The sequence below is a fragment of the Ciconia boyciana genome, chromosome 1 (genome assembly GCF_034638445.1).
Source record: "Ciconia boyciana chromosome 1, ASM3463844v1, whole genome shotgun sequence".
Classification (NCBI taxonomy): domain Eukaryota; kingdom Metazoa; phylum Chordata; class Aves; order Ciconiiformes; family Ciconiidae; genus Ciconia; species Ciconia boyciana.
This window is the reverse complement of record NC_132934.1, coordinates 196952949-197054720: the sequence shown is the minus strand read 5'-3', so window position 1 is coordinate 197054720 and position 101772 is coordinate 196952949. Positions and strand designations below refer to the sequence as shown.

The following is a 101772-nucleotide window of genomic DNA, read 5'->3' as shown; positions in this document are numbered from 1 at the left end:
GTGCTTAATTGGGCTCTGTGTACTGAGTCAAAAACTAATAATGAGAAACAACACTGATCTCATACCGCGTCCTGGAATGCTACTGTCACCCACCAGTCCTGTTTGCCATTGCCTACAGCCCTCCGCCTGGATTATTTTTCCACCTGGATGCGCTCCCCCCCGCCCATTTTTACCATCTGAAGCCGTTCAGGCTGTGGCATTACACGCTGTTTCTTCCCGGGGCTCTTCTGCCCGAGAGAGGAGTCCCCGTGCAGAGGGACCGGGCGCTGCGAACACCCCCGCACCGGCGGGCAGGGCCCCGCGGCGGGCAGGGGGCGGCCGCCAGGGGGAGCTGCCGCCCCGCGCAGCGCCGCGCAGCCCCGCGCAGCGCCCGCGGCTCGGTGCTCCTGCGGAGCTGGCGTTCGGCGGCAGCGGCAGCGCTGAGTACACACTCGGCCCTTTGGAGAGCAGGGGTATTTCCCCGACCGGTAGCTAACTCGACCGGTTTGGCTCCTGTTCGCTTGCGAAGGAGCTGCCCTGCATTTTACTTATTCTTAGGAGAGGAAACGTGAAACAAAAAATCCTTGTAAATTCTTTCATACATCAACTCAATCATTGATGCCGGAAAACTGATTTTTTTTGTTGTTCTTTTCCTCCACGGGGTCTCCAGCAAACATATTCTGATTTTCTGTTAAAAGACAGAAAGCTTAAAAATACTGACCCTTTCTGGGGAGATCCCATGGTCATCCTTGCATGGCTCAGATAGGATTCTGACTCAGGTCTATCATTTTGAAAAGAATAAAAAAAAAAAGGTATTTTTTGCACAAGAACAACTCATGCATATGCAGTAAAAACTTCGTACTCAGCAGAACATCTTCAAATAGGTTGTGCCCCTATTTATTACAGTGGTCTCAAAAGCGTTTCTTTTGCAGAGATTTTAAACCAGAACTTGTTGTCACAGTGAATAACCATTTCTAATTCATCCAGTGCAAGTGCCAGCAAAGGGTTCTGCTGCTTGATAACTTATTCGCTTTATGTCAGCTTGTAGTAAAACTGCACTGCCTTTGCTTAAGCTTCTGTAGTAAAACTGCACTGCCTCTGCAAACTTTTGCTTCCCTAGTCCTTCCAAGTTTAATCTATGCCTGAATCTAAAAGATCTCTTTTCAACGTATGAGAAAGAAAGAAGTTTGCTTAATCTGCCTCAGGAACATCCCTGCCAAGACCTGCCTACACCAACATAGTTTGCCATGTGCAGCAGGGAAGACTCTGTCCACAAATTAATTTTCTATATTTTTCATTTTCCTCATCTTTTCCTCAACCTCCACTTTCAGGTCCCAGATGAAAACAGCTGCAAGGAATTTACTCTTTCACATTTTTTTGTGTATCTAATGACTTGGTCATCATTTCCAAGAATCTGTTCTCTATCTTATTTATGTCCTAGCATATTTTTGGTACAGACTTCAGCAAACTTAATCTTTTGGATAAAATTATGCCTTTCAATGCTAGTACCTTTCTTCTTACAGGAGGACAGTCAGCAGCTCTGCCGATGGCTCACTGCAGCCAGCTTAAAAATTACATAGAGATTTTAAGACAGAATAATTGAGACGGCTGAAAATTTCAAATCAGGAATCACACTGGGGATGTATTTTACACTCCTCTGTCAGAGAATCAAACAAAACCTTCTCCAACAGAACAGGTAGCTGGGAGTCAGCAGAGCTACTCCGGCTTTTTTACTGATTACTTACAGATATGCTTGCTTCAGTGCCTTATGTAGTAAAAATAAGCTAATGATGACACGAAGTGCAGGTACGTTCTTCACATGATACTATTACATATCCAACTTTATTGACTGCTTTTGCCATTGACTTTACTGCAGACTGATAGCCAAATCATGCTCTGTGATTCATATTGTGATTTCAGCATTTATTTAAGGCAGGATGAATAACAATCCAGTTTGACTTATTTACACATTTCTATAATTTTTCAGACTTTCTAATCATATACCCGAGTACATGAGACTTGCTGTTCCTTCGGGAATGAGTTGCTGTTAGTGAGAGATTGTGTATGCTTATGAGCAGCCCAATCCCTTTAGCTGTTGCAGGCTTCTTTGCTAAATACAAACTGGCCCAAGCACCGTATTGCTCCTTAATTTATAGATTTGTTTTGAAATCACCTTTTTGAGTTCTCAGTCTATGCCAGTAACTCATGGTTTTTATCTGAAAAAAAAAAAAAATTATCTCCTTAGCACGAAGCAAATGCTGAAGGCTGAAGCAAGCAAGACATTTAGCTGCGTTTTATCTCTCTGTCCTGCCTCTTCTAGTTTTTGTTTACCTGGGTTTGGGTGAGGAAGGACTGCAGAGTTGTATTCAAACCCTTATTTGCCTTTCATTTCACTAAGATAACTTTCCATCTGCCTTCCCTGTGGGTCCGAGATAAAGGCACTGCTCAAAGAGCTGAACTGTTACTTTGCTTGTTATTATTCATTTTGTCTGCTTTGCATGGGACTAGCTGAATGAATGACAGCCCTTCCACAGGTCCCCTGGACTGTGATCCCACAGTGACTTCTCTGCTTGGGCTGGTGCTCACAGGGAGCTCACTGAAATCCCTGCTGCTCTGCCCACAGTTTGTGCCATTCCAGCCACTTGTCATCCAGTTCACAAAGAATAACTGGGACTGCTGAAGACACCCCTTTTTTGGGAAGTGGCTGAGAAGTGGCAGAGAACCTCAGCTACCATAGCAACCTCCCTTTCTGAGGAAGAGCCTACATTGTGGCTGGTTCTTCTTCTGCTTCTCGCCCACATCTTCCGTCCTCTCTGGGGAGCTGCTTCTTGGCTCTCACATCACCCAGACCTTTCCACCCCACTAAGCATGGTGAACAATGGTATCCTGGGCTGCATTAGGAGTATTGCCAGCAGGTCGAGGTCCTTCCCCTCTGCTCAGCACTGGTGAGGCCACACCTGGAGTGCTGTGTCCAGTTCTGGGCTCCTCAGTACAAGAGAGACATGGACATAGTGGAGAGAGTCCAATGAAGGGCCACAAAAACGTCTAAGGGGCCGGAGCACTTCTCCTATGAGAAAAGGCTGAGAGAGACGGGACAGTTCAGCCTGGAGAAGAGAAGGCTCAGGGAGATCTTACCAATCTGTATAAATACCTGAAGGAAGGGGGCAACGAGGAGGGAGCCAGGCTCTTTTCAATGGTGCCCAATGACAGGACCAGAGGCAACGGGCACAAACTTTTTCACCATGTGGGTGACTGAGCACTGGTATAGGTTGCCCAGAATGGTGGTAGTCTCCATCCTCGGAGATATTCAAAAGCCATCTGGACAGGGCCCTGGGCAGGACCAGGGCTCTAGGTGGCCCTGCTTGAGCAAGGATGTTGGACCAGATGACCTCCAGAGGTCTCTTCCCACCTCAGCCCCTCTGTGATTCTGTGAACAAAGGGATAGTTCTGTGGGTAAAGCAGCGCTGGTGTGATGCCACCACAGAAGTCTCTCACTAATCAGAAAGTGGCATTGGGCTGTCCTTGTTCTTGACTGTGCTCTAGAGGATGTTTGCTCATGGGGATGGCACGTTTGTGCCATTACAAAGCTGGTAGACAACCCTGAAGCAAAGCAAACAGATACGTCTCATCTAATGACATTAGTAAGTTTGCTTTAACTCCTTTTTTTTTTAAACTGCTGTGTTTAAGTACTCCAGTCTCATTACCTGATATGCTCTAGCACTTCTACTGACATTAGTGGAATTACTAACTTCTTGCTAGCAAGAGCTACTTTATTTAACTACCTAAAGGTAAATGTATGAGATTCCTGGCACCTCATCAACAAGGAGAAAAGGATCTGCCCGAAAAAGAAATGAAAACAGAAGATGGCAGATAATGAAATGATACTACTTGTCATCCTAGTATTGTAAAACTTCCCTTTTAAATGAAAACAACGGTTTCCATAACTGATTATAGTATGTTGTCCTTCCTTTCCTGGAATAGAGGGTGAGGAGGGAGCACAGAAGGCCTGAATTGTGTATGGATGGACAGAAAGAGGGAGAGTGGAAGAGCACCGTTTTGCTACAAAATATGAAACAATAAAAATGAATCCAAGGTATTTGATAAAAATGGTAGTTGGCATTTGGTACCAAATTTGGTAAAAATGAACAAAAAATAAATACTAGTTGTTTTTATTTGTATCATTATGAGGTTAGGGTTAAAAAACAATTGCAATTCCCAAGCAGTTGTACAAATGTAAAATCCAACATACTCCTTAAAGAGCATGTTGTAACAATAAAACACTTTTCAAACCAGCCCTTGTATCTCACCCATTAGAAATCTTATCTACACGATTAAGACTAGACTACAAAGAAAGGAGTAAGTAATGCCTTACTTTTACAAAATTAACAGAGCTAAATATCCAGGCAATAAGCTAGCTTTTCTATCTGTTCACCCTGTTCATTTTTTTCAGCAGTTTTTCAGGAAACAACTTAGAAAAATTAGGGAGCCATTCCTTCCTTTGGATGAGAAAAAGGCACACAATGTTTATCCAGCTATCTCTCTAGCTTTGTTATCATCTTATTTCTCATGAAATATAGAGGAGAAAAGAAGAGTCTATCCTTGAAACACACCAGCAATTTTTAGGGTATCATCTGTATTTGAAGGGTTACAGATTCCTTAAGGAAGCATTTTGCATCACGTTTCATTTAGAGTCCTATAGCATCTTCTTAAATGTTTGAAGGGTTACAGATTCATTAAGGAAGCATTTTGCATCACGTTTCAGTTTAGAGTCCTATAGCATCTTCTTAAATGTTTGAAGGGTTACAGATTCCTTAAGGAAGCATTTTGCATCATGTTTCAGTTTAGAGTCCTATAGCATCTTCTTAAATGTATTTCTATTAACAGCAATAGGGTTAAGTCATATGGGAAATAAGGTCTTCCTGCTCATTTGAGAAATGCTGCTGTTTGTTGGCTCTGGACTGACTTTTTGGTCCCTATTTTCCTCTTAAAAGTGTGTGATCACTGGGATTAAACAGTCCTTGTCCTTTTCTAGTGTTACTATAAAAAACTGAAATTGCTTTCTGCCTTCATTGGTCATCCACTCCTGCTCTTCCACATTTTTTCTTTGTAAATGTTTTATTCTCCAATTTCATTCCCACTGCTGTTTGCTGGACATTTTCATCCCTGCCTTTCGCAGCGAACATCTCCATGAAGATTTTCAGAACACCTAACTCAACCCAATGACCCAAAACATCTTCTCAGCTAACAGTGCAGAATCTTAAACCTGGCTGAGTTTATGCCATGAAGTTTCAGATCTTTTGAAATATACATTTTCTGAAACCCGTGAACAAGAGGTACTCTATGCTATATTATTTTGGGGTCATTACAGGAAGGGCTCTCGAAGGGGATGCTGCAGAAGGACAGGATGCCCACAGCTCTGCTCCGCTGACAAACCTGCCACCGCTGAGCAGTCACAGCAGCACGCACCCACGCACTGCTGGGCAGAGACGTGGGGCTGGCCCTGGCAGTCAGGCTGTGCTCTAGGCATCTTCCAGCTTCCCAGTAGCTTGAAATATAGGTAACCTGAGGAATTTTCTGGAGAAAAGGGGGGAAAAGCAAATGGGGCCAAACCTCAAAAGAAATAAAACACCCATAGTTTTAAGTTGCATTTACTTCCATTGGAAAATAACCCTTTTCCTGCACAATCCTCAGTTCAGAAGTGACAGCTTATCTTCTGATCCATGAAATACATGGTGATGGATGACCATGAAAACATGTTCCGCTAGGCATTACTGTTTCCCTGAGTAAGCAGACCATGTACTGGCCTTATCCAGCATTCACAGCTGGCTTGCACCCAGGTTTTTGCATGTTTCAGGAAAGAGACTGTAGTCAGGATCAAACTTGATTCCCCCTGGGGTGCTCATTGATTTCACCTTCCTGCCAGTGGCAGGGCTCGATGCCTGAACTTGCTCTGGAATGTTTGTCAGCTGGTTTGTCAGAGAGAAACTGGTATATTGCTGGGAGATGGACAGATCTTGCAGATGGCTGGGTACCCAGCATTTCTGGGGTTCTCCTTAAAAAGCAGAAGTGTACTGACCCATCTCGTATTTTCCTGGGTCTCCACCACAGGAATATAATGGACAACTGTGTGTTCTGTGAGGGGTTTTTCAACAGTACTGTCCTATAGTTTTTGTGCAATCAGACACACCACAATCTAATCCAGAGCTTGTTAGGGCCTGAGTTTGCAGTCCTTGCTCATTTAAAATTTCCTCTCATTTGCCAGCCACAGGGAGATCTCAGTCAGCATCTCACAGCTTCATTTCTCTCAGGTGCCCTGAAACTGCGGGTAACCCCACGAACAGCTCTTAGTAAGAGAGGATGCAACAAAAATAAAGGGAGCAAGAGTGGTTGTTAACAGAAAACTTCCCCTGATGAGAAAGGTCACCAAAAGTCTCTGTTCGTCACAAAATTCTCCAATTTGTAAAACACGAATCTATACTACTGCCTTAGTTCCCAGGCCCCATCCACCCTCCCACCTCATCCACTACAGCAAGACTAATTGTACGCTAGATAATGTTCTCTTTAACCACAAGCTTTTGCTTAGGATGACCAGAAAAAGTTAAGAAGATGAGGAACTGGAATAGTGCTCTTAATGTATATAGCTGTATTTACATATATATTGTATTGTACATACTGTTTTCTAAAGTTCTTGGGATTACTTTCCTTGCTGCTGGGGAGCATTTATTTCCACCAAATAACACAGGCAAGATGCTTTTTCCTTCCTGCAACTTTTACCTATAATTTAAAGACAGACCCGGTGCCTTAAGTCTACAGATACTGTGGGGATTCTCCTCTAGGTGTTGTTATAGTTTAGCTTTTCTTTGCTGGTTAAGTGTTGCAGTTTCTGATGATTCTGGTTCATCATAGGGATACGTTCTGTGCATCTGCACAACTTATTACTAGGTCTTATCTCTAGACAACAGATAGATTCATAAAGGGAACACGTGCATTTTTAAGAAATGACATATAATTCATTAAACACTTAACATTTTTTACATCAAAATTGCTTTTAAAGAGTGATCTGCTGGAGAGAGATGTAGGGAGCTAGCAGTTCTCAGGATTTCTGCTGTCAGCTATGCCTCTGATCCTTCAAATCCCAGCCAGTTTTTATGTCCAAAAGCGTTTGCTTTTTTTCCCTATATCAGCTGGCCTTACAAGAAGTAACACTGCCTCCCTATATACCTCACCTTGATTAAATAATATCTCAACAGAAAGAACACCAGTCCTCCTGGAGGATAATCGCACCTTATGGCTCCCCTACCTTTTGCTCTCTCTCTGCAGAACTGTCTCACAGCTGTGCTGAAGTCTATCCCTCACAGGGGCCTTTGGGCACCATCACATCCCAGATGCTAATAATTTTTATTTACTTTGTTATGCAGCCTGCAAGACTAGCAAAGCTCAGTCAAGAAGAAAACACAGAAATCCCTCTTTGACGGGGTTTGCTTAGCAGTAGTATCAGCAGTCATGCAAAGCAGTAGATCATAAAATACTCATTTTCATTTTTACTCCACCTTCTCTTCAAATAGTTCATGTAGACTTTCAACCATGAATGGATAATATCTAACAATTGCTCTTTGAAGTAAATATTATTATCCTTGTATATGGAGCTGAAAATGGACCGCAGATTGTTAAATAACTTTCCCAGGCATGTATCAGAACTGCGTCAATCAGGAAAAAACAAACTCTCTTTTTGTTTCAGTCCTGGATTTTGAATCAGCAAGATCATGTTTGAAAGGAGCAAGCCATTTATTTTAGAGCTAGAGACAAATAGTTTCAGGCATTTGATATGGAAGCAAATGTTATTTCCTTTTCTCTTAACGGTTAAATGTTGGGATGATTTTCAGTAGAGGAAATCAAGCTTTAAAATCCAAAACTTTTCACTCTAACAAAACAAAGGCACTTTCTAGATATCAATATCATGCTTTCTTCTATTTCGATCATTGAACAACAACAACAAAACCTGGCAAGATACAGATGCATCGTTATATCTACCAATGTATCTGATTCACAGATTATTTACCTGGGAAATTGCAGATAGATTGTTCAAAGTGATCAGGTCAAGATAGCATTAACCCCAGGAAACAAGATTACATGAGGAAAAAGAAAACAAAAAATCAGTATATTTAAATACTTTTTGCCTTGAGCATGAAATATATCAGGTGCAGTGAGAGCAAAAGCCAGGCTGGGCTGGGATACACTAGGGTGATGGGAGGGAGAAGAGCATCCCCAGAAGAGAGAAGAAAGGTGGGACAGAAAATAAAAGATGGGGGAGAAAACGAGTGGCTAAGAAGTCAAAGGAGAAAGAAAGGAAAGATGTGAAGGGATGCAGTGAGAGACTGGGAAATGGAGAGGAAAGGGTCCGAGGGGCGGCACGAGGAGACCCTACCTGCTAGCTGAAATGGGCTTCCAGTCGGGCGGCCGTGGGGCCAGCCCGCTGCCATGGCTGGCAATGCCCTGCAGTCCCCGGCCCTGGCGAGTGAAACTGAGCCACGCAGGTGGTTGCCTTAAGGGTGCACGTCACTGCCCACAATGAAACCACTTCTTCAAAAGCCCGAGACCTGGGCCTGAAGGAAACGGCTGTGGGACGGGGAGAAGAGGGGCCTCTCTGGGGTCGGGGAGCATTTTCCTTCTGTTGGAGGAGGCCTCCACCAAGCCAAGCAGCTGCCTCCGCTCCGGCTGCTCAGTCCTCGCCTGGCTCTTTAGCCCTTCGCTCACACTTCTACAAAAATACATTTTCTCGGGTAAATTCAGTGCAGCTGACTTTTTGCTGTCTCACCTCAATTCTTATTTTCAAAGCAGTTATAGTTTCTGCTTTCACACACTGGCAGTCTGCATAATTTCTCTGGGTATCGATGAGGGGAGGAGCAAGCGGTGCTGCCAAGCTAAAGAGCTCGAAAAACCATCCAAACGAAGTTTGCACAACGCCATGGGAATACCCTGTCGCATCCGTCATCGTGGGCCGAGGGAGGTTTCCCGTGCTGGGTGAGCGCTTGGTCTGCTGGTGACAGAGGACCTGCTGCAGTCACCTCTGAGGGCCCGGACAGGGCGCGGGTTTGCAGCGCGGGGCTGTTTACACCAGGGGGAACAGGGAACTAGCACTGTCTGCAGGAAGGTTCAAACCGAGCTACAGCTGCTCTGAAGTCGTTTTGCAGATGACTTGTCTGGGGGATAAAAATAAAGGCCCCCAGGCTCGCCCTCAGATGCAGGCCTCTAGGGACACGGTCCCTCTGCCCTCAGCCTGTCCCTGCTCGCTGTCTCCCTTGGAGCGTAGCGCTCCAGGGCCTCCCCGTTGCTGGTGTCTAAAGGGTGGAACTAGCCCGGCAGTGGCTGAAGTTGCTCGCCCCAGCGAGGCCCCCTGGTTTGTACCAGAACAGGACATCGCAGAGGGGCAGGCAGATGTCCCTGGCTTCCACAGCCATGCGTCGCAGCCCCTGGGCAGAAAGTGGATCCAGTTCTAAGGGATAAGCTGGAGCGTCTCCCCCAGGATGCGCTGGGGGATTTTTACTATTCATTCAGTTGTTATATTTTATATATAAAATTATATTTTATTATATTATTCATTCAGTTGTTATATTTATACTCGCTAGGGGCTAAGCATCCATTCTGCAATTGTACAGAGCCCGGATGAAAAGAATCCCTAAGCAAATAAATTCAATGTCAGTAAGGTGTTCTCAGAAACCCGCCACAGATGATATCTAGATTTTTTTATTTTTTATTGATAGCTGGTAAATAGCTTATTTTGCATTAGGGAAGATAAAATAAAACTGTAGATGGACCAGAACTAGACAGACATCTTATAGGTAAAAGAAGCCACAGAAAATGTCCCAAAGGTAATTCCAGGGGCAATGAATGGGGGAAATGGCATTGAGGTCATCATTGTTAGCGAAGATGAGCACATGATCTCTCACAAGGCTGCCTTAGAAATACAGACTGAGGCAATAGCATTGTACTCTGGTGCTGAAGACAAGTTTGTATGTGATGCAGTGCAAAGGAAGGAGCTGAAATTATATGAAAACTAGGGAGGTACATATTTGCAAGGATGCAAAAACCGCTAAAGGAAGTGTAGTATTCCATAGGCCTTAGAGAAATCATTGCAAACAGGGAAATGCCATGCTGGCAACAAGCTTTCCTGGCTGGTAGGTTGCCTTTTTTTTTCCACAGCCCTCGCTGGTACACAGTCCCAGCATGGATGAGGTTGGAAGACACCTCTGGAGATCGCCTAGTCCAGCCCCGTGCTCAAAGCATGATCAGCTAGCACAGGTTGCCCCAGAGCACACCCAGTAGGGTTTTAAATATCTCCAAGGATGGAGAGTCCACAGCTTCTCCAGGCAATCTATTCAGTGCTCAACCACCCTCACAGTAAAAAAGTGTTTCCTGATGTTCAGAGGGAACCTCCCGTGTTTCAGTTTGTGTCCATTGCCTCTGGTCCTGTCACTGGGTATCACAGAAAGGAGTCTGGCTCCCCCATCAGATATTTATACACATTGATAAGATCCCCCCAAGTCTTCTCTTCTCCAGTGTGAACAGTCCCAGCCCTTTCACTCCCTCCTCGTATGTCAGATACCCCAATCCCTTATCATCTTCATGGCTCCTCACTGGACTCACTCCAGTAAGCCCATGTCTTTCTTGTACTTTCTTGTATCCCTTTCAACACCACACTTACCTACAAGTTTTGCCCTCAGAAACCAGGATGTAGACAGTTTGTGCTATTGTTCTCAAAAGTACCAGAAATCTACTCCAGTCATTTACTGCTCATGGGCAGTTGGGTAGCATGGCAATGACCTGTCCAAACACTAACATGTATACTAAAAGAGTGAATGCTTGTCCTTTGAGTCCTTTGATTTAAAATTGGCAAGTGAGCAAAGTGCTTTGTTTTCTCTTCCACCTGATGCATTCAGCACTGGAAGCTGCTGGGATTTCATTGAGGATATTTTGCCTTTTTGTGGTTCAGACAAGGAAAAACTAACATTAACTTTCTTAATTGTAAGTATGAGAATCTGTCGCTGGTGATTCAGCTGGTCAAGTATCAGAAGTCTTAATGTATATGTGACGTTTTCAGCTTAAAAGCTCCTGTGAAAGATGCCATCAGCTACGACAGTTCATATCTACTGGATGAAGCCAAAATAAATTTATAAAATCTGGCATATTAACTTATTCCTAAAGATGCTGGACTGGGAATGGAGGGGGTTCAATAAATGCGTCATACACATCTATATGACAGTAAAGCATTTCTCTGAGTGAGTAGAGTTTTTTTTTCCGCCATGGAAGAGTGGTTTCTGTTACCAAGTATTTTATCCAAGTTACGTCACATCATGGTTGGCCTTCACTGCAACAGTTAGATAAAGCCAGCTCCAGTGGGACTAGCCACATGGTAAGAAACTCTAGCTAAAACATATGACTGGATTACCAGCACAGTGAAACTAGACTTACATTTTAGTGCTTGTACTAATATGAACTCTAGCCTAAGGTTAGACCGCCCTCCCATACATTATTAACATAGGTGTTAGCATACATTATTAACATAGGTGTTAGCAGGAGCACTTCAGGGTCGACTCCTGACTTGCTACTTGATTTGAATTCAAAACTTCACTGAGTTGGAATGAATTTCTTTTTGCATGTGAATGGAGTCTGGTTAGGAGCAACATCTGGTTTCTTCCAGATACTGTTGGTAAAGACAACCACCTAGTTAGGGACCCATGGGTATTGCCACAGCAGGTTGGTCCATTCAATCCAATATTGTGACTGCCATATTAGTTATTCTCTAACACTTCAAAGGAAGATTGAAAAAACCCTAATTTTGTGGTATAGTCTCCTCAAAAGTGGCAATTTCCCTTAGACTTCAGACAGCAGTTGGTATGTATCCTGAACTATCAGGCTTTATTACTCTTCCTTCAAAAAATAAATGAACAAATGCTAAATTCTTGTCTAATATGACTGTGGATGCTGATCATGCTAGTATTTTTGTAAATCTTGCTAATTTTTTTTTTCTTAATGATATACTATAATGATAGACTTTAAAGGTTAAATTCAGATTATGTGAAAAAAATTTTTAGAAGTATTTCCTTTAATCTGTTTCAATTATATTAAGCAAGGCTAGTTTTGTAAGTAGAGATAGTATCGCTTAATAGACCAACTGGTACTGTTGAAAAAAACAGTGTTCAGGCATTACTTTTTCCAACTACTTGGTTGGTTTAACAAGATTCCTACCTACAAAACTTGTCTTGCCTATGCCTTAAAAAAAATGTCACAACTACAATAACTCTATCCCTCAAAAAGTATTGTTATTCATTCACATTATCTGATGCCAGCCTGCACTTCAGGATCTGTTTCCACATGATTTACTAAACATGTTAATTTTGGGTCGACACAAAGAGAAACTGTCACTCTCAACAGCAGACATGGCTGTCTCAACACTGGTTCGAATGTTAGGGGAGAGTTATTTGGCACTTGTGATCTGATTTGGCTGGAGAAAAGAGCTCTTGGCAGGCCTTTCCTTCTCAAGGATTTCCTTTTTTCTCCCCCCCACCTCTTATTTTTCATCTCATAATATTTGGTTCTGCCTTTCTGTCAGAGCTCATAAAAACTCTGTCACTTGGCTATGGCTGCATGCATGCATACAGGAGTATTTCCCCATTTCTGGGTTGAAAAGCACACCACAGTTATGACTTGACTACAAAGTGGGACAAGACCCAGGGGCATCTATCTGTTTCTCCTTCGTCTTGCTCCCTGGATCTCATGCAAAGTAAATCTGGGTATGTGCCCCAGAGAGGAACGGCAGCGCTCTCCATATAGGTGCCAGTTTCAATTAACAGGGGACCTAGTTTTGTGAAAAAATGATAACATCATCAATCACTACTCTGCAGGAATGCCCAGTAAACCTCCGTGCACTGCACGAGGCAGCGGAGCAAGTTCAAGCCGATAGCGAATGGCCGGCAGGATTCCTCAGCACTCTGGCTGACCAGCAGGAACAGGCAATAAAAATAAAATTGTGGAGAGGAACACATGGTCATGATTAATGAGAAAGTGTCAGGCTCCCATATGGACACTCTGTAGCTGCAGGTCAGCCTTCAGGCCAAGCCCTTATGTGTAGTTAACAGAACTGAAGAGACAGGAGAGGTGAGAGTTTGCCAGAGCCGCAAGAAGAGGCTCATGCCATCTTGAGCCTCTTCCCATTATTGTCTCTGCTCTGCTGGCCAAGAGAATGTAGAAAAGAGGAGGGATGCTTCCGAGCTGGTCTGATGCTCAGTGGCTCAGGTATAGCACTTACAACGACTTTGGTGCGGGAGAACCCAAACACCCTTGGCACCATACCGCGTGTCTCATTGCTATCTGAGCACTCTGGCTGGCAGGATCACGCGCTACTGCCCAGTCTGCTCCCTCAGCTCTTCCCGCATCCAGTGGGAATGTTTTCAACCCAAGCTACAGTATGCAGACAGAAAAAATGTGGGTCGTGTATACACAAGCCCATTTGTGTCCTTGTTCCTAACCTCACTGTGTATATGTAATATTAGACATATGCCTGGATCAGCAAAAGAGCTGTGGGAAAAGCAGATTCACAAGGTTAAAAATACAGGTTAGAATACACTTCAGCAATGGGAGTGGCTACGCAATTGAAGTCTTTGCTTGGAAGAATTCATTTCATGTTCAACCAGTTTACCCAGAAAAGGCATTACCTTATGTGTATCATGAAATCTCTTGTAAGATAACTTGATACCATTAAATCCACAGTACTAAAGCTCCAGATAAAAGATCCACAGAGCTTGGGAAAGCTCCGGGTGAAAGCTGAGATTTTTCTTCTCCCTTTATTAACATCTTTCTGCGGCCCCCTCCAACCTCCTCACACGCACATATAACTTGTCCACTCAGTCTGACCTTTCTGGAGGAAAGGGACATTTTTCCAGGGGACATCATACCTGGAATAAGGGGTGATAGACTGCTGGTAACCAGACTTCAGCAGAAGGTGATATTGGGTTCCTCTCTTCCCCCACACCTGGTGTTACCTCCACACAACATCTTCTACCTCCCATTCCCCTCTATGAACCTACGCATCCCAAAGGCCCCCTCTGCCTGAGACCTCTGCCCTGTGCTGGCATCTTCCCAGGGCACGGATGAGCAGGATAAAAGGAGAGAAAACAACGCACTCCCAGGCTTTCCCTTTCCCCACTGCAGCAGCTGAGGCAAGTGTCACCCATGGGCACCTGTGTGTAGCTGCAACAGCTCACAGTGTAAGGAAGCCCTTGGTTTCACTCCTCAGAGGCGTAACACTAATGCCAGGGGGCTGCGTGATACCCAACTAAGTAGCACTGTGGGCACCTCAGCTAAAGCAGCTGGGACCGCCTCTGATCTGTGAACTAAAGCAAACTGATTTTGGTTGTCTGAGAAGGTGCAAGTTGGGACTGAAACTTTTCCCATGGTTGAGGCGCTTATGAGGACTCTCTTCCCTGTGGAACCTGCTGCAGTTTGTCTGAGCTCCTATCCAGAGATTTTAACAGAGAAACCAACAGGGTCTTTCCACCCTTTTGCCTATTTCTCTAAACTTGCAGGAACACAGAGGCTGTGAGCTTTTTGTCTTACAGTTGAAAGGAAGCAAAAGGCTGAAAATTGATGGGGAATGACAGAGAGACGATACCCTCATTTTCTTGGGATACCAGGCTAGAAGTGGAGCCCTGACTCTTGTAGCCTTGCCCTTCTCTAGTTTTCTCTCCAACCTTTTTTTGCAGAACAACCACCTTTTTTTCCTCAGCTGGTTCATAAACTTGGAGAAGCCATGCTTCTGACTGCAAAAATGGTGATCTTGAGATTTCAGCTTAAGCCACACTTACTTCTTGAAGTCTTTAAAGACTTTATCTGAGGAAGAAAGACACTGATTTGTTCCAATGTGACATTTAAAAGCTCACTCGTTATTTTTAAAATTTCTTTCTGCACAAACTGTCAAAGCATCTTGGAGGCAGGCTCTGATTTTCTTTTCGTTTTTAATAAGAGAGAAGGCTATGATAGACAAAAAGTAATCTTAATTCCACAGTAAATGTTTTCCTTACCAAAATAATGTCAAGTGCACTTTAACATATGATGGTTTTTTCCACTATATATACATTATTTCAGCGATTGCACCACAAGCTATGCCAACAATTTGATTGACGGAAAAAAAAAAAAATCTTGAGTAGGTTTGCAAGTGAGTCACTGAAAATTCACGTAACAAAATTCTCCACACTCGGGGGAAAACGCTTCAAACATCCTGCCAGCCCGCCGATTCGACTCCTGCAGAAGAATCCCTCAGGCTGCACTCCCGTTATGCTAGCAGGCATGGAAAAGCGAACGGCCTGCCGTCTGTTTCTCAGCAGAAAAGAGGTACATGACTTTTGGGGGAAATCGGCTGAGATCCTGCTGGGACCGCCGGTCCTTTGACCTCCACCCCGCGAGGGGGAAAAGCCAAGAAGAGAACCAGCCTGACAGACAGCACGGGGGCCGAGCGACCCCGGCCCCGGGCTCGGGCTCTGCCTTCTCCTGGCCCGAGGGCACCGGCGGGACGCAGGGGGTCACCTGCACCTGCCGTTTGCCCCTTTGAAACCGGCGTTACCGCTCGCAGACCGCGGTTCGTCGAAGGGCTGGCTGGCGCCGCGCAGAACGGTTAACGCCCGCCCGCGCGAACCCAGCCAAGCCGGACGGACAGTCGGCTGGCTCCGCGCCGGCTCCCGGCCTCCCTCGCCCGCCGGACACCGCGCTTGATCGCCTGAGGCACCGCGGCTGCCGCCTGGCTCGTCTTCCGACCGCTCCCGCCCGCAGCAGCCAGCGACCCCTCCTCGGCCCCGGCCCCGGCCCGGCGGGCGGCTCGGCTTGGCCCGGCGGCGCTACCCAGCATGCCCCGCGCCGGCGCAGGCGCGCCCGTGCGGCCGCTCAGGAAGAGGAAAATGGCATAAACAACCCCGAGCGCCGGGACCACTGAGGAGGCGCCGCCGCCCCCGCCGCGGGCCGCGCGGCCCCTTTAAGAGGCGCGGAGTCGCCCCCTCCTCCCCCTTCCGGAGCCGGAGCCCGGGGTGACGGCGGTTCCCGCGCCCCTTCCCCCTCCCCGCCCCCTCCCTCCCGCCCTCCTTCCCCATGGTGCCGACCCCGGCGGCGGCGGCGGGGCGGTTGCCATGAACAGCAGCGGCCTGCCCTGCTCGTCGCCGTCGCCGGTGGTGGGGCCGTAGCCGGCGGGGGCGGGGGTCGCTGTGGCGGGGCCGGCGGCCGGCGGGGCGGGGGCCGGCTGTGGCGGCGGCGGCGGCGCCGTGAAGCTGAAGTTCTGCCGTTACTACGCCAAGGACAAGACCTGCTTCTACGGCGAGGAGTGCCAGTTCCTGCATGAGGAGCCCGGCGCCGCCCCCGCTGGCCCGGGGCCCGCCGCCCCCCTCGGCGGGCCCCCGCCCGGCACCCCCCCGGCCGCCGCCGCCGGGCCTGGCTACCCGCCGCACGGGGCCAGCCCGGGCCCGGCGGCGGCGGCAGTGGTGGGGCCTAAGAAAGCCGAGCTGGGGGCGGGAGGCGGCGGCGGAGGCGGCGGCGGGGGGCTGGATGGCCCGCGGCTGGCGAGTGAGTGCGGCGGGGCGGCCCGGGGGTGGGGTGGGGCGGGGGCGCTGCCGGGAGAGGGGCGGCGGGGGGCGGGCGGCGCGTTGTTCCTGCTCCCCGACACGCTGTGGTGCTACCGGAAACAAATAACAAGGGCTATGGTGGCGGCGGGGGTCCCCGGGTCGGCCTCCCCGCCCCGCTGCCTTGCCCCCGAGTTCGGCTGGTGCTGGGCGACGCGGTGGTCCCGGACGGGTCGGGACGGGACGGGGCTGGGCTGGGCTGGGCTGTGCCGGCCGCCCAGGGGCACGCAGGGGGACCCGGCCGTTACTGATGGGGAGGGAGCGAGCAGGTGTGTGTGGGAAGGGGCTCTCTCCGGCTGGCTTTGGGGGCAGCCGGGCAGCTGCCCATCGGTCACTTCAGCGCTAGGCTCGGTGCAGGTTCACTGGACCTGCCTGCCCAAAGTCAGGCTGGGAGGAGGGTGGTAGCAGGGAGGCAGCGCTTTCCGGAGTAGTACCCTTGGATGGGCTCCTCCAAACAACCTATGCTGACTTTCAGCTCTTGGAAGTTTTAAATGGTCCAGCTGAAATATTAGGTTAAAAAAAAAAATAATAAATAACATATGTATCTACATGGTCTGCTACTGTGAGCAGAAATTGCTTCTAAATTTTTTTTCCAAGGCTGCTTCAGCCTTCATATGCAGCCCCTTCTCAAATGGTGAGAGTTCAGATTGCCTGTACGCCGTGCAGAGTGGCGTTGCTGTTACTGGTCCGTTATGCATCTTCCTAATGTGCCGTCCAATAGTTAGATGGTGTTTGCAGCAAACTGATTTTTAGTAACCATTCTGTTTGTAGGTAAAGCAGTACTTGGCAGCTAGGAAAAGATGCTCCTTCAGAAAAGTCATGCCCCTTTAAATGAGTATATTAAGCTTGGTTGCATTATTGATTTCTGTCATAAACCTGGTATTTGTCTACGTTACATGACTCAACTACTAAATGGTCACAACCATACCTTTTCTGAAATTGAGATGCAGCCATGCTGAACACCCTGTATATAGCTTTTTAGTGCTTGATACGTATTTCAGGAACCTGCAACTAGTATTTTGCCAGGTGTGGTGAGCTTATGCCACTGAGCAGTATTATCTCTGTAGCTGGTAGCATGTCAATGTCTTACGTTAACACAACACTGTCATGTCTACACTTCCAGGAGGAGCCTGTAATATAAAATTGCTTAATGCTTTCTATTAAAATACACTATTTTCAAATTTTGATCATTTTGTCAAACTTCAGTTGTTCAAGCTGAAGTCTTTCTTGCCTTTTTTTTTTTTTACAGGTAGAAATATCTTGGAGAGATTCATCAGTCATAAGTTGATCTTTGTTCATTTTTCTTTTGGACAGAGTTAGGCACAAAATACACTTTTTCCCTATACAAAAGGAAATCACTAAAATCTATTAAACTAGGGGATTCAGGTTTGGGCAGAGGGTGCATAATTTGGCTTGGGGGTAAAAGCTACTATACGGAGGCTGTTCTTGTAAGACAGAATTCTAAAATTTGCCCAAGCCCTAAATCTAAGAAAAAAAATCTCAGAATTTGTGTGTGCTCAGAGGTTGATACTGCTGAGCAGTTAAATTATTTGAAAAACTTACTTCTATTGAATGTGTCAGAGGTTTAAGACTACGTAGAGCTCTCTGCAGTTGCACCCATTATGAGGAGTGAGGGCATCAAGAATGGACAAACCCATTCTGGTGTTATCAGTGATTACCTGCTAGGAAAGCCACCTCACTTGAAGTTATAGGAGGCAAAAGCTTGGACTGGTAGAAGATGATCTTACAGGAGGGAGACTAACTAGGAAAAAAGAGTAAGGAAAGGAAGGAGAGAGAAATGAAAGTTGAAGAGCCAGGGAGTGGGCCCAGTTTGGCTTCTAAGCTTCCTTGCTTCAGTATACATTTGTGAAACAAATAAGGACAATAGTTGTTCAAAACATGAAGTTGATCTGTATAGGTACTGACAAGCTAATATCTAAAATCCTTACCTTGCCGATGACCCATGATGTTAACAGTATGATTTCCAAATGGATGGAATAAAAGCTTTATTTCCATGGATGTAGGAAGTAATACACAAAGTTCTATTAAATAATAAAGTTCTGAGGTTAAGAACATGAAATTGGGAATTGTCAAAAATCACCTGCCTCTACAGTCTCACCGACTGTCTTCCCTAATTCAAATGTATTTGGTAGTCTTCAGTTATGTGGCTGTAGATGCGACCTTCTCTTCCTCCTTCTTTGCTGGACCCTGGCCGCATTCAGTACACAGAGCAGATAGTGCTCATTGACTAATTAACTGTGTAGTCCTAGTTATTGTTAAAAGTGGGTCAGTGCCTCATTCTAACATGTGTGTTACTCTAATCCTGTTTTGAGTACGGGATTATTAATTTACTTATAGGTTTTTCTGTGGTAATCACAAAGGCTCCCAAATACTTATTTTACCAACATAGGTGATAGGAATGTTGAGTGATAAGGAAAGGATGAACAGTGAAAATACGGGAAATACTCCAGTGCAGAAGTATTTCAATACGAGGGTATGAAGTGGAATGAGCAGGTGACATTCTCAGAGCTAACCAGGAGAAGTTTCTCACACAGTGTGTGGTTAAGCTAGATGTTTTGGATACTAACATCTGACAGGGATTCCAAAAGTGGTCGGATATTCTTGGAAGAAAACTCTGCTTGAGATTATTGAATGCAAAAATAATAATCTCTGAATAGGACTCATCTTCCCCTACATATGGCTGAGAGCCTGCTGGGAAATCCTGTTTTATCCTTGCCTCATGCTTATGCTTTTGTGCACATATCCGCAGCTGTCCAGTGTCGGAGATGAGGTAGAGGGCTAAATGTGGCTTTGGCCTGACTGTGTGGCTTTTTATGTTCTTGGGAAACCAGGCTGACTATGCCGATGAGCTCTGCCCGCTCTCAGAAGCTTGCACTGCTCCCCTAAACTACTTGAATTCTGGAGCACATGTGTTCAAAGCACCATTCCTACTTCTTCCCCCAGAGCTGTGAGTGCTCAGCCATCTGCATGGTTCACCTTCTGGATGTAAGGTGGCCAGCTGACTGTCTACAAAATAGGAAATGTAGTTAGTATTACCTGTCTAAACTTTGATTTAACAACAACAACAAAAATTAATGCTTTTCACATAGGACCTCTGTGACCAAAAAAAAAAGGGGGAAGAAAAAATAAAAAAGTTTCCTCCGGATTTGTTAGCTGCCAAAATCTGGACATGGTGCTTTTCTAACAGACGTATATCCCACCTGTCAGCCCAGTGAGCAGCAGTGGCAGCAGTACCTAGTCCGAGAAGGCTGTAGAAGCAGCAGGGGTGGGGAAATGAATGTTGCTTGGCATTTAGGGGAAAAGATAGGATTGATTAGTAGGGTTTTAAGGAACAGCCAGGGAAGGATGGGTAGGGGGCATAATAGCATGAAAAATTTGTCCTCTTGTATCTGCTCTCTGTGGCACTTTCCAACTTCTGTAAGAAGCAAACTGGCAGCCTGCTTTGCTGCGTGCTGCTGGCTTGTTCCTAGGGCACTGCTCCTTCTTGACACTGTGAGGGAGGGTCTAGAGAAAAATGTCATTGTGATATTAAAATGTATCACCTTATACAGAGGTTGGACAAATTAAAGTTGCACAGGCAACTGCAATTGTATTTGTTAGCTTTCAAGTAGTTTAACAGATGTAATATTCTTTTGCATGTAGACCTCATTATATATTAATAGATACAAGCTGAGGTATGGCTCTAAACATTTGCTAACTTCCACCCCTCTTTTTGCCATAAAGTACATGATACATAGCGTTCACTCTTTCATCTTGTCTTTGATTCCTATAAATGCAACCAAAACACAGAGGTGCCGAGCTGAGGAGCTCCAGGTGCTCCCTGGACCCGGTGGCAGCAGCAGCATCAGTGGGTGGGTGCTGCTGTCCACGGAGCTGTCGGCGGAGGAGCTGGCCACGGCAGCGGTGCTGCTGCTGCTGCCCGAGATCCCCATGCCAGGGTTAGCTCACCCTCTCCTTGTGAGACGTTTTCATCTGTTTCTCTACCAGAAAGCCTTTCTCAAAGGCCTCCTAGGAAATTTGTAGTCGAAATATAGGCCTGTGTTTCTGCGAGGTGCCCACAAGGCTTCCCTGAGTGGCCTCGCTCTGTGTTTCTCCACGGCTGCTGAGAAAGCCTGTCTGTGAATAGACTTTGTTGCCAGCCCGTGAGAACATGGAAAGGAGCATCAGGGCTTGGGTTGCATTGGGTTAGCCTAATAAAAGCATTATGGCTATTTTCACAGCCTGCCACCCACGTTATGCGGCCTCCTGTCATAGCAGTAGTGGATAGCGGCCACTGCTGTAGCAACTCTGTATGCAATCGCTGGGTGGTTAGCTTAGTGAGCACTACAGCTTAGGTTTTGTGAAATCCATGAATATGCTAGGCTTGGAGTGGGAAGACCTATACATTTGTATATTTTCTGATTTTTAAAAGTTGTTTAAGTCTTCACCAGTCCATTCCTTTTTAAACTAAATGAAGCAGTGGATATAGAAGAAATGGAAAGATAAGCTATTCAGCAAAACAGATACTAAAGGTAATCTGTTGGATTACACTTCTTAATGCAATGAAACAATGGTCAGGATTATTCTAAATATGGATTTTTCTTATCTTTGGTAGCATTTCAGTATTTACAGCTTGAAGTATTTAGAAACAGACAGTTATCTCAAACTTTTAAATATAAGTATAGTTGTGGTATGTCACACATTGGTCACTTTTCCCTGGGTTTGTTTCTTCTTTGCTTGTATACAGAAAATAGGTATTATAGTAAAGGTGTATGGTTGAGAATTCTTTTTCCAAACCTGTTTGTACTTTTTGCAAGTGATGCTGTATTAGTTGTTGTATACCTCAGTTTTCTTTTGAGAGAGATCTTTCCCCTTTTAATTTTCCTGGTGCCTTTTCCAGGAGTTGATAGATGATATAATTTTCATCTTGTTTTGCTCTGAATGTTTTTAAGAAATGGGGAGACAGTTCTGAGAATTGAAGAGACATTTGGGACATTGGAGGCGGTTAGAGACAACTGAGAATTGCAGAGTGAAAACAATAACCAGTTAGAGATGCATGGGAGAAAATGAAAATTACTGATTTCACTTAATCATTTTTTGTCTCATATGTCAACTCCAGAAAGTGGGAAATTATAGACATGGATTTTCTTTTTGCTTTTATGTGTTTCATGCGGAAAAGAAATGGGGAGGAAAATTATTGGGGGCAGCTATGGAAAAAGAAAGGAGGGAAGGAAAAATTTGTCAACCTGCAAAGTTATATGGGATTTTGAGGGGCAGTTTTAGCATATGAAATTTTTAAAAAAATACACTATTAATTGGCTTTGAAACTGATTGTTTATATACTTTGTGGGTTTTCCTTATTGTATGGGAAATCATTCAAAGTCCAAATATCCCACAGGAATTACAGATACCTGAGGACTACTGGTAATTATTTGTTTCTGGTAGTACCCACCCTGTGTTGGGTATTGAATAATGTAAAGAAAGCACTGTTACTGTTGTAATTGTTTTTCTGCTTCAAAGGCAAAGATGAAAAGGAGTGTGTGTGGGGGATAGTTATGTTATGTGAGCAAACTCTATATGTTATATCTTAATAATTTGAAGTTTTGATAATGTTTTTTAAGATACAGACCATCCCCATTTAGTTTCTATCTAGCAGGTATTAGATAACTGATTTTTTGTAGGTATCACTGTAGGAGTGGGCCTTCAGGAAGGATTTGAATGCCCAGAAAATAGTGACCTTGGGGACCAGCTCAGAAAGAGTTCCATGTGTAAGGAACCACCTAGAAGCAAATTTAGACTGCTGCGGGAAAAGTGGACAAATGGTAAGTGAGGGTGGGGTGATAAACACAGGCAGAAGCACTTCTACAGAACCTCAAAAGCAGAAAAATAATCTTGGTCGTGAGGCAGCTGATGAAAAGGGGGTCAGTGGAGGGATTTAGATAGTAATCTGATGTGGCTGATGTTTTCCTGATCTGTTGCTTTCTAGTAAAGATGTAATGCTTTACACCACCAGAAAAATGGTGTGGTGAATCAGTGTGTATTGGAGATGAGTTGGAGTAGATCATGCTCTGTGTGTGTGTGTGTGCGTGTGTTCATTCCATCAGTCTTTCAGGAGTTAAACAAGTTCAGATTATGTGATCGTTTTGTTTAATCTTCAAAGATATTTTGTGCTTAGAACTTATTCGTAATTTTTTAATTTGCTTCCTAACAGCCTTTTACTCCTGACCTTTTTTTTTAAAATTTGAGAATAGAGATTTAGAAACAAAGTACAGATATACAAAAGTGTGAGTAGAGACATGCGTTGTACAAGTTGTTGGCAGGTTGGTTATGCGATATGCAATTCCTGTAGTTTGTGGGTAGACTCCCTCAACTTCATTTCATCTAATGCTGATGCAACTGGCAGGAAGACCTTTCCTTTCTTTTATGCATTCTCCCCCACTGCTGTGAAAAATGTCCTAACGTTCTGTTCAGGTTATCTGCACACACTTCATACCACTATTTATATAAAAAAAGTTGAGTTTTAGATACAGGGAGGCTATTAAAAACAAAAGCTTAAACATGTGCTTTGAAAAATTTGATGCAGTTTATTGAATAATTTGATGCAATATATTGGGAATCGTGAAAGCTTTTGGAGGGGGTTAGCTCTGAAAGCTATGATATAAAGTAATTGCATTACTTTGAATTGCTGTTTCTGATAACAGAGTAGTTCTGATGACTCTCTTGAAAAAGTATCAGTTTTAATTTGTATTATCACTGTGCTTTTGGACTTGGTCCATGACGAGGAGTCCTGCTGCTCTAGACTCTGTACTGAGATTTTTACAGAGCAAAAGGATGGCACCTATCCTTTTTTTCAGTCTTTATCAGATGCTTCTATGATATGCAAGATAAATTAAAAAAAAAAAAAGGCAGCCCAGTCATTTAATGTTATGGTAAAGATTGCTGTTTTCTTTTGGTTGCCCATGAATATCTCATCGCCTAGTGGGAGTGTTTGTAAATAAGGCAGCATTTCCCAAACTGTTTTGCTTCCTGTCTGCCTTTCAGCCAACTTGGTTCATTTGTGCTGTCTGCCCTCCAACTGCACTCTCTGGCATCCTAGCCCAGGCGTGTGCTTTTACTTTTGCTCCTCATGCCTGGGGGTGTCGTTCACTTTCTTTGTCTGTTGTCTCTATTTCAGTGATTCCTAGCCTGTGTTTCAGAAACATTGCATTAAATGAGAGAGGCATAAAAACACCAGAGAATCCACTTTCCCTAACAAGTTGCAACAGTAGTGGCACTGTAGAGAAAGTAACACTGAGATGTGCATACTGGTATGTATAGCGCTTGTGACCTGTTAGAGGTGTACAGGTGAGGTTAGCACCACAAGCACATGATTATTTCTTGATACAAACGTGTCAGTACAAAACAAAGTGGGACAAGCATAAGCTCCTCTGACACCTCGGTGCTTCTAGAAGACTAAAAGGACACAAGTCTTAAATGACTTGCCATAGATAGGCTTTGTATGGAAGTTGTATTGTTCTTGTCTCAATATTAGGATAGTTATATCTGTAAAATTCCACTGGAGATATGGCACTGTAGTTTTTACTGCTTTATATCTAGCTGAGATAACACCTTGTCCTTTGTGTGCACATGTATGCAATGAACCTATGATTCAGTTTACCAAGCTGTGTTGAGGTGAAAAGTGCCTGCACTGTTGGCGATGCTGGGAGTTTAAATCAAGATTTCCTGTCTGTATGAACTTTTTTCCCCAGCATAAAAATAATTGTAGTACAGTTTTTTTTAAGCAGTGATAATAGCAAAATTAATGATTTCAAACCATGTTTTATTACCTTGCCAGAAATCTTTAAATTGTTGTTTTGAAAAATATGTCAACAAAAATCTGTTGTGATCTTACTTTAGCCCATTCATTTTTGGGGCAATATATCACACTACTGTAAAGGATCCTTTTTTTATATTAAGAACAGTTTCTGAGATTATCAGTGCCAATACTAAGTTCATAAAAGAAGCAGTATAGGATATTACGGTATTTGTTTACTGGTTAGTAAAATGTTAGAATGAAAATATCAGAAACGCTATCTTTTCAGATAGTGTTATTATTAATATTCAGATAGTGCTAGTATTAGACAAGAAGAGCATTAAACTAAAACCAACCGAAACCCACCGATTCTGTTGAAGCATGTGTGAGTTCATCACAGTAGTACTCGAGCACTTAAGCTATGATGAGATCTTTTGTTCCTGAAAAATGTCTTTGTAATAAGTAAGGCAAAAATAACTATCTGTTGGTTTTGGTTTTTTTTTCCCCCCTCTTTGGCGCCTGCATCTGACGGGAAGCCTACTTTCTGCTAAAATTCTGTGGGAGAAGAATTATATAAGAAGATATTTATTTTTAATTGCAGTTGTCACATTAAGCTGCAGTGTTACTCACCAAGCAAAAAATTATTAGATAATGTGGGTGTAAAAAGTAGAAAATGTCTTCTGAATTTCTCAAGGTATTCTATTTAATTTATTTCCAGAATTGCCAGGATGTAACTTCTGGATTTAATATTGATGGAATTTAGAAATTTCTTCTTGTTTTCACATATGTGCTTACATAACATGTTAGCATTTTTTTTCCCCACTGGGTTCCTAGTTGTTCCCTCACACATCCATCTTTTCTTCTCAGACCTGCCTAGTCAACCTTTCTACTTCCTTACTGGAAGGAAGTTGTTGCTTCTCTCCAAGGAAGAGCCTGTTGAAAATATATACAACTTCAGTGCATGGATAGTACTGTTACACAACAGAAAGGCATGTTCCTTTGACAAAAATAGGCAATTCAAGACTTTCCTAAAATTGTCTAAACTTACTTACCTAAAGTTATAATCAATGCTTTAAAAGAGAAAAGGCATAAACCTCAGAAGTTTTTTATTTGTCATTCTAATAGCGCTGTGTGCAGAGTGTTTGAAAGTGTGTGCTCACAATTGTTATATAGGAAAGATCTGGATAGACAAATCAAATGCAGGGTCTGATGTAAATTGGTAAACACATGAGAATAAAAACTTTATAAGGACTAAGATCTTCTCTTTCTGGTTTAGACTTCTGTTTTTTTTAATATCACACTGCTTGTGTGGTGAAGTGTGCGCACTTCTGAAGACCTTCTCTGAAGACCACCTCCTATGGATTGCTTATGATAAATCACTTTTCTTTTTTCATGCTCTGAACTACTGTGGTCTTCCAGAAGCAAGTGAGAATTTATGATTTGCCAAATGTTTGGCAGAAGGAGGATAAAAGCCTTCTACTTCTCATGGAAAAGGCCAGGTGCCAAATACAGTAAAACTGCCTTGGTTGTTTAGGTATTTGCTGAGCTTTCATCACTGTAACGACTGAATGTCCCTTCTTTGAACAGAAATGGAATATGTTGTGAACACTCTTTTTTGGTTCTATAGGCAATGCAGGAATTACTTTTTTTTTTCTTTGTACCTATGTAAGCTGCATCTTTTCTGTTAGTCTTAATTTTCTTGCTTGTTAATATAGTGAAGTTAGTTTAAGAAAGCTAGTGTTGAGATTTCTTTTGAAGGCAATAGTTATACATACCACTTCTAGAGCATTCTGTTCTAAATATGAGCTACTGCTGAGAAAACTGCCCTCTGCTCTACTGAGCTTACTTCTGATGTTTTTCTTGTGATTGTTTGTGTGGAATATGTTTTCTTGTGGTCTTGGTCCCTTTGCTAGAGGTCTGTTTCTAGACCATTTGGAAGAGGACACTAGAAAGCCTCAGAGTTGAAAGCCATCTTGAAATTGCTATGGTACCAGTAGAATGGAGTGGTGCGAAGGTGGATCAGCACTGGAGTACAGCAATTGGTAGTAATGGCACCAGGAGGCTGATCGGTATGGCCAAATGATTGCACTTCAGTAGAGAGATGGTCTTCATACAGCTAGATAAAAGAAAATGTTCTGGAGTAGCTTTTGTGATCTGGTGTGCCTAGTTAGATATTGGTGTGCCAACAGAAAGCCTAAATTGTAGCTTTGAGCAGCTTTAAGTGGTTTGGATAGGCTTACATAGCAAATACCGGCAGTGGAAAGGCAGCAGTGTCAAAACATCAACTTTGTCGTTCCCAGCAGTGTCTTCAGCCTTGCTTAGCTCTGGGGTTCCTGCCCAAAGCCTGCTCCTGCTTGCAGCTTGAGCTGCCTGGCACTGAGGATGCTTCAGCCAGACTAAGAGCAAAGCACCTGGTGCTGTATTTGTGCCCTAGCAAGGCTACCTGCACCGGCTCCAGTGCTTTGTTTGGATAATGGGCGACTGCAGCTGTACCAGTTGTCTGGAGTTATTGGAGGTCAGCTCTGGGGTTTCTTCACATGGAGGGGTCTCTTCACGTGCCTTGCTGCTGAATGTGGCAAAACTTGCAAGCTTTCATTTGCCTCTTTTTCCAGTTTTAAGGATTTTGTGCATTAACTGTGTGTGTTCAACAGAGAAGTGAAGGTACGTGGGTTCTCATGTTGACTCTAGCGTAGTGAGGAGCAGTAGAAGAAGCAGAAAGAATCGTCTGTTTCTTAATTCTTCAACAGAGGCTGAAGGATTTGTAAAGCTGATGGTGTAATCTTAGGGAGCTGCTTGCTAGTTTGTTAAATTGGATAGAATCTGGAGTTTCTGGCAGAAGTATAAGATGAAATAGCAGATATACTGCTGAAATTATATAGTGTACTGTGAAAGGACAGTTGTTCCTCGAAATTAAACAGTTTTTCTTGGTCTCTTACAGCCAAGATGTGGCATAAAAACTGCAACAGTTTTTGATAATGGCTGAAATGCAGGCAGAGAAAGCTATATTGGAAATGCATTTTTAAAATAAATAAAAAACACAGTGTGAACTCTGAATAATTCATGAGCAAACTAGACTGAAACTCATAATTAAACACTGTTTTGCTGTCTTTTTGTTTCCTTGTATAAACGAGTTGTAGTATTTTTCATGATGCCAGAAAACAATTGTGTTTAAAATGCTAACCTTCACAGTGTTAGGGACTGACTGTAGCAGGTAGGATGAGACAGTAATTGGCGTTACTGCAGACATTAATATTTTCCCTGATAGGATAGTTCAACCATAAAATACTTTTCCTAGGCTTTTGAATGTAAATTTCCCAAATGAAGGCAAAAGAGGGACAGATGTTTAAAAGACAAAGCAAAAAAGCTTTGTCTTTTTTAGGGATGTAGCAAGAGGACTTGTGAAGTTTCTATGTGGCTGGTCCTTACGAAGGAGGATCTAGGGCATGAGTAGTGGAGGGAGTTCTATTTTCCTATTCTCTTAGCTAAGTTTTAAAACTTAAAAAAAAATTCATGTTGCAATTCATTAGTAATTAGCATCTTAAAGTTCCTTGAGTGTCTCCCACAAACCTTCAGAGTATACAAATAATGTTCTAGATTTGGCAGCAATACTTCAAGAATTTTTTCCACTTGCAAAGCTGATCTGTATTGCAACTGAAGTATTCGGTTTATTTGATCTCTCTCCACACAGAGCTCTTCATTTGAGGTGCTATTGGTGTTACCCCTGGTTGGCTAGTTTCATACAGCTCCAGTCTCAGGGAGTGCAGCTGGGCAGTTTTTCCATCTGTCTGTAGTATGGATGCTGCTAGTTGTTCTCCTCTTCCAGCCCTTCCTATGATTTCATCTGGCTGCACTTCTTTTGCCATTTCCTGTGCCTACAGCACGGAAATGGCTCACCAGGTTATGTAGTCTCTTTTGCAGGGAAAATTCCCATTCTGATGGAATTTGAGGGGTTATAATCTGCATTCCTTTAGCTCTGCCACGAAGTTGCATTTTATTTCCTTTGAGGATTAGGATCAGGAAGTTGTTTCCGGGTGTCACCGGCTGGCTGCGAGTCCTCCCAGAAGTTCAAGTTGGATAGTTTGGTACAGGATGTTCTTCTGAGTTGGATGTGTGCCTTCCTACCTTGGAGCTACCAGTTACTCATGCCTGTTGGCTTGCAGTGGCCTGGCCATACTTATTAGTGTCTTTATAATTTGCTGTGGGTGTTTTTGCAGAAGCCTAATTTGAACTGCAGTTTATATACCATTGTAAACTTTTTTGTTATCTAAGTAATACCTGCTTGGGTGTTTTGTGTTAATTATGACTGCTTCTTGTTGTTCTCTGTAGTCTCATAGTATTGAATTCATTTATTTCTGGTTAAAGTACTGTGCTTGTACATCAAGGCCCTTATTTCTAGACAGGGGATTAATTTCTTCTTGCATCCTTCACACTTGCTTTCAGTCCAAAAGTTTTTTGGCCACATTTCATAAAATTGTTGCCACTTTATGAAGTATGAGATAATGAAAATAGTCTTATGCTCTTAAGGAAGCTTTTAAAATGTTTGTGCTTTTGTGAAAGGACCTAAGACATTTCTAAATGTACATTTTCTGTGTGTTACCCTTTAAAAGAACCGGTACATCCAGTTAAAAACTCTACTTGACAGATATATTTCCCAGATGTGTATGCAAGAATATAAGTTTCCTTAAAATAAGCTTGCCTTCTAGGGTTTTTTAGTTCATTTATTTTCTTTCTGGTATCATTACTTGCCCTGCTATTCTTGTTTCTAAAGTTCAAACTCCTCATTGTTTCTGTCAAAGCTTTTTACTTTTCTGTCTCTTTTTGCATTTGTGCTGTAACTTCATGCTGCATATGCTGTCATTTAGCAACCTCTTTCATAAAGGTTCTTTTTCATTCTGTGCACTAATATGTTTTTGGTTGTTCTGCTGAGAAGATAGGTTTGAAATAGTATTACCAGCCTTTTCCTATTCTACCCCCCTGCCAAAAAAAAAAGTAAGAGCTATTAGCAAATAAGCCCATGGTAAACTAAATTTTTTCTGAAACACTTTTCTTTTTTTCTTTTAGTTCCCGGAATAGATGGCGGTGGGTTAGCTGATGCTAGTCTCACAGATTCCTACTTTAGCACCAGCTTCATTGGCGTTAATGGATTTGGAAGTCCCGCTGAAACAAAGTATCCCATGATGCAGGTAATAGCAGTGAATTGTGTAGTGTTTCATTAGTTCTGGATGGCGTTGCACCAAGAAGGGAAAACTGTTCAAGAGGCAGGAAAAATGGAGCCTTCTGGTATGTGTCGTCTTGTAGGATGTACAGAGTATATCCTCACTTTAAAGTATACTTTACAGAGTATGTCCTCACTTTAATCTTGCAAATGGAAATGAAACAATAGCATTGCTTTAAAATTAGTCTGTTTTTATTGGCACTTATCTGAGCTGTTGCGTTGGGCTTTGGCACATATATTAACTCTGTGTTCCTAGATTTCTTTTTAGGCTCATAGCTTATTTTGATAGCCTTTTACTAAATATATAAAAATTAGATTTTGAAGCATTTCAAAGATCAAAAGTCACTGAAGCAAAATGTGAACTGTCAAACCTGCAAATTACTAGGCAAAAATTTCAGGATTTGTAAGCTCATTCTCTGGTGGCATTCAGTGATGTTGAATTTGCATTTAAATCTTCAGAAATGTTTTCTTGTGTTTATAGTGTTCTGTAGATGTTGGCATAGGAACTCCCATGAGGTGGAATTTATTGTGTAGGTAGTATTATGCAAAATTTACAGCAAAAGGCTGTCATATTTAAAACCTAAATGAGTATCAATGGAATTAACACATGAAGTACTATAACAACTCCCTCAAACTGTTATGCTTTTTAAAAGCTGAAAAGAAGATGGTCTCTCCCTGTACTCAAAGGTTTAACAAACCAGTTTCTGGTAAATGAAAGAGAGCACAAGTCAAAGAGTTCGCACTGAGTCCTGACAACAACTCTCTTCTTTTATATCAAGGAAACTCTCCTTATGAGCTTACTTTGATCTCAATTGTGGCTGTATTATGGATTGAAAAATAACTCAGCAAAAGGTGGGAAATAATTAGGTGTGTTCCCTTTTTTCTTTTTTTTTGCTGCATGTTTTCAAGAAGGCTGGATTTTCTCATTCAACAGAATTGCAAAACTATGGAAATGTTTATTACTGACAGTGATGCATGATTTAAAAAGAAAAATTTTAACCTCTGATCCCAAAGTGTACTATTGAAGCTGGAAGTTAAATTTTAGTATCACTCAGATCATATAATTTTATCCTTTTAGCGCAAAGTCATTATATTTTGTATCCTTAAACTGTATTCTACAGCAACACTGGTGTTCTAAACACAAATGTTTAATTATAGCTGTTTCTTCTAGAAAGACAATAAGGCATGCATCTAACATGAATGCTCATAGGACTTTTGAATACTTTACTAATGCCTGTGAGATTACAGTCAAGCCATTGTGTTTCTCTTTTTGAGAAAAGAGAAGAAATTGATGTGCCTCTTACCCATTGGAGGCTAAGGAAAATGCCTTCTGAAGAAGGATTTCATTAGTGTTGAAAAAGTGCTTACAGGCATTAAACTGCGGTTTAAAAAGCATTCTTATATTGATTTTTTTTTTCCTTTGAATCATGTAATTTAAGTTCTTGTTTGCATAGGTAAAGCTGGTAACGCTGTCTGTTTTGATTGTGTGTCAGCTTCTAAATGAAGTCCATACTGACAAAGTTTAGCCACTTGGAATGCGGTTTTCCATGTCATTCAGCCCTTTGGAGAACAAGGCGAGGGAAAAATCTTAGTGACTTTTACTTTAAATAATACTAATGCTTTATGGTTTGGAACGGAGACTTTAAATCTGATAGATTGGTGGTTGTGTCAAGGATATACCTTTTGCACTGTCTCTGAAAATTTGCCCAGATTTTGTCACTTGATTAAACCTTTGCAAAACTCATTTATATAGACCTGCTAGAGACTTCCTAGATGTTAGATAATTTTCTGAAGATGTAGTCAGTCTGCATTGGCATGTTCCAGCTTGAGTATGTTCTTGCAGTTACAGCTCTGGCCTAATCTAGGCCTTGCCTGAACTCTGAGTAGGAATGCTGATCTGCTTCATTTCCATCTTTCCTTTTCTTCTACTTCAGACTGAAGCAGCATGGAAGTGGATCTGTATTTAATGAGAGAGCTGCATCTGTGTTAATTGGAGCAGAGGGGTGTATAAGGGAAAAGACTTTTGCTGTGGGCTTAGAGAAACTGAGCTGAAGATAAGTGAATAAGGAATTGCACAAGTGAAAAACACAGAAATTAGGACAAAGAAACAAGCTGGCATAATGCAAAGTTGGGGCAAAGTAGGGTGGAGAGAACAAATCCATGTGCCTAGTTCTCTCTAGGTCCTTGAATCAAACCGAAGATACTGAAAATTTAGTGTTCTGCTATCGATGAAACATCAGAAGTCTTCTGTAAAATATCTCATTAGCCTCTCAGTTTTGCTTTTGCAGATGAAGAAACATCAGTTCCATCTATGAGTTACTTAGTCATCTCTGGTGGATCTCTGCGGTTCACAAATAGATACATCAGTGATGTGGAATGAGGAAACTTTTTCAGCTCGTTTTTTAAAACTGAGAAATTGCACAATCATGTAAATAAACACACTGTTACTAAAACACTAGTAAGATACAGTTAGATGTTAAGAAATGTTAAATTTAGGTTGCCATTGCAATCTTGAGGTTATATATTGAGATGTATTCCTCATAACATTGTGTAATTTTTTCAGTGGGAAATTTATAAGTGGGACTTCTTTAGGACACAAGATGTGTGGTGCATGCATAATGAGCATCCATTTGATAGTCGATTAAGTGTTCATCTTATGGTTCCATGCCTTACTCCTGCACGCTGCTCACGTCCTTCTCATGAAGACTGTTAGTTGGCAGTTGTGTGCAGGTTGTGATTATTGCATCCAACTTTGTGGAATGCTTTCCTTATGAAAGAAGAACGTAGTCTGCATTTTACAGAGGCAGGGGAAGAAAAAGGATTTCAATTAAACAAACAAACCCTCCCCTCCCTCAACAGCGCTGGTAAACTAGAGACCCCAGAGTTTTTGAAACTGACCTGTACAGCTGGAAGGTGAGGAATGGAGTTAATGACCACCTGTAGAAGGCTTGGTTCAAATTGCTTAACTGGCCTCAATTTAGCAAAGATAGTAATAGAGTCAGTCTCTGCTGAGTAACGCTCATTTTCTTTTAACATGAGATAATCTTTCTGCAGTCCATACTTTATTCATTAGATACCTTCCAACATAATCATCAGGGATTCCATAGATGAGTCGTCTTGACTATTCCTAATTAATCTCCAGAATGTATTTGTCATGTGCAGCAAATAAAACTGAGGTTTGTTGAAAAGAGTATGTGTTTGTGTACATTGAGGTTGTTATAATGCATATGTAATGCAGCCACATTGTCTCAAGCAAAGCTATATTTTTGTGTCCAGTGCATAATCTGTGTTATGGTGTTAAGTACCCAGCAAAAGGAAGGAAAGTAAAAGTGGATTGTATGATGAATTGGGGAGGGCATGTACTTCTTTGATCATAAATAATGTGGGTGACTAGTGGTCAGCATTTCTGCAGAATGGATATTTCTGACTTTGAGATTTCATTTGTATGTGTTGAAGAATACTTTACGAGATCTAGAACATCTCATTGGAGTTAAATTAGTGGTGAAGATGCAATTAATGGCAGTGCTTAGTTTGCAGTGGAAAAAGAGTAAAAATCCTTGGTACGGTTTGGAAGAGGCAGGATTTTTGAAGTGGCCATGGCTCTAATTCTTTTTGTTTCTTCCTTTCTGAAAAATACCTCTTTGCCTCATCCTTCCACTCCTCCTGCCTCAAAGGTCTTTGCTGTTAGCCAGCCTTTCCTTACCCCCCATTGGCCTCTTCTGTTGTTACTAACTAGTTTCCTATTAATAGTCTCCTGTCCTCATCGGTTTGCTTTTTCCCATAATACAGTTTTGTTTCATGTGTCTCTTTTTCCCTGAATCTGCATGTGCTTTCATATACTACATTAGCAGTATTGGCTTCCAGCTTATCAAAGCGTTTTCTGTTTTCCCCTTCTCTAAGTAGTAACAGAGCAGGCCTGCACAACACATGGCCCACAAGCTGCATGCTGTCCTTGAAGCTGTTCTTTTTCTTTTTGGCATAGCAGCAGCCAAGAGACAGTCAGAGGTGTGGTTCAAGAAGCAGCTCATTGCTTTTGGCTTTCCCAGCAGTGAGGAGGCAGGAGCTGGCTGGCCAGGATGGCTCTGATGCTTGTCTGTTTGCTCAGTCGCTCTGCATGTGCCACTTGGCTAGCTGGTGTTTGTGTTCCTCTGGCATTAGTGCTCATGCACTTGACTAATTTCATGGCTTGATCAAAGATACAGGTGGTGCCCGAAGGAGCTTTAGCAGTGTTATGTTGGGATGGTAAAAGGATATGTGAATCATCTGGGGGAATTTATAGCAGGATAAGACAGAGAAGTTGATGTTAAAACTTCTAATACCATATTAGAATTGAGCAATTTGGTTGTAAGACCATAAAACAGTAGAAGGTGTCTTCATGTATGTTACTTCACAGAAATCCAGTTTTCTTTATTTTGATAGGATGAGATTTATAACTACATGGCATCCATTGGACTGCAGGTTATGTAGAAAGTAAGAATCACAACTTTTAAATTAATCACTCTAATCACAATAAAAAATTACCTAACAGTCTTCAGTATTAAAGTTGGCAGGGCCAAGCAATGGAGAAGAATTGGTCTTGCTTGCTTTCACCATGCTAATGTTGGTATACTAAGTGTTCTTCAAAAGCCTGAGAAGTAGAGACCATGCTCACTTCAAAGCCTTGCAGCTGAATAAACATAAAGACCTTTGTTTCCATTGCTGCATCTGCCAGGACTAGAGTAATAAAACTCTCCTTATAGCACAGAAGCTTGTAAACGTCTTCAATTTTTAACTGTTGAGAACTGAGTGGAACTACAGACATGCTATTTCAAATATAAAATTATGCAGTTGTTTACATAATGCTTTCTGAACAAATCCAGTTGCTTTAGTTCAAACAGTTGAGTGGGACATGCTGTAGATGGTGCCAAATATGCTAATCGTTGAAGACAAGTTTTGGATTGTTTAGAAAAGAAAGCAAAAGGTATCACCTTTTGTAGGTCACAGAATCTGACAATTAAACAATTATTTGTGTGGTTGTGACTATCTCATTCTTTTGCAGGATGACTTCTTTTATAGTCCAATTAACAGTATTCTAAAAATTACAAAGATATATCCTGAAATATAGTTCCAGTAGAACAGTATTAAGATGAAGAGAATAGCTTGTGACATACTACAAAATATTTTGAGATAACATACTTAGCACAGGAATGAATCTGAGGAAAGTGCTTATTTTCTCAGGGTTAGGGCAAGGAATATGGAGGCAGAGGGAACAAATGCCATCTCTTATGTATTTTGGGGAAAAGAAATGATGGAGAAGAAAGCAAAAAACCTCACTTAAAATAAGTCTTGTAACATAAGCTATGTAAAATTAGATCTAATTGTGTGCAGCAAAGCTTTATTCATTGTCTATCTTGATGAGAATTTTGTAACTATATACTTCAGTGGAGGGAGATGAAAGCAAAGCAAACTTGTCTTCAGTGCAGCTATAATTTTGGGTTTTGCTACTGAACATTGAAGGGTGGAGGCAAGGTGGTGTATACCTTTAGAAGGTGGAAATATTTCTTGTAACACTTCTCTTCCTAGCATACTGTACCAAGGAATTACTGAAAAGAAGGTGAATGGTGTCCTGGGCTGCATTAGGTAAAGCATTGCTAACAGGTCAAGGGAGGTGATCCTTCCCCTCTGCTCAGCACTGGTGAAGTCACACCTGGAGTGCTGGGCTTCTCAGTGCATGAGAGACATGGACGTACTGGAGAGAGTCCAGCAAAGGGCCATGAAGATGATGAGCATCTCTCCTGTGAGGAAAGGCGGAGAGAGCTGGGGCTGTTCAGCCTGGAGAAGAGGAGGCTTGGGGAATCTCATCTATGTACATAAATACCTGAAGGGAGGGTGCAAAGAGGATGGAGCCAGGCGCTCTTCCCTGGTGCCCAAAGACAGGACCAGAAGCAATAGGCACAAAGTGAAACATGGGCGGTTCCCTCTGAACATCAGGAAACACTCTTTCACTGTGAGAGTGACTGAGCACGGGCACAGGTTGCCCAGGGAAGTGGTGGAGTCTCCATCCTTGGAGATATTCAGAAGCCGTCTGGATATGGTCCTGGGCCACCAGCTCTAGGTGGCCATGCTCAAGCAGGAGGGCCGGACCAGTTGGCCTCCAGAGGTCCCTTCCTACTTCAGCCCCTCTGTGAATCTGAAAAGTATCTAATCATCAAAACTATAATTAAAATAGCAACCTAATATGAAAATTATTTTTACAGTGATGCTGTTGATCTGCTGTCAGTGTTGTCTTGAAGTCTGTGTGAAAATAATACTTTTTTTAAAAGACCTTAACTTGCAGCGGTTCTGAATAGGAAACGTTAGTACGCAATAGTCTATCTTACGTGTAGGTAAGATAATATTCACTTTGACAAAAGTTTCATTTTTGACAGTACCTTTTCACACAGTCTTTTCCTAAGAGGACATGTGTTACTTTGATTAATCCTTGGTGCTCGAAGAAAGAGTAAAAACTTCTGAACAACATATTCCCCCCTGTAACTTAATTGCTTGAATATTCAGGAATTAACACAGTATTCTGAAAAACTTTCTCAGTTTTTCTGTGAAATTGAAGAGCCTGTATTTTGTTACTGGTGGAAGGTTCAACAGTGGGAGAACTTTAAGCTGAAGCCTCAGGTTAAGTCCTTGGACAGAGATGAATGTGACAGTTTTGTTCTGCAGTAGCTTTCTTTTCAGATGGGAACAGAAACAACTTATTAATTCCTTTAAAGGGAGAGGGGCAGGCTGTATGCCAGTCAGCCTAGTTGAATTTTAACTAGGGCCTAAAGAACCTCAATAAATCATAGCAATAGGCAGGCAAAGAAAAGGAGTTTATACGGAACTGAGTGACATTGGTGTGGTGCTTGGTTATGACAAAGTTGTCTTTCCATATGGTGAAAGTCATGATGTACTAAAAAAGTCTGAAGCTCTCGTGTGTGCTTGCCTTGCCTGGCAGGCTTAATAGGAATGAATAGTTAGTTTTCTTCTTCTGTTAATGGTTGCTCTTACCTTTCTGGAGCTTTCATCTTTTGAGCTTGAGGTTCTTGTGATTGCATTCTTCTTGAAATTGAATTTGTATGAAAAATAGTTCAACGCCATTAGAAGAGATTGAGAAATGTTATTTAAAATCAAAACTGTCTTCCAGAAAACACAAATAACAAATAGTACTTGAGTTTTCTTTTCTTTTTTTCTTTCAAGACATTTTCAGCCTGACTTAGTAAAAATCAGATACAGGAATAACCTTCTTTAACACTAAATGCTTTTGGGTGTGGTAGAAATTTTAATATTAAAACAGTTTAAAAATCCTTTACTGATTACATGCAGGACTTCTATGAATAATGTTAAGGTAAGAAGCTGATGCATGTGTAATGAAAGTGAGCAAAATGAAAAATTCATGAAAGCGAGTGGTGAAGTGGAGATTTTTAACCTCATTCAAGGCACAGCTTACAAGCAGTTATTAAAGCAAGAGCTGCCCAAGATCAGCAAGAGAAGCTTTGGTTTCTCATAATCCTGGTTCATGTAAAATATGTTTGCACCTTGAACAAGACTTGACTTTGTAAAAAGCACAGTTGATGTTCATAGGTTTTGTTTGCGCTGTGCTTTCAGAATCCTGAACAATGTGTTATGTTGCAATCTGTTGTCTCCCTTGCGTGCACTGTATGTTTTTAGTGATCGTATCAGCACTGATTTTCATCTTCGCAGTCACCTATTCACATTGCAAGTCTGTTGATTGAATGTTTAACTCCTGTACTTGAAGAGGTAGAATATTGATGGCACAAAAGTACTTGGTTCCAAGTTTAAGCCTAACCATCGTTGATACCAACCCAGATCTCAATATCATGTTTATCCCCATTCCAACAGACCATTACCTTTTGCATTACAATTATTATGAAAATCTGAGTGTTATAAATAGACATAAACATTATTTTTATCTATGCCTGGACAAATTTTGTGCAAATTTGAAAGATTCCCTTTAGGAAATGTCTTCCTAAACCACTTCCTCTTATAAGGATCAGTGTGGATGTATCAAATGCCAAGAAAAGATGCATAATAAGGATGCTTCTTAAATATTTGTGAAAAACTATTTAACTTCTTTCCATTACTTTGTCAGGAAGAGAATACGATGTATTGAATAGTTGAGCTACTATAATCCAGAAATTACTTATTTTGATGTATTCTTATTCTTGATTTCGATGATGGTGAGCAGAAGGGTGAGCATCCCTGAACTTGGGCAAGATTGTTAACTTAGTGTGGGTCTCCCAAAGTGTTACCTTGTTTTGTAGAAATAAGTAAACTTTGTTTCACTAGTCATCCCTTCTATGTAAAGAACTAATTGTTGATCACTACCCTTTTAGTGAGAGTTACACTGTGTCAGTGTCAGTTCCGTATATTTAGGAACATGAAACACGTGGCATCAAAAGAAGGAAAGAGCATATAGCAAACAGCTTTATTCATTTAAGTCTTGGAAAAGCTGAAGGTTTACATAGTATTTACATGTGTACATATATTACACATTGTCCTAGGACATCTGCATGTGCTATAGTTTAGCTTCATATAGTACTATGTACTTGTACTGGGTGAAGAGTTGTATCAGAGAAGCCTGAATGATTGTAGAGAGCTTGCTGTAGCAATGGAGCACAGATAATGGAAATAATACATGGGGGAATAAAGCATTGAGGGATTGAGCATGTTGTTGAGAGGGTAATGTTTGAAGATACCTGCTGAAGTACCTAAATTTTACCCAAACTTTTGTCAAGTTACTTTTCTAACAGTGCAGGCTCTTTTTTTTTCTTTTACAACTTGCTTTCCACATAAAAACTACTTTACACAATCTATTTGTTCTTTTAGATACAAATATTAAAAGCTGCAGCTTCTGGTGAAGTCAGTGGTAGTATGAAAACTGCAAATGTTGAGAAACTTGAATTGCAGTAGGTTTGCAGTTCTACCATATTGGATAACACTCCAGTTTCTGTTGGTTCTCCTCTGTTCTTACCAAATTTATTCCAGAATATTGATCTTTCTGGTCAAGAACTAGATGAAATGGCTTTGAAGTATAATGTAGTAAGCTTCTTGCCCTCTGCCACCAACACTGAGATCGGCCGTGGAAAAATGCAAGCATAAAGACCAACTCCAGTGACCAGTTTTGAGTCTTAGTCTGTGTCTAGACTACTAAATTAAACATGCCTGGAAGCTTTCCTTGATGCTTAGGGCCAGCTGGCACAAAATGGCCTGTTTGTGCTGGTGTACGCTCACCCGGTAAAGCAGAGGCTGCATGCAAACTGTCTATTTGAAGGGATCTCAAATCTTTTCACTGTTGAATAGTGCCTGGAAATTGGCTGGGAGAGTCCTGGTTGATGTGGGCCAAAAGCATGCCAGGGATTATTTTAACAAATTACTGGTAGTCTCACTTAGTGATGGAGAACACTTCCTGACCTTGCCTTGCTTTTCTTCTCACACTTTTTCTTCCTGTTGGGAGACAGGAAGAAAATAGTCAAAGAAAATAATAAGTAGGAGTAAGGAGAGACACTTTTAAACTTCTATATCAAAGCAGTGGTAGCTCTTAGAGCGGCCTCACTTAGTCCAGTTTATTGCTAGCCCATATCTCTAGAGGAATGTAGGAGAAGCAGGTGGAGCCTAGGAGGAATTGATAGGGTTTCAGATGTCCTGCTGGCTTACAAGAATTGCATGATTTTGCTGAAAGGTCTCAAAAGGTTCTTTCGTTTTTAAAAAGAATCTATCAAATGCTGTACTAATTTGAGTATTTTTTGTTGGAGAAGTTTCAGTTTGTGATGATAGTGTATAATAAAGGGAGGAGTTGTTTCAGGAGTACAGTGTGAAAGAATGTTTAAAGGAGATAAGTAATTGGCTTGTCTAACATTTTGACGATGTACAGGAAGAGAACCATAGGTTTGGTAGACCCTCCCAAGTTAGAAGAAATTAATGAAGATAGGGTTTTGTTTTGATATACAGTCATTTTTGGGTTGCATTGCTCTCCTGCGAAATGCTGTATTTTACTAAATGTTTTTGTCAACTACAAACCACTGTCTGCTTAGAGTATTAAGTGGGGAATGAGCACAGGTTTAATAGTCTCTTCTTAAGACTTTCTGAATATCATCCCAAATGCTTTCACTTAGTCTTTTACAGCTTTATTTTACATGCAGAGTTTTGTCTTTTATTTTTGCAGAGGATGACAAATAGCAGCAGCTCCCCTAGCCTTCTCAATGACAGTGCCAAGCAGTACGCAGGCCATGGTAAGTACTTTTAAAGTAATATGTGTAAAAGTATGTTTGGAAATTTAAGACATTCAGTTTTCACTTTAGTAAAACTGAGACTTAAGGGAGTTTTTCTTTCTCCTCTGATTTGATTTTGGGATGCAATAGAACTTTATTTTTTAACAGTAGTGTATTGTGGGATTACTTGTAACCCAAAGCTGAAGTGCTACTGAACTCATAAATTTTCAGCCTTCTCTTTGCTCCAGTGGGGAAAAACAAAAAAACACTAAAAAAACCCCCAAAAAACCAACAAACAACAAAACCCAACCAAACATAAAACCAACAAAAAAACCAAAACCAAAGAACAACAAAAAAAAATCCCAAAACAAAACCACCACCTAAAAAAAAATTATTGGTCTTGCTCCAGTGGGGAAAAACTATAGCCCCCCCCCCCCCCAAAAAATAAAAAATAAAAAAAAAACAAACCAAAAAAACCACAAAAAAACCCAACCAACCAGAAAAAACCCAACAAAACCACCACCTAAAAAAAAATAAATTATTATTGGTCTTGTCACTTTGAGTGAAATGCTAGTTTGGATAACCACTGTAAAGCACTGATAGCTTAAATAAGCATTTATGTTGCTCTACAGTAGTATTCCTTTTTATTGTGCTTTTCAAGTAAGTTATTGTGTGGAATGAACGTACAGGTTTTTATTTCTAAATTTAGGCTGTACAGTTTTTGTGAAATGTGTCACATAACTGATGATTTTTAATAGGGATTAAGTTTTGTCTTGTAAGCAGTACTTCACATCTTTTTTTTTTTTTTTTTTTCCCCTGCTATTGGGAACATGGTTTTCAACCAAACAAAATGTTTCCATAGTGCAGGCCAACATACTTGCTAAATTACTGTGGAGGGTATATTGAACTTCTGTAATGCACTTTTCGGAATCACTTTCCAAATTGTAACAGGCACTGCAGATTATTTCAGCTATAGCTGTCAAACTAACTTCTTTAAAGAGGAGGATACTACTTCCTTATGGCAAGGACATAGATTTAAAATATATTTCTGCTCTGAAAATTGCTGTGTAAATGATGTTCTAGAAATCCATTTTCATGTCTGACCTTGCAGCTAGTCTACTTACTAGGGTTATAATTTTTTAAGCATGGTAGTAACTACTATAAAATTAACTTGCTTGAAAGTTGAAATTCGTTTGGTGTGTGTGGTTCCCTCCCCCCCGGTTCATTTCCAGTAGGCTTTGTGATTAATTCTACTTCTTTTATTCCACCGAACAATTAGCTATTCAAGGCAGTGGAGGTCTCCAATTTTAAATGCAGTCAGAGTTTGACTGTGACAGGCCAAATAGTGATGGTGATGCATGCGAAGGAGAGAAACCAGACTGACTTTTGGAAACCAGTTTAAATTCTGTTGTGTCTGAAGTCCTTTTCTCCCCCCTGCCCAAGCTGTGCTTCACTTGTAGAATTACCCCTTTAAGGAGCATTGATTAATGTTGAAGACAGTGTTTCATCAAAACATGATGTTTACAGCTGGCAGTCATCTCTAATTTGACAGCTCTGTCCATGCAGTTTGGAGTTCACAGTTGCATCTGTTATTGTTATGCAGGTTTTGGTGCTTCAGCTCTGGAGGGGATGCATAGGGATGAAGAAAAAGCAACAAAAAGCTACTAATAGAATGTAGACTTTTGCTACCTTTAGTTCTGATTTAAATTTGTGCAGAACAGTAACAGGACAAATAAGATCCACATCATTATTTGTAAGACTGTTACATAGATTACTCATTTCAGGTATCTGGAGAGGAAGGCTTTGAAATTGTTAGATGGACATCAAATAGTGTCAACAGCAATTAAACTAACTTCTGCTAATAAGCTCCATTTCAATTGAGCAGTTGCACAAAATCTAATAAATGCTGTGTTTTTTTAGCAGTGTGGTTGCTAAACTTAGTTTTGTCAAAAGGATTTTTTCCATACAGAAATGTTAAAAAATGTAAAACTTTGTAATATTAGAGGTATATAATATGTTGTTTTACATTCTTTTTACAGATCCACTAACTTCACCAAATTCATCCTTGTTTAATGACTTTGCTGCCCTCAGTGTGTCTCAAAGGAGGAAGGTATGCAACAACTAAATTTTAGGTAGCATATTTGTATATCAGTTGACAGGGAAGAAGACCTGGAATAACTTGAAATGCTATGTGAAATAAGGATGATTCTTTTAATGTCACTAGATTTATTTTACTATGTTGCTGCTGATATAAATAAGATCTTAATACTTCATTTTTGCTACACCAGATCAGATTGCTGCTGCTATTAAGAAATATTCCAAGCACTTGTGAACCGAAGTTTATAAGAATGCTTTGAATACAAAAATTAGGACATAGCCCATTGAATTTGAAAACAAATTATTTTTCTTGTACTGAGGCACAAGACGAGTCACCTGCAAGCCTTCATGGCAACAAGTTCTGAATACATTAAGAATCATTCCCCCATTTATTTATACATGATATGAAGGTAATTCTTACAGTTTAAAATGCCTTTAGTTTGAAAGACACTCTATAATATTATTGGGAAGCTAGGGTTTGGAATGTTTTTCCCCCTCTAATCTGTATTGAGAAATCTTTCTTTTGCTGAAGGCTAGAAAGCATGTTCAGACACCTTTGACCTGCACCAACACAGGTTGTGGTGTTTTCCTGGTATACACTTACAAACGCAGTGGCTGGAATAAGAGATTAACATCTGGTTACACCAGAGTTTTCTCATTTTTGTGAACTGTGGCTTACCAAAAAAGACATCTTGTCCCAACCAGTTATCAGATTTTACTTTCACTGATGACTTTCACGTTTTACTACTCTTCTTATTAGCCATGTGATCCTGAACTTTCCTGTAGTCGATAATGAATTGTCTTGAAAGCATGCTACATCAGCATGCTTGTGACTTTTCAGAGCTTCATTTGTGTGTTGGCAGTTAGGAGCTCTGTATCATTCCTGCAGGTGAAGTTTGGGCTTAAAGATAATTACCATAGTTGGTCCATCAGACTAATGTTCCTTGAAATGAAATGCTGTTATAGAATGTTAACTTCCTAATATTATGATGTATCCAAACTACATGGAATCTCTGAATTGCCCTTTTCCTTAATGCCAGTATAGTGCACTGGGAGTTGGATGTAAACAACTATAAATGTATTGTTTATCCACTTACTGAGGATAGTGAGAAAGAAAATAAGCATACATTCCTTTTTAACTCAGTCTGCAAGCACTATATATATATATGCGTGCAAGTGTGTGTGTGTGTGCTTATGTATATAAACCACATACACAAAAGAAAATGCGCTATCATACAGAAGTATTACCAGAGGGACTGCTGCCTCTAATATTAAAAATTATTTCAAAGTTAATTAAAACAGTAGGAAATGGAAACAGATTAATGTTTGACTGTAAAGCTCAGATAACTCAAAGCTCAAATACTGATGGTAGAGTCTTTTCTGTCTTGATCCCTTTTTTTCCCCCAAGAAAAAATCAGGAAGTTAAGCCACTTGCTACTAAAATAGTATCAAGAGAAAGATTTATCTGTGAAACTGACTTGGATTTGTTCCAATCAGTATTTCAGACATAACTGGCATTAATTGAAAGAGGTTTATGTTTTGCTTTGCATATTAATAATTTGTTGCTTATTATGACTGCTATTTTATAATGTATGTTTGTATAAAAGGTTGTTAAATAATACTAGTAATAGGGAAGTTTTCATCTAATATTACTTGAGCTGTCTAAAATCTAGGCAGCCAGGCTCCCTCTATAGTCAGTAGAGAGAGATGAGCAACTTAAAGGAACATTCAGCTCACATTGAGAAAAGTATTTTGGAAAAGACTAGATGTCAGTGACTGCTTTAAGTAGGTAAAAATTGATGGCTAAAGTTACGAGCAATTAATCACACTTTTGTGACTGACTTTTACTACCAGACAATACATTGCAAATAGTCATGGATGTAGTTTCTTAATATTTTTAGGTTTTTTTGAGTACAATATTCAAATTGTATTAAGTTATTTCCTCAAAAGCACTAAATGCTTGAGTGCCAGGTATTTAAAAACTTGTGTGATATCCCCACCCCCACCCCGGTAACTGGGGTTTATTTAGAGCTTGAGCAAAGTGATTTATCAGGCCAGTGCTTGACGCCTGCTGTAACACAAGATAGCCTTCTAGAAGTGTGTGCTTCTGTTCATTGACTCTAAAGGGAGCCTTGGTGACTAGCTCAAATGTAGAATTTTACATCATCTACTATTTGAAAAAAACTTTCCCTTTTCTTGCTAAGAGCCCAGGGCTAAAGTTTTGTTTGTTCTGAACTAGCTGGCAAAACCAGCATTTCCTTCGTTTATCACTGACTTGGAGGACAGATATAATACAGTCTTGGTAAGTGAATAAAGATCAATCGCTTTCCTTTACAAATTAGAATTGAGATATTTTAAATATTTAGAACTATTAAGTTATTTGCAACTATGTAAAAACTGCATGTTTGTGTTATGTAAAACTGTGAATACTTTCTGTAAAAGCATGTAATATGTAGCTGTGTTAAGCAAGGAAGTTAAGTTTATTGTCTCTGGATGTTGCTGATCATGTTATCCTGGCAGCCCGTTAACAATGGGCAAGCCATATGGACATAAATATTTGATATCAATAAAATGTTAAAGATAAGAATTGATCGTAATTCTGAATATCCTTGCTTTTTAATTAGACAGCGTTTTTGAAACTAGTTAGTGTGACTGGGCTATTCAAGTTGCTTATGATTATTTTGATGTTTAAAGACATTCTACTTTTTGTTTAAAAAGTAAATATAGTCCTTAAATTTTTATGAACATTCTCGAGGTTATTTTCTCTGTTTAGAAATTATTAAACTGCATTTCAATTTTAGATTTCAGGAAAGCTAAGATTACTATTTAAAGACATTTTTATAGGATACTTAAAATGAAATCAAAGGAGCTAAGTATTTCTGTAGATGGAGCCTTGGTGGAGGTTCTGTCAACTGTAAAACCTTCTGGATTTACTGTCCGGTTGTTGTAACTCCACATGCAGTAAGACAAGCAGCCTTAAAGTGAATTTCCTATAAGAGATTTTCAGGTAAGTATTAATCTACAATGCACAAATAGGATTTGTGAAGCATGGAACAAAAGCTAGAGTTAGTAATAGACTAACCCTCTTTCCTGGGAATAATGATGTCACACTTACTTTATTTTTTCTTCAAATACATGTTATGCTTGTTAAAAATAGGGTGGCATACTGAACTTGAACTTCTTGGGTGTTTTTCCTAAATTGGCTTTAGCCATTATCTAGAAAAATGCTCCTCTCTAAACCCTGAAATGATCTGGCTGGAAAACTTGCATTCATTTTGGTGGTTCTGGAAAACAGTTCATAAAAACATGTGCAACATAACTGATCAGAATCTGTTGCAAAGGGAGCGACAGCTTAATGCACTAAAAAGAAAATCTGTGATGAAACTTTTGTTTAAATTTGTTCTGAGACTGTTGCCACCAATCCAGGCTAAAGGGTTCCCCTGCTTGTCACTGGTCAGCCTTACAGGATAGCGAAAAGCATTGCTTTTACATTTTACTTTGTTTTTTCATGCCTTCAATCCTCATGAAAACTGAACTCTTCTGAAAAGTTCCTCGCATTGGTTTATTTCCACTTCATTTTTTTTAATTGTTCAGCCACACCTAGAGGAGGGCCATTAAGGTGAGAACCACTGTTAGTCCACAGGCTGCAAGGAGTGAACCAACTGCTGTAGTGAACAACTTTCAAGACAATTTTAATGCTATTTTTTATGTATTTTGAAGAAATTTTGTTTTAGAACTCCTTCCATTGGTTTTAGGTGACTAAAAGCCAGGACCAAAAGACTCTAGATTAGAATGGAAAGTATAGGAGAGATTACTTGGACTAAAGTTCACCCAGAACAGTGTGCTGCTAATTAGTGCTCCTGTGGAGATCTACAGCAAGTGAGACTGGACAGCAGACTTCTGTAATTCGTATACTTTGATCAGCAGTAATAAATGTGCAGAAAAAATAATTTTGAAACAAAAGACTGCCTGTAAGCTTAGTCTGCATAAGTGCAAGCTTTTTAGGGAGTACAAGGAGAGTTTCTCCTCTCATTTTAAAAGAAAACTATAAAGCTAACTTCAGGTCCTATGGAAACCAAATTCTTAAGATGTAAACTATTGCTAGTTATTTTTGAGTGTCCTGTCCTCCATCTAGTTTTGTTACCTGTTGGGAAGCTATATTTCTCTCCAGCTTCCCATCTCCAGCTCTGCCTTGACACCTCTGGTACATGGTCTATATATTGCTCAGTGGTGTTCATTGAAAAGCCATGTGTGCCATGTTTGGTCTTGCTGTATTTACTTTTAATGAAAATGTGCTGAGACAGTTGTTTCATGTTTCATAGCCTCCTGAATATCATCTCAGAAGCATGAATCATGTTCTGAGAAGCTGAAGGGTCATTACCAAACACCACGTCATGTCACTGTGTTGTAAATTGCAGAATTATGGCTGCACAGACTTTATAGTGTACCTGGGCTAAATTTATATTTCAAATTTGAAATTTTCCTTCTGGGATTATACACCCCTACTGCAATACTAAAACATTACAGTTTATAAGTGATGCAAAAAAAGTTGCTGCAGGAATATAGAAAGACAGACTGTGCTTCTAGAGAAAACTAATAAATGTTTACAGGTAGTATGGTTATTTACCTTGGTCTAAAATATGTTTTAAGGGTATGATATCATCTAACCTGTTTTACATTTTTCTTTGGAATAGTTAGTTATTGGAATTGTTCCTTGGTTGTGTGCTCTTGCTGTCTTAGTAATTACTACATAGTATGATATTTTTCATTTTTAAGTGTAACATGAGAGAATATATTATTCACATTTGGTTTTGTGTATGGATTAGTGATCATTGTCTTATGTAAGAAATTAAATTATTAAAGCACTTCCTTTTAGAAATATGTAACACTTTTACATTGATGAGGAGGCATCATATTTTTGTTGCCTCATTCTGTTGTGTATTTGAAGGAAAAGAGCAGAATAAGATGACTGCATAGTGCAGCACTTGCTCTAGAATTGTGTTAAAAAGACCTTTGCTTATTTTGGTTTTGTATCTAAGCAGGTCAGATATATGTTATGGCCTACAGACATCTAAAACTAAGTGCTACCCTCACTCCCCATCTTTAAAGCATAACTTTACAGCTAGCCACCTAGACTTTGTCAGGTGCAGCTTACAAGCTGAAGCAGTTAACTACAAATGTAACTTTAATGTGCAAGATGCTTTTGCTTATATTTACAAGCTTTATTTGATTCTTTCTATGCCAAGGTGTATGTAGTCTTCAGAAGTGATTTGCAGTAAAATAATTGAAAGATTTTTTTAAACTTGTGCATGCATTTGCTGAAGACACTATACAAATATTTAAAGCAGCTAGAAAATATACCATTTTTGAGAAATCATATGCTTAGTAAAGACCAGAGTAGAAGTTGCATCAGTCTTTAGTCCTCTTTTACCTATAGTTTTGGTTCTTAACTATGCTTAATTTTTCCACTATTTTTCTAAGTAGCATAAAAACTTCTGGCCTATTAGAAAAGAGACCTTTATACACTAAAAAAACCTGTAGTTTGCTCACTGTGTGCTCCTTTAGCAATGGAGTTTTTGAAAGTACGTCTTGGGGTGGTAGTACTCTGGCAAGTCTTTGCTACACAGAACTATCTGCTCTAATGGTGGTGGAAAAAGCCTGCTTTTCCACCAGCTTATTTCAATTCAGCAGGTGGTATTAGTTTTTTTAGTAAAGAACTTTGCCAGTATAACTACATCCGTGCTAGGTTTTAGCTGTTGTGCTAATTCATACCTCATCCAACCTAGCTAGGCTGCAAAATTGGTGAGAAAAGATTTGACTTAAAGATATGTCAGTTTTCCTTAGCTCCTTCTGAACTCTTCAAGATTTTCATGTCTTCAGCATATATACTTATGAAATACACTTTGTAGTATGTACACCTAAAAAGTTATCCTTAGCTATAGTTTAAAATGCATGATGTAATACCTGATCTGTTGCTACTTTCACTCTAAAATTTGATTAAACCAAGAATGGGTTTTTTTGAAGTGATCAAATATGTTGCTCCAGAATAAGACCTATTTCCATGCCAAATTGCACATTTTAGTTTTCTTTGGGTAGAAGAATCTTTTTTGTTTGTCTCTGTGTGATACTTTTCAACTAGTGAAAGTTTTGTCCCCAGCCAAACCCAGGGTTTCATGAACAATTTAAAAAAAGGGTTCCAGATGGAAGGGTGGCTCGTCTGTAAGTGCATGTAATCTCAATGTATAACATTATAAACTTTAAAATTATAAACATATAAACATTATAAATGTTAGCATACTCTTCCTTTTTTCATAAAAAAGAAAAAAACCTATCACCCAACAACAAACACCAACCAAACACACACTTAATTATTTTTTAACCTGTTGGCCAGGCTCCTATTCCATTTTTTGTGGTATCAAAGTAAAAAAATGGGTTCCAACCTTCAGAAGTTGAGATACAGAAAAGAAGTGTCGTCTGCCTCTCTACCAGTGAGAGGTGGTAATGAAAGAGGAAGAGGAGAGAGTATCTTGGTTAGCAACAAACCCAGACAACGTGAAGGGGTTTGTAGCTCTATTGGCCACAAAGCTTAAAAAGTCACGACAAGACAACTTCTCTTTTTCATATTAGCAGCTTGCAAATCTGTTAGGATATTCCTGGCAACTATACCTAATGTTCAGGTGTAAGACCTTGTAGAACTTGTTATTAAATCCAGTTACCCAGTTGTATTCACAATTAACATGCTTCTTGACTGATTGTGCCTGTATAGGGATTCTGCCCAGGCGATTGCACTTTTCCTCAATAACATATTGAAGTCCATATCCACAGTGTTTCAAGTTCTGTCTTATTCCAGCTAATCAGTAACGGCTGTTGGGTGAAAATAGCAATGATGATACCAATGGCGTGTAGTTAGCTTTTAGTTTTCAAGACATAATACAACAAAAGTTGATTCTTTTTCAGTAGACTAGCACCCTAGCTGAGTGCTTAACCTCTTTTTCTAATGGTTTATTTGACATTAACTTATGTTAAAAACCCAAAGTCTTACAAAACAAGTCCACGTTGAAACTTAAAATTGCATATATTGCTTAATTTTGTTATAAATAGTACAAGGAAAATAGGATATTGTATACCTATCTTTCCTGTCTGACAATGTAGTATTTATTTTTATCTGTCTGTACATGCAGATACAGTCAACTCCCTGTACAACAGATGAGCCCTAGCTAATGCTACTGTGATACCTTTTAGCTATGGTAATTTAAGGTAATGCTGCTTAATTTAGCCTGTGATGGGGAAGGCTTAAGATCATTTGTATTTGCTTCAGTAGTATATGCACATAGACAGCATTACTGTAGCTCAGATTATTCACAATACTTTAAAACACAATAGCCTGTTCATGTGTTTGTATGCCAAACTTAATTGTGCATTTTTTGGTATAGAAAATGTCTTGTAAATCTAAAATTCAAAGCCCACCAGAGGTAAGTGCATTTTAAGGAACAGAAATGTAATGTGGGACATGAGTGATCTTGAAAAAATCCAATTGCAGATCATCAGTGGAAAAAAACTTTGGAATTGTGTAGTTTGATTTGCCAGCTTATCCAGACTTAAACATTACATGGAAGTTGTTAGACAGGAGGAGTCTTTACAGTTTGAATCTTCGTAAACCTTTTCTTGTTTAGATTTATTCCTCTAGGATAGCCTTAGAACATCTTAGACCAGTGGTATGTCCAACCCTGAACTGGAAAGAGGAAGTGTGGCATTGCCCATTGTCCGTGAAACAGGAGGAACTAGGGGCAAAGACACTGTTACAGCAAATAGTAGGAAGAAAATAGACTTGCTAAACGTGTTCCCAAACTTCTTGTTGAATGAATGGGAAGCAAGTAATTAAGCTGACTTGAGGAATATTTTCTAGCACGGGCTAATTAAGTTATTCATCTGTAGTAGTATTCTGATGTGGAGATGCTACTCAGGAAGGACCTTTTTTCTTTTTAGAGTGGATTTCCTTTGTTCAGTTGTAATGTTTCTCAGACTTTGGGGGTTTATCTTTCGTAATGTAACACCTTCCCTCTGATCATGCCAACCAATAGCTTCCTATCATTAATTGCTGGCAGCAGTGTGGTTTTACAAGGCAAGGGTGATAATTATTAGCTATGGTTGAAAATGCTTACCCTTCTCACCCTAGGGAGCCAAACTGTTGCTAGCAATTAAAGGTAGTTAGCTGTTCCCTGCCTCATGTAAACATTTGCAGCCAGTAATTACTACTACTTCTCACTTCTTTGCCCTGGAGGAACTGCACTCTTCCAGTAATGTTTTGTAATAATTTGGTTTTGTTGTTTTTTTTCCTTAAATTTCATTTTAATTGTTGTAGTTTAACCTTATTTTTCAATTTAAAAATAATTGTGATGTTTTTGAGCTTTCATAACTCATTTGGAACTTGTAACCATATTGGGAGTTGCAACTTAGTTTGAGAAATACTTGCTAAAGGATTATGAAGTATTTAAATGCTTTAGCCACCCCCCGCCCCCGAAGTTCAGTATATTGAACTATCCCTTCATCTGTATAGCTGAACAGGTTTTTTTTACCTCGTAGAAAGAGTTTAGGGAAGGCAAAAATGTAATTGCTTTTGTAATCATTTAAGAGAAATGGTCCCCCTGCCAAGAAATTGGGTTTGTGTGTCTGTGTTTTAGGTAGATATGTTAGTTCAGTTCAGAAATGATAGTGGATGCTGAGTTCTTGCTTGTTTCAACATGCACTATTCTGTCTCTGTTGCTTTATTTGCTGCTCTGTGTAGAGGGCAGGGATGTAGCAAAGTTGATATGCTTGTTCAAACTGCTCAGCCTTTTTGATCTTTCTTTTCCTTTGAATCTCTCCTCTTGGCAGACACTTTTTCCTGTGTTTTTTGGATTCCTGTAAATTCAGATTAGGTTTCTGAATCAGATGCCATTTTGAGCATTGAGAACAAGTGTAATTTAGAATTATTTTGATGGAAATACAGTGAAATTTATTTCCAAACGTTAATATTGTATTGTCCATCTTCTAATGTCTATTTGAACAATGAAATCCCAGCCAAGTAATCTCCGGGTGATGTTTTATAGTAGATAATGAAAGTAAAATTTTCATTTAGTCTTGCCCACTTTTTAGTTTTTTTTCATACCAGTAGGCCAAGAACTACTGGTATATGAAGTCATTGTTTCTGTGTTGCTTTATGGCATAGAATTGACCATTGTTCCTCTCCCCTGCCCTCCAGTATGGTCCTTCATGAAGCCTAAAATACAGTTTCTTTCTGTTGCCTGGAATCTGAATCGCATTGCAACTGAAACAGCCTCTCTCCAGGTTGGCTCAGTTCCTCTTTTGTTTTGGTTCTCCTTTTCAAAATATTTATAGATCACCTTTTATTATGGAGGATTAAAAGAACCCTTTATGAATAGGAATGCGTTTGGACACTGGGTTGTAATCCACTAGTCTGAGGCAGACTGTGCCCCTGCACTTGGCAGAACATGGAGAAAGATGGCGAAGCTGCCAAGGAAACTGTTACTCTTCATTATGCATTTATTTTCAATAGCCAGGCTAAGAGAAACACATACTGCATTCAAACCCTGCCCTAAAGTCCAACGTTATTCGTATGTCTGGCTTCTCAGACCTTACAGCTTTGCAGTTTATGATATTAGTAGTCCTTCTGAATTACTAAGATGGTACGTTGCCCAACAGTTGAGTGATTCTCCCAATAAATAACCAATATTTAGATTTACTGTGATCAAGTTTGCATTTGAACTATAGGAGGACTTTGTGCCTACCTATCACACAGTTTACCAAATTTCTAATTGGTACAGCAAAATTCAGTCTTGTTTATTGTTACTAAAGTTGGTTACCTTGATCTTCGTGGAGTTTATTGCCTTTCTAGCTCATAGTCAATGTTGGTATCCTTGGGTGCGGGTTTTTTTTTTGTCGTGGTGTTTTTTTTGGTTTAGGCAAGTGTGCTACTAGCGACTCTTCTCAGTTTTAATTCTTTCCAAAGCTTTCAGGCTAAAAGTTTTCAGGGAAGTAGGTGAGGGAATCTGTTTAGGTTTCGTTTTTTTGCAGCCATTTTATGGTGGTTTTGTCCTGTGTCTTACAAATTGTTTGTGTGTGAGTGGGGAATCTTCTCCAATTAGATTCTCACCTTGTTTCCTGAGGAACAATTTTAAAAATGCATATCACTGCTAAGATTTCTAAGGTACAAGATGAAGTAAATATCCGAATAAAGGTAAGTTAAGTTTTGATTAATTAGAAAGTGGTCTATGTCCAGATGATAGTTGCATTTTCACATCAAAAAACCACAGCAAAAGAAAAACAGACCAACCCCTGCAATCTGATCCAATTGTTGGTATAACTAGTATAAAAGACTCTGGTCTAAATACGTGCATACATGATGAAATATTTCTTTTGGTGGTATTTACCATCTAGCTAGGTACACGTTGGTTTGAAAGCACAGAGAAATTTAGAGAACTTCTGTACGTTACCTGTTTGAAAGTCTTTAACAGATTTTTTTTTCCCCAGTGTTTAATTTAATGTTCATATCATGCTTTATAAATAGTTTCATTTGTAGAGATCATTACCGATATAATAGAAATGTCACTCCTATCGAGGCACAAGTACCTCCTGCATGTTCACTTCAAGCATGTTTTCTTTTCTCAAGTTTAAGTCAGTTTCTAATGCATTTATTGTCGTAATTCTTGTCTGTCTTCACTTAAGATAGCAGCTGAAGTTAGTCCTTTGAATATTAACTTGAGCAGAAATGTTTTTCTCATTGAGTTCTGCTGCAATTGGCTATGCAGTTCTATCTGATTTTTAAAGCAAGTCTTCAGGAGATGAGTCTTGGCAAATTAGAACTTAAAAAGAGGCATACAAAAGCCGACGTTAATTTCTTGTTTGATAGAAATCTCAAGGGAAGTGTTAGAGTTCAGTATTATGATGTGATTGAAGGTATCTATTTGAGAAATATGGATTTTTCGTTTTTTAATTTTTACAGAATTCCCCAGTTTATACTCATATTTCAGTGGCTGACTTGTGATGGAAAGTTTTGCTTACAAATAATTAGTAGTCCCTGAAGTTTATTTTCATTTTTTTAAAAGATGTGTTTATTATAACCAAATAGTCAGGATTGAAAGGAAACAGTCTCAGATAAATTTTACTTGCAAATTGTTTCCTATTCCACCAATCCAGAAATCATATCACAGTGTAATACCTATTTTAGTGTAGCTTTAGATGAGGGTTGTTAGGAGTGGCCTGGTTTCTCTCCTTCTTTTTCGTAGCCCAGGAAGTATCGACTGGGGATGCTGGATGAGAGGATAGTTCCGGTGGGATCAAAAGCAAGAAAATCAAAGAACCCTATCGGCTGTCTGGCTGACAGGTGTAAAACAGGAGTACCCATCAATATGGTTTGGTGGAACAGAGTCACAGAAAACAATTTACAGGTAAAATTATTTTTTACTAGTCACTTTTTCAGTATTTTGGATGCTTTATTTTAAATTTTGGAAAATGTTAGAAGCAGTTACTCCAAATATGGATTGAGATTAGATCAAATATTTATTTCACAAAGTAGGCATAGTGGCCCTCCAGGAGAGTGACTCAGATGTTTTATTCTCTTCACCCACTGCTGTGCTATGTACTCTGCCTGATTATGTTATAATCTGTGGAGGAGGAGCAAAAGTAATCATTGAATGTGTTTTAAAAGCAAACAAACACAACCTTTTAATTTAATTTTCACATGAGGAAGGTTTCTACTGGTAAAATTAGCGATCTTCATTAAAATGATTGATAATTAATGCAAATAAATTTCCCCAGTACAGAATTTGATGATTTAACCACTATAATCAGAAAGTGTAAATTCTTAATTTTTATGTTGGGATAGTTTATATTTCTCAACTTGTGTGTTAAACTTCATTGTTACTTTATTTCTGAATTTTCTTCAACTCCTTAAGAAGGGGACAGGTACAGCTGGATTTGAGCATATCTCATACAGAAGTAGCAGGTTATCCTTGGGATGATAATGAAGGATAATTCTAGTCTGGGAGGAATCTGCTTGATGTCCCTTAAGATCAGGTTTAGATGGAAATTATTATAATGGTCAAAACTATAACACTGCTGCTATTACTGTTTTGCACTTGTGTGGTGCTTTTGATTCTTCAGAGATCATTACTTTAGTCTTTTTCTGTGAGGGTTATGTTCTTTTTGATGGCTTCTCAGTGAAATGGGTAAATTGACAATAGACATATAACTAGAATTTGTGGCACCTTAAGAGTTTCTTTCAGTTTGCCAAAGTTCTGCCATGTAAGGGCTAACATGAAGCTCATAACAGAGCCTTTCCATACTAATACTAGTGTTGCACTGCTTGATGTTTGGACATCTTTGCATTACTGAAACTGGGAGTCGTGGGCAGTGTGGTGCAGGCAAACTGATGCTACATTGCGTAGAGGCATTTAGGCTTACGTCTGTCTTGGCCCTTTTGCTGCAGGGGAAGCAGCAAAGCCACTGGGGCGGTAAAGATGAAGCATAAAGCAAACATTGGTAGAAGAACCAGGCATGGTTGCACAGGAGTGGGTGGAGCCAGTGAAGCACTACTTTTCCCAAGGGAGAGAAGACTGACGGATTGAATTTACTATGTGTATCTAATGGGAGTGCAAACCTTAATTAGTAGGCAGTTGCTTTGAGAAGAGAAACATAAAATTGGTTTTCAAATTTCATGTGGATGTTAAAGGGCAGGAAAAGCCCCATTTGTACTCATGTCCTCCATTGTTTTCTCTGCTGTTTTGTGTCGCAGTAAGGTTTGTCGTTGATCTACTCCAGTTAGAGTAGAGCACAAAAACTTAACATTTCTGGATGCCGGAGAGCTAGTAGTCTGAGACTTGGAGCTTCTGGCCGGGACCTATTGTCTTTTCAGTAACTATGCCCTCCAAAGTTGTGTTGAAAGTGTGGCAATGAGAAGCTCAAGGTCCCCTCAAAGTTAGTGGCAATAGCTTGGTATTGGCTGCAGAGCATGTGGCTTTTGAAGGATGCAGTTCCAAGCTCCTTTATTGTGCCAGAATCCCAGCTACGTAACTGACTTAAACTGTGTACAGCATAAGATTTTGTATTATGCAATGCAATTACGTAGCTTCCCATGGAGAAATGGGGCTTCAGAAAAACATGTATATGCATATCTGGTGGAAATAAGAACAGAAGGATGTTCCAGCCGTGTGAAATAGAAGGGGGAGGGATTGCAGAGAACAGTGAAGTCTGGCAAGAGTGAATGGGGAAAGGTGTAAGAACAAGTTGCAGAGGAGATTATGAGGATATATAAAGTTGTACGTAGATGAGAAACCGAATTTTATCTTGATGTTTTCATTCTGATAATTGTAAATCTTTGTATTCTAGTGTGAACATTTTCCAAGTTAAAGCTAAAACAAAGCTCAAAAACTTCTAAAAATCGGAAATTTTAATTATAAAAGCACAAAAAATGGCTGGAGAAGTATGGTACGTGACACTACTTAAAAACAGGTAGTTTCATGCTGACATTTCAGATTGACCTTGTTTTTCTACTTCAGTATGTATATAAGCCACAGATAGCATTGCTCTTCAGTATTTTGAAGTAACAGGCTGTTTAGAGATTTTTTTGTTTGCAGGTGTGAATATAGTTTATACAAACTACATTTTGGCTGATGGTGAGTGCTAAGCAATGAGTAGAAAGGTTAAATTATGATGGAGGCACATCTGTTTGAGGGTATCTTTTTTTCATTTATGTTTGAAGATGAGAAAGCAGAATTACATCTCAGAATTGCTGAGGGCTTGCAGTGCTGGGCAGGTGTTGAAGCTCATGTGTCTATTTGAATGTCCACTCTTCCGATGGTTTAAGATGTGGGAATACACTATTTCATGGTGCAATGTTTAGAGATTTTTGTCTAAAAAGTGCCTGTTTTTGAAAGTAAGGTAGTTCACAACATGCATTGTAAAACAGTATAACTGTTCCTCATGCATGGCTATGAATTTATAATCCAGATCTATTTACTTTAAATACTGTGTTACACTTACACGATTAAAAGTGGAGTCCACAGAGTGAATTGTGTTCTGGGTTGTGCGTTAAAAAAGCAAAAACAAACCAAATCAAAGTGTGTTCTTCAGTGATATGTCCTACCCTATGTTAGGAAATATCCTGAGCTACTACACCACTGTGTGATACATATTATAATAGCAAATGGCAATTCTGCTTAAAATAGTAGGAATAGATACATTTTTTGTTATACAGATTGGTTCTTAAGCACCATGAATAACTGATATTTTTGTTGTTATATCTTGAACAAAAAAAATTCATAGAATTGAATTTTTAAAATATTTTGCATCAAGAACATGGACTTTTAAAACTTTATAGTTTTTACATTACTTTGAAATATTTTGTTAAAGAAATGTGGAAATATTCTGAGTCTTTAAAAGTTTACTTTTTAGTGACATCTATTTTCTAAAATGTAGCAAAACTTTGCTAGTAGTATGTCTGAGCCTGTGTTCTGGTTCAAAAAAAAAAAGTCTTCAGCCAACAAATTTTACCCAGTTTTAATGAAATTGTCTCTCCCTCTTCTGAAAGAGCAGTAGAGCAATATGGCTAATAATGTTGATGAAATTTATTAGAGCTTGTTGTATGGATGATGTGATGACTTGTCACAGTAATTGCAATAAGGAAGCACGGTGCACAAATTCAATAGTGGGGGGAAAGAGACTTGCTTTGAAGCCCTTGGTGACCTCCAGTGTCTGCTGGGCTGCTCTGACACCCCAGAATGTGTCCTTCCCTGATGTCATAGTTAATAAGGAATCCTCCTGGAAACAGAGGGATTGCGGCGATGCTCTCAACATAAAGTGAAGCTCCTTATATGGCACATCTGTCCATTATAAAACAACAACAAAGAACCCCCCCAAAACAACAAAAAATAACCACACATTAAAAAAAAGTAACACTTTTGCATGTTTTTGGATTCCTAAGAGATATTCTGAAAACTATGCCAAAAATAGACTGGTAGAGGACTGCCCTGCTTATAGCACGGGCGTAGTTTAGTGGTGGTTTTCTGTAACCATTACAGGCTTATGCAATTTGGGATGTCAGAACAGATCAGCATGAATTTGGAGGTGAAGGAGAACATAAAAAGAGAACAAAAAGGCTTGTATCCAGTTTTTAGCATGGTAAGTACATTAGCATATTCTTCCGAAATAAAATGAAATCGGCCTACTTTTTGCTTTAGGTGGCTAGAATGTGGAACCAGGACCAACATAATGGAGTAGTGTTACAGCCACTGAAGCAGAGGTGGTGGTTTTGCTGCTGCTGCTGTACAGCTCTGTGTTGTGTCATGAGATGCTGAACTGGAAATGAGAGAGAGAGAAGGGTGTTTTCCAGTACTCCTGTGGGATCCCTGCATGACCTTCCAAAGGCTCCAAAACTTGTACATGCTTGTATTACAGCGTACTTCAGTACTCCATGGTGCTTTGAGGATTCATTTGTGAATGAATGCAGCAGTGGGGCCATGGGAGTTTATCACTGAGGAGCATAGAGAAAAAAGCATATGTATTGAAATCGATAGTTGACGAAACAGGAATTTTCATCTTCTGGGCTATGGAAATCTGATATGTGCAACTCCTCAACATACAGTAATGCTGCATGCTGCTGTGCAGTCCTCCCAGCAGTGGTCTTCAGCTGAGATCCTTGGCTTGCTCTTTACTTCCATCTGCACCTTCCTTTAAGGAGCCTTGAATTGTTTTTTGGTGGTACCCACAAAATGTTTGTTTCTTCCCCTCCACACTATATTTTGATTGTATTTCCTTTTATATCTTTAAAAGCATAAAAGCCACCAGACAAATAAACTCTGTGCTGAATGGTGACAGAAATGAGTTGTTTTATAGTCCTCCCCCCCCATTTTTACTTCTCTTGTGGTACCATCCTTACTAATTGCATCGTGACTAAATTCAGCCTTCGTTTGGAATGTATTTGTATGTGTTTTGTAACATTTTGCATTCTCTGATGTACGGAAGTATAGAAGGTTTTTGTATGTGGAGCTGTGGATGGACTCAGTTTTGTGGTCTGTCTTTGGAAGTTTCTTTGCAAAGGTGACTGAAAAGAGGCTCTTCTCTCTTTGAGAGAGTACAGACATAAAGAATCTGAAAATAGGATATTTTCATGAAATTTCTTCATGGAATCATTCTGGTAAGAATGCATAATGCAGGTATTAATTCAAATAATGCCTAGTGAAGTTGCTTCCCTGCTTTAGTTTGACAGTATTTTTATTAATATACTGGAAGAAGGGGTGTGAGATTTAAACTGGCCAGGTTGAGAGGAAAAAGGAATGGTGGTAATTTTAGTAAATGTTATGAGTTGGAAGTTACTTAGGTGGGTTTCTAGGAACATCTAACACAGCTGATAAAGCTGTACTTGTTTGTTTAATGCTCTTCGTTGAAAACATATTCATTAATGTTTTGAAATAATTTTGTATGTGCCTTTTTAAAGGACATTTGCATTTGAAACTGAAAATAGTCTTTAGTTTGTTGCATAGTCCAGACAGTGCTAGCTGGCTTTGTGTTTCTTGTTCAGGCTTTAGAAAATACATTTGCTGCTTTTGTTTTTTAACATCACAGTATTGCATTATTATTACATGTCCTCTAAGTATTTCTTGCATGTCCATTGTTTTAATTACTCCCAAGGTTTAATAAAAGTCTTCAATACCTGTTTTCTCTACCTTTTTTTACCAATCCTGATTTACTCAGATTTAAAATTTTAAGCCTGGTCTAGCATGAATAAGTTACTTTGAGATGAGGAATTAATGACTAATTAAGTGAAATTTGTTTTAAATTTGTGCTTGTAGGAAATTTAAACATAATACAGAATGAAGAAAATGTTTTTCACCAATTAGATATATATTATTTTCATTCTTATCAAAATTAAAAAATTTTTTGCTCAACTTCATTTTGGGAAGTTTGGTAAGATTCTAACAGAAAAAGTGTAGAAACACCCTGTAGCATTTTAAAACATAGTCCCCTTTTAGACAGATTTTCAAGCTTACCATTGATCAAAATGTAAAACTAGCACTGGAATTTACACTTTGTGTTATGAGTTGCCAGAGTGAAAGTAGGATATTTTTCCAGACCAGGAACATAACTATTTGAATCATTGGCCATTAAGAATGTGGCTTCCTAATTTTGGCATATTTGCATGCACATTGGTGCAGAATAGGTTTGAAAAATAATGAAAGGATTAAATATTAAAGAAGTAATAGTGATATTCCATTCCCTCACTTAGTCTAGTCACTTATTCTAGCCTATATGCGATGAGTGTGTTTTAATTATTTTGTTGGAAGGAAAGTGTATGCAGAAAAAATAGTGTTTGACTTCAGATGAAAACTTGTGTGCTTTTAGAAATGTTTTAAGAACTGCAGCTTCACATAGATGTAATGTTTTTAAATGTGGCCTGGAGCTTAAGCTTCGAATTTTCTGACAAAGTATTAACTAGTTTTGACCACAAATTATTAAATTTTGTTGTAGTAGTTTATGATTAGTTTATTCTGGCTGGTGGCTGTACAGCTCAGGTATTTTTCTGTATTTAGAAAACAGCTTGAATGTGGAAAGGTCTTTTAAAATTGGAACCAAAATTTCAATCACTTTTACCAATGGGGAAAGTCTTGGATTACTGCTTCATGTTTGTAACATCACAGAGAAGTAGAACAGGCTTTTTTAAGTAAAGGGTCTAGCTGTGCAAATCAAGCTGTTTACTCATATAAAATGCTTTCATTGAAGTTATATAGAAACAGCTTAATCTTACCAGGCTTTGATTCTGATCCTGAATTGTGACGCCAAAAAATGGAATGAAAACCGAATTTCCATCAGGCTTGACCCACTGATGTTCGTAATTCTACAGCAGAAACCCAAACTGCTCTAGCAGATTCCTGGGTTTGACACTCTCACTTGGAGAAACTAAACCACCTACCAGTTAAAGTGGAGCTCTCAAGCAGCTTCATTTTAAAATGATGATGGATATTTAAGTAACTTTTAGAGACCAAAACTGGCCTATGAAAACTTGCAGAATGCATTTAGAAATAAAAAGCAGCCCTGTTCTGTAGGCATTGATTGAATCAGTTGGTGAAAGTGGTAAGAGTTTAGCCAGAATGGTATGGATGGGATTTTGGGAACGCTCTCAGTTGCTCTAGGAAAGGCTGAGGTTATCTTCCAGAAGGTGTCTTTCTCTCCACTTGCATGCTTCAGTTTTTTTGCTATGTCCTGTCCTTGTCGCCTAGTTGACACAGTATTTAGGTGTGGTAGATCTGTGGATGTGTAACGGTTAGTTTTAGCAATGGAAAAACGTGGATCTCATGTAGTTCTTTGAAATTATGTGCTTTTAGCAAGGTGCTACAAATTCTGTCCCTTGCTCTCCTGGTTGTTTTGGTTGATGATGGCTTTTCAGCTGTATCACTATTTGGACAAATTCTACTTGGCTGTTTACCACCTTTGTCATTTCCTTCAGTTTCAGTGCAGATTTGGCTGAATTGTTGCATGCCAGAGTTTATCTAGAGGAACACCATTCTCTTAGTTATTCTTGTACCTAAAATTCAGATAAGTCTAGAATATTACCTTTTGAGTTTAAATGTACCAGTTATTTGTTTTCAGTCTGTATAATGCAACTTACCATTTGTTTTGCTGCGTTAGTGTATACCTTAGCAAGTTTTCCTTAACTAAATGCAATTGAAGAGTTTTAAGATTCTTATCAACTTTTTACCCATGTAAATCTAAGTGTTTTACTTCACCAGTCTACATATTTGGTTATAGCTGTTCTTTGAATATTCACACACATGCACATGACTAATATGTAACATCATCAGGTGGTTAGAGGTTAAAATTTACTGTGTGATTAAAGGTCGAATATTCTTACTATTTGCTTTTAAAACCAAGCATCCTCTTTAATTTTACAGCTTTTAGAATCCTTTTTCTTTTCCAGTGTTATGAACTACATTAATACTATGATATTTGTCTGAAGTATTCAAATAAAGATACTAAAAAAAAATTAACACAAAAAAAATACTCTTCAAATACTTTTCTTCACTGTGTAAATTAGTGTTTTGTAACCACACTTCTTTTCTAATTTGGCACTAACTTAACTTCTCTGATGCCACTTTATTCATATTGGTAACAATCAATATTGGTAATTTAACTAACAGTTGGTATATCTGGTCATTTTAAAACTGCCTAAAACCAAAGTGATCCAATATAATTTGCTTTAAAAAACCATTATGGATTATCTTAACAGTATCCTTAGTCTATTGGAAGTTTTTACTGTCTTCTCATTTTACCTCTTTTGTTTAGACACTTTTGAGAGGTACTCTGAAGATTACTTAATAAACTTAACTTTGACAGTTAATAATCTTCAAGCTTTTCCGTGTGTTCATGTAATAATTGGTTTTATTTCTTGACTTAATTTCTTTTTTTCTTCCACTAATGTATTTTTGTAATTGGCTGTCCAATAATAAGCTTTTTGCCTTTTGAGCTCTAATCAGGATCTTGTTTTTCTAACCCTCCCTACCCCAAAACATCGTCCCCCCCACAACTGCAAAACCCTGTGCATAGATTTTAATAGAAATTAAAAGTTGGTTGTGTGATACGTTTTATGTACTAATAAATACTGAATGTTTGATGGTCACTCTGCTATTTGTTTCTGTAGTACTAAATTAAACCTCGCTATTAAAGGTGCTTCATAAATGGGATAGGTTATACCAGGAGTTAATGTCACAGAAAAGGAACATACAGCGCTATTTGAAATAGAAGCAGGGATGACTTCTTTAGTAGGAATCATTTTTACTGCTTTAATTTGAAACTACTACTTAGTTTGAGATGAAATCTCCAAAGTCCCGTAGGAACAGTCTGTGCAGCAGTGGCAAGGCTTTCTCAGTGTCAAGTCTGTTCTCCAACTTTATAATGTAATGCTTATGGAAAGCCTTTTGCAAAGTGTTTGTATGAACTCATACATCAGCTGTTCAAATGGAAGGCTTGCTAATGCTACTTCAGATGTAAGCTAGAAACATGTTTAAATTTGTTTGTGCAGACCAGCTTCCAGTATCTGCTGTTCTTTCAGCAAGCTGTATGTAACTTAAAAATATCCTCTGCACTCAGTAGGCTTGCCTAAAAAGTATTTTCTACCAAATAGGCACTGTCCATATCTTCACATTTAAAATAAACATTTAATTTACGCTTGTTTTTAAACAGACACCAAATCCTTCTGCAAGTGAGTTTATTCCTAAAGGAGGATCAACCTCCAGGCTGAGTAATGTATCCCAGTCAAGTATGTCTGCCTTCTCTCAAGCTTTGTTCTCTCACCCCTCCATGGGAAGTCCTGCTACTGCTGGGCTAGCACCAGGTAAGTTGAGAGTAATGATTTTCAGTACAGTTGCTTCTTTTAACTTAATGTCAAACATAACCATGTATAGAGAGTGATCAGGTTTATCGGGTATAAATGTAGCAACCTCCTGCTTTAGCTCTTAATTTGAAGACAGTCTTCAAGCATATAAAAGTGCAGGAACTTGGGATTTATCTTCCACTAGTATGAAAATCACACTGCAGGCTGTGAAATCTGTTTAACCACAGCAGCACTAAAATTAACTCAGCCAAACTTTTACTCTGCCCTTTTTGGGAAAAAGGGGTGCTGAGTTATCGCATACTGTGCTCTATGCGGTCCTTGCCAGAGCAGTACCTGAAGATGATTTAAACTCCCCCTCTTCTAGAAATGCACTGCAGTCTACAATGAATCTGTGCTCTGATTACCACACATTGATCTGCTCTTTTGATTTGTTCCTAGAGTATGTAATCTAGAAGTAATTATTTTCAATGTTAATGAGTATATATGAGGACTTAATCTCAAAAAACAAAAACTAGAATATAAGCTTATTCTAAAATAATTTGCCTTGCAAAGTTGTGTTAATTGTTATTGTATCTGTCATATGTAGTTTCACTTTTAAGACCAATTTATGATTATTTCCCATGTTTAACACTCTTACTGAAATGTGTTCCATGCAGTTATACAATTCTGAGTGACAAGATTTTTTTTTTGCACTTAAAAAGTTCAAGCTCTTCATGCATCTTTTGGACTTCTGATCTTAAAAAGTTAGCTTAATTCCAATTTTTTTTTTTAAATAAAACACAATAGTTTTAAGATACAACCATCAGGACATCTGGATATTACACACCGCAGATCCTTTAGCAAGTTTCTGTACATACCTAAACCTTTGGCAATCTCTTGCAACGGACAAGAAGCGTTAGGTAGCTGCCAAAAGGCAGAGGGGAAAATTTTGTAAATGTTTGGGTTTTTTTAAACCAGTATTGGCAATTACTATCTATTAAACTGAACTTCAGTCTTTCCTGATGCCAGGGGATAAATTTCAGTATCTATGTGAAAGAAGACAGCACTTAGCTTGTGTATTATAACCATCGGAACAGGCTGGGAAAGTGATTTATGCTTCTGCTGACCAAATGAACATGTTGCAGTACTGTGTCTGATTCATACTATATTGTGCTGTCCAGTCTTATTGGAAAACTGTTGTGTTTATATGCTTCTCAGCCTTGTTACCTGGATTGAAAAGTGTATAAAGGATTAAATAGAATACAGTAAAATGATCTACTTTTGGAAAGTGTCCAGAGGGATCTTGGAGGGATCCTTCACAGTCCAGTTTCTTTACTATCTGTAAGTAATACTTGAAAGGATAAGTAACACTGATCAAAGAAGTTCGTACAACAATTTGAGCTCCTAGAAACATAGTTTTCAGCATTGGCATCTATCTAGGATCAAATACTATAGTTTATGGATGAGAGGGATGGGGGAGTATTCACAAGAGCTAACTTCAGGCAAAGTTGGCTTGTTTCCTTGCTCTTCCTGTAGAATTAAAAAGAGAATATAGTTCAGAGTAGACATCTGGGTTGGGTGCTCTTAACTTCTCTAGAAGCTTCTTTCTCTACACTGAGTGCAGAATTCTCTAACCTAAATGTCATGTGTAAATAATACTCATAGACATTTATTTTTATTTAAATGGTTTATCTGTCAGTCGTATACATCCACAAAAACTTCTGTTCCTCAAGGTGTTAGGAGGTGCTTTTTCTAAAAGATTAGGCTCTTAAATAAGAAAGCAGTACTTATGTGTGGGGAAACTCCATCATATAGGTTATATGGGATAACAGGATAAAAAAATTTTTAAATGGTATGAAATTTTCATTAAAAATTATTGTTGGGATTTATTAGTTTTCCATAAATGAAAACAAATTCAAGTGAAACCCATGTAAAGAGTTTGTAAGACTTTTTCTTTAAATAAAGACAAGTCTCCTTCCAGTTAAATGGTGTATATTCTTCAGTAGAGTAGCTTTCAGGGAACATGTGTAAGATACAAGCATTTGCACGAGATTAAGATTGCTTATAGTAGCTTACAGGGTACTGGAAGAAATTAATATTTCATAATAAAGAAGGAAATGTAGTAGGAAAGATTTGTTAAAATTTCCATAGTTTAATTCACCCATAACAAAGTAGGTAAATGATGAGAACAATCCTTTGATTTCCCTCTTGAGGATGGAAAAAATTAAGTTCTTTCACATCTCTGATTTCTGAGATTTCCCTAAAGGTAGGTGTAAATCAAGATCGCTTTTGACGTCTAGTATTTCATAGATAACTGTTCACAAAATTGATTGTCCATGGCAAATATTTGTTCTGCCTGTCTTATCAACAGTGCTGCAGAAATACTGGAAAAAAATGACAACTTAAATCTAACATACTTTAATAGATGACTTGTATCCACACCTGACACATCCATTAGGGTGTAGCACAGAAGAAGGTTACTCCTACTTTTACATGTGTGTTTACTTAGATAAGTGCTTTCTAGCATAATCTCAACACAGAATCAGTCTTCATCTTGGTAGCCTTTAATAGAACATGAAAACATAGTGAGATAAAATGCAACTTACACAAATAGCTGGAGAAAATTGTCCTATTGAAGAGCTTTGAACATATCTCCTTCACCCTCTCCAAACCTTTGTTCCTTAAGCTCCCCTGGATAATACCCTGTTTTTGCTCCTTCCATTCCCTTGTTTAGCAAACACATCCTGTTTATCGTTTGTATGGGAAATGTAGTGAGTTGTTGACAATATGCAAATAGTACTTTTGCTAACAAGCTTAGCTTATCCAGTTCTGTGTAGCGGTTTCAGAGTAATAGTGCTATTAAAATACCCAGCAAAGCATATGAAAGAAATTCATGAATGTCATCGAAGTGATAAGACATCATTGCTGTGTTAAACTTGAGACAGAACAGATGTATAGCTCCCCGCAGAGAAAATCTTTGGCTTGGGTTTGCTAAAGCTAGGTTGTAGCTAGAGAGTGATGCCTTTGTCATCGATGGAAATGACAGCAAATTGCTGTTGCTTCTGTATTTAGTCCAAGACAGGCTCTGAGCTTATGCAGAATGTAAGAGATCACGTTTCTGCTGCCAGTCTGAACCTGCAGGCTTAGGAGCTGGGAGCATGAAGGTGATGTGCTTGTGTCCAGTTGACACGTCTCCATTCATGACAGGCTACAAGAGTGTGGCTCTCAGGGATCATGACCTCCGCTGGAAATGGAGCACTTTCAGCTGAGGTGGTTTGAGTGGCCTAAGGCACTGAGAGCTTGTTCTGACCGCCTGTATCAAGTACGGTGCAGCCATTCTGCTGAGAAAGTTCCACAGCCATGCCAGAATAATACAAGAGAGGAAGAAGACAGAGACTGACCGTAAAATTAGTTTTATCCCAAATAAAATTGAGGAGAAAGAACTTATGACTCCAAAGTTGTTTAGGGAATTAAGCAGGTTTAATTAACTTGGAAATACACAGCTATAATGCTAATGACCTGATAGGGCACTTATAATAAAAAGAAATATATAGTGAATTTAAGGATGCTGCTTGAAATAAGTTATTGAAATAGTCTGGTTTCAGTATTTACTTCATTTAGTCATTCCTCAAAATGTACCTAGTAGTCTAGAGTATCTGCAAAGTACAAAACATTATAGTAATAAAATGGTAAATGCTTAATTTTTGACCTCTGAATGTGTTACGAGCCTTAGAGGCATAGGTATGTGGTTGTAGGTGAGTAGATTTGTAGGCAAGATAAGAAAGTATGTATAGAAAATTTATTGGATTCCTCTGTTTTTTTAAAAAGTATTTGTTGTGGGCCAGCTGATTTGTATACATGTGAGCTTAATGAAATCCTGCTTCATTAAGTTGTAAACTTCCATTGAATCCAAAAAACTGTAGACACTGAGCCCTTAATGAGAGTTCATGCTCGATGCCCTTTCTTTGATCCTGTTTATCTGTATGAACTCTCAGATTCAAAATACAACCTAGTTTTTAATTCAAACACATTGCATGCTACAAAGCTTTATTAGAAGCCTTAATCTTATATCTTTGAGCACTGTCTCAAATGAATTTCAAAGTCTACCACTTCCCTTTCCTCAGTCAGAATGAAACTTCAAAAATAAAAAACAATGCAAGAAGTGAAAATATAAGAAAGAGGGATATGTAAATATGACCTCTTTCTCTACCTAAAATGAGAATAGCAACAGGAGCTCCAGGTATGTGTAGGTAGCCTGTACAGTCACTGTGAATGTTGTGAAAAGACCTTCAAATCCTGCAACCGTTTCCATGCTGGTATGATACCATGACAGCTGTATACCATGACACTATTTTTCAGATGTAAGTAATTGTGAAGTGAAAGAAGCCCTTTCTCCTTGCAGTTTACCTTTCAAGATAGTATTTGACTTCTTCATGGAGGATATTAAGGTTCACTGAGACAAGGAATGGAGAACCACCTTTACTAGTAGATAAGTCTCAGGAAGGACAATTTGAAGCAGGCTTTTTGGTGTTTGTCTTAGTACTCCTGTTGGCATTTTAATATAGGGGAACACTAAACTGTTTCATAGAGAAAGCTTTAAAATGTGTGTGGGTTTTTTTTTTTGTTCAGGATTACTGATATGATTTTATATATATATATATAAAAAATTAGATTATTCAAACCCGATTTTTTCTTAGGCCTTTAAGTGAATAAGTTTATATATAAATTGCGCTGTTGAAAACAGCATGTCTGATTCTGCGAGGGGTGGTTCCATATTTACCACATTGTTACTATCGTATGTTCAGTACTATCTTTTTCTTTCAGTATGAGTCAGTAGGAATGTATGTTCACCTTTTAATACAGCCATTTGCCTTTATTTTCCTCTAATTCTATTTTGTTGTGGTTAAATATTAATATTGGTAAGATTTTAACTGATTGAAATACTAATGAAGTTGGTGAGATCTGCTTGAGTTTGTGCACCCAATTATTTGCTTCTGTAAGTACTTAGCTATGCATCAGTTTCACTGTACTAAAAGTTTTTCTTTTTTATGTGATATTGGACTTCTAATAATTAATACTTATTTATTTAGACTCTGCAGAATTTAATGCAGGTGTCTCAGAAGAATCTATCACCTTGAATATTTGCTGCCTCAGCCTGTTGGTACCCACTGCAGCACTAGCAGCAAATTTCTTGTAACTTGTAGTATAAAACCAAACTGTAGTCAAGCTTCTTTCATATCTTGAACTTACTATGTATATTGGCAAATGAGAAGCCTGTATGTTCTTCCTACCGGATGATTTTCATTGGACTCTGAATGTCCTTACAAAATCAGATCTAACTGAGGCTGGAAGAGCATTTGAAAGGATTTGTGTAACTCTGACTGTCCTGCTTTTCTTTCAATCTTGCATTAATACCCAAGCAAAAACATTAAGGATTTATATTTATAACTATTCTTTGGCAGGAATAGATTTTTTAAAAAGTAAATCTTACAGTGGAAATTGTTTGAAATTGTATCAGTAAGAACCGCTAGGGATAGATTTTTTTCTTCTTTTCTGAGAAACTTTCAGTAGAAGATCACAATACAATTTTAGCAAGGTTGCAAGTCATCACTTCCATTTCGAAGATAAGATTTACAGTATACTGTGTCTTGTATGTACAGTTTTTATTTTAAAGTATAGAAATCTTCGGTTAATTTTTCATTAGTATACATGAAGGATGCTGGGTTTTTTTCCTGGTTCCTACAGTTGAATGTTTTATTGGGGGGGGGGGGGGGGAAGTTTCTTGAAGCCAGTTATTTCTATCTGGGTAGAGATTACATGCTTGCAAGGACTTCAGTTCATACTATGTTTTATTGGAATAAAGTGAAAAAGACTTATCAATAACTTTCCTTAGATGAAGAGAATCCCGTGAACATCATAGACACAAATTGTGGAGCTGCTTCAGTTTTATTGCCATTTTAATTAGCCATCCTTCAAATTTTAATAGTAATATATTGTTTCCTTTGAAATTGCTCTTTTCCTACAGTGGATTAAGAATGCATTCATGTTTTAGTCTTTTTTTTTTTTCCTTAAAAATGTAACCATCTATACAGTACTGTTGAAATATTTAAGTGTTAGTCACTCAAGGCAACTTTTACCTTAATGGAAACTTTCTTTTGTAGCATAAACCAGTGCTATCACAATGCATAATGTTTTACAGTCATACAGTTCATTTGTAAACAGATTTTTAGGAGACTACTTATGTTACCATTCAGAAACACTTTAAAAATTAAATGTTCAGAAGTGCCTATTATAATTCACATTTTATTAAGTTAATACACTAATCAGCAAGCAATTATTCCACGATATTGCTTATCTATAAGGTGTGTGTACACACATATGTACATGTATTAATATAAAGAAAATTTCTGGCCCAGAAAAGTCTACACTTTTTATACTTTTATAATTTTCATATTCTTGTATTTTATATTTTGATATTTTATAAAAAGATAAATGACTGAAGAGACCCAACTAAAGAGAAAGGATTAAGATTTTCTTATCGTTTACATTTAAAAAATCTTGTTTATTTTGTTGGAGCTATTAACTTTTCAAGAACAAAAGGAATAATTGTGCTGAATTAATACACATAGTTTTTGAGACGTCACAAAAATAAATGATTGGAGCTAAATGAAAGGTTACAAATATTCTGTTAATATCATTAGAATAATATAGCTTCAAAATAATTTTTCCCCAACTACTGATTAAGCTATTAATACTAAAATTGTTATCTGGTTTTGTGGTTTGTTTAAAAAAAAAAAAGTAAATGTAGGAGGGATGCAACTACTGTAGAGGCAAGACACGAGTGTAAAAACACTCCTACACGTTACTGATGATGCATATTGAGAACTCTGCATACAATAACTCTTGATTGAAGTAACTAAACTAGCTTTTGGTAACTAAAAAGTGTGTTTGCAAAAAAAAGTTGCTCTTGTTTTTGTTACTCAGGTATTTGCTTAAATTACTGGTTACCAGAGCTTATAAATGAAAGTAATTTTAAGCAAATGTCTGAGTACCAACTGAATTCTTAATTAGAGAAGAATTCCCTACTGTCCATAGAGCATTAAAGATAAAAGTTGTGTATCTTGTATCCTTTCAAAAAAAGAATTTAGTATGACTAATACGGTTCTGACTGTTAAAGAAGAGAAATTACATCCCAATCTGAACTGAGCAACAATAAGTTTCACAGATGCTCTCCTTTGTATTAATCTGAATACCTAGATATCTAGGATCTTCTACTAGTAATACTAGGAGTTTTCTGAAGGGTAATATCTTCCTCACCCCAGAAGGTTTCTTTGATATCTAAACTTTTATAAATACACGTCTGAGAATTCTGCGTACAATGACTCTTGAAGTAACTAAACTAGTTTTTGGTAACTTAAAAGCGTGTATGCAAAAAAGTTGCCCTTGTTTTTTCCCACTAATGCACTCTGTTTAGAAGCTGAGCTTCTCAAGTTTCAGTTGAGTTGCCTGTCTAATGTTGAGGGTGAACACCAGTCAATAAAATAATTTAAAATAAATTTTAAAATCTCAGCATGAATGCCTATCAGACTTCCTATTCTGAGAAGTTACCTATCTTTACATATCAAATAGATCTTTTGGAGGATGATTTTTGAACATAATAATTATAGGAAAATAGGTAATTTCTCCCCTGAAATTATTAAAAGTAGTGTATTGTGTATTGCTTATTTCTGTGCTGTAGTTACTGGAGATCTAACTCTAATACTCATTCATAGCTGTGGAGTTGATTCTAGTAAAAGCTACACCTGTAACTAGGTGAAGTGAGTTAGAGCTTGGCAAATTCCATTGACTGCTCATGTAATTTATGTAAACATTCACTTACCATATAGTCATTAATATTTTATCTTTTTGCAGTTTTATTAAACTCTCTTCTAGACACAGCATTAATTTGATTTGTCTCACCATTTCTACTACTTTTACATCTTTCATTCCAGTTCTTCATTTGTAGATCATAAGTTCCCAAGCCCTTTCTCTCTGAACTAAGCAAAGATTTTTGGGAAAATTTATCTGTTCACTCTTGTTCTTAATGTTTTACCTCTTAACTTTTCATATAGATGTAGCAATCCTTAAGCGTCTCACCTGCTCAGAATATTACTGGTAGTGAAGGCTGTTGTTTGGTTTGGTTTTTTTTTTTCAAATTGCTAATTTTTTTGGATGGCAGATTTGATGAATAATACCTCCTTGTGTTTATTTAAGGAATGTCACTGTCAGCAGGATCTTCTCCTCTTCATTCCCCCAAAATAACTCCTCATACATCTCCTGCTCCTCGAAGAAGAAGTCATACTCCTAACCCAGCAAACTATATGGTGCCTACTAGTGCCTCTGCTTCTGTTGCTAATGCTGTGTCTCAGCCTCCATCTACTGGCCAGGTGATCCAGAAGGAAACAGTGGGTGGAACAACGTACTTCTACACTGATACAACTCCAGCACCTCTCACAGGAATGGTATGTTTGCTTTTGATACAGAAGTGTATGGAGTTTCCAAATGCTGAATTGGTTGATACTACAGAGATTATTCTTAACATTCTGAAGCCCTTATTCTGTATGAAGATTTGGCCTTTTAATTGTTCCCCGAAATCACTGACATCTAAGGACCAGAGAATTTTTTTTGTATTTTAACTTACCCCTGTGTAGAGTTTTGGGTTTTTATTATACAGCAGTAGAAAGAAAGCATTTTATGTATATCTCAGTGGATACATACATAATGAGAAAACATCAAAAATTGAGTTGTTTTTTTTTTTCCTGATAGGTTAAATAACTTACACTTACAGTGGAGGGGAAAAGGCAGTTACAAAAATGTTAAAATAACTATGTACATACATACACCCCCCCCCCGAAATCATTAGTAGTGAATATCACATAAAGAAATTGTAATGTATCTGACAATATATTTGTAACATGTACTGTGCATGAAGACTTCGTAGTTCAGTAGTTCAAACTAAAAGGGTGACAATACTCTTCATTTTCCCTATCCTTAAGGATTTTAAACTGTTTCTTAAAATGTTTTGTTTTCAGGTATTTCCAAACTACCACATTTACCATCCAGCTGCACCTCATGTTGCTTACATGCAGCCAAAAGCAAATGCACCTTCCTTCTTCATGGCAGATGAGCTCAGACAGGTAAGATGATAGAGAATTTAAAGGAAAATCGCATATCTTGGCAAAAACTAGAAAATCGCCAATAATAGAAGAAAAAAAAATAGCTAAAAATGGAAGAAAAAAAAAATTCAAAATCTGTGCAGTCAGTTTTCCCTGTGGAGAATTTTTAAAATCAAGTCTATAATGGATGGAGTACAACAGAGGGTGGGGGCAAGTTGCAACATATTTGACTGCAATCTAATCTGCATGCCATGATTTACTATTCAGCTAAGTATTCTTACTTCTTGTATATTGTTTTGGTGTGCATGAGTTCATTATTGTAGCATTCCTTTAAGTTGTAATCCTATCCAGTTTTAAAGTCTTTTACTGAAATGAAAGTATATGCAGGTGTTATTTGATGAGCCATTCTCTGAGGGCTGTCTGTGACTTTTTTGTATTAGATGGGCATAAATCGACAGTATTAGAGGGGAATACTGTCGGGGTCTGACTACCCTCATTCCAAACTGGTCAAAATGGGCCGTCCGATGCGGATTGCATTCGATGGCCACACAAACGTGTCTGATGGATGTAGGACTTTGTGGGACTCGGATCATGACGCATCATCAACCCCGCCTAAAGACATTAATTACTGGTCTTTACCCAGGTGGATGGGCCACCTTTACTTAACCCGGAAAAGAAACATGTATATTTACTATATATGTTTGTTAAATAGCTTTACTGTAGTAGGTGCCTCTAGCTCTAGCTAATGTGTCTTCTGCAGCTCCTTCCTTCAAGAATTTATATATTTTGTCATTAATGTTTTCAAGCTAGTGGTCTTCTCCCCTGCCCCGGACACTTGCATCAATTCCCTATTTTAGCACAAGTAGCTGGTACTTCAAAGACAGTGTACTGTTAACTTATCAAAAATAATGAGCTGAATTATAATGTTCAAAACTTGACTTAATTTGTTCTTCAGGAACTGATCAACAGACACTTAATAACTATGGCCCAGATTGATCAGGCTGATATTCCTGGTAAGTGTTTTTTATAAACTAAACTGTGATCATATTATTCTGCAACCATATGTATTCAACAATATTAACAACATCTTGTAAAAAACATCGCCTGTTTTTAATTTTTCATGAAGCCTTAATCATCCTGGGCTGTGGATAACCAGATACAAAGTATTTCAGAAATATGAAATTTGTTTCTTGCTTCTCTTCTCTTTTTCTTCTGTAATTTTCTTCTGTTTTGAAACTCCTTAATGGTTGGGAATACTTAAAATTGTTGAGAAAGGAAAAATCATTATGGCAATAAAGCCTCATCAAGAACAGTATTGTATTACTTTGTACTTATTCCTTTAAAGGATGCATGTATTTTCAAAGGCTGTATATAAACTAGCAAATTATTTTGTAAAGTGAATTGGTGGGTATGTCAGAGAAGGCTTTGTACTACTTGTCAGGCAAGGGAAGCATATACTATTCATTGTAATTTGGCTTTTGGAGAATTTACAATTGACTGTGTTCAACTTTAAACAGATCACTTTTTTTGGTTGCAGTATCCTTACTTCTCAAATGTGTGTTTAATATGATAATGATACAATTAAAAAAATGCAGTTTAGTTTACTAATCCAGATGAAGTGCAAGTGTATCTCTTCTTGCAAGGGTGATCTTTTAATCTGATGTGTAAACCTTCAGCACCTCCCTCCCTCCTTCTCTCCCCCCTAAACCAGTATGTTAAAGCACGTAAGATTCAGATTTGCTTTTTTTGTGATGGAAACGGGGTTCTTAGTGGTATGAAGTCTGTATGGAAATTTGTGCTTATTTATGAATCTGTGCAGGAAAAAAAACACCAAAGAAAGGTCATTTAGAAGGGTGAATTTTTAAGTCAAATGAGAAAATGGCAGATGGAACTGTGCATCTATTCTGTTGATTTTACTTGGTGTAACTGTTTTTCTGAAGACAGTTATTTTAGCTCTGTGGAATCTCTTCCAGGAGCCTATATATTGGTATTAAAGCAAAAATAGTGAATTTTAACTTTACGTGCACCTAAAAGATGGTGCAAAGAATTTCTGTATTAATGACAGCCATTCTAATCTTCTCTGCTGCTGCAATAACTTTCTCAAAGTCAACTGACGCCTAATATGTTTCTGTGTATAAACTGATTTTAGCAGTTCCTGCGGAAGTGGACAGCTACCACAGTCTCTTTCCTTTGGAACCACTGCCACCACCCAATCGGATACAGAAAACAAGCAACTTCGGGTACATTACATCATGCTATAAAGCTGTAAATAGTAAAGATGACCTGCCATATTGCCTTCGGAGGATACATGGTGAGAAAAATTGAGTTGTCTCAACAGGAGTAGCATTCCTAAGCATGCTAGTCCTATTTTAATGCCCAGTTGCTTTTTAGTAGTTTCAGAAGAAATGTTAAAGTAAAAAATTCTCCCCCAAAACGTTACATTTTAAACCATGGGTGTTGTTCTTTTCTAGGTTTTCGTCTTGTTAACACAAAGTGCATGGTATTGGTTGACATGTGGAAAAAAATTCAGCACTCAAATATAGTAACCTTGCGTGAAGTGTTTACCACTAAAGCGTTTGGAGAACATTGTAAGTTTTTTGGGTTTTTTCCCAACTGATGTGTTGAGACTTTTTCTACGTATGCTTGAGTTAGTAATTGTTACCTGTTTCTATTTTTAAGCTCTTGTGTTTGCATATGATTTTCATGCTGGAGGAGAGACTATGATGAGCAGACACTTTAATGACCCTAGTGCTGATGCCTATTTCACAAAACGAAAATGGGGTAAGGAAAATGCATCATCAAATACTTCTGTAAACTATTTCTAATATTTAAGCAGTAAATAGCTCATCAGAAATAGGCTTTCAACTTAATTTTTTAGCTAATCAGTTCTGCCATATCATAAGCTGATTGGGATCAGAAAACTTTTCTTCACTTTCTATTTGTAAAATTTCTGAATATATATATATTTTTAAATAACAGAAAAGTATAACTAGAGTTAAAAGTTAATGTAAAAGTCTAACAATGAACAATTTACTTTTCTGGTCCCATTTGACTTATTACTAATTCACAAATTTGGTGTCAGTTTCTAAGGGAATTACAATTCTTTGACAGGGAAATAGTTTGAATGGGATTGGGAGCCAAGAACTCTGGGGTCTGAATTACAGGTCTATCACTGAGTGACACCTGACACTTATTGGAGATGTTTCCAAAATTGTAAAAGACATATGCTATGTCAATTTGGTAGTTGCTGTTCAGGTGTCCTCCACTTAGAAATTTTTTTTTTCTCATAAAGTATTATGAGGACTAATTAGTGTTTTATTTAATGTTTTGAAATGTGAAGTACTAGTTAAGAAATGGATTGAAAAATCCCTGTAACATATATTATTTTCAGACACAAACTTCAAGTTGCCCAGCAGAGTTCATATCCATATGGCTAAAGCATCTTCCCCTCCAAAACAGTATGCTGCCAGTCATACTGCCTATCAGGACCAGTTCATGACCCATGCAGTCCCACAAACAGCATCCAGATGTTGTCTGGAACACAACAGGCCAAAGCTATTAGTAGAGCCCAGTGCCATGCTAAGAAAGAGAGATGCTCACAGCTGAATGGGATCACAGAAAGACTTAGGGTAGGAACGTACCCTTGGAGCTCATTTGGCCCAACTTCCTGCTCAATGCAGGACCAACCCTGAAATTAGATCCAGCAGCAGGGATGACCAGAGGACTATGACCTGGCCTTGTTTATTTTAGTAGAGTAGATGTTCCTTAAATGTTTTTAGGCCACCAGTGTATAAAGAGAAGCAGAAGCTAAGGTTTCTTCTTTCTTGCACCTTTTGAAATTAGAACCTTTAGCTGTGAATTCAATCTGTTCCAAAGGTTGACATGGAAAACTTTACTTGGCTATCTGGTAGATCAGAGGATAATGGTTTGGTAGCGTGTGAATACATTCAAAGGCTTGTAGATCCATTATATACTGAATAATTCCCACTGGCTTTGCACTGAGCTGACAGGTATAAGTGAAGTTGGAACTTGAGTTCCACCATTGGTTTTGGTGGTAATATCTCAGAGGTAACCCTAGTTTGACTTGTCATGTCCCGTGGTGAGTCAAATAATGCAATTACAAATTCAGTGAGCCTGAAGTGAAACTAATTTGGTAGGATAAACCTGGAACACCTACTGCCAGTTTAATGACTGTTATGCACTAGGACTAGACTTCTGAATGTCTCCCACCCATGGTTTTCAGTTTCCATGTAAATCAGTCCTTGTTATGTTTTTGTACCTCTCTAGAGTATTATAGAAGAATTATGTCTGTTCTAGGTAAAATAATAGAAGTTATAATAAAATTCTTGGGGACACATTCTTTTGCCACACTGGAAAAGAATTAAGTTTTGCTCCTATAAAGGGCAGTCACGTCTCATTAATCTATCAAAGTTCTTTGAAGGAAGATCCAGTAGATAAGATCTTGGGTTTTCAACGAATTTCATCAGAATGTCTAAAAGAACCATGAGATAGAAGAGAAAGTCCTCAGTTAGGTTAATAACTGGTTAGAAGTTAAGAAACAGAATAAGAGTGACGAGTTGATTTTCACAGTGAAGGGAGATCACTGATGGGATCTCACAAGAATATGCATTGGGAGTTGTATTTCTTAACACGTTCACTTATTTGCACTGAAGATAAATAATGGTCTGTCAAAGTTTGCTGATAATACCAAATTACTTGGATTGTTAAAAACAAAGGCCAATTGTGATGGATTGCAGAAGGATCTTACAAGACTGGGACTCTTGGCAATAATCTAGCAGGTGATGTTATGTAAACCAATGTGATTGAGGGAAAACACTCTAACTTTAAACATGAAATGATGGCTTCTGTCATGGCTGTTATCACTCAATAATAGATCTGGGGTTATAGTTAAGTAGATTAAGGAAAATATTGTCCTCTTGCTGAATAGCAGTAAATAGGAAATGGATTGTTGCAGACAGTTAAGAAAAGAGTAAACAATGAAACAGAAGACATTGTATTCAAGATGTGGGTGCATCATAGACTCATATCTGTAGTTGTGGTCCTCCTTACACACTTTGAAGGGTGTAGAAGAACAGGAAAGAAGTTGAAGAGGTGACAGGGATGATCAAAGGCATGGAACAGCTTCTGTATGAAGAACTGCAAAGTGGAATAGTACTTTTCATGCTCTTAAAGATGGACAGGAATATGATGGGGTTAAAAGTGACTGAAATATGGTAGGTGTCTGAAAAATCATCAGGGATAAAGAAAAAATGAATAAGCAACAATAGTTTGCTATTTCTTCCAGCCTAGAACTAGGAACTGACAAATGAAACTAGCCAGGCAGCAAATTCAAAACCTGTGTAAAGATAATTAAGCCATGGAACTTTGTCACAGATTACTGGGGACATTTGCCTGGGTTCAAGGGGAAATTGGGCTTACTCATGGAGGGGAAATACTTGAGGACTGTTAACTGCAACGACACTATCTCTAGTTTGGGAGTTCTCTGAGCTGCAAACTGTTGGAGGCTAGTAGAATATTCTATTTGTTTATGTTCATATGCTCAGGTTGCATCTATTGCAAACTACTGTTCTGATTTTAGTGTATGTATCTTTGAAACAGGCTAGTGGGCTAGTCTTTGAAACAGGCTAGTGGGCTATCTGGACCATTTATTTGACCTACTACAACTTCCTTCTATAGGCAGGGGTGATCTTTGAAACTGGAAATAAGGCATCAATTTCTGTTCAGCCAAACCAAAGTATTATTTAATTAAAATGAACTGTTGTGGCAGAACTTACAAGGATATGTAAGGAAGATAACTCTCTCCTGCCTGTGGTACTTCTCATTACCTGCTCTTCCAGTCTTTTTATCAGATAAATTAGAAAAAAAGTCACCTGAAATTCCCCAATTTTGCCAAATCTTTCTGCACATCTTTGCTTTGGCCTTTCTTTTCTGGTAACTGCTGCTTTCTAGTCTGGTCCTCAGTAGACGGAGCAATTTAAAAGAGAAAAATAAGATTGCATACCTATAACTTGATTTCTCAGAATTGCCTGCCTTCACGGATCCTTTCTCCATCCCCTCACAGAGTTTCTTGGCCGTCTGCCTGCCTAGAGGAGACTCCCAAGAGAAGCAGGGGAATGGATGGAAGTTGGGTACTCTGCAGCATGAGGCCCAGATTAGTACAATTGCTTTTAAAGGTTTTAGGAGGCACAACACTGTGAACCTGATCAGTGAACTCAGAGAATTTGATTTCAGGTATGCAACCTTATTTATGTTGAACACTCCAGTTGGCAACATGAGACTTCGACAGTTAAAAGTTGAGGGTTATGGTTTACATAGCTGTCTTGCATGTCACTGGTGTCAGTGTGGTCAGTCTCGGGTTTTTTCTTTTTGCCATGTTAATTACAGACCCTATTACAGAACTACTTTGGAAGGGATTTGGTGTGGGGGAAAAAATAGCAGCTTACATTTATTTTTATACTGTAAAGTAATGTCTTTGTTGCTTCTGAATTCTATAGAATCTATTCCTTGTGTTCTTTATGCAATGAAATATCCTCTTTCTTCAAGTGGTACAGTGTGATAATCCAATGTTCTGTCATATTTTACTAAATTTTCACAAGTTTAAAAATCAGGAGTCTGACTTTTCAGTTAATTATTACTCTGAGTACACTGATTTGCAAAGCTTCTATTTATTTGATTCTCATTCCTCATAGTTCCTCAATATACTTTTATTTCTATCAATAGTGTTTAAACATTAAATCTATCATTCTGGAACTTGTTGGTTTTCTTCCACCTTTCTGATATTTCCCAACTTCAGATTATAGTACATGTTAGTGCATTTATCTCTGCAGAAATTATGTTCTCTTTAAATTAGCAAGTTAATCCAAAAGTACTGAACTGTTGTTCTTAACAGTCCAAGAATTAAATGGTAAACCACATTCGGAATGTACGTATTTTTAAAACTGTCAGCTAGAAAATCCTGGCAAATTAACAATAAGTATCCACCCCTGCCAGTAAGGTTTTTTTCTTTGTCCCGATGAGTTTCTGTGGTTGGCAGAGATAAGCATGCCTTTGATATGTCCCCTGGTCTGTTTATTAAAAATGCTCTGAGTAATTAAACATTGGTGTACATGCTGTTAATAGTAGTTTTCAGCACCACAGATTCTGCTCTTCAGCAAACAAATACTTTCTAATGAAGATAAGCAAGTTTCTTGGACCTTGTTTTCCTTTGGACACATTAGTAGTAGTCTGTAATGCACAAAAATGGACTTCACTGCTGACTTTACAGTTCTTGAATCCCCAGTTGCTGAATGTTTTTTCATAAAATACCTCTTCCATTGAAAAAGGAATAAGTTGTGTACTTAAACTGTGATGAGGAGAAAGACTATATGAATATTGAAAGTCAACGTGATGTTGTTGAGGACAAAATATATGAATAATAATTATCCTAAAATACCTTTGCCAAAAGCTGCAGCTTTTTCAAAGTAAATTCAAGTTTTCAATATCTGCAGATTTTTTACAAAATGTAGTGCTGCACTAGTAGTTCAGAACCGTTCTGTATATTGAAAACTGTGAAATGTAAAACTGAAGCCCAGGTTTCCCTGGAGAAAGGGGAGAAATGAAGGCTTCTCATTTATCTTACTTTCAGTACTTTAACTCAGGAACACTAAGCAAACACTGAACAACTCACAGTTCTCAATGTAAAAGACTGATTTACAGGCCTGAGAGGTTCAATTCAGTGAACAGCTAAATCTTTCATTAGGCTTCTAATTTTTTTCATAACTATCTGATGAGAATGGCTGTTTTAGTATGCTTTCTGACAGCGTTCCTGATGTGAAACAGGTTCTACTGCCAGTGGTCCCAGCTCTTCCTTCCCACCGTGGGACTGTCCCTGGCTTTATCCTTGCTCTGGGGAACTGAATTTCATTTGAATGCTTTTTTTAACAAACAAAAAAGAAGTATACACACACATCAGTGCAAAGGGGACATTTCTTGCTCAGTGGAGAACATCATACCACAGAACTTAAATAAATAATGCTGACATTGAGTTTATTTTAACGCAGCAAGGAAAAATAATGGATAACCTGTGTTTTTGGAATGGCAGTTCTTTAATTTTTAATCTTCTCCATTAGTATCTGTGTTCTTCATCTCAGAGAGATGAAAATAGTGGGAGACTCTGCCCTGCAGTAGGTGGGAAGAACATAATCTGAAATTTTGCATGTTGTGGCTGTGGATTCAGCCTGTGGTGGGAAGCCTTTTTCAAATCAGCCATGAAGCCTCTAAAATACCACTTCTTGGCATAAAGTAATTCTGGTCATTTTTGTAACACTTTCTTATATTCTTGTTATGTGTTTTTTCACTGTGTTCAGTACTTTTTGGAAAGCTTTCCAAAGCTTTTTGTGTTTTGCCTGAAGAGTGAGCTTTTGGGTCTCATCTCCTTGGGTCCTTGCTCAAGTGCCATCTGTGGCAGGCCTGATGAGCCTTCATGGGACATGCTTCGTAGTCAGCATTGCAGCAAACTGAACTGCTTTTAATCTTACTTGTTTTGAACAGATAGATATGTAAGAGGGCATTTCAAAACTGATTCTTCCACTGTTTTAGCTTGTACCTTTAGTGTACGGGAACATGGGGTGCAGCCAACCAGTCTGAAAGCAGCAGCCTAGATTCAGCTGTAGCCTCAAGCGAGTCTTTCCAGTAGTAAAATAAAGTTGTTGCTTGATTGAGATTTTCTGATAGAGGGGGAGAAGCTGCATTGAACTCTGATCTTTCAGCTTTTCAGTGTATGTTGAATATTCTCTTGGTTACATTGCCTTTATCTGGAAATCAAAGGGGAAGTGCTGTTGTTTAAGTTGCATGCAGAAAAATAACCCCTGAGTTTTGGCTTTTCTCTCTCTTTGGGATATTATAGCAACATTTCTGTTCTGGAAATAGTTATTTCATATGGATGTAACTCTGTCTTAACAGTGTCCATATGCATTCCTGTTAAGCATATCACACACGTTGCTGTTTACCAAATATAAAGTGTATTCTATAGCAAGTAGTAACTAGAGAAAGAGCCTCGACTGATAAAGGAGGTTATATCTCCTTAGTCATATTATATCATCATAATTTTTGTCATGCTGAAAAGAAGAGAGAATCATGAGGGGAAAAAAAGTTTGCCACGTGAGACTTCTGGTATGCTGGTTTGTGGGAAGTGATTTGCATAATGATTCATCAGGAGGCCAGAAAAAAACAAAGAGTATCTCATTATATTCAGCCTTCAGTAGACATGCCAGGCTTATTGCCATTTAAAGGAGTCAGTGTCTTGATCTTTATAATCTAAACCAAACCACCTTAAACCTGAAAAATGAATTAAAGTTTAAAAACAAACAAACAAAAGCTCAGAAATGAAAGCTGGGAGCATTCCCAGCCCATCACCCCCAAATCAGTAAAATTTGTAAGTAGAAGTTTTTCAGTAATGTTTCATTTAACTCTCACATATATATATATATATGTTTGTGTGTACACATGCAAGCACGCACACACACACAAAAACTTATTTTGAGCAAGTGCACAGATGTTGATATGCTCCTGTAGGGGGAGAGGAAAAAAAACCCAACAGCAAATAAAAAAACAAGAAACAAATGTTTGGAGGAGAGGAGTGCAGTCAGTTTACAACTGAATCGGATGCTTACATGATTTTACTGAATACTGATGAATATTACTGGTCTCAAAATCAGCAAAATCAGTACTGAGGCAACCACATGAAATGCCTGTCATGTTTTGTAAAATTGAGATGCACTGTCTTACTCTGGATGTATTTGCTTCTCTTACTTTAGCTTTGTGCCACGCAAACAGTAGCAACTTCCTTGTAGTACATGCGTCTTACTAAAAATAACATTTGTTATCTGTGTGTTTTCATCTCTGGCTCAGTATTACTCAGAAACAGTTTGCTATGTGGAATTTGGGTGTGTGTTTGCAAATAATTTTTACTTTTGAAAGGAGGACTACAAATCCATTTAGAAGGGGAGTGATATATTGCTTTCATATGGCCCATTGAACAGGTCACGCAGTGATGACTTGTCAGGGAGTTGGGTCACAGCAGAACATATGTGCAGTTGTGTTCAATGATGTTTAGCCACCAAATCTTCCAGTCTGATTTGTCCATGTGATTTGAAACTAGGTCATTACTTTGTCTTATCAAATGATAGAGAATGTTTAATTTGTCAGCCTTTCTACAATAAAGGAGGTGAAACAGGATCTGTTGCAGCCATTGCGGTACATGCTCGTTGTTTCAGAATACTAGTGTTTTTACTTCTGAAGTACCTGCATATTTTGATGTACCACCCACTTTCAGCAATTTCTAACTGGTTCTCTTTTTATAGTGATTATTCATCTCAAACTTTAAAAATCAGCACCGTTTTCCTGAATGTGAAGGTGAAAATGATAATGCCTAATGAATTGTCAGTATTTTAAAACGTGGTGTACTTCCAAAAAAACCCAACCCAACCAAAAAAAAACCCCAACCCAACCATTAAAGGACAATAGAAAAGTCTTTTGAGGACTGTTAAGAGTTGAACGAAATGAGTATGTGAATTAATTGTATAATTCAAAATGTGCTAACTTGAATTTTATGTCGTAGCCTTTTGTTGATGCTTAGAACATTTTGCTTCTAGGTCAGCATGATGGACCTCTACCACGGCAGCATGCTGGATTGCTTCCAGAGTCCTTGATATGGGCATATATTGTGCAGCTCAGCTCTGCGTTACGGACTATTCACACAGCAGGACTGGCATGCCGAGTTATGGATCCAACAAAGATTTTAGTAACAGGCAAAACAAGGTAATGAAAGTGTTCATTCTCACTGTGTACTGTGATCTGTTATGGTAGCTGCTGACCATGCACCTGTTATGGAAATAACAAAGTCTGACTAGAAAGTTCTGTTACTTTGAACTGGCATGAGACTAAAAATGAATACATGCTAAAACTTGTAATTTTTTTTAAAAATGTTTTTTAAACATATTTTGGGAAGACGTGCATTATCCTCAAAGTACTGTTCAGATCCACTACTGACAATTTAGAAATTTGTTGATTTATTTGTAAACCGAAGACTATCTGTTGCATTTTATCAAATAGTAAAATTAGTATTTTCTGCTTCATAGTAATTTGCTGAGTACTGATGACTTTTTTGTCATATCAAATCATTCAATGAATGCTAGAGGAAAAACTGAGTAACCAACAAAATTTAATGACACTTAATCCTTTTCTCATTCCTAAAGATTACGAGTTAATTGTGTTGGAATCTTTGACGTTTTGACATTTGACAACAGTCAAAATAATCCACTGGCATTAATGGCTCAGTTTCAGGTAAGAAAACAGCGCCATAGTTAGGTTGGTGACTTGGCACATGGAATACTGAAAACCAGGGTGATTCCTTTTGCAAGACAAGTATTTTAATTAAACTGTAGTCCAGTATATCTATCTCTAAATAACTGTATTTTTTCATTCCTGATTTGATCTTGGTTCTGCCATGCATTATTCAAATTTGCTTGTAATTTAGAAATGTGAATGCTTATTTTGCTGTCTTCTGCTTCTAAAATCCCAGCAAACTCACCAAACAGGTCGAACTATTAGTATTTAACAAACTTAAGTCAGAAATGGTTGGAAATACAAATTTCTAAAGGAAGGAGAAGAAAATCTTACGTTTAGTGTCAGAGATCAAAAAATAATGGTTCAGTAACAGTTTTTGTTCTGCTTTCTCTTCTGTTATTTTAACAAAAATAAGTGTTGAATACCTGTTTACAGAGGAGTAAGAGATCTTTTAAATAACCGCATTTAGGCCTTCTCCTCACTCCTAAAAGGTTCTAGTGTATCTTTATTTTAGGCTCCTAGTTTTTCCGTGCTCTCCTGGTGTTCTCTGAAGCGTGGACTCTGCATAATTCCTGAATTAAGAAGAATCCCTTTAGACTTAACAAAAACTGTTCCACAGTCATCTGGAGCATCACTGTGTACAGGAGTGCCTCTTTCCCTAACTTCCCCTCAGGGTAAAGTACATTGCTTCAGCAGTCATCACATACCCTGTCCGTACTGGGAGTGAAAGACTACAGTAGGGAGTTGGATTTAATTTATTTTCATTAATTGAGCTTATTCACTGTGAGAAAATTGCTCATTCAGAGTCTTCCAGTAATAAATGAAATGTTTGAACTTTGGCCAGGCAGAAACTACCTCATTGGAGACCATGTCCTAGAACATAGCAACTTTTTTTCCTTAATGATACAGTAAAGCAATTTTCAGTGTACTTTGAGTACATCAAAGGATTTCGCCCCCGCCCAGCTACATATCAATGGGCTTTTGGTAATCATTTAGTGGAAAACAGCTGAGAGAAGATAGGAATACATGCAAGTGAGGACTACCATGCCTAAAAATGTAATGAGGTTTTTTAAAATCTAAATAGTTCTTTACATTTATTTTAATTGCAGCTGGGAAAGAGACCCTCCTGAGATGATATGACATTCAAGTAATTTTAAAGCAAAATGTTTAATGTGCTTGGAGGTACAAATCTAAAAATACTCGCAGGTACATGAATCTGTCAAAAGCATTTACCACCAATAGCAGCCCAACACTTGGCAACTAACTTGGTTGGTAATGCCTAGTTTTGTTTAGGGAGGGATGTTTTGCATGTTTTATAAATTTTTAGTATCCAAATTGTTCCGGTACCACTGCTAAGCCAGGAAAGAAGTACTCTTAAATATATAGTTTGGAAGATGTAAACTGGAGTTAGAAAATAAAGTATTGCTTTCTTTTTTGTCATGTCCTCTAGAAGGGCTAGGCTTTCACTATCCATTTTGTTACTTCAGAGATTCTGGACTGAGTTCATTCCTTGAAATTCAGGAGCCATTTATCATCCTCTACCTTTGTTTGCCCTAGCCAGATAAAATTACAAAATAACAGCTGCTGCTTGTCCTTTTTCCTCTCGATCCATGACCCAGTTCCTGAATTCCTCTGGGACTCCTGTGACTGTTAAAAATGTAGGTTATCTCTTGGTTTACTGCCCAGCTAATATGCATTTCCTTGTTGCTGTCTTCAATGGACTAAGGTATTTTTGTTAGCATTTGTCACTTTCTAGCTATTTCCCATTGTTAATATAGATAGGAAAGAGTTTGGCCATAACAGTGAGGGGCTATGTAAAAGGATGCAGTTGTTCTTTACAGTCTGTGTTAAACATGTTAATTTATATGATCATTTAAGAGTTAAATAAAGGCAACAACAAGGGAAACTAAAAAGAAGTAAATGAAATATGAATGGTTGCTTGCATTAAAAACAAGGTGTTAAACCTATATAAATTCCAGCACATCACTTCCCACCCCCCAATCTTTAAGTCTTGTGTCAGTCAGTTACCAGAAGCAGATGGGAAAACTCTAAATGGTGATGTAGGAAACAGTAGAAAGGTTTAATAAGTATTTCTGTATTTGGAATAAAATGAAGGTGAGTCCTCTCCATACAAAATTAAGAGAAAACATAAGTTTTATTTATTTAACAAGGGCTATAAGGTTACATTTGCTGAAAGTAAATATTTTTAATTTAGCAAACCAAAATAACTTTCGCATATACCTCCCCAAATTTAAAGAAACTAGCTGAAGAGGCATCTGAAGTATTAATGTTGACTTAAAAAAAAGAAATCTAGGAACTTGGAGGGACTTCTAAGTGCAATTCCAGAACTTAAAAGGATGAGTGAATCCACAGAATTGTACTGTAGATGAGCTGATATTGATCCAGGCAAAGCAGTGGAACAGGATAAACAAAGTAATGTCAGTTTCAAAGAGTTTACGGAAAATGGATCTTGTCAAAAAGAAGATTTATTTGACTAGCTTACATGTCTGGCTGATAAAGCCAAGTGTATAAAATGCTGAGGTATCTCCAGGGCATTTGGCATAGTAGCACAGACCTTTTTAATACTAAAAAAAAATTATGCAGAAGGGAAAGGGTACCTATTCAATTAACTTTTAAATTGCTCACTAACATATTTGAAATTCATTTGATAACAGGGAAACATTAATGAAGAGGGCTGTTTCTGAGTTTATCTCCTAGGGGCTGATTTTTAGTCTAATACTATTTAATATTTCTATCAACAAACTAGATGATGGTGATAAAATCTTGACTAGCAAAGCTTTCAGGAGATAAAAAGATAGGTTACAGTTATGAACTGAATTGCTAATTAAACGGTCATTAGTTGCATGCAAGGTACATTTTTGAACAAAAGGCAGCCTGTACTTAAAAGGTGTAAAGCTTTTCCTTGAAGCTGAGAATCAACTTACTATGACTTAAGTACCGTTGATAGTTACCATAGCAAAAGTCTTCTAGCAGGTCTGTGGCAAAAGGAACTAGTGTGATCCATAGATAAGTGCAAAGCATGTTATGGAGCATAAACAGGGAAATGATCGTACCTAATGTTGATCTGTACCTTGCAAGGCTACTGCAGGAATACAGCACTTATTTCTGGTGTCCCTCCGAGGAGGATGTCTAGTAGGTCTTGTGTGCCTCCTTTAACCTTTCTCTGCCTAGAAGCAGGAAGAGCTGAATCTGTTGACATTTTCAGAGGGGAGGTTAGGGATTAAAAGGCATATGTGGATTGCTTCCTTATGGAAAGGATGGGTGTACCTTAACTTCGGGGAAGTTGTGTACCCTGTCTGCATGGGTAGAGTTGGTCAGTGGATGGTAGTTTTCTCCCTTCTAAAATAGGAATCTGACTTCATAAATCCTCATCTTTATAGGTCTCTTCCAACTCGAGATACTCCGATTCCCCTATCACACAGGAAAATTACTGCCTGTCTTTGTGCACTTGTAAAACTTCAAACATTGGGCATTGTAATAACATTTTATTTCAGGTTTTCAGCTGTCAGTGAATAGTGAGGCACCTCCAGAGAGCAATTCAGCTTGTTCAAAATCTGAATCGTCTTGCAGAATTACAGATGTCTGAAATTGATCACACTCTTAACTGAATCGCTTGAAGTTTAAGTTCCTAAAACTAGTGAATCCAAGCCACTTTTGCAACTAAAACAAGTTAAGCATTGACTGTAATTTGAAATGTGTGTGTTTCAGGCTGCATTGGTGTGTTTTATCATTTCTGCCAGTTTTTGTATTAGATGTAATTTGCAAAACAAACAAAAATTAAGGTTGTGAGTCAAATGCTCAAAAAAACAAAAGCCTGACTTGAGAATTTCCTGGCTGATGTTAATGTAAGACTCTGTCTCAACCATTTTAAAAATCTAATGCAATCTGTATTGTGAAAACACCTATGCAAAAGACTATGTTTTCATAGGGTCTTGCCTGAAGTTCTATATTTTCGGTGTCTCAGGGTTGTGTGATAGAGAATTTATATAGGATACATCCATATGAATTACTAGAAGTTGGAAGGTATCAAGCGTAAAGTAGGGGACTGCAGAAAGAAGAAAGATTGTGGTTAATACAAATACTTACATATTTCTTCTAAGTCTTTTAGAGAAAATAATAATAATAAAAATGCCATTGTGCCAGGTGACATATGTCTGTATAGATACTGCATCAGCAAGATTCCTCCATTTAGTACTATAGCAGTGTTCTCAGCCACTTAAAGTGACTACTTGGTAGTGGAAGCAAGTGGGTTCCCACCAAAATGGGGTTTGTTGCTCTGGTTCATTTCTCCTTACCAAAGTACAAAGGAATGCTGATACTCAGGAATTCCTGGTTCCTTAGGAAATCAAGTCTAGCAAATGCCAGTCCCATCTCCTTCTCCACCGCTTTGTCCTTATTTCTGTCTCATTTTCCACATCCTGTTTCTGTCTTCATTAGATACAAGAGTACCATGGTTTTTAACTTCTGCCATGTTCTGTATCCATGTTTAAATTGTGCTGCTTAATCAAACTTGATATGGAAACAGCGGGGACACTGAGACACCTGAAAAGGTTTTCTTAACTCTGTCCCTCAACACCTGGGAGATGTGGCTGCAGGGAAAGCTCTGCTCAGTTACTGCAGCTAGAGGCAGCAAATGTGGTTACCCCTCTGGGTGGAAGAGCTGTGAGGGGCTGTGACACGTTCACCGTCACAGCACTTTTCTAAAGCTGCCAAATTCTAAACAGAACTTCTAGTGTTGCAGTGCTGCCAAATTTTTGGCCTTTCTTACAGAAATGACAGAAGGTGTATTCCTTGTATGACTGTTCTCTGCTAAACAACATAGCCTTGCTCTAGACTATGGAGCTGACATTCTCGATAATTAGTAGCTTTCACTTTTTTACTTTTGCAAAAATTATACTTTCTCAGAAAAAAACTCAGGCAAATACTAAAGTAGTAGTAGTATCTCTAGCTGACTCTTAAATTCAGTCTGAAGCAGCCATCCAGCATGGAAAGCTGCAGGTGTTTCAAGTTTGACCAAGTTGTGTGCAGCTGAAAGCCTTTCCATGGAAAGAATCAGGCAGCTTTTGCAATGAATGTCATTGTCTGCTTCTAAATTAGGCTCCTGTTTTTAGGGGTGGGCTTTAAAATCTGGTATAGCTTTTCAAAATAATTTCCGGTGGCTGTCTGTTAAAATTGGCAGAATTTTCTGTAGTGGCAAAGCAGCCTGTATGCAGCATTCATTTTTTAAGAGCAGTTCTACTTCTAAGGAACATGTTTAGTAACACTAAGGATTTCTTCATAAAATGTGATGCTGCTCAATTTGTCAGCCATACAGGCCTGTTCCTGGCTAATTGTTTCAGGCAGTTCCTATCTTTTTCACACTGGCCATCAGAGATGAAAATCTTTGGGCTCTTTGTTAAAACAGAAACATCATTTGCTGGAATCTGGTGTGGATTCCAGTGTGGAATTCACACTGGATGGCCAGTGTGAAAAGATACAAGTCCAGCAAATGATGTTTCTGTTTTAACAAATAGTCCTTGATAGGTATTTCTGAGTCTTACTTGCTCTATTTGCCACCAACTCCTTAACTTGTCAGGAGCAAGTAGGTGGGTGGTTAGGAGAATGTCTTTGCAGAACTTCTGCTCACTACACAAGAGTTCTCTCTGGTACTATCTGTAAGCTAAAAATAGGTAAATTTTAAGCATTCAAAGATAAATATAGTACCTAGAAATTGCTAGGTATCAGGACAGATTTTCCTCTCTACGTTTTGACTACTGTAACTTGAACAGTCATATTGAACTATGACTCGAATAGCACTTATTTTAGTTGCTCAAATTCTTCTAAGGTTATTGAAGAACTGTCTCTTTTTAAACACCATCTAGTACCACAGTTAATATTTATCTACACTAAGAATCTTATCTGTGTGTGTTTCCCCTGTTAGCAAGCAGATCTGATCTCCCTGGGGAAAGTTGTGTTGGCTTTGGCTTGCAATTCTTTATCAGGAATTCAGAGAGAGAATTTGCAGAAAGCAATGGAACTGGTGACAATCAACTATTCCTCTGATCTGAAGAATCTGATTTTGTAAGTTTGCTTATTAAATCTTTTAAAGGAAATTACTAGTTTTTTTTAACATACAAGTGAAAACGTCAAATGGTACTTTTAGATGCAAGTAAGATTACAGATATAACTGCTGTCATTGAGTTGTCTGCACAGTCAATGCATCATTAAACATAATTTAAAATTAATTTGTATAATGTGTATTTTCATGGTGTATCTAATAAAAACAATGTCCTTTCTTTACTAAGTACTGTTAAAGCTTCTAATAAGAATTAGGAGCTTAAACAAAACAAGCATTTAAAGTTGTCTTCAATACTGGGCTTCATTGCCTCTTCTCTACCCTAGCAATACGCTAGTATTATCTTATAGTTTCAGAAGGTGTTGAGAAATAGGCACATTGCCTTTTTGACCAAAGGGTTGAGTGCTAGTTTTTCTTGGCTGCATATTATTTTGTGTCATTCTTTAGTATAGTCAGCCTTTCTCCTCTTGCAGCCTAAGAGGGAAAAGTGGAAATCTGTCCCCTTCCTCATTTGAAAAACAATTGCATGTCAATCTGGATCTTTGCATCTTCTCTCTTTTTGAGTACGTTCTTGCTGTTTTAGTGGGTGAACTATGCAGTTCCATAAAAGTACACTCCTATCTTGTATAAATAACTGACTGGATGTATACATGTGAGTTAACACACATATTTTCTCTGTTAGTATCTTTTTTTTAAGAAATGCTGCAATTGTTAACTTTGTGTATTAAATAGAAATCAGGGTCAAATAGTTATAAAATCATAATAGGAAGATCTCTCTGGCATTTGCAGCATGTTTAAATAATGTGTTTTGGGGTGGGGATATTTTGGCAGGTATTTGCTGACCGACCAAAACAGGCTTCGCAGTGTAAATGATATCATGCCTATGATTGGTGCGCGATTCTATACTCAGTTGGATGCTGCTCAAATGCGAAATGATGTTATAGAGGAAGACCTTGCAAAGGTAAATAATTTAGTAATTCCTACAGGAAGACATTCGGTATTCCTACAGCTGTACCTTAAGAGGGAATGTTTTCCACTGTTTTTTTTGTTTTGTTTATTTAGCAACCTAAGTAATCTGCCTGCAGACTTGGGAACTCTGAGCTCAAAGTATTGAAAGTCCAAAAGCTCCAAGAACCACTGGTTTTAGGATATTCTCAGCTGGGCTTTAAAGTAACATCTTTATATCCAACCAGCACTCTTGGAGAAAAGATGTTCTTTATAGAATGGTTAAAAAGTAGTATTCTGAGTAAATAAGGCCATGTATGTAATCCTTTCCAAATGAATGCTAGATCATGGAGGAAAAGGGTGCCATCCTCAGTTTCCCTGAAGTATGCACCTCTTGCTGTGTGGGTCTGGTTAGTCTATCATGTTCAGTCAAGGTATCAAGTGCTAGCTACAAAGGAAATACATACTTTCTCCCATGTTAGTGTGTATTTCTTCAACAGGAAAGGGTGTCTGCTCATCAGAAGCTACTGATCACAGGATTTTCTAACAAGACTGACATACATTACAGAAGGCTTTCATGATGCTGAAGATGTGTGTGGGATAGGGTATTAAGTTTTTAAGGATTTAATCAAGTCCTGTGACTCCTTTCCATTACATGCCCTCATTGAGAATTTTTTTTTAAGAGGCAGTAGACTGCTGGTTGGGCTTCTGATGGACTGGTTCTCTTAATTTCTCCACTGTTGGATTGTTGGATAACAGTGTTTTCCCTCCTTAGTGAAAGATGTTGAAATCTATCAGAAGCAAAGAGCTGTAGAAGAGCAAGGCAGTATCTACTTTGGATGCAGAGCTCTAGATGACAGGTGCCCACTCTATCAGAGTCAATCACTACTCCTGCTCTGAAGATGTTTATGATCATTTATTGTTAAGGTGGCTCAATGTGCCTGCACAAATTCAGGCAGGTGGACCTTTTTCCATAACAAAGATGGAGATTGTCCTGTAATCAGCATTAAGTAGTCCACATTTTCAGTCAGGTCGTTTGTAGCAGTTGCTTATCACTGGCGGGTGAGCAGAGCCACACAAATCCAAGTAGTTGCATAGCCCCCAGTTTGGCAATAGCAGTTTACCTGGCAGTGATAAATAGCAGTTGCTAATTAGCTGTCGTACTATAACTTGTTTGTACTACCACATCCTCAGTAACATCAGAGCTACAGTATCCCTTAAGTCTAGCCTGGTACCCGCTCTTCATTATTGCCCAAAGCAGATGCTTAGGGGAGAGTATGAGAACAAGACTAGCATGTATGATATTTTTCCTTGTGTTCTCCAAGCACGCAGTCATCTGTAGCCTAGGGGCTTCTGATGCGGGAGGTGGTTTGTATGTAGTTAATAACTTTGTTTTCTTGAAGTCATGAATGTTTTGTTACTCCTGTAATGCTCACGTTTCACACAGCAGTGACCCCATTACTCTATCCCTTTCCTTCCTCACCTTAATATTCCCATCATCTATATGTCACAGCATTCAAAGCCTCAGTTTTTCAAGTCTTCTAATCCACTCTGTAGAAGAGCTCCCTGCCTTACAGGCTGCCAAGCCTGCAGAGAGGCCACCTGGAGACTTAGTGCCAGTTGTTGCTCAGCTGTGTCACCATTGACTGGGAATCTGCAAGGCAGTGGCATTCACACAGATGTGGTTTGGGCTTTTCTGTGTTTGGCCACATAACAAAAAATTATTTGGAGGTTGTATAGACCTCTGCTAGCTGGACAAGGTAAGTCTTCTCTGTCAATCTCTAAGTGTAGCTACAATTGTGGCACAAGCTGTTCTGCTGTGTGTTTTTAGACTGGTAATAGAAGTCTTGCAACCCATAGGTTGTCTGAGATCAAGGTATTATCACCTTGACCTACTTTATTTACCCAGCTATGCACAGCAATCTACTCCAGACTGAATTCATTTGAAATCAATATGATCATGCATGGAATGAGATGCAGCTTAGCATGAATAATGTTGGAGAGCTGGGCCATTGGAGAATATGAATAATATCAGGAGAGAATCTTTTTTCCTGCCAGCTTTGAGGAGCTTTTACTTAAACAAAAGATTAATCCACAGTATAATGTAAGCTAGGATGTAACTTTTTACTGTATCCTAATTGATGAGGAAAAATGTATGAAATCAATTTTTCAATTGCATGTATTCTAAGCATCTATAATTCTAATGTTCTGTCTTTTGTGTGAGCTTGTTCTCATTGCTTTGTTTCTGTCATTGATGGACTCAGAATTTATACTGTTTTAAGACTTAGTCTAGCTTTTTTTGGAAAGAGTTCTTTCAAAATTATATTTGGAATCAGTTGTATTTCGAATGTTAGTCTGATATTGTTGTTGCTGAATATTTACTTATAATGGCCTACAAAGCATTTCTGAAAAACAAATCTGGTAGATTATGTTCCTTCTCATCTTTACCTGAAATAAGGTAGTATACTATATACTTCTACAGGTCTTGATAACCGTGTGTGTATATATTAACATTCTTCTTTTTTAACTTACTATATTTTAGCATACCTTTAAGTGTAGGCTGGCAGGAGACTAGACTTACATTTCCACAAAGAAATAGATTGCCTGATCCAGTTCCTGCTGGGGCAGCAAGGTGTCATTAGTTGTTAAATCTCCACGTTATAATTTGAATATGAAGTGCTAAAATTAGCACTGGGCTACCAATATACAATTTAATGTATTCAGTCTCTTTCCGAAAAAATTATATCCTCTTCTTAGAATAAATAATTGTAATTAATAGTGCTTCATTGGCATTACTACTGTATATCTTTTGCAAATATGTGCCTTAATTTTATGTTTCAGAAACTTTAATAACCTCTTTCTTGTTTTCTAGGAGGTGCAAAATGGAAGGTTGTTTAGGCTTCTAGCAAAATTGGGAACAATCAATGAGAGACCAGAGTAAGAAATACTTATTTTTATGGTGTAGAGTGTGTAAAAGCCAGTTCACAGTGCAAGATTTCTTCCCTCATAAATTTAAGCTAAACATTTTCCCCATATTTGCCCCTGAAGAAATTTAAGAAGCCTCGAGAAAAATAAGATAAGCAACTTTGACCAAAATTTTAAATAAAGGAGAAGAGAAGGCTACAAATAGATATGCCAAAGTTGCCTCATTTTTTTAGTATAGTTTCTCTTAGTGGTCTCTTGTGACAAGAGTTTTTGAGGAGATCCATAGCTTGCTTTAACTGTAGCAAATGGTGTAGATACTGGTTTTAAGCTACTTAAATTTCAGCTTGTTTTTTATCAGCTACTACATAAAAATGAATTGTTCATGGTCTGTTTTCCAACCTGTTGAATAGGCTTGGAGTTGTGTTTGTAATGCTGGCTTCTAACTTTTATATGTAAAACTTGTTGAAGATAACTCTTGCTTTCTTCCATTACTTTTCTGTGGGCCTTTGGTAGGCATTAGCTTTGGGTACTTCAGCTGAGAAGCTTTGAATAAGTTATCTTCTGTTTCTGGCAGAGGGGAGACTGTAATTTAATTGCAAATTATAACAGGTAACTTAGCAGAGCAGTAAGATTACTCAGTTTAGATTGAAGAGTCATGTATATCTGTGGGTTTTGATTTTTCTTAACTTTCTAAGCTTTAATATGAGTCTTTGTTTTACACCAGGTTTCAGAAGGACCCAACGTGGTCAGAAACTGGAGACAGGTATTTACTAAAGCTCTTTAGAGATCACCTTTTCCATCAGGTGACAGAAGCGGGTACTCCTTGGATTGACCTCAGTCACATTATCTCATGTCTTAACAAGGTACACTGTACTTGGGTTAGCTTTTAAAAATTTGTTTGGGTTAAATTTCTTTAAAATAATATTCCACTTCAAAGCAAGTTGGCATTGACAGGTTAATTCTGTTGATTTAACTGATGGTTATTTTCCCCATTTTGGATGAAAACAATGTATTCACTAAGCTAATATTCAAACATATATGGATATTTTAAATAAACTTAGTACATTAATATTCAAACTTGGAATTCAGTAATATAGCATGAGATACAGTATTAACTTTTCATCCTAGAATGCATTGAATACTGTGGATAAGCAATGCTGGTCCCTTTATGCTACTCTGGTCTTTCAACACAGCATAAAGGATCCATAAAACCCCTTTAACTGGGGGAGTTTTCTGCTGATACAGTTATGACAGAGGATGGTCATGAGGCAAAAGGATCCATTCCTAAACTGTGCTGACCAGAGTAGGAGACAGGAGGGGAACTGCAATAGAAATTTGTGCAAAATCCTTACCATCTAGGACAGTGCTGGAAAATTTCTGTGACTTAGTGTTAAGTCCACTTCTGATAACTTCCCTAGCCTCTCCAGCCCTTCATTTTCCAAGGCTGATTTAACAAAGCTATTTGCAGTTTTCCAAGAGCTGCACCACTAGCAAAATTGTAGCTCAGCACTCTCATGATTAATAGTGGGAGATGTGTGAGAGACCACAAGATCTTCAGTAGTCGTAGAACTGGTCTTGCTCTATAAATTTAAAAAGTACATGAGCTGATTTTTTTTTTTTATTGGCAGATCAGCTTTCAACTTACTTTACATTGTTTTGCTGAACTTCGGTAATTCACAGGAGACTAAGATGCTGCTACTTTTTTTTTTGTAGCTGCTTGGTCATTCCACTCACTCTGTAGAGAATGGTGATGCAGACACTGACAATATACATTTTTCAGTGGCTAGTATTTTCTTTTCTAGGATTAGAATAGCCAACGTTCTCTTCCAGAAAAATGTGAATATATTCAGATCCTTTGACATGTAACAACTGACTTAACTACAGTTAAATCTTTTTCTAAATTGTCAGGGCTTTTAATCTCCTATTAGACCACTGCTGTGCATTTCTTTAACCTCCTTTTTATCTTTCTGGTTGGTGTCTGTAATCACTTTAAAAAGGACATTAAAGGGATTGAGGCTAAATCAAAAAGAAAGCATGTTGATATTCAAATAGGCAGTGAAATGCCATCATGATTTGAAAGCAGTGACCCGTACAGTACTGTAGCAAGAGGGGACAGTCCTGAATTCGTAGGTCAGGTAAGAGATGGTGTCAAAGAATGCCTTGTTCTATAAATGTTCATGGCTTACCTTTTCAAACAGAGGCTCTTCTCTTCTGTGGTTGTGGGCTCAGCACACAAAAAATGTAAGGCTTGCAGAACTCCACTTTGGAAATACACTCTGAAAAACACTTCTGAGACTGTAGTGTGCACTAGCAGAAGTGGTTATTTGGGCTTTCCTGCTACACTCCAAAAGCATTCCTTTTGAATGAAAATTACTCTATTGTTAAAAAAACCGAAAACAACAACCAAAAAACCCAACGACAAAAAAGCAAAAACCTCTTTTTCAGTGTGGTGTTTTGGGGATCTTTTCAGCCGAGATACTGATTTATGCCTCCACAGGAGGAGAGAAAGCAAGCCATAAATATTGATGTTTCTAGTTAGCTGTGTGGCTTTCTTAATACAGACCTTCCATATCCTACATTAATTAAAGTAATTCACTGATCTCTTGCATGATGCTAATGGGAACAGTAGACTATTTCACAAACACCTTAATCGTGATAATATTTTGTCATAGATGTTGGAAGAGACTGGTGGTTTTATCCTACTCCACAGGAATTAAAAGCTAATTGGCTTGCCTTTGTCCTTCTGAAGCTATTTGCAAAGCAGGAACTTTAAGTTTGGGAGGTTCCAGCTTTTAAGGTTGTGCTCAGAACATTATTTTAGAAGACAAATGCAAGAGATTTCTAACTTGCTGTGTTGCTCCAGACAGCAGCTAGTGGAACATCTCGGTGACAAATTTAATTGTTGTTCTGCTATTCAGTACAACATTATAATACATTTATTTAATCCTGCTGGGGTTGTATTTCCAAAGATTGTCTCAATAGTGTCATATCCCACTTGTCTCTGCCCCACCTTCTGTATTGGAACAAGAAGGTTTGTAGTGTCAAGTATTTGGAAATATCAATATATCAACTAAAACAGAGCTACAAAAGTTTCACATTATAAGGGAGTCTGACAATTCTCCATTGATGAACATTTCTTGCAAAGTGAGGAGAACATAAGGTATAGTGTTGGAAGAGACTTCAGCATGTAAAGTAGGATATTCCTCTGTTCCAAATTAGGCTTTAGTGGTACATCTCTAAAGTACATAGTGTAACAAACAATTTTTTAATACTGAATTTGAGAAGTCAGAACAAAACATGAAAACAAATATGGAACAGACTTTAATCTTTAACTCCAAATTATCTATTTGTTTATGGATTTTAACTAGGTAATCTTTTGGGTTTGGGTTTTTGTGTGGTGGGTTTTGTGGTTTGGGTTTTTTTGTTTTGTTTTGGGTTTGGTTTTGTTTTGTTTTTAGAGTAAGGGATGAAATGTACCATACAGCTTAGCAACTAGTTTGTTTCCAGTACTGCCAAAAATGTGAGGTTTGGGTTTCTACTGGTTTTCAGACTACCTGGGGCTAGTCCATCCATTATTTCATTTTTAGAGTGGGCAAGAAGTAATTTACCTACCCTATGTGGAGGCTTGTGGATCTTATGTGCAAATGTAATGTCAAACATGGCTTTGTTCATCAGGAGCTATATGGAAATTTTGCTAGGCTTTCTACACAGGGGAAGATAGCATTGCAGGATTATTAGCTTTATGGAAAGGGAAGAAAACAATGGTAACCTAGTCCAAAGGTCTGGAGTGTCCATCAGGTTAAGACCAAAATGTCTCGATTTTTTGGCAAGTACGTTGTTGTGGTGCGATTTGGATCCTTCCTTTCTGTGGTGTTAGCAGATTTGAACTGCACCACAACAATGTACTTGCCAAGAAATTGATTGCTTTTGTTATTGGGGAAATGTTTTGCCATTTCTTTCACACTTCTTTTATTTTATCTTTTGCATTCTTGTTACAGTTAGATGCTGGTGTGCCAGAAAAAATAAGCCTCATTTCCAGAGATGAGAAGAGTGTACTTGTGGTAACTTACAGCGATTTAAAACGCTGCTTTGAAAATACTTTTCAAGAACTGATTGCAGCCGCAAATGGTCAGTTGTAGTATTTGCTGAAAGCATGCAGGACATTGCTGAGGAACTTAACCAATAGCAAATTGCACTACAGCTGAATTGTTGTTGTCATCTCATTTCACATTTGGGAAACAAACAGGAGATGAGCAAAGCTGCTTGCACTTCAGTCAGGTACACTGTTACTTGAAGGGAAGAATGTTTCACTTATCCTAGAGCTAAGGCTGCCATTGGAGGCTTTATCTGTGAAGAATTTATTTTAGATTAAGGAACACATCAGGTGCATGATGTTCCTGCTTTTATTTTTTCCACTTGTATATGCACTAATTTTAATTTTTTTAAGACTTTTCTGATCTCTGAAGTTTTGCCACATTGTATACTTAAGGGAAACTCTTTGCAAGGACATTTCTGGGATACATTTTTGTCACTGAGGATATAGCAAAATTTATTCATTTTTTATATTATTTGCACCCAGAATAGCATAAAGGACCAGGTAAATAATTTAATAGAAATTGTGTTCTATTAATGACCGTTTAGTTCGTAACCTCTGTAAAAGTGTGTTGTATGCAAGCTCTGTATGCCACCCACTGTTGGCTCAAAGAAACGTGAGAAGACGAAACTTTTTGAAACCAGTCAAGTGAAGTATCGGTGAATTGACAAAAAAAGGAAAGAAAGTCCCCTGTCATTTGATTTAAACTTTGTCTAAGCAAAGTGACGAAAATAGCATAATGGGAAACATCTATAATTTACGGAGCATATCAAACTTGCTCTAAACACAACCAGCGCCTTTTAAAAACTGTTTGTACGTTTTCCTGCTAGTCAGAAGCATTTACATTTATGCAATTTTTTTAATAGGTTTTTTTTTAAAGAAATTGTTTAAATGCCTGAAGTTTCAGGAGTGTATTACTTTAGGTTATTTACAGTATAATTTTTGTATAAAGTTCTGTTCTTTGAACCACAGCTTTATTATGGTACGCTACACTGGATACAGATACAAAGACACTGTTAAAAGAAGATTAACTAAACACAGCAGTTGTCTGGCATCAAGAGCTTTTCAAGTTTTACAGCCTGAATCTGGAGGGATAATGATCTGCTGTGCCTTTGCAGTCACTGCTTAGCCCAAAGTAATATTACTTTTGATAATACTCAACACATGAATATTCCTGAAGTAATTCAGTCTCAAAAGTCTGGAATTTTCCTCCTCAATTACCTTTCTAATATTTGGACATGCAGTTGTCTCCAAACTTGGGTATTCATGGGATTTCTAGTTAAACACCTACACTTTGATACTGAAGACTGCCAAATATGTAGGAATTTCCTTTCTTAAAGCAGTAGTGAAGACTGTATCTATCCTTTCCCAGCACTGAATGTTTTAATAGCACTGGGTGCTCACCATGAAGAAAATGTGGAAACTCAAAAGGTCAGGACAGACTCTAAGCACTTGCAACTGATGTTACTGACATCAATTTTAATAATTCTCAATATTTGTAGTTTTCAGAGAAGTTTTTAATATTTCTCTGTCCACTTTTATAAGCTTTAAAATGATTCTCCGCCTTGAGACTTGCATCAAGAAAAAAGCAACTCTCTTCACATCGAAAGCTTTGAAGACTAGGGACATGCTTTACACATTTTAGAAAATGTGGTTGAATCCACATTAGGTAGCATCAGTTGTTGAGTTTAAAAATTGATTATTGTTGCATTTGATCGAATGAATTTTAAAAGGAACATAATGTTTAATATTCAAACGATAACAGTTGCCAGAATGTTCTTTTTAATATAAAAGGAACAGGAACTTTGAAAAGTGAACATGCAAAACAGTCTTTTATCATTAGCTCATGTATTTGAGGAAGAGCAGCTGTCTTTTATATGTTTTTTGACAAATCATATTGTAATTCTTTTGTACAAAAAAGAAGTACTTGTATTCTAGAAGAAATATGAAATGCTTAATTTATAAGCGGGCTGAGGTTTTTTCCAGTATTGTTTTCTTTGAAAATGAAAGGGGATCATCTGTTCAGTTGTGGGGTTTGGGAACCTTTGAAAATTTAATTTGTGGACCAATATTTTGTGAAAGTGTAAGGCAGGGGTAAAATAGGGCTTGAATTCTCATCCTTTTTAGACCAGCAAACCACCCTCTGCAAGACATGTCTAAATTGCAAACCTGTGTGTATCTGCATAATGTCAGTTTGCTTCAGCCCCTAGTAACCTCAGGACTTGGTTTAAAAATAAAAAGGTAGACAGCTAATAAGTTTTCATACATAATGTCAGCCAGAAAATATTTGGTGTCAGGTAATACATAAAATAAAAAGTTGAGCTTTGTTTTCTATTTATTTCATTTGGTCCGTATTTGGGAATGATTTGAACAGTCTGAAGTTCAGCTTGGGTGTTTTTTTGGGGAGAGCCCTTCTGCCCCATTTTAATTCCATTTAGAAGGTTGTCCTAAAGTTGTAGTTTGATCCGTTCATAGGAAGAACTGTGTATCTGTATTTAAAAAGAAGAGCCACCAGGATGTGCCCTCCCAGATGGGAAATTTAATTCTGACCTTCCTATTTTTTTACAGCTAAAAGCACAGAAGGGACAACCTTTGAAATCATCTGATGTTGGTCATTTTAATTTTTGTACCTGTTTTAAATTCTGTTGCTGTATTTACTATATTGTAAATATTTTGTTGAGGGTACCTATGTATTTTTGATTTGCCCTTGTTTCGGTAATTCAGGTGTCAACTGCTTCCCCTAAAAAGCACCAGTATGTTAAGTTCTAATGTCATGATCCCAATATGTGTTACTCATCTTTAATCCTGTTTTCATTCTTCATGTGTACAGCAGTATTTTTAATAAAGAATACCAGAAATAATGTGGCCTTATTTTGACAATGTGAAGTTCTGAAGTTGGATACAGGGCTTTTCAACTTTGGTGCTGGAATTGTATTTCATTCTATCATATTTCTTTTGTATTCACTCTGTCTGCAATGCAGAGTTTAAACAAACTTGAGTCACAAAGTGCATTTAGTGCTTGCCACTTACAGTGTATCAGATGTCCTAAAACTTATAGATGTTATCGACTAGAATTGTACTAATACACGTTTCCTTAACTCCCAAGTCAAGTCCTATCTGCTTCTGTCAGATCAGGTCTGCTTTACTAGACAAGCCCTAATTTTGAAAACTAATTCTATTAAATTACCCTCACTTTCATGTTTATTGAGCTTTGTTGCCCAATAACAAAGTATATTAATTTGAGAATTTGCATTCTCAAAGTCATTAACAGCTTCATTTCCCAGAATTATTTTTCTGTATTGTTAACCAGCAAAGGTTGAGGTGATTTACTGGTGGGGTAAAATCTCCTATACCCATCCTATCCTGACGATGCTTATCTAATGCGAAATTTTGTGCAATATGTGTGAAATTGTCAATACTCCCCGCATACATTTAACATGGAGTCATTATCCCTTAAATTGCAGTGTTTTAGAAATCTTATTACATAAGCTGCAGTAAGCTTGATTGATGCACTTACCTAATCTCCAGTTTCCTTCTTAGTAATGTGCAGCAACAGCTACACAACTCGGGCAGCAGTAGGTGATCCTGTTATGCTCTGCCTCCCCACAGAAAGTTTCATCTCCGCTTCCTTCCAGCACTTGTGTGTAGTTTATCAGCAGTGTGGCTTGGAGATCCCATAAGATTATAAAATGCTGTATAGCAGAGAGCACTCAACTGAACATGCCTGTGAGGTAGCATCCCCAGCTTCTGATGGATGGGGTGGGAATGTGGAGATTCTCTGAAGAAGAGAAAGCATCTACCCAGCCCTAAGGTGCTAACTCATGTCCTTTCATCTGTACCAGATCTTCTAGCTGCAACAGTAACCGGGCATGGGGGCAGTTGAATGGATGTTTGTCAATGGGTTGCTTTTTCTTCTACCACCATGAAACCTTGCCTCTCCCGGAGTCAGAGTTGAATTTTTTGCCTCTAGACAGCAGTAAGCACTACTTAGATATGCTGCTGAATCTAGGGGATTTCACTCACACAGGGAGCAGTACAAGTGTCCATCACTGTATCCACTCTGTGTGAGAAGTGTGCCTGCTGTGCAATTATTCCATATTCTCCTTTGCTTATAAAACTGGCCCATGGGATGGATTGTTTGCCAGATGTGTTAGTGCTGCCCAGTGCTGAATCATCTGCTGCAGCAGTCTCTGACAGTGGATTAACTAGTTTGGCAGAACTCTGCGGATTCTTTCAAAAGCAAAATTTATTATATGAATTTAGCAAATACATTATATGAAGACAGAAAATGCAAGACAAAATAAGAGTTATTCACATCTGAAGAAACATAGGGGGTTCATATAAAAGTAATCTTTGTAGTCCAGTTTTCTTAAATATTTATGCACAAAAAGCATATTTATATATTTACACTGTGCAAACATTTCCTTTGAGATGCATCATCCCATAACTATTTTTGCTCACTTGCAGTTAAGAAATGGTTCTTAAAATTTCCTTTTGTTTTGATCGAGACCAAATATACTTTACCAGCAAGAGACAGTGCCATAGATACTTAAAACTGATGATCTCTTGGCCTGGAAGATCTAGAATTGATACTTAGCTTAGAAGTAGCGGTACATATTTCTTTTACTTGAATATCTGGGAACATTTTTCTTTGTAAGTACGCAAAAGGTCATTTGCCTTTAAGTCTGTTAGTGGGTTAAAGTTATAGCTCCTAAGCCGAGTTTTAAGAGGTCAGAACCATATTATATATAGCATCTTAGTTAATATATATTTATAGTGGACCATGAGAAGCTGAGATTGGGCAGTAGTCATTGATCTGGAAGATGTCAGTGCTACTGTGTTAAATGGCCAACTCTCATTTTAATATTGCGTTCAAAGGTGAAAGTGG

General features: G+C 38.4%; 1 protein-coding gene across 3 annotated transcripts; it reads left to right on the top strand.

Annotated features, from left to right (window-relative positions):
- Positions 1–16462: 16462 nt before the first annotated feature.
- On the top strand, positions 16463–99744 carry PAN3 (poly(A) specific ribonuclease subunit PAN3). Of its 3 annotated transcripts, XM_072850422.1 has the most exons (20): positions 16463–16581; positions 22319–22459; positions 29491–29612; positions 39840–39906; positions 41925–41995; positions 44222–44284; positions 62215–62365; positions 70598–70845; positions 71416–71520; positions 72455–72512; positions 73649–73810; positions 73971–74087; positions 74179–74280; positions 82152–82317; positions 82755–82842; positions 88787–88926; positions 89753–89882; positions 92739–92803; positions 93516–93654; positions 96790–99744. In XM_072850422.1, the coding sequence occupies exons 2-20, from the start codon at positions 22402–22404 to the stop codon at positions 96928–96930; spliced, it is 2193 nt and encodes a 730-aa protein (XP_072706523.1). In that variant the 5' UTR covers positions 16463–16581; positions 22319–22401; the 3' UTR covers positions 96931–99744. The 3 variants fall into 3 exon arrangements, with proteins under 3 accessions (XP_072706523.1, XP_072706524.1, XP_072706525.1); XM_072850423.1 differs by lacking the exon at positions 44222–44284; XM_072850424.1 differs by lacking the exons at positions 16463–16581; positions 22319–22459; positions 29491–29612; ... (1 more) ...; positions 41925–41995; positions 44222–44284 and adding exons at positions 44869–44989; positions 53268–53429.
- Positions 99745–101772: the final 2028 nt, after the last annotated feature.

What these genes read in the sequence shown, in the direction of transcription:
- PAN3 (XM_072850422.1), top strand. Translation starts at nt 22,402, where the DNA reads ATGTGTAAGGAACCACCTAGAAGCAAATTTAGACTGCTGCGGGAAAAG. An exon ending in TACTGCTGGGCTAGCACCAG is followed by an intron (nt 62,366 to 70,597) that starts GTAAGTTGAGAG and finishes TGTTTATTTAAG; the next exon opens with GAATGTCACTGTCAGCAGGA. An exon ending in TTAGTAACAGGCAAAACAAG is followed by an intron (nt 82,318 to 82,754) that starts GTAATGAAAGTG and finishes TCATTCCTAAAG; the next exon opens with ATTACGAGTTAATTGTGTTG.